The sequence below is a fragment of the Fringilla coelebs genome, assembly GCF_963513975.1.
Source record: "Fringilla coelebs genome assembly, chromosome: Z".
Classification (NCBI taxonomy): Eukaryota; Metazoa; Chordata; class Aves; order Passeriformes; family Fringillidae; genus Fringilla; species Fringilla coelebs.
In genome coordinates this window covers 48,897,741-49,000,418 of record NC_140031.1, presented here as the reverse complement: position 1 = coordinate 49,000,418, position 102,678 = coordinate 48,897,741, and the positions used below count along the sequence as shown (strand labels likewise).

Here is a 102,678-nt window from a genome sequence, read left to right as displayed (position 1 = left end):
AAAGAAAAAGAAAAAGAAAAAGAAAAAGAAAAAGAAAAAGAAAAAGAAAAAGAAAAAGAAAAAGAAAAAGAAAAAGAAAAAGAAAAAGGCTAAAAATTGCATGATGGAATGCACTGGGAGAACACTGTAGTCTGCTCCTGAGCTGCTGGCTGCCAGGAGCCCAGCTTGACCTGCTGAGCATGTAGGGCCATTTCAGTCCAGCAGACACGAGCTGCTGAGCTGGCAAGGGCAGGGCACACAAGCAGGAAAAGGACTCATGTTTTTGTCAGGAGCAGATTTCCAGGAAGTCACTCAGCTGGTAAGGAACACTTGCTGGATTCCTTATGAAGGCTGACAAGGTTTTAGAGGAGTGGTAGGGTGCTCCAGTACCTAAAGGGGGCCTGCTGGGAGAGGGAGTTTTTACAAGGGCATGTAGTGATAGGACAAGGGTAATGGTTTTAAACTGAAAGAGAGCAGGTTTACATTAGATATGAAGGAGAAATTCTTTTTTGTGAGGGTGATAAGGCGCTGGCACAGGTTGCCCAGAGAAGATGTAGATTCCCCATCTCTGGAAGTGTTCAAGACCAGGCTGGATGAGGCTTTGAGAAATCTGGACAAGTAGAAGGTGTCCCTGCCCATGGCAGGAGAGTTGGAATTAGATGATCTTTAATGTCCCTTCCAATTAAAGCCATTCTATGTCTCTATTGACTCTGACTTACTCAGGCCCATAAAAACGTTGCTATTCAATGAATTTTTTTAGAAGAGAATTTCTGTAGAAGAATGACACCAAGTGAGTGAATGAGGAGTTAGGATGTTACTGACTGTTATTAGCCTGGGCTGTTCATAGCAAGGATGATTCAGGTAATTGAATACAACAAAGCTTTTTGTTCAAGGTTAATTGACAGCTCACAACACCCTCCTAAACCAAAGCCAAAATTCTTCCGTTAAGTGAGGTCTGACAGGCTGTTTCAACTAAAGAAGTACAGTCAGTAGCTGTTTCTTGGATTTTATTTGTAAAGAAATCTGTATAAAATGAAAAAGGAAAGATTAGGGTATGTCCCTATAGAACAACTGATGTTTCCTAGAAATCCTTCTGTTTGGATACCCTACACTTAGAAATTAGGTAATAAAGTAAACCATCTGCACTTGATACCAAGTGCAGATGGTTATGATACTAAGATATTTACTTGACTGAGTGAATTTGCTACAAATATAAATTCTTCTTTATGTGTTTCCTCTGAATTTTTGTGGGTTGACTGGTTAAGACTCAGGTCACCATAGAAATAATAGACCATAGAAATGTCAGGAAATAACATGGCATGATATTTCCTAAGCAATAAATTAAGACCTTTTTCTTACAGCAGTGGCAACGATGTGCAGTGGCAGTGACGTGCTAGGTACTCTCCAAAAACACAATGTAATGTGTGCAGTGGCATAACATCTAGGAGGAAGACCTAGAGAAAAAAAAGAGGGAAGAAGAACACTAAAAGCTAATTGGTATTGAAACAAACAAGATTCTCCACAAGAAAAAAGAAGATTAACAAAAATCCCTAGAGACATTGGTAGTTTGTTTGGTGTTGGGTATCAAAAACAAAGTTAAAACTGGAAGTAATAATGGCTTGTAGAGAAATTCATGTGTTCTGTCTGGAGAAGAGCTAATAAAAAAGGTATATAAATGCCTTTGTGGGAAACTGGCAGTCACAGAGAAATGAATGTTTGCTTAGCAGAGTGTCATGAGAGACGATGAATGTAGAGACACTTACAAAACTGTGAAAATGGGAAAAAAATTGCAAACACAAACAATCTTGTAATTTCAAAGAGAAACTGGGCAGAGAACAGCAAGACACATTACAAAGGTAAATAGCAAATAAAATATAGCACTTAGAGCCTGCATGTTCATTTCTTGTGTGCCATTACACATTTTCATTTTGCAGTCCTATCCCACTAATACAGTAATTATGAGAAAGCTAGTGCAAGTAATGCACCACTAAAATTGCTGCCAAATTCCTCCCTGTTTTCAGAGGCAAATCACCTTCAGATATGGTACACGGACATGAGGAGGGGTGGGTGGTTCCCTGGGAGGACCTGGAGAGGCCTTGCAATTAAAAAAGGCAGGATGTTGTGAAGCCAAATAAACAACTCACTGACCACATCACTGTTTCTATTCTAGGTGAGTCATCTGTATCTTCCTCACCTTTACAGGTGCTCCTGTGCAGACCTTGTCTATAGAGAAAAGATGCTGATGACAAACAACCAGGGACAAGGATCTTCATTTGTTCCTAAGGCTGTTAAAAGCACTTTCTGAATGTCTCCAGACTACTTTTTCCTCCTTCCGTTTTGCATCCTTTCCTACCACGCTTTGAAAAAAGTCTTGGTTATTTAGAATGGATTGGAGTCAGGATGGAGTAAGAGCCACTTCAGTGTTCAGCTGCTTTGATCCTGTTCCTTGTGGCCTATATAGCTGCCAGAGCAAAGTTCATTCCTGCTTTGAGTCCTGGCACTTTATTCCACATGCACTGTCGTGACTTCCATGGTAAGTGGGTACTGGTGAGTGCACACAGCAGCAGCAGAGCTACAACAGCACCATTTGGAGCAGTCTGATCTGTGTGAGAAAGTGTTTTGTGCAGCTTGAAGGGGCTATCCCAGAAGAGCTGTCAGAGTAGTGATCTCTTTCTACATGAAAGGAAATTAAAAAATGTCCCAAAAGCAAATTGAAAAGAGAACAGAAGGCGAGGGTTGCACATACTTGAACATACAGCAAAGCTCAAAGTTTCAGACAAATGTAACAGCAAGGTTACATTTGTAACCAGGGAACCAATTTTTTGCGGATGAAGAAGGTGTGGGTGTAAGAGAGGCTTTTGTTTTCCAGACCTAACCAGAATCAAAGCAACAATAGTCCAGCAGTCCCCAGCAGTCTGCCTTCCTCCTATAGCTCAAGGCAGTAGCTCAGGATACAGAAAAGGTTGTCTGAGTAAGACTAACCACCATGGGAGAGCAGCGGAGGTGTGGAAGTGGAGATCATGTCAATGGGTGAGAAGGGTTGACTGAAAAATATAATGGAAGTCCCCTGATGCCTCAGTGAGACTGAGCAAGGGGGAGTAGGACCCACTGAGGAATCATTGCAGGGACTTCACTGCATCTTGCCATGGCGTGCTTAATTCTACTTACTTCAAATATGCTGCAGAAAGGAATTCCTAGGATAACTGACTACATTTGCAACTAGCCTCATGACTGTTATTTTTTTTAATCAAAGATTCTGCTGAAAGTATTAAGTTATAATAAATATCTGCTGAATGGAATGCTTTTTTAAAAACAAAAACAATAAAATTGTTGAGAAGAGAAGAGAAAATGAGGTGAGAAAAAAAAAGTTTAGTTATAACTAATTATGCTACTAAGATTCTTAAACTTATGTGAAAATATCTAGGAATGTTTTTGTGCACCCCATGAGATTTCTAAGCTGTGTGTCCTGATGGCCAACTCTATTGCTTTTGGGACAAGAAAGGACTGCCAAATCAGCCATTTATTTACTCTGGTTATTAGGCTACACATATTTTAAGCTGTGTAAAAAACAATAGTGTATCACAATTGCCTTCAAGAGTAAATGAAGTTTGGCTGCAGTCTTGTCAAGGCAGGAATTTTATGGCCTGTGCAGTGCTTGCCTGAAGATGCCTTGGTAGAGCAGCATTTACTTGTGAAGCTATAAAAATGCTTGTAGTAATAATAGTAGTGATAATAATAGTCATAGTAATAATAGTAGTAGTAGTAGTAGTAGTAGTAGTAGTAGTAGTAGTAGTAGTAGTAGTAGTAGTAATGATAATACTAATACTAATACTAATACTAATACTACTAATAATTTTTCATTTATTTAACCTTTTTTCTCTAACAAATTAAGTGTCTGAGGTACCTTAAAAATATACCCTGCCCTGGGAAGGACTTTTTAGTTTCTGTAGTGAATTCAGTGTTCAGGATTCAGAGATTTAAGGATTGCAAATATTTTGTCTCCCACAAAATAATGAAAACCAATAACTGATAACATTTTCCACAATAACTGCTCACCCTACCTCCTTGTATTTTTGAACTGTTTTATTCTATTGTAAAGCTCTACCTACCTTTGCTTGAAAAATCTGTGACTCTCTGGAGGAGCCTGCTGTATAATGTCCTCTTAATTTCAAGGTGCTCATTTAGGGACTTGCCTGGTCTATTAAGAGCTGAAAGAATGTGGGTTTATGTTATTGGGGAGGATCTCTCTTTCTACCAGTGCTTTCTCTTGGCATTCCTGGTAGGTGATGTACTTTGGTCATCAACTGCTGGGGTCTGTCATCCCCAAAAGTTCTGGATCATCCAGAAGGAGGTCTGCCCACATCTGGACATTTCTCTCCTAGGTGAAGAGCCAGTTTTGCTACCATCAGCTAAGAAAAGGTTGTTCTAGTTGAAGGAATCTCATGAGCTGTGAATTATCCATATGAGGAAAAGTCAGGTACATCAATTCAAATTGGCTGACTGGATAAACCAATTTTGAATGGACAGGAAAGTGCTCCTGTGATCCATTTTCCAGTGTTGTTTATAGGTTGCAGAGAATGATAAAAACCAACCATCAACCAGAACACCCATTTGCCAGCTCAACATTTCTCTACTCCCCTCAAAAATTAGCTTGGGCTTTTTGCTTTCCCTGAGCAATCTGTGTGCCAGGAATACCAGACAAAAGTCTTCTGTAAATGAGATATCCCCATATGAGGTGAGTTCTCTCCTGTTTCCTGACAGTTTATTCAGATTTAATTTGCCATATTCAAGAAAGCTGAGAATGAAATCTAAGTTAAAATGCTCAAGTAAGTTGCAATGGACTTGGTTGCCAAAACAATGCTTAGATAAATTAAATGCAGGCTAACAATCCGTTTCCTTGAAATCTTAGAAGGATGGTGGAAAGAGAAATGTAAGAGCTAAAGTCCAAATGGAATCAAACATATTTTTATCAAGCAACCACTTACTGAAAGACTGTCACACTCAAGGCTGGTTTTCTGAGTGTCTGTACAGAAACAGTAGAAGGAACAGGTGCTGTTTGCACACAGCAAGGCCCTTTGTATTACCATTGCTCTTCTTGTCAGGGCTAATAAGCAAACACATTACTCAATAGTCCTGGTGATTAGTCTATCATCAGAAGGAGCTGGTGTGGTAAGTATGAGTAAAGCTGAGGAGGATAAAGATAACTCATTTAGAACAGGAAGGGCAATGTCCTTGGTGACTATCATCACTGCGCTTCCACTCTGCAGGGAGAAAAATAGGTACAAAACACAAGGACGTTTTTAACTGCTGCAGAAGATTTCACTGGATGCCTAAGAACATGGAAACCAGTTCATTTACATTGTTAAATTTTCTAGGTTGCTAGCTATGAGAAGTACCCCTTTGCTCTGCAACTGCACCTGTGGTGCTGGGTTTAATTTCTGATCAGTAAACAGAGACAGTAATTGAGGTCAAACCCGCCAATTGTAGTGCCAGTTTGAGTTGCTGTTTTCTTCATTAAGAAGCTACTAATTGATTTACTGCTGTCCTACTGTGATCCTCACTATTTTCTTCTTTGGCAGTTCTCTTTTCTGCAGAGTGAATAAATAATTGATCATCTGGAGTTTATTTTTCCCTTCCAGTCCTATGTCTGATATTTAGAAGAAGCTTAAATGTCTCAAAAGCTTTACACTGTTTTTTCAACGTTAAAAACCTATCCAGTTGATTTTTTCTCCCCAGAGAATATATTGTTGAAAACCTTGGGGCTATTCAGTTTTGCCACTTGAGGAAGCACGTAGAAGACATGTAGAACATTTTTCAGCTTGTTGGCTGAAGCTGATTATAACTGCTGGGGTTTTTTTGAAGTATGTAATCACATTGCATTTCAAGTTTTGTTCTGCTTTTTTTGTATCACCTGTTACAGACTCCCAGTAAACAATAGAAATATATGATGTAGTTCTTTAGCCAGTTGATCATGGCTCCATTTGCATAGCATGAACTAATCATAACCGGTCTTTGGAAAAGAGGTTAAAAAAACCCCTTAATGAAAGGTACTTTTCATAAAGAAACTTTGACTTAACAAGCATTTCTTTTAGCAGTGGTGCTGTTGTTAAAGGCTGTTACCCCTTGCCTTTATTCTCAGCCTATGCTTGAATAGCTTTAACTCCACCCTTCTTTGTCACAGATGAAATGAGTTTCCAAGCGAAATTTGCCTTTATGAATGGGGTTAGCTCAATTTAGTTACATACACTCTCAGTTGTAAAGATATCACTGGTTGTGAGATCATAAAGTGGCTTAGATTACAGAGCTCATCTGTGACAAAAGATGGAAAAAACACAGAAAAAATATTTCACAATCAAATTATCTTAAGGAGCTGTAACAACTGAAGAGCTGAAACAAGGATGCTCTGGGTTCAGGCTGGATATCATGTCCCATAGCTATTCTGATAATATTAGTGAAGACTATTAAAGGCAAACCTTAACATTCTGTAAGTGAAGAATAAAGTCATACTTTCACCACTTTTCTGAGAAGGCACTTCAGTAAGTGCTGTCCACCCCTTCTTTCAGGCTGCAGATCAGGCTATGGAATTTCTGTTAGCTAAGAAAAGGCATGTGGTACTCAACTGTTGAAACTCAGTATGCAAAGTTATGAGACAGATTTCAGCCTGGACTGAAGTGGTCCCTTCTGTCCCTAGCCTGACTACATTTTGGGCAGGATTCACAAAGTGGGATGCTGGTGAAGGAGTGGTGAGAACCACCAGTGTTTTTATGGATGAACGTGAATGAACCTGCTTTGGAGAGGCTTTTGGTAGCTAATATCGAACTGATATTTAATATTCAGAAGGTGCAAGTTTCTATTGTAATAATTCACTTGCTCTAGTCATTTTCTTCCTGTGATCTGTTTGGACAGTGTTTATCAAATAATTATGTTTATTTTTCAAATGGATTTACTTGATCTCTCGGCAGATGAATGCTATTGATGAAAATAAGATCAACAAGAAAGAGAAAGTCTGGTGTTTCCAAACACAGAAATGAGATAATCTTTTGTAAGATGGAAACTTGTAAACATCCAAAAATACAAGGGGTACTTGCAGTGTGAATCAGAGACTCTCTCCTCCTTTTTTTTTTTCAGAAAAAAAAAAGAACTGTAAAATTGCTACTCTCACAAAAATGTCGCAGCTCTAAAACCTGTCCTGTAGTTGAAAACCAATTTGTCAAGGGAGGTGATCCTGTTCTTGAGAGAAAAACTTTCTAAAGGTACTCTTCTCAGAAGCTATATATACAAGAAACCATTTCAGATGGCTCTTGACAATAGAAGATAGGAAATGTGTTGTGCTTCTGAATTCACAACAAAAACTTGTGGTTTTATTTGTTCTTCTCTGCTGACTTAAAAGTACAGCTATGTGTTCCCTTATCCAGCATTGCCATGCTCTAAATAATGGTTATAATATTTTCTTTTTTCACTCTAAGTAAATTTTATTTTTTAAATGCAGGCAAGTCAACTATAGAGTTTTAGGTCCCATTCTATGTGACTGCTTTGACAATGGTACTATGATAGGGAAAAGATGAGCTGCTTTGATATTAAATAAACATACTGTCAGGGTGTGAAAGGCTTCCTCCCCTGTGATGTGTTTTTTGTGAATTGGAATTGTCATCCAGTATGGCTCAGGTGTGGGGTCACCACTGAGCACCATTGCCCTTCCCTACTAGTGTCCTAGTGAGTCCACTTGTGTAGCTTTACTGAGGAGATAAAGCCTTAGTGATTGCTGTGACTCCAGTGAAGTCCAGTCTGGAGAAATTTGACAAGTTGGTTTTTTGAACACTGTACACACTGGAGGTTTCCTTGAGATGTAGCTATATCAAGTTTTAAACCAGACTAAGAATTTGGGGATAATTTTTCCTGCATTAACTCTGACTTATTAAAAACAAGGAAATGAAGATGCACTCTGGTTTGTGATATCTGAGTCAGTGCATGGAGCAATTTTGCATATGGGTAGTATTTCAACAATATGACACACAAAAAAAAGACAATTAAAAAAAATCACTAATAGAAAGAATAATTTCCTTTAGGAGGCTGGGTGAGTGAAAAAAAAGCAGAACTATAACTTTATTTACCAGTGGAATTGTTTACTTATTTGAAGCTGCAATCAATTATGGCTTGATAATTTCTGTATTTTCTTGCTTTTATTAAAAGGGAAGGAAGACAGTGTGAAGTGAAACTCTTGATATATTTTTTGCAGGCTCAGAAATGTCAATTACTGTTGTAAATTTTAGGTGTTGCTACACAGCTGATGAGGGACAATGGAAAATAGTCTGAAGGGTAAGATGGATTCTGAACTATACAGGTATCTAGGATATATCTGTGTGTTCCTCATGCCTGTGCCTAGAGCACCATGTGGCATTTTGCTGTCTGTTTCAATTTACATCCTTCCCTTCACAACAATATCTCAACAATATAATAAAGTTCTCAGATTCACCCTCCTTGTAATTTTTCTTTATCTTATTTAATCTAGTGTGTAGGTAGGGATTTCTTACGGATCACACTACAGTGTAAAATCTGAGCACTCAGTCTTCTGCCTAAAAAGTAAGGGCTTTATCTCAGAGAAACCAGACAGCATTTTAAGAATATTATTAGATAGCTTGCTTCAGGCATATTTTTAACAGAAGTTTTCTGTGTCATAACATTTGGCACATTACAAACTACTATCTCTCATTTATTTTAGCAGAGACTGTCTAAATCAGATAGCTGAAGATCTAGTGAATAAATTCATAATCATGTCAGTTCTTCAGACTTTCTAAAAATAACTTACTAAATGCTATAATGTCTTCAAATTAAAATTGTTAGTATTAGAGTCATACTGAATGGGACAGAAGAAGAAAAAGGTGCATTATATGACCACAAATGTATTAACTATATTCAGTAAGTAAGACTTAAAAAAGGAGGGAAATTGGGCATTTCACAGAGAAGAATTTTCAAGCTCAGGTATATTGAGAACAAGAACTACTGCCTTAACCCTGGTGCCTGTATTGTCCTGTCCTGCAGGACCAGGCTTAGTGGAATGAGCAAGAGATTGCTGCAGGCAGAGTCTTCAGTTCCTGCAAAAATAATTAGTTTTGCTTAGTTCAGCTACACTAACCTTTCAACTAAACTAAATCACACCAAGACCAGTGACTTCATCAGAGCCCTTTTCTTGTCCATATCATATAGTAAAACATCTTAGCTTTTCCTCTTCTTTTAGTTGCTAACAAATAACTTGCTTTGGAGATAGCCCTGCATTAATAATTCAGCTTTACTTTATGCTCATCTGCAATCCAAAGCAGGGAAACATGACTGGTGCCTCTGCTTTGTCCTATGCAATGCTTCCAGGGAGCCTGGAGCCAGACATGGTCTAGAGAGGGAAGGAAGGATGGCAGCAGTGACCACACTTTTCTGCAGGCTAACACTGAGCACAGCTTTAGCAGTTTAGAGCATATGATGACATGTTTTGTTACCAAAGACATAACAGGAAATTACGGGGTGCGTGGAAAGCAGATAATTTCAGTATTCCCCCTACTAGGTTTATTTATTATGCAGACTAATTGAGAGCATCTTCTGATATCAGCTCCAGGGATATAGATTTCCTTTGTTTAAAAATAAGTCAATAGGAAACCTGACACTTCCTCAGCTACCTGACTGCTTTGTTTGCTAGTTCCAGAATATCATCTGGAAATGAGGAATAAAAAACTGCCAAAGGGCCTAGAAGACCTTTTAGTGCTAAAATCACCCACTTCTCTTTATTTTCCCCCCAAGAACAATAAAAGTTCGCAGGCTTTTCATCCACAGCGTTATAAGCATCTGATTAATTTCTTGCATAGTCCAAGAGCAGACAGGGGAAGCAGTTTGTTGCAGAGGATGGTTTCTTACTGGTGGGGAATACCCTGCAAGATGTGTTTCTGATGGCAGCTTCACATGTAATGGAGCAGATACTGCTATTGTGTCTGAGTTGAAAAAATCATTGGAAAGCTGCTCATGGTTCTCTTCCTGTTTTTATTCACTTCATCCAGCTGCACCAGTGAGGAGCCCTGCAATAACATGAATGAGTAATTTCTTATGTTGCTTAATATTTGTTTTGAAATTCTGACACAGATCTGAGCACCTGACTTCTTCTATGATGACTTGGTTTTAAAATCAGTTGTGGAGTTGTTGAACACTTGGTTTAAGGAGTAAGAACAGGTGCCAGCTCTGATCAAGCAGGGACATGCTTCTGAGCATTTGAGAGCAGAGTTAGTCTCCGGAATGGCTCAAGGATTTTTTGTGTATGGGGCAGTGATTCTCTGTCTGGAGTCACAAAAATATTTTTGTGCTCCCAAGGTGTGCATAGGGACAGCATCTTTGCATGCAAACAAAAGGAACTTGTTTTTGTACCCTGACACTGAGTCTCAGTCAGGGAGACCATCCAAGGTGGAGAGATGGGAACAGGAGGAAGAGGCTCTATCAAGCAGGATTTTTTCCACTGTGCGTGCTCTGGCTTAGGGTGTTAAAAGGGAGCTTTGCAAAATCCCACTCCCATTGCCTGCACACATGAATGTCACAGGGTGAAACAGATTGTTTTAGCCCTTTTTTTTTGGCATGTAAGAAGCCCAATTCCTCCTTGCCTCTTGTAGAAGACAAGAGCATTGCTCATTAGTCTATGTAGGTACTGGTTTTGGTTTTTCCCCCCAGTTTTTAACAGTCAGTGAAGGCATAAAGGCATTCAAGAATTAATAAATAAACAAACAAAAGCAACAAACAAGAGCCATATTCTTAATTCCAAGTGGCAATGTGTGACTTTTATACTGGGAATCCCACTTACCTCTACAAAGATACTCCAAGGGTCCAATCTGCCCTGCTGCACCTTTCAGCAGGTCTCTCTCACTGTAACTTGTGGTGAGTTATCCTACTGTGTCCCCACAGGTTCTCACTGTTACTACCCCAGGAAAACCTAGCCCGAGTTCCTCAATGGTAAACCTTCAGCTGGCCTGTGTGTGGCATGCATGGCATGGTGGGTGTCAGGGCTCAGCAGGGGCTGGCCGTGGCTGAGATATGTGAGAAAGCTGGGGAGGCTTTTCCTCAGGGATCAATCAAATCAGAAATGAAATGTACCAGGCAGGCACATCTGTTTGCTGTCTCTTCCAAAATGAATGTTGGGAGGAATCAACAAGCAGGGCTGCTGGTTCATCAGACTGATAGGGGTCAGGGTGTGAAAGGGCACCTAAATCATGCATGGGTTGATGAACAAATTAATGAAAAAGAATTCTCCAGAGGACTGGCTAATGCACAGTGACTGTGTCAGGTTTGGGAGGTCTATGAACTGGAAAAGGTGAGAGGCTGTGAGGAGAGCTCTAGAGGGAAGAGACAGAGATGCCTGTCTCCCACAGCTGGATGTGCTTATGTGGCCATAGAGTTTATAGCCACAGGAGGGGCCTGCAGTCCAGTCCAGGAGAGCTGTTCTTATTTATATTTATATTTATGCAAAAGTACATTAACTATTTTGAAATAGCAAACCATAAGAAGATTGAAGTATTACTTTGAATAATGTCCTAGGAATATTTTTGAAGATGGCGAAAATGACAGGGGATCTTGCTTTTCCCAATGCTTTTAAAAAATACTATTCTCTGCTCACTCATCTAAAATGTTTCCAATGTGTTCATGCATAGTCAGGGATATTGACATTGCTGGGAACTGTGGGGGCTGACTTCCCCCTTTGTCATGGGGAAGCATTTTAACTCAGAATTCTTGCATGGGTTCTTAGCGCTAAGTCATACATTATTTTTTAGGAATTCTGTGAGGTAGAAGGAAATTGCAAAATGTAGGTGGAATGGTTTCCAGAGGAGACTTCAGTCTTTCAAGAAGCCTTCCCTACAGATGCTTTAGTACTTGTGACTCACGTTGGAGTGTGATGCTAGTTGTTCATGCCAATGTTTTCATGAGAGCCCACTAATTCAGTGTGGCTTCATGTTTGGGTTGTCAGGTGAGAATGTTGTTGGAAACTTCCTTTAATTAAGTCCCTCTAGCTCCAGTGGGTGTTAAGAGCCGCTGTACATAAACATGTGAGTCTCACTGGCTGTTCTGCATTTTAATGAATATTTTAATTTGAGCTCTCTGTTCTGTCCTGCAGACAAACAAAGGTGTCTAAAGGACTTTATTTGCCCTCCCAGATGCCTCTGCTATGGAAACTGTCCATAGAATAGAATGTCCCCATAGCCTCAGCTCACCAAAATTGATTTAGGTGAGGCCTCTGTCAGGGCACGGACAGTCCAGCACAATGTTTTCTTGGCTCACAAGGCAGTGAGTAACTTAGATACACTTGGCACCCTCCACCAGAGTGGCACAGCTCTCACATGACAGATCAGCGTGGTTAAAAACAGGAAGGTCAGCTTCCATTTTTAAACGATGGGGAGCTGTATAAACACTAGGATATATGAACTTGTCATATCTAGCAGTGATCAGTGCAGTTAAATGATGCAACAGGCATAATGTCAGGAGCTGGTAATTAGTCTGAAACACATTCAACCATGGTTAAGTCTTTACATTGACTGACAATAAACCAGCACATATAAAGAGAGCCATAACACAAAATGCATAAATTTTTTGTTGTGATTGAAACAAAACCTAAGTGCTGGATTGTTTGCTGTATAAATGTTGAGAAACCAGAGACAGAGCACAAATCATAACTGCTGTTTATGGTTTTGTTCTGGTGCTTCCTGCCAATTAGGAAGACAGCAGTTTCTCGAGCATACCCTCTATAAAAACAACCGAGGGTTTGTCACTGGAAGTCTTGCACTACCTGTGTGCCTTTTACTAGCTTGATTGACCTGCTGACAGTAATGATTTAATTACTCTGGCAGGCACAGAATCCAGGTTGCAAAAATTGTGTGTGTGCACGAATAAGTTATTTTTTAATGATCAATGTAAAGCCAATGAGTAGAGAAACTGTCATCAATTGTTGTACATGCTAATAAGATCCTGTTGATGTGGGACCATCTCTGTTCCCTATTGTAAAGAAAGAATAGAAAAAGATAAAAAATGATGTTAGCGCCTTAATATACTGAAATTTGAGTTATTATATATATACACACAGTATTTAACTATTATCATAAAAAAATGGAATTTTGTATTATTTTTTTCTTATCTGCATTATATGCCAGTGAAATTTTGACTTTAAAAATCTACCCCAAAAAAGTAGCACATTAGAACAAAAAATACAATAATAAAATCTATTCTAGTTTCATCTCATCAAAAGTCAATCTTTTTGGTTAAAAATATGTGATGTGTGTAGTATTTTTTAAAACTAAATTATAAGAGAAGAAAAAGGAGTGAAAATTAGCAGGACTAAATCTCTTATAAGAGACTAAGCTGCAAATTAGTTAAGACAGAAATATCTATTAGGTTCATCATAAAGTCTAACTGAGTAAAATGTTAAAATAAGGAAAAAAAATTGCCACAAAAGATCTGAGATTTTTTCACTGCTGAATTACATAACTGGTGTAAGTTCAAAACTGTATTTCAAGGGATTTAGGTGTCCAAAACCAGAATAACGACATGGTGCATTGCAATAGTGTCCTGTCATGTGTGTGGGGACTTCCACAAACCTCCAGTGTCTGATTTGAATACTGTTTGAAGAAAATGGTTGGGGTGTTCTCTAGTCACTGGCCTTGACATGGTCTATTCTTGACAGGGGTTTTGCTTTTGGATTTGCAAACACCTCGTGTTTATGCCATTTGGTAAGAAGAAACATGATTAATCACAAACATCTGATGGTCAATTTTTTTCATGGATGAGACTGCTGAAGGGCCTCACATGAGTGTGTACTTTGATGTTCACCTGAGCTAGGATCTCCACTAGTCATCTGGACAACCTCTGCAGCAGTCTACTTGCTCTGGTCAACAGAGACTCTTTTTAGTCTTTGAGAAGCTTGATACACTTTCGTTTTATGCTCACAGAATCTAAAGAAAATAATTACATTACTGTGTGCTTCAGTTAATTCCTAGAAAAACACTATGAAATGATAATAGAAGATGCAGAAATAGAAATAAAAGAAGAAACAAAAGAATTGCAAAATTTTCTTACTCCCCAGTACTACCAGGCTGTAAACTTGCTGGATGAGGAATGCTGACTACAGCTTGTATACAGAACCTAGCTTGTACAGATGTACTGTCCTGTCAGAATATTCAAAGTATTGATTTGCACAATTTACTGGAGTATGTTCTTTAGAGTACAGAAGATTGGCATCAGGTCCCACACAACCCCAGTAATGACCGCACCACTTCCTATTCTTTTATGAAATATACACACTATTTCTCTCTTAGTCTACGGACAACCCCTGAAAAATGTGCATAAAATGTCCACCAAATATGTGTTGAATTAAATTAGCTCATGGTTTTGGCGTCCATCTGTTATAGTGTTTCCTCAGGACAGGGGAGGTGGTGTGTTGCATGGACTTACTGAGCACCAATGCCATGTCAGGCTGGGTCACTGCTGCACTGCAACTGCCTCTTGTAAGGCTTCTTCTCCGTTGGTTTGGGTAGTTTCCCTTATCATAAGTCCTGAAACATGTGACTCAACTCATGGCTTACAATAATTAAAAGCTCTGTCCATTACATTCTCTACCCCTGTTCTTTTTATACTGGGTTATCTGATTTAACCCTGCAACAAACCCCTCCCCTTGTTTTCAGCTTGGCCAACAATGAGGGGTTCCTTCCAGAGTCCACTAGTAGCACAATCCACATTATTCTAGTCCTCTGTGGGCTGCAGGAGATCTCTGCTCCATCATGGTGTCATTGACATCACAGTCCCTTCAACTCTTCACACTGGAGCTCCATCCTGCCCAGTATCCCAGCATGGAAAGCAGCAGTACCATGCTGGCCACTAGCCAGCACAGGTTCTTCACCATGGTCATAACCAAAGTGTTCCCAGGCAGAACACAGGAAGGAGATGAGCAGTACAGCAGCAGCAAAAGCAAAATGTGGCCACTGACAACTCTAGACTCTGATATTCAGTCAGGAAGTATAGCCCCATGGTGAGCACAGGAGCCTGCTAATGTCCAGCTGAATACCACTAGCTGAATGTAAGTTCCATCTAGTACATCTCCATCAAATCTGCCATTGTCTCAAACCCCTCAAGCCCCATATGGGGAATCAAAAAGGACTGTGGTTGGTTGACCTTGGCTGGATGCCATGCACCCATCAAGCTGCTCTATTCTTCCCCTCCCCACCTAGACAGGGTAGAGAAAATAAGAAAATTAGTCAGGCTGAGATAAGGCAGTTTACTGAAGCAAAGGGAAAGTTTGTACATGCAGAAGAAAGAGGAAAAAAGAAAAAGGTTCATTATCTACTTCCCATCAGCAAGCAATGTTCAGCCACTTCCCAGGAAGCAGGGCCTCAGCATATGCAGCAGTTGCTTCAGAAGGCAAATATTGTGTATAATGAATGCCGGCCTTCCTTCCCTTTTCCTTTGCTCTTATGACTGAGATAATGTCATTTGGTATGGTACATCCCTTTGGTTAATTTTTGATCAGGTGGCTTAACTGTGTGTCCTCCTTAACTGTGTGTGCTCACTACAGCCCCTTGATGGGAGAGAATGTTGGCGAGGAAGCACTCTTGCTGTGCCAGCCCTGTTCAGCAGCAGCCAAAACACTGCTGTGTTATCAACCACCTTCCAGCCAATGCAGAGAACAAGACTGTGAGGGCTGCTATGAGAAAAGGAACTCCAGCTCAGCCCAACCCAACAATTTGTTGACTGTCAATTATTACCTCCTTTACCATGCAGGAGAATCTGCTTCATGATCTTCCTGGACACAGTGGTGGGACTGGAAGGTCTGTGTTTTTGAGTCCTTTTTTCCTTTTTAAAAAGGGACCTTATATCCCTTTTTTCAGTGAATGTGATCTTCACCAGGCTCTGGCCTGACTAGCCATTTAAACCTGACAAATGGTGGCTTAGATATCTCATCTGCCAGTTTCCTTGGGATCTATGGATGCATGTCATTGGGTACCATGGACATGTGCACCTTCAGCTTCCTTAGAGGGCCTTGAGCCTGATTTTCTACAGCTCTTCGTTCTCCCAGCCCCTGCCTTTTCCTTCTGCAACTCAGGTGGTGTGGCTGGCATACCTGACAGTGAAGATTGAGGCAGAACTTTGTTAAGTGACTCAGTCTTCTTCATATCCCAGGTAATCAGGTCTCTAATTTCCTTCTTGAGTGGCTTCACCATTTTCCCTACGCTTCCTTTTACCACCAGCGTACTTGTAGGTATTGTTCTTCTTGGTCTTGATGTCCCTGTCAAGGTTTAATTCTATCATGGCTGTAGATTTCCCAACCCTCATTTCCCCCAGGTTATCTATCCCGTTTCTATCCTCTGTAGGTTTCCTTTTTGTGTTTGAGTTTTTCCATATGACCTTCTTGCTCATATACACAGGCCTCCTGGAATTTTTGCCAGACTTCCTTTTGGCAGGATACTCCACTCCTAAAGTCGAGGGCAGTGAGCTTGCTTCTCTTGATCCTCACTGCTGCAAGGATCTTGAACTGCCCCATTTCATGGTCACTTCAGCCCAGGCTGCCCTTGAGCTTCACCTTCCTTGTCAGCCCCTCCTTGTTGGTGAGAACAAAGTTCAGCACAGCACCTCTGCTTGTTGGGCCTTCTCTCACTTGAAGAAGGCAGTTGTCATCACTGTATGCTGGCAGCCTCCTGGATTGCCTGTGCCCTGCTGTGCTGTCCCTACAACAGATGTCAGGGGCTTTGGAGTCCCCCATGAGGACCAGGACTTGACATTCATAATACTGTAAGGCTGCTCCTATCTGTCAACAGAGGGGCTCATCCTCTTGGTCTTGCTGGTCAGGCAGCCTATAGCAGACCCACATTATGTCACCTGCCCCTGCCCTCCCTTTAATCCTGACCCATAAGCTCTCAGTTGGTCCCTCATCCATCCCCAGACAGAGCTCCATATACTCCATTAGGTCATTGACATGAAGAGAGACACCCCCTCCTCATCTCCACTGCTGTCCTTCCTACAGAGCCTGTGCCCATCCTTTCCAACACTGGAATGAATCATAGGAGTCATCCCACTACATCTCTGTGATTCCAGTAAGATCACAGTCCTGCAGACACGTGCATATCTCTATTTCCCCTTGTTTATTCCCCATGTTGTGTGCATTTTCATGGAGGCATTTAGATATGACTGCCTATGAAGCTGACTTACTAACTGGAGTGGTTGGAATTCTTTTGAACTGCCTCAGTTCTCCTGCTGACCTGTGATCCCTCTCTAGACTGTGAGCATCTGTTGCTCATCCTGGCATGAGACTGGTAGGAATGGGATAGATTGAGGTTACCCTCTTCTGGCAACTTTAGTTTAAAACAACACCACTGCCTTGTTTCTCTGTCTTAAATTGATAACTTGTGTTTAAATGAAGGCAATGAAAAATATTCTTTATAATTAGAACAAGAAAAAAGTTTAAGAGAACATAAGCTTTCAGCAGGGCCTCATTATTAAAATGAAAAATGAAAAGGACAAGACATAATATGTTGTGTTAAAGAGTTTGGAAGAAACACTATACTTGACAAAAAACCCCATAGCTTCCCCAGTTCTTTTATTGATTCACTACACGAAGCACAAAATTCAAGAAATGCTTGGATTTTATGAGCATTTTAATGTCAGTTTCTTCATTAAGGGTATCAGAGCTCATTGGAAAGGTGTAGCGAAGCCTGGGGATGCTCCATTGCTATCTCTCTACCTTTAGCTAGGCACAGGCACAGCAGGCTGAGTCTGAAGTGCATTGCTTCTGCCCATTTAACTACTTCAGTACAGCCTAACCAGTGCTGCTCCACAGGAGAAAATAATCATGGCCAGCTGTAATTTTGAATTCATTCATCCTGGTAAAAAAACACTCCTTAAGGAAACACTGCCAAATGTTGAATCCTGTCAGAAGACAAGAATGTTCTGTGCATCCACAGCACAGATACCCTCTTGTCATTTTTCTGAAACACTTTCTGTTAAGTCCTAGATTACTCTGGTTCCTGTGAACATCCTGACTAGCTGATTTCTGTAGCTTGCCCAGCTGAAGCGAAGAAACTTCCGTGGTTCAGTGTAGAGGCCACAAGGTCCAGGATCACCCTGGGGACTGTGGAGACTTCCAGGAACACTTATGCTGACTGCTAGGGAGATGCCTCTTTCCTGCACGTGCATTTGCGACATCACTAAGCGATTCAGATTCTCCTTTGCGAATGATAAGTAGCACATACCATCCGGTACGCAAGTAAAACAGCAGGTGTTACATTCCTTTTAACTCCAAGAAGAGTGTTACATATACTGGAGTGCCATCTACTGGCTCTTCTCCTCTGTAATAGGTAGATAAAAGTGCCAGCTTTGTACTTCATCCAGGACTATAATGTAAGTTGCATCCCAAGGAGGATTCCTCACCCTCTGCATCCAGGACCCAGACCCCCAGAGACCTTCACCCAGCTCCTAGACATTCAAAGTCTTCATGCTGATATTCAGGCCAGCCCTGTGCATACCTTGGCATCCTAGTTCTTCCCCTGTAATGGTTCTTCCCACAACTTACCATTTCTGCTGCCTTTGAAGGTATCTCAGGAGAGAGGCTCAAGTGCCTCCACTGAAACATTCAAACACTGTACACACAAGTAACGTCAAAACATTTAATCATAGAATCAGAGAAACATGGAATATTTCGAATCAGAAGATAGCCATAAGCATCACTGAGTGCATCTCCCTGCTCTTTTCAGGACTAACCATACAACTAGAGCATTATCCATAACCTCCTTGATGATGGACTTGGTGCTGTGACCACTTCCCAGGAGGGCATGTTTCAGTGACTGACAATGCTTTCAGTGGAGAATCTTTTGAGAAAGACCAATCTGAACTTCTTCTTAAGCAGTTTCATTCCGCTAAAGGAACTCTGATTCTCAGAGAGAAGGTCAGCAGTTGCCCCTCCACTGCTGCACTTCAATGAGGTCCCTCCAAGCATTTATTTCTCCAAGATGCACAAGACAAGTGACCTCAATGCTCCTCTTAAATCTTGCCCTTGAGTCCTTTCACCCTCAGTTTGGTCACCCTCCTCTGAATATACTCCAAAGTTTGATGTTCATGCATTGAGGTGCCCAGAACTGACACAAGATTCAAGGTGAGACCACCCCAGTGCAGTGCAGAGTGAGACAATCACATCCACTGACCGGCCAGTGATTCTGTGCTTGATGAGTTATAAATGAACAAGGCCAGATTTCAGAAAGAAAATGAAAAAGGATCTTTAGTCAAAAACAAACCAGACAAAACAGAGGGTCCAAGATTAGCTTGGGCCCCCCTTCACCACAGCTCAAAAATATCAATGTGTAATGAAACATGCTGGGTTCTTTTCCCCCACGGGCTGATACTCCTCCCGCAGAACAGAAAAGAACCCTGCCCAACTGGAAACCCTTCCCTTTATGGCAATACCATGGCCCAGGATTGGTGAGATTTGGGTCCTTGTCCCGATTGGCGGAATTTCGGGGCTCTGATTGGCCCTTAACGGGGTTCATCTTGGGGTTCCCCAGGGCGTCGAATGGTTGGACGATGTCTCTGCCCCATCACCCTTCACCCCGGTCTGCTCACGACCCCACCAAATCCTGGCCCTCCTCCCCACCCGCAGCAAACGCTCCTTCTTTCCAAAACCAACAGAACCAAGTCCATCACAGATGGACTCCTGGGAATGGCAAGCCCTTTTGGCTGCCGCAGGACTCTGCTGACTCATGTTCAACTTGCCATCAATCCAAATTCCCACGTTTCTTTTTGTTTGGCTGCTTCCCTGCCTCTTATCCCCCAGTTTGTACATACCCCAGGATTTTTCCATCTGAAATGCAGAATCTAGCACTTGCTCTTTTTAATTTTCTTATCGTTCATGATTGCTCAGCTCTCTAGTCCATCCAGATCTCTGTCTAAACCTCTCTACTCTCAAAGGAGTTCATGGCTACTTCCAGTTCAGTATGGTAGGCAAAATTATTAAGTGAATTTGCATTTGATTCCTGTGTTCAGATAATTTATAAAAAACGATAAAGACCACTGGCCCTAAATGCCAACCTGTTCTAATCCAAATTAATAAAATCCTTTGAGCCCAACCCATCAGACAATTGCTCACCCAAAGTATCATTGACTTGTCCAGCTGTGTGCTGGCCAATTTGTTATAAGTATACTGTGAGAAACATTACTAAAGGCTTTGCTAAAATTGAGAACCACACACATTTTCTGGCTTCCCTTAGTTTACTAGTAGAGTGACCTTGTCATAAAAGGAAATTAATGTAGTTAAGCAGCACATTCCCTTTGTTAACCTATGCTGGCTGTGACCAGTGATTTTGTTGCCTCTCAAGTGTTTTTTGGTTGCTCAAAGATTAACCTTCTCCATAATTTCAGCAGGCACTGTGAGACTGACAGATCTGTAATTACCAGCCTTCCTTCTTTCCCTTCTTGAAAACTTGGGCAACATTTGCTAGTTTTCTGTCCCCTGGGGCATCTCCAGATTCCAAGATGTTGAAAATAATGGAGAGAAGTAAGGGATACTATCAGCCAGCTCTCTCAGTACCCTGGAACAAACTGCCTTGGAGTGATTTATGTGCATCCAGGTGAGGAAGAAAGTTTTGAACAAGTTTGGAGTTGACAGGGAATGTATCTTGCCCCCAGTCATGGTCTTCCAACACTGGACTCCGGGGGCACAGGGCCCACCACTGGTGTTGAAGACAAGAGCTGAAAAAGGCTATAGTTTTTGCTTTGTCTATGTTCCTATTTATGACCAGCCTCATCAAGCAATGGACCAGTGCTATGTCTGAGCCTCCTTTAGCCTTTCAAACACTTGTAAAGCCCTTTGTCCTTCGAAGTGCTAAGCTGCCTGGACTCCAATCGAACTTTGCATGCAGGACAAACACAGTTTCTCTGTACAACAGGGAGCAGCATTATCTGTGTTGTCTGTCCCCATTTTCAATGTCTGTGCACCTTCATTTTCCACCTAAGTTCTGGAAGCAGATCCCTGCGTAGCCAAACTGGTGTTCTGCCCTGCTAGCTTGACTTCTGACACTTTGAAATTGCCTGCTCCTATGAAATTGTCACTCATAAGAGTTGACAGAAAAGCAACCAGCATTCATGGACCCAAGTAAATTCAAAAGCAGATCCTCAGAGGACCTTACTAAGTAGCTCCTTCTGCACCCTGAAGTCTACTCTCCCTGTATCCTCTTTATTTTCTTTCCCCTTCATTCTTACACAAAGGGTCTCTGCCCTGTTGCCTCCAGCTGCAAGAGCCATACATTCCAGACCATCCATTACATGAAGCACTACCCCTTCGCCTTACCTGCTCTGCCTGTGCCTCCTGAAGAAGGCTGTAACCCTCCAGCAAGGCACCCCAGCTGGAGGATTCATCTCACCATGTTTTGATTTTGCTAATGATGTGTTTTTTCTAGGACAGGCCCAAAACCCAGTCCCACCTCGTCCTGCATTTTGCTAATATATATTTATAGACTTAAAGAGAAATCTTCAAATGCAATAGTAAGGACGAGAGTAATAGCCATAGATTTGAAGGGAGGATATAGCCATATAAATAAATTTATATATTGATCATTAGAGGAAAACTGGACTTTATTTAAAGAGAGGGGACAGGAGAATGGCAAGGTCAGTATATTTGAAAATATTTATTTACACAGGTCCACCTGTCTCTGTTGGTGGTGTCTGTCTGTCTTCTCTATTGGGATATGTTGTTCCTGTAGTGCTGAGTTCACAAAATTATTTGCAGGTATTTAAGTTTTACAGCCACATTTAGGTTTTTGATTCACGTGCCTTTTGAATACATGGAGATAGAATTAAGTTTCTACTTTTTTCTCCTGGATGGAAGAAGAGATGGAATAAAGCATATAGATCTCCTTGCTTTCTTCTGTAGTTATTCTTTGCTTTGTTGAGTGGTACAATTTGTGAACATTAGCACAAATTGTACCACTCAACCATCCATTTACTGTTAGAAACACCAGCCAAAAAATAAGGTTTGCATGTAAACCAAAAGTCGACTCTTTCCAGAGCCTTTTTCTCCTGTAGTTAGCTGCTCTCTGGATGTTGCTTTGAAGTTATTTCCATACAACGAAACAAAAGAGTGCATTGTTTATATCACTGACAGATTGACCAAGAATGGTATTTTATCTCTACCATATAATAGTTTATTAATTTAGATGTAACAAGTTACTGGAAGAACGGGCATAACTGACATGGTGCAAGATTAATGCAGTTTAATTTCATGCTCTCTCTTTTGTTTCTTTTAAGCAAAACATCTGTTGAGTGGTCCACTGCTTTCCAAAATAATGAGGCTGTGATTTTCCTTTGATGCTGGTTTTGCTGTGTGGGGAGCCCTTGCATTAAGGTGCAGCTGGCTCCCACGCATTGCCATCTGTTGATAGCTGAAACTGCAGATCCACAGGAGAGGTCATAGAAAGACAGAATCAGACAGTAAGCTAAGTTGTAAGAACCCCATCCGGATAATTTAGTCCAACCCCTGGCCCCGCACAGGACATCCTAAGAATCATGCTGTGGGCCTGATAGCATTGCCCAAACACTCCTTGAAATCTCTCAGGCTTGGTGCTGTGACCACTTCCCTGGGGAACCTGTTCCAGTGCTCAACAGCCTTCTTGGGAAAATTTTTTCCTGATATCCAACCTAAACACACATCCCCTGACACATCTTCATGCTGTTTTCTCACTGGTCACAAGAGTGAAGAGAACAGTGCCTACCCCTTTACTACTTCTTGTGAGGATGTTCCCCTCAGCCTCCTCTTCCTCAGACTGAAGAGACAAACCATCTCAGCCGCTCCTCTTATGGCTTCCCCTCCAGACCCTTCACCATCCTCCTTGCCCTCCTTTGGATGCTCTCTAATAGCTCAACGTCTGTTTTATGCTGAAGCACCCAGAACTGGCCCCAGCACTCGAGGTGAGGCTGCCCCAGTGCAGAGCAGAGCAGGACAATCCCCTCCCTTGCCTGGCTGGAGATTCTTTCCCTGATGCCCACCAGGTCAGGCTTGGCTTTCCTGGCTGCCAGGGCACTGCTGGCTCATGTTCAACTTGCCACGGACCAGGACCCCCAGGTCCCTTTCTGCAGCACTGCTCTCCAGCATCTCATTCCCCAGTCTGTGTGTGCAGGCAGGGTTGCCCCTCCCAGTTGCAGAATCCAGCACTTGTCCTTGTTAAACTTCCTATGGTTGATGATTGTTCAGCTCTCTTATTCGTCAAGGTCTTTCTGACCTTGAAGGAATTGACAGTCCTTCCAATTAAGTGTCATCTGCAAGTATTACTTTGAGTCCTGCATCCAAGTTGTTAATGATGATCTTGAAGAGAACAGGGCTGAGGATGGAGCCCTGCAGGTCCCCACTAGTGTCCCCACTAGTGTCTGATGCTACCCTGATACTCCAGTGCCTGTCCATTGGAGTTTTTCCCCAGCAAACTGTAATCCAAATTTCTGTCTGTATGACTCTCTGTTGTATGTATGTATGGTCAAAGAGTGATGGAAATAATAATAAAATAATAAATGAGGAGCATTTAGTCAATGAATATAATTTGGCAGACATGAACATATGTGTGTGTAAAATTGCAATTAATGAGTGAGTATTGCATTACGTAATGAAAACAAATGTGTGCTAACCGAATTGTAAAATTTTTTCCCAGAATTTGGCTGAGAGGCCAGGACTGTGCAACATGGCTTGTTACCCACAGAAAATGGATACTGAAACCTCCAAGACATTAAGAAACTTTAGGCAGAAAAGAAAGTTCTTTCCATGGTTCACATTCATCTGTTTCACCTCCTCTTGGGGATAAATAGAAGGCTAAGCCAGGGTTTGGAGGACCAGGAACGCCATAGATTTAAAATGTTGGATGAGGCATTTTGTCACTATAGTGATGGAAATCTTTGTGGTAAGGAGTATGAGGCGGTGTTTTTTCCCAAGGATCTTATGTTGTTAAATGATGACTCAGTGCTGTCTTGTTAAGACACAAGAAGACAAGGATATCCTGGAAAAAGTCTCGCAAAGTTGCCTTTGTTTTCCAGCAAATTCCAAAGCTTATGTGAAGAAAACTCCCTAGCATGTCATAATGGTATTGTTTTCTGTAAGATTTTTAGAATATTAGCTGATGATCTGAATTTTGTCCAAATCATAGTAACTTTAAGACAGGTTTTAGTGTCTATTACATTTAATGGTGTTGTTTTTCTCAAAGGATCTTTTACGTTACAAATAATTCTTTCAAGAGTACTTAACTTTATAGCTTTGATTTTTAGGAGAATGTGATTTTATGGTTTTAAGCATGTATTTCAAGCCTGAGTCTGTGTATCCAGGGTTTGAGCATGGCAGTATTTTTCCAGTCATGGAAATAAATCTGGAGTTGCTCCACTGGGTGCAGCCAAAACTAAGTAGTAAATGCAATTATTTGACCAGTGTGCCCGTTTGTTAGCACAGCAGGTGCTACAAGCAGTCACACAGGCAGTCTCTGCTGCCATTGTGTGCTGCTGGATATTAATTAAGAAAGCAGGTCTATTTATGACCATTCATTCAGCCATTAATTTTGGCTAGAAGAAAGACAAGAATATGATTCTAAGTAGACTTATTTAATTCTAAGTAGTATTATCATTAGAGGAAATATATATATGCGTATCTTCACATGAAATTCCTGAACATTTCCAGCTAAAAATTTTCAGAAGTGGTACAAAGAGCAGAACATAGGGATCTGTAGAAACTCTTTGCAATATCTCCTTTTCTAATAAAAAAAAAATTAGAGCATTTTAGTGATTATTTAGAATTTTAAAGTGGGTTTTAAGGCTATAATAAGACGTTCCAATTGCTAATAGAGCAGGATAGATTCATTGACCAAGACCATTTTGGTTAAATTCCTCCAAATTATACCACCCAAATATTTTTATTCACATCAATTGACTAGAATTTTTTTTAATGACTTCTTTGTGAGGCTTTTGATGTTTTTTCTTTCAACCTAGTTCTTTTGTCTACCATGAGAACCTAATGAAGATTACATCCCTCTGTACTTTTGGATTAAATTTCAGTTTTTTAGAAAAACTTGAAATACAGTGTTTCAGAAATATCCGAGAAATTACACATGGTTTTAGAAACAGTGATTGTAAAAGTGTGTTGGCATTCCCTGTAGTTTTTCTTACTTAGTTGTTAGATTTCCTTTCCACAAGGGGTCAGAGATCTCTACACAAATAAAGCTCTTTCTACGAGTAGGTTTAAGCTGTAACTCTTCTCTCAGTCAATACCAGAGAGTCATCAGAGCAGTGTTACTTGTGTGTCTGTTTATGGCATTCCCTAATCAATGTTCAGCAGCTGAACTTGTTGACTTGGGAATTAATATTTGAAAAGAATGCAAGGCAGCATTTGGAAGTTTCTGGCATGAAATGAATCAATCTGATTTGTCATCTGGTGGTGCCTTTCACCCTTACCAGGGTCCCCCCAGTGCCAGGGTCACCTCCCTGCTCTGATAGCACTGCTGTAGGCTGGTGCCCCTAGGGGAAGTTTTGACCCCCATCCCACCTCAGCTGCTTCCTGCTGCAGTCTCCCGCTGCTCCCAGACTGATTGGCAAAATCATCCACTCAGCTGTGAAAAGATGTGGGATAATGAGGGTAGTAGGCACAGACTTATCACTTAATGCTGTTCAGATTCATCTGAGTCATTTGAATGTAGACTTAGGGAAACATTGACGTTGAATAGTACATTAGGATGAAAAAGGTGTTTCTGCCAGCATGGCAACAGTGCCATGCCTTCAGACTGTTTTTGTATCTACTTCCAGAACTCCCTGATTTTATCATGCCCTTTGATATGCAGAATATACACCTTGCATGCCTCCAGACAAAATGGCGTTTAAAAATCCTATCCTGAAAAGAGTAACCTTTAGCAAAGTCTGTTAGAAAAAAAAAAAAAAAAATTGCCCTATGTTTTGCATTAAGTTTAGAAACAGAGAAAAAATTCACCTTGAAATATGTAAAAATCAACATTCAGTGTATTTCATGGCTGTAGAAAGGGTTTTCAGCTGCTATGTAGAAGTGGGAAGAAGGAAACTACAGCGGGTCTTTGTGCATAGTTTGTGGCACTGAAACTTAAAAGCTGTTTACAGGCAAAATTGATCCTTGCAAATTTACTGAGGCATTAAAGTTTTTACAAAACATGGTTAAGTCATAATTCTTTGGTGTCATTGCTCTTTTCCCCAGCTGGATTTATCTGTTTGGCAGATGGCTATCACTTCAGCAGTGTACAGAAGGGTATGCAGACCAGTACTTTCCACTTCTTCTTCATTATGGGTTTGAGGTAGAGATAATTTTGTATTGCCATCCTCAGCTTTTTCCTACTATGCATGCTTCAGCTCTTGGAATATATAGTAAGAGTTTCTGACAAAGAGATCGAGATTTGAAAGAAGGGAATAAAATGTGACATGTTTGCCAACATGGAAACTTTCACAGTGATCAACAAACTCCATCAGTACTAAGGCCAGTTCTCTAAACCTGTCTGCACTGAGACTATTTTCATATATTTTTATTTACAAATAACATTCTAGATGTTCTGATTTCATTGTCATTGTATAGAGCTAAATAAAAGGGGTTTGTTTGTTTGGGCTTTAGTTTGTTTATTTGGTTTGGTTTGATTTTTTTTGGGGGGGTTTGTGTTTTTTGTCTTTCAAGCCTTGTATGCTGCAAAGAGAGCCTAGTGTAAATGAAATCTTTGTTCTCAATCTCTGATTAGTATTTGAGCTCCAAGGGTAAAGGGAAATCTAGCACATATCTCCTTCTATGTTAGCTCCAGTGACAAGTCTCTCTTCAAAAGTTTGCAGCCTCTTCCTGTCTCCTGTCTCCTGACCCTGGCTGCCCTTTCCCACATCATGTCAAAATTTGACTACTGCTTCTTGTGCTAATACAATTGTTTGTGGACTATGCTGTGGATGGGATCACTGCACTAAGCTGACTTAAGACACTGATTATTTGCTTTGATTAGTGATCCAGTCTGCACCACAGCCCCACAGAGGCATACTGATGAGGGTAGCAAGTAGAGGAACTTAGAGAAACACTTAACTGTACAGATACAAATATAAACTACAAACCAGACTGGAAACACTAACAATCTCTACTGTGATAAAAGCACGTAATGAAATCTAGTTGCCACCTGAGTCTGACCTTAAAAACAAAACAAACTGTTCACAATTCAAATATGTCATAGCAAATATTCACCCACAGACAACATCAGACTGCATGTTTAACTCTTTTATTTATGTATATTTTTAAGTATTGCCTTTGCATCTCTGATTTTTTTGCTTTGCAGTTTTAGGGTAAGATTAATAACTCAGCATTCAATTTTTTTCCCTTTCCTTTTCATATACTCAGTAAAATATCTTCAAATGTGGCTAATACATGAGTGAGGTATTATTAACTTGAAATTCTGAAGAAGACTTACAGGACCAGTGCTCTGGTCCCATTTTGACTGCAACTACAAAATACCTTGTTAGAATTTTCTGACTGCTTCTTTTTGCAAGTACTTGCAAATCCATGCTCATTCTTCCCAAAATATTCTTCTTTCTGTTATTAAAGAAGTACAGAAGTCTACCAACTGAATTTTTAGAACATGATTATTACTTTCTGAATACTTGAAACATAGTCTTACTAGGGATATTCAGGGATGATTTGAATTCTTGTTTTGTATTAAAAGTCTTTCCCAAGGATATAAAACCACAGGATCTAGGATATTATGAAATGACTAATATAAGAATGCAGCTAAAGGGAAAAATACTAGTTCAGAAAAAAATGTTTTATAACACAGGGACTCTTACAATTGTAAGGCAGGCTTAATCTCTTGGGGAATATTTCAAACGTACGATGCTAATACTCTGAGGGAAAAACCAACATGTTTCAAAACAAAACAAAAAACCCCATGCAGCTCCATGCTAAAGGAAAATGAACAGGTAAAGTAGTCAGGGTCACTGAATTAATTTCCAGATAAACTTCCTTCAGACACCTGAATGACAGCTCCAAAGAAAAAAAAATGGCTTTCACAGTCCTTTGTGTAAGAGGATCCAGACACCACTCAGGAGCATCTGAGAAGGTAGCTGTTCTACAGATGCTTATACTCTTTTTCAGCTGGGTCACATTGAAAGAATTTCAGATAAAGAGTCATGATGAAATTATATAGTTAAATACAAATATTTAATGCAAGAATTTTATTTCGTGTTGTTTTATTTGTAGCATATTCTTTCAGATTTTTAATTCTCAACCTGACTCATCTTGTAAACTACATTTTGGCTTTCTTTCACTGTTAATTTAGATCAAAGGCCAATCTGTGTAAAACTGATAAACTCAGGGTGTAATATCTGGATACAAAGGCAGAAGCAAAAGTCCTAACAGAACTGCAAGGAGGTGCAAATGCAAACGAATAGATAAGATTTTTTAAATCAGTGTCAGGCTGTTCTATTAAAGCTATGCAATTTAACCATGTCGTTGTGACAGAAGAATAATCTATGCAATTTCCTCCATATATGCAGAACTGTAGATCTGAATACAGATCTGAATACAGCATGAGAGCATACTCGTGTGGACACTGTAGAACACCCTTCCTCAGTAAGGCACTTAAGCACTTAAACATTAGTGTGTGTCATAGGTAAGTACATTGCAGAAGAGTTTTTTTCAGCAATAAGAATAAAGAAGATGAATAACTTCTTTGATTCTATTAATCCTAGCCTGCCAAACCTAAATAGTAAACTAAACACTCATGAAAGATTCATCACTTACGAAATTAGTATCTTCTTATATTTCAGTGAGTGAAACTTCACCAGCGCCACCCGTTCAATGACAGGCAGGATGATATTGTAGTATGCTTCGTCTTGAACCACCCAGCCTTCGGACACTCTCCTGTCTATCCAGCACCTGCAGCAGCCCTGTGAAACACCACAATGACTAAACAGGACAAGTCAACAGAAGGAAACGGTAATTGCAAATATCATGCTGCAACTTAAGCACATATTCAGCTCAACAGTGTGAAAATTCTGTTTTCTTCTACTTCTTTTTAATGTAAAATCTTGTTAGTCAAAATTCTTTATCTTTTGTTCAGAAATGTGTATTATTTGGTAGTTGATTAGTTGTAGCATGATAGTGTGGCTTTCCACTGATTAGTAAATCAAAAGATTGTGACTACAGCCCTGTTACTTGTCTTATCCTAGCATGTAGTTTTTAGGAAATACTAAGAAAACAGTGTTACTTTGTGGCTTCTGTAAGGTGTGCAAAAAATGCCTCTTTTCCTTACTGCTATCTGTATTTATTATGAAATGCCAAACATCCTTCATAGTAAGATTATCAGTATTTCTATACTAATACTACACTGTTCTGGACCTAAGAAATGTTTTTTGTAGGATAATAATGCCTAATGCTTTATTCTGGCAATGTGCAGGGCAAGTCCAATATGGGAAGTGTTCTCAGTTCTCAAGAGCAGTGCTACTCTTTCTAAAGCAAGGATCTCTGTTGTATGCAATGAGCATGGTGTTTCTTGTCTTCAGCATGGCAAAAAATTTCCAGGGAACTTTTTTTCAGGTCTTGCTAAGTAGCAGGGCTGCTACTACTAAACAGGGCTTCCTAGATTTTTAATCCATAACTGTAACACTCAATATTAGTAAAATATGTTCTACTTCAATAGAAAACATCAGAAGGGACTGCTGAACCATTGACATATATCAAGTAGTTCATTTTAAAAGTCCATCTTAGTTGCTTTCCTTTTATTGTCTGAGATCTTATTTTTCTCCACCTCAATATTTTTTTCTATGACACCCTTTACTGACCAATTTGATTTTCAAGTAGTACATGTTAATGGAACTCATTTTAATACAACAGAATCACAGAATTTAATGCAGCATAGTCAAAATACTTAATGGCTTCAAAAGAATTTTTATCTCCATAAGAAACCTTATGAGCATGACCATAGAATGTACACATTTTTATAAGCATTTATAATGAAAAAATTCTATGACTAACAAGGTTCTAAGTTTGCCATTAACATCTACATTTTACTCAAAAATACTTGACTGAATTGACTTGTATTGATTCAGTGATTTTATTAGTCATTTGAATTATAGAGGATATCTTTCCCATGACAAGCCAATACTCCACACTTTTTATCTGGAGAAGATAAAGATTTTTATTGCTGAATCATGATCACTCTTTCTTCTTTTTTCCATGAAAATTTATCTTGTACATATAATTTACAGTAAAACCTAAAAATGACAGTTATGTGTGTACTTGGAGATGAGATCATGTGAGTAAGTTTAGGACTGCATTATGATTTCAGAACATATGAAAAGCTCAACCTCCATTGCAAGTAACTATGAGACACTTCCAGAATGTAGTTCTCAATCCACTCCTAACTTAAAAAGCCCAGGGACTGGAGCTATATAGCACAGAGTTCAGGAGCTAATCTGGTTTAGTTTCTTTACAGGGGGTTTTATATCATCACTGCTGATAATCCTGAGGGAGATTCTTGCGACAGTTTCAAATAATGCGTTTTTGCTTTTTGGTATCTTTAGTGAAACCATTCTTGGCTTGGTGATTCTTCGTGTTCCACAGCATGTCTGCTTCAAAGTCTAAGATAGTAGGAGATGTATGATTCATTATGATGAGTTCATGAATGTGAATTCATTGTTCCTGGCATCTCACACAGGAAAAGACAACTTAGGTCAAAAATTTTCAGAGCGGATTTTCAAAAAGGAACAGCTGGAAAGTGCTTATTAGCCTCTAAATATAGTTAAAAGAATATGTGGTGAACTGGTCAGCTCTAGTCATCAACCTTAAAAGATCTTTCTTCTCATGAATAATAAAAAATACAATTGACTTCATATCCACTAAGAACTCCTTGTTTTTAACTTGAATATAAACTCTTTTCTCCCCATTTTAACAGCATTATAAGTGAATGACAATGAGATAAATAAATCCCATTTCAGAACTGGAAATGGGATTTATTGGTATGGTTTACTGCAGATTGGTATGGTTTACTGCAGTCGCAGACTTTTTTTCCTCAGGGTGCACTGAACACTTAATATTCTGATCCTAATTCTTGCAGTAAAGCCTGCAATGAAAATGGAAAATTGCCCACCACTGCCTCATTGTGTGATGCAGACCAAGTGCAAGTGTTGTGTCTTGTTTTACTACAGTAACCAATGTGCCCTGCAAGCTGATCAGCTCTCTAGCCTTGGATAAGGAGGAGCACCCCAAGGTTAGACCTTTGTAGGGCACAGGTAGGAGAACACAGAGATGGAGTGAGGTATAGAGGCCTGGAAACTTTTACACATTTCCCTGAAGGGGGTGAAATGCTGAGGGTCCTCTCATTGAACTGTCTTCCCACTCTACCTTTTGTAAGATTTATAACGGTAATATCAGATTTTAGAATCCTGCACTGAAGTCATGCAATGAACAACTTATTTATCCTTGAGGGGAGGATTAGCCTAGAAGAAGTCCTGACCCTCAAACTGAGAGACAGCTATCAAACCTTGCCATGTGTAGGTACAACCCAGCAGGAAGCTGGGAAGAAAGAGGAGAGTGCAATCAGATGATGTATCCCATACCAGCTACAGGGTCAACATGACCAATGTCAGCTCAGTCTCTGACCTTTCAGTAGAAAATCAGTAATTTTTTCTTACAAATTGAGAAGAAATGAGCTATTTGTGGATGTGAATTGAAAGGATTTCATTTGCTCCCTGTGGTCTCCAGCTGTAGTTTTCAAATATTGTTTTCCAACGTTTCAAATATTAAGTGGGCAAATGTTCTTTGCTTCAGAGGGAAAAATCATTGCCCCAGAGACAATTTCTGGAAACTATTCAGGTATATAGGCCTGCAGAACACAGCATTGTGCATTTAGACCAGTAAGTCTTCCATAAGGACCCTGGTGTCCTTATGACACTGAAGCATAAATATTCTACCTGCTTTGGTATTTAAGATATCGCCAATTTTGATGGAAAAACAAGCAATATATTAGCCAGTTTGTGTGTAACTGAGTAGTGATTATTATTTTTCTTTACAAATTCATAGCTATTGCTGGACAGGATACATTTTTGAGTTGTGTGATTGTTATGTTTGTTCATTGGAAGTAAAATTTGTGACACTTACTGGGAAAAAACAGAGGAAAAATAAAGCATGGTCTGAAATACTGAATGTTAGGGTTGCTCTATAAATGTAATTTTTATTTGAGATTTCTGTGTTTCAAGCTCTCTTCTTTTGTGCCCAAGGTGAGCCTAGGTGTTCTTTCCAGTCTGCAAAGAGACTAAGAGGATGGGGTCTCTAGTGTTAAGGTCACAAATCTTACATTTTGAAGCCTTCACTAGTTCGCTTTTCCAATAGACTTTCTGTGATAAGTTGATGTATTATCTCTGGTGTATTCCACAGGTGTTACTTCCAGTGATATTTATTTTTACAGGAGTGTTGTGAGATGCTCTCATATATCCATGATTAGAAAGAATTATATGGAAATGTATGTAAATATGTAGGACTGAGTTTTACATAACACTACCCTTTTTTGACTAGCACTTGCCAGGCATTTATTGTCTAATATGATCTTTAATTTCTGACATTTCCTCTTCTTGAATGCTTGGTTTATTATCTACTTAGGCTGATGTCTTTCCAGCTCCTAAAGGATGTGATCCAGTTCAAAGGAAAACTCAGTAATTGCTTACAAGGCTCTGTTGGCAGATGATCCATTTCATTGGCTTGACACTTAACTAAGTAGAAATTTATTTTCATAACATATACAAAATGTCAGACAGAATATTTGATATACATGTTACTTTGCATTCCACTGAATTTTTTGTAGTACCAAAATGCAGAATTGCTTAGCAGCAGTCAGCTTTACACAGTAGTAGTGGGAGCACAGATATTACAAGAGTGGACCATGTTCTAGAGTTAGTTTCAAGAATTATTATTCCTCTCACAGTGAAAGATCCATAAAATGATGTCAGTATAGAATAATACATAAATAATTATATATAAATATAAAAAATAAATGTAGGAAAATAAATAATTAAATATAGAATAACAAATGAATTATTTATATATTTTAAATATAGACTAATAAATAATAATTAAAAAATACAAAGCATGGAATCTGGGTAATAGCTTCTGATAGAAGGTATAAAACAACTTGGGAAATAAAGGTAACGGTAAAAGTATTTGTATGATCTGCTAAACAGACACTTGATAGAACAAAGGCTATGGTGTTATGCATTTCTTTTCTTCCATAAGTTTCCTAGCAGCCAACATGTCAAAGTTTGGAGCCCTTTCCCTGAGCTGTCTGATATTCTGCCTTGTGTCTGTGACTGTGACTTGTAGGTTGGTCTGAGCCCATATTCAGGGCACCTTCCTTAAGTCTTGTAGTCTTATTTATGGCTATAGTCTAAATAAGACTTCGGGTAAAATGATAGCTTACTTAGATTACACTATCACTGCCCTTAATCTAGAAAGATGAGAAAGTTTCCCTTAAAGTACTTGGAAAAAAAAATAAGAATGTGATTGGATTTCTTAGACTAAAAGGAGTTATGGACTACATCTTCAAATGTACTTAATGATACATATGCAAATATACAGTCATTAGGACAAGATGATGTATCCTGGAAGGCGTAGCAGTTGAGTCTCTGCTCTGAGTCAGACTAACTCAAGTCAGCTGAGTCAAAGGCTGCTATTAGCCCTATGAATATGAACAATGTGAAGATAAGGGGTCTATCAACCCTTTTCTGGAAAAATTGGTAATTCTAGACAGTGCTTTTGTGACACTTAGTTGTTTTTACTGAAGGATTCACTGAACTTTTCATAAGTGGGATCACATGATCTGTTTAAAAATTCCCAAGATTAGTTTACAAATTTCTCATATAGTGAGGATTTTTTTCCTGCAATGAATGCTAAAATTTAACAAACCAAAGCTTAAAATACATTTTGGCTCCATGGAGGATGAAAATACAGTGCCTAAGGAATTAACTCTACTCTTTGTCCCTGTTGTGGTTTACAGCAGAACATTTAAATTAGGTACTAAACTGCATTTAGATATAGTGTCACCACAAAGCGTTATTTGTGTTGTAGAAGCATTGTAGAAATGCTTCTCCTGTAATTCATTGAAACACCTTTTACACAAGCACCTGAACTGCTGCATTGTGAGCTGCCTAGCCTGTTCCTTTCCTCTTTGAAAAGTATAATGGAATTTATGACGTGAAATAGTTTATTATTATTATTATTATTATTATTATTATTATTATTATTATTATTATTATTATTAGCAATAATAACATTATTATTATTATTATTATTATTATTATTATTATTATTATTATTATTATTATTATTATTATTACTACTACTACTACTACTACTACTACTACTACTACTCCTCCTCAAATACCCAGCTAACTCTCAACACAGGTCTTTCAATAATAAGTGCAAAACAATCAGACATAAGATTATTAATGCAGCTTGTCTGAAATACAAGTTGCCGGGATAGCTGCAATGTGGGTGCGGTGTGGGGTGGCTGTGTAGCTTACATGAACCCATACGTATATGTGGTTCAGCACAGTTCTCAGGGGTGACAAAGCTCTTCCATTCCCTCTCCTCAGTGGGTTTTTTCTCTTCTAAACAACACAAAGTGCTATTACTGCTCTCACAATCAATAACTTTTAGTTCCACCTTGAGCTTCAGCAAAATGCTCTCTGCATGCACCTATAATCTGGAAGAGGTGTCTTTTTCTTCTAGATATACCAGAGTGAGAAGGACACACCTCTAACAGTCTTCATATAAACACACTTTTTCTCCATATGAAGTTCAGTTTGGAGATGCGGTTTTAAATCTTTGCAGACATAAATTTTGAAGGTGCACTAGTGCTTGCTGGGCATGTCTATAATACCCATTTATAGCTAATAGTCCCATGTAATCACTGGTCATACTTTCTAGGTTTGTTTTATGGAAATATCTATTTCTGTTTGATTTTAGGCTTTTTCCTTATTTTTAAAAAAAATGTTCTTTATCACTCATGTTCCTGATGAAAAAAACCCCATTATGATACAGAACTTAATATTCAGATACACTCACCCATATCAGTGTTTTCAATGCTTTTTCCAAGCAGTCTGAAATCTGTAAAGTACCTTAGAATTTTATCTCAAGTTTTCAGTGTAATGAATTTGCTATCCTTACACTATAGAATTAAACAGATTCCAGCAGCTATCTTCTACATTGTTTAAGTCTCTGTGTCTCAAAATCCCTTGTCACTGTCATTGTTATGTCAATATGATGTCTAGTCAAGCTTGGTAGACTTCACTGCTGATGCATGGTTCAGTATGTATGGTAAACTTCCATTTGTTTGCATGTTGTATGGGCTCATCAGGCTGCACTGAGGCCAATCTCTAACCAATAAAGTGCTTTCCTGGGGATTTCTGTTTGACCATAGGAGATCAGCCATAGCATTTGTTTTAATAAGAGGCAGTGCCCTCCTGTTGCATGTGAAGTATCTCTTTAGAGGTGCTTGTCTTCATCTTCACAAGCTTAAATAGCAGCACAATGATCTTTATCAAAGGAGATCCTGTTACTCTCAGCAGCAGAAGGCTTATGTCCAGGCAGAACAAAGGAGCAATTATTGTCACATACCAATGATGATATCAAATGACAATATTTTTGCATAATCTTAAAAATTAGGGTTCAGAGGCTGTCAGAGTGGTAGATGTTTTGTGTAGGGAAGTTAGACTCAGTTTTAACATGCCAGTTAAATTCTGGTTAATAAAACTTTGCCTGTTACTGCACATAGTGAAAGAAGACCCTGGACTCCTTCCTGTTTGCATCCTGACATACTCTTCATTTTACTCCTTTTCTTTGATACTAGGTAAAATCAAGAAGTTAGCCACAGCAGTCCCTAAATAAATCAATTTTTGTATAAATTTTCAATGAATTGGTAGTGGCTTAATAAAATTTATAACGAAAACTGGGCAACCAGGGAATGTGTGAAGAAAGAAAAATTCAGAAATGTTAGAGATGATTGAAAAGTAAAGATACCTGCAGTTTCTTACCTAAAAATGCAACTATAAGGATCAGCACCTATCACCTGTCCAAAGGAGAAACTGGACAATATATACATGGAACATACAGATTATATAGGAGTGGAACAACTTCTGGCTACTTCTACTATTTCATGGTAATCTCTGTGAGTCTTCTCATTAATTTCCTACTACCACCTATTTCTGTAAACACCACCAAAGTGTCCAAAGTGTTTAGCCATGCATGCAAACTCAAAAATACTTCAAAAGGGACCATTAGAACTTGGCTTCTCAGATATTGCTTCTGAAGAAACTTTAATAGGGAATATCAGTAGTAGTTTCAGAAGCAGTTTCAGATTACCTACAAGATAAGTGATGTGTTCATACCAATGCATTCAAAGAACACATTAATTAGATATTATGATGGATATAATACAAATGAGAGTATTTTTATTATTTAGTTTATTCTCTGCAAATCCATGATCACAGTTTCAAAGTGTACCAGGCAGTGGATAGTTTTTTGATTAATGATAGCTAGCACAGACATTGTCTATCACTGAGCTTATTGAGAATGATTGAGAATGAAAAATTAAGCAAGACGTTTCTAAGGAGAAGCACTAAAATCTTCTAAAAATAGACTATCCCTCTAAAGACTTCGATGTTAAAAACATCTTGTGTGGTAGAGTGGTAGAATAGAACTTGTATGTGATAGAGCATACAAGTGAGCTGGATCAAGTTTTGTCCCTGCGCTTAGAGATTTGTTTGCTGGAACTGAGAGTAGGTCTGCTCTTTCTTCAGGAATGGCACTCTTCAGCTATGCTGCAGGTCTGGAGCTTCATGCCCTCCAGTCAAATCAGAAAATGATTATTTTAGTATTTTTTTAATCTCAGCAAGTTATTTATCTCTCATGTTTAAGAAAATCTCAGAGAATTGTCTGAGAAGCATTTTCATCCTTTTTCTCCAAATTTTAAGGGTTTTTTAGTATCCTCCTTTCCTATATATTGCTTCCATAAGAAAGAGTTCTTCCCAGTGTCTCTTTGAGGTGTATTTATTTGAGCGCTGAAGGAAAGTGTAACTGTTTTTTCTGTCTTCATTTTACCTCTTGAAAACTGTTTGCCATGTTCTGAAAGGCTGGGTTCATAAAAAGTTGTAAAGAGGTACAAAACAGTAATTGCCAAGAATTTCTTGAAACCCCTGAATTCCTAATGATTGATCTACCCTTCAGATCCACTGGCCTTCTTTTTTTTCACTTGACAGGTGGCAGTGATGACAATGGAGAAGGCAGTGCAGTTGAGAATGAAGAAAATGCCAAAGGAGCAGGTCAGTGATGTGGATTACTTTGAGGCCAGACACAGATGCTTTTTGATTATTAGTAAGAATGAAGGAGGAGGAAAGGTCTTCTAACATCCGCCCTCCTCTCATGTGTTTTTGTATTTCTTTAATCAATCACAGATAAAGGGAGGAAGGGAGCAACACCAAGAACCAGAAGAGCACATGCCAGAGGGAGAGACAGGCATGGTGATGAGGACAATGAGGATGATGAAAATGGGATGCGGAGAGCTGGACCTCGCAGGCACAGAAGCCGTAGACGAGGACGAGCAGCTGGAAATGAGGCCAGTGATTCTGATATGGAACCTGCAAAAGCCAAGAAGAATCAAGCAAATCAGAAATCCAAGGAAGATGAAGAAGAAGAAGAAGATGAGAAAGGGGGTAAAAGTGGGAAAGGTAAAAATGAGAAGAAAGGGGACAAAAAGTCTGATAAAAAAGGGAAAAAAGAGAAGGCCAACAAGAAGAAAAAAGACAAAAAGAAATCAGGATCAGGGTAATTAAGTTTTTTTTCCCTTATAATAAAACTATAATTGTCTTACAGGAAACCTGTTTTCACTTATAGCTGTGAAATACCGAGAATCAATATGACTCCCTTACTTGTGATAGTCAGACTGGAGCTGGACAGATATTCTTTGTCGTCCAAAGAAGAAATGACAGCTGAGTGAAATGGAAACTTTCTGGAAAGTCATATATTCCAAGTTATATATTTAGTTATATATATATATATATATATATATGAGCTGTTTTCTAGAGAAAGGGAGTGAAAATGACAGAGGAGAAGAGAAAGTGGTAGAGGGAGGTGATAACACATGAGATCTGCCCCTCTTTTTTCTTTCTGCAAAACTAAAATGCCCCAAACTCCAAGCTGATTTCCTTCCAAGAAGGCCAAGTTTTATTTCCATTATAGAACTAAAATCTTGGTGCTTCTCAGAGGGTCACATTCTTGTTTCCCAGCCAGTTTTGAGCCAACTTTTTCGGATCAGTTGCAAAATTTCAAGAACCTGGAACCAAGAACTAAAATGGGATTTTCCAATCTGTCTCCCACTCACTTCCTCTGAATTGTCACTTTTTAACTTTCCAAAGTATCCAATGAAACCTGGGGTTTTTTTAAGACTCCAGAGACAGGGAGCCCTTCAGAAAAACATTTCTCTTTCTCTGCCATCCTAGCATTCCTTTGCACCTTGTCTCTTCTGTGCTTTTGAAAGGAAGCAACCCTGGGAGACGTATATAAGGAAGCAAATGGAGCTGTCTCAATGGAGAGGGAGAGAAACTCCCATTCCTCATTCAGCACTTGTTATAGCTTTTTTTGTTCCCAGAGGCATCATTGGAGAGCACAGGAGGACTAAAGGAAAGGAAAAAATATAGTAAGATATGCTGTTGTATTAATTTGTCTGGGATCCCATTTCTACAGCTTTCTACTTTATTACCCTTCCCAGTGAGAATTAGAAGGCCTAAAATCTTTCTTTCTGCTGTGTCTTCATTGTGGTGGCAATTATAGTCTTGTGTGCAGTTTCCTGTACTCACAGAGCAACAGCCCTGACTGTGTAAACTTATGTTCCTGTGCTTATTTTTGTCTTCATTGTAAACATTTACTCAGTGTTAATTATAAAAGGTTACTGAAAATAGAAAATTGAACAAAGGTGCAATGTTTTTCATTGTCTTCCAAAGTTTTTAATATTAAAATACATAATTTTGGGCTTAATAACTTGAAATTGCAGCCCGAACAAGACATTGATCTTAAGGTATTAAGCCTAACAATATTTGAGGAAAAACTGAGGATACTCTCAAAGATAACTCAAGAGTATTATATTTCTAGACTAACAGGAGCTTCTGAAAAGATTGAAGAATAATAAGAATATTTTAAATTATTTTCAAAAGAAAAAACAAAATAATGTAAGAATGAAAGATAGTAGGCTGGTGATCAGTTTTACTGTGATTGAAATAAAGGGTTTGCAAGGCTTCAGAATGGAAAATAAGGCTGTGTAGAAATATAGACACCCTAGCAAGTCTGGGAGGACCTATTGCAAAAAATTCTCTCTACTGTTTAAACATAGACCTTGCTGATGCAGTTTTTTTTAATTGCCAAGGTGTTTCAGCATGAAATAGCAGGAAAAGAGCTAAATCAGAAGTTGAGAAAGAAAACACAAGAAAAATTTCCCTAAACAAAAACTAGAACTATTTGACAGAGAGATAATATTGTATTTACTGCTGCCATGGTGGCTTTTGTTAAACTCTAGCAACATGCCCCATTTTGGTGAGATCGCAATACAAGTCAATAGAATCTTTTACAGTTGCCTCTGTACTTTTCAATTAAATCAGGAAAACCTCTTCATGCACTACTTTTTCTACATAAAAGATGTAAGGGAATCCCAGAAGAACTATGCATTGATTTTCTGGTTTAGTTGTTTTGTTTTTTTTTGAAACTTAAATATTCCCCTCTGGGTTAATTTGTGGTAGTGAGTTTCCCAGGGTAATGCCATGGTGAAACAAGTTCTTTCTCGATGAGTTTTAAATCTTCTGTTTTTATATGTTAATGGTTGTTGATGAAGCTGGTTGTTGCCTGATATTGAGGGTGTGTGGAGGACCTGCTCTACACTGATCATAATCATCAACCCCAAAATGATCAATGATCATTGATAAATTGCTCCTTTAATCTCACTGTGGGGGTCAGAGATGTTCATGGGTTAAAAAATGGTTTAGTTCTTTACTGCCTTGTTTCATTTTGTCTGATTGATTTTAGAAATTCTGTGCTGTCACATGAGAAAAAAAAAATAGGAATGGGATCATATTCTTCCTACTGCATAGCTCTATTTGTGAGTAAATAAACTGACTTCTATTAAGTTCGTTTGCGAGTATAAAACTCCTGTGGAAGTGTGGAGGTACATGGAAGATTAAGACACTACTTCTTTTTTATAACTGAATAGTATTGACTGACGGGCAATGCTATGGGGATTATCTGTATAGATAGAATTTACACAAAAAACCTAGAAAGAAAGAAATTAAATTTAGTCAAATTTATTAAATTGTCATGCTATACTCTCAAAGTCATACCAGTCTTATCGTGTAACATCCTAGCTCAAAGAAAACATTTTCATCCTCATTTTTAATGCTGTACACAGAAATCATGAGAAAAGTAGATTACATCCATAAAGAGGAGATGAAACTAAAACCAAAATAGAGATGTATAATAAGGTTGTAAAACCAAACTAGAGATAAATAGAATGAAGAGATTCATTGTGTGTTCAACTTGAAGAAGCACTTGATTTCAAGAACTCTACTGACTTAGATGTGCATTGAATTGGAGCCTAGGAGGATGGGGTCTTTATGTCAAGATATCTATTGACACTTGATGCTTTATGTTAGCCTGCAGGTCACAATGAACCCTTCTGACCTTCAAATGTGTGAATAAAAACCTTTCATGAAAGGCTAAGGCTTTTGATTGCAGAAGACAGAATTTTGATTTCCTGACTTGAATAACATGGTGTTCCACCACTTGAGCTGAAGGAAAAGTCTGCTGTTACTCCACCAAGTTTGGCTGCATAATATAAATGCACTAGAAAATACTGATTTTTTTTAAAAAACACTGAAATTTGGATTTTTTATTATTTTTCTGGTTCCAAAGCAAAGTGAAGAATGGGAAGATGAGACATGTTTGTAAAGCCAAACAAAGCAGTAGCTGGCAAAGGTCACAAAGCCTGTATTATTCTGACTTGACCTCCTGTGTTCTGTTAGGCTTCCTTTTCTCAGTAAGCTCACTGCATTAGCACAAAGCCCTCATGTTTCCCACTCTCTCACTGCAGCATTGTAAACCAGCAAATTCCAGCTTTACTTAACCCAGCAATCTTCCGTCAAAGGACATGTTTAATGTCAGGCACATCATTCCACTTAGTAAAATGGAGAACAGCTGATTGTGACAATGGATTCTGAGCTCTCTCAAATCAGACTTTTAATCCTTCTGTTCTTCATGAAGGCATGACTCTCTGCATTTTCCCTCAAAATTTTATGCACAAATAACTTTTTTTGTCCTTTATCCATTTGACTTCAGTTTTCATGCCATTCTCAACTTGACAATGACAATGACAATGACAATGACAATTCTCAACTTGACAATGACAATGACAATGAATAAATGTGGTTCTCAGTAGCATTTTTATTTTAGCTTCTGTAAAGCTTTCTGTAGCTTCAAGCTTTCTGTGATACAGTTTTTTGTCATGTAATGCCCAACATGGTAAGACTGATGGGTACACCTTTCTAAGGTGACAGTGTGTTCAGTATGGGCCACAATGACACTCAGAGGGTTGGAGTACCTCTCCTACAGGGCAGGCTGAGAGAATTGGAATTGTTCACTCTGGAGAAGAGAAGGTTCTGGGAGATCTGCTTTAGGGCAGCTTATGAAAAGGAGAAAGACTTTTAATATGGCCTGACAGTGACAGAACGAGGCAGAAAGGTTTTAAACTAAAAGAGAACACATTTCTATTTGATGTTAGGAAGAAATTCTTTACCCAGAGTGTGGTGTAGCACTGGATCAAGTGGCTCCGAGAAGCTGTGGATGCCCCACAGCTGGGGAGTGTTCAAGGCCAGGCTGGATGGGGTCCTGAGCAACCTGATCTAGTCAATGGGATACTTGCATATGGCAGAGAGGGTTGGAGAGAGATGATTTTTGAGATTCCTTCCAACCCAAATCATTCTGTGATTCCATGGTTCTATGATAATAAATAGTATTTTAACCTTTAATAGCAGGGTGCCCCATACTATGGAAACCTCTTTCTTTCCTTTGCTCACTTCCGTATGTCTGAAAGTTTTCAGCTCATCCCCTAATCTTTAGCTATAATTAAGTAAAATTAATGAAGACTATAGGCAGATGACCAATAAGAAACTTGTATTTTTCTGTGTTTCAAAATGTATTTTGCTTTTATATGTTTGTTTTTAATCCTGTAATTATTCTTGCTGGTAAACTCTTGTGTCATTTATACCATTTAGATCTCTAAAAAGACCTGTGTTATCTGTTTTGGTAGAGGAAAAGTTTTATAATTTTTAAATTATTAAGGAGATAGAACCTATACATTAGGTATTGAATAATTCAGCTCTCACATCAGATCTTGGATATCAAACTCTCACAAAAGTGAAGTTTGAGCAAAAGAGTCTGAAAATTACTTGCTTGATAAAGTCGGAATGAGTTTTTCTCTAATCAAGCCAGAAAACCATTAAAAAACCCCAAACAAGTTTCCAGTACAGTTTTATACATTCATAAGACAAAGAAACAGGCAAGTAAATCAACAAAAGGAGCTAAAGAAAGTACAAGAACAGAGAGAAATGCACCAAACTGCTATCAACAAGAGATCACTTAATGGTAGTTGTCACTGTCAGCTTTTTAGGGCAGAAAGTCAGAGCCTATTGATTTCCTTTTTATCATTTTTCTGTTCACTTGCATAAAAAGAGGAAAAACTTGTTGCCAATGAATTGCTACATGCCATTATATGAGATGCAAGATTGCTCACAGAAAAGGCTATCTATGCAGAGTTTAAAAAAGTGAATATTGTTTTAATCAGCAATTCTTTGCAAAGATACTGCAAACTGATGTATGGACAATAAGTTCAGATCACAGAAGCAACATACCTGGAGATGCCATTACAATTGCAGCTCCTTTCCTTGAATGCTTGCTGAAGTATGGCTTTGAATTTTTTCCCATCTATGAAATGTTATTGCCTTGGTAAGTGCATGGGCTGTCATTTGTCTCTCTAGCATGACGCACTGAGGTGAAGGAGTTTGCTTTCCTGGCTGCAGTTAGAGCATCCTCACTTGACCATAGTGAGTTTGGGTGGGACTCTTAGAAGGCTGATTACAGCTGCAGAAAAAATTAGTGATGGTCAAATTTTACCCCAAGAGTGCTGATCACTGTCCCCCAGCTCTACACTTTGTGTGCAGGCTTTGCCTTTCATACTAAAATTAATAGCCAGTCTAAAGGAACTGTGTCCTCCCTTCCATGCAAATGTGAAGGCATTAATCTAGCCTTAAATTTAACAGAAATTACACAAAGTATGTTTTTTTCTGTGAAAACATCTGTACTATTTGAGTTTTGGTGATGTTTTTTGTTCCTGCTTTTGTTTGAAGCTCTGATTCTGAATCTGAGGAGGAACCAATTACAGAGGAGGAATTGGCCAAGCTGAAAGAAGAGGTAGAAGAAAAAAAGAAACTGATTGCCACACTACGAAACAAGCCATGGAAGATGAAAAAGAAGTTGTCTGTCCTGAAGTATGGTTTGATTTCCATAATGAATGTCCATTGTCCTACTTTGCTCTGTTTTTCTGAATTTTCACTTTAGTTCTGCACCTACTCATAAAATTAACGTCAGACCACCTCTAATCTCTCTTCCCTAGGAGGTATGCTCACCATAAGTGAAGGTAAATGATGCTGCAGAGCACTGCTTTCTTGTCCCAGTAGAGCTGAAATCAAATATTGAAAGATAAGCTTTTTTGTTTTCAGAATTTCCATTACCCAGCACAAAATCTTTTCCTTTTCTTCAGTTAGGTTGATGTTGATGAATTCTTCCATTGGTGAGATCAGAAAAATGATGAAATTGCAGGATTACCTCAAGATTGCTAGAGAGAAAGGAGAGGATTTTTCTCCCTAATCTGACTTTAAAGAAAGAAAAAAAAATCAGCTTATGGAAAAACAAACTCTTTGGAAGCAGAACTTTTACTGTCATGCATTTTTATTTATGCCACATAGAAACCTGTATTTTGCCCTAGCATACATATTGCTTTTATTGTAAGCCAAAAAGTAAGTATTTCTTTACATTTAAATGTCCACCAAGCACAGGAACTGAGTAAATAGAACTTTATTCTTTTGACAAAACTGCTATGCTCCTCTGTTTTTTGATAGCTAATTTGCTGCATCAGTACCAAGACACCAAAAAATTTGTATCTAGCAGAGAAAGGATGGTCTCTCCTGCAGTTTTTAATATGAACAGAAAACACAGAAATATGAAATATGAAATATGAAGTATGGAGTGTAAAGTCGATAGATTTGTCCTTTTAGAAGGTAAGGTAATTTTGCAAAGGATAAACTTGCAAAGAGGTAGTGAAAGAATCAAAGCAGGTAAAAAGGAACCGTATCTAGGAGATGTAGAGTAGAAGAACTGTGAAGGTGAGAGAACTTTCACTTAATATAAATGAGTAGATTAGGTTTTGGACAATCTACAGCTGAAGGATCTCCATGAACATGAACTTAAGATTTGTTTGTAGTCTTCATACGGAGAAAGCTTCAGCCATTCTTCTATCCCATAATTCATAGCAATTCCATGGAAACTTCATGACTTGGTATGTCCCTTAGACTATTTTCCATTATTGCCTTTCCATGCGGGCAGTGATGACGCTGCAACATGTAGCTCAAGGATGATCAAGAGACGCCTCTGGGATATCTGGTAAGGAAAGCTAGCACAGAAGTTATTTTTTCCACTACACTTCCAATTGTGGGCACTGATACTGGAGGAAATAGGTGCACCCAGTCTATTAATACAATAATTCACAGAAAAAATCCTCCTAGAAGCTCTGCTAAGGCTCTTGGAAGATGGGGAGGTGATTTGAGACAATAAGCACCTCTTCACCGGGAAAGAACTGCCTGAACAAATCTTCAGTGATGAAGTTACTACATCAGTGGACAAAGGAAGGGCTGTGGATGTCATTTAGCTGGACTTCTGTAAGATCTTTGACAGACTATTCCACAAACTCCTTCTCCCCCAATTGCAATGAGACATATTAAATGTGTGGACTGTAAGGTTCCTAAGAAATTGTCTGAATGGTCACACCTAGGGTGTTGGTGCTCAGTGTCTGCTTGGACCGCCCTTTGGAGGACTTGGGGGTATTGGTGGATGCAAAGTCAAAGGAAAGCCTACAATGTGGGTTTGCAGCCCAGCAAACCAAACCCAAGCAGCGTGGCCAGTAGGGTGAGGGAAGGGATTCTGTTCCTCCAAACAACCGTAGTGAGACTCTACCTGGAATGTGGGGTCCTCAGTACAGGAAAGACATGAACCTGCTTGAGCAGTTCCAGAGGAGGGCCACAGAAATGGTCAGGAGACTGGAACAGCTTTCCTAAGGATGCAGGCTATGAGAGTTGGGTTTCTCAGCCTGGAGAAGAGAAAGCCCTAGAGACACCTTATAGCAGCCTTTCCATACTTAAAGGGGGTTTCTAAGAGAGATTGGAACAGATTTTTACAAGAAGATGTGGTAATTAGACAAGAAGTAATAAAACCTTAAAGAAAAATGGTAATAAAATCTTATAGAATTTAGATTCAGAGTATATATAGGGAAGATGTTCTCTATAATGAAGGTAGAGGGACACTGGATGAAGCTGCCCAGAGAAGCTGTGGATGCCCCATTCTGGAAGTGTCTAAGGACAAGCTGGATTGGAGCTCTGCTCAACCTGGCCTAGTAAGACATGTTCTGCTCATGGCAGAGGGTCTGGAAATAAGTGATCTATAATGTTCTTTACAGCCTAAACCATTTAATTCTGATTTCAGGATTTACATACCAAAATATAGTTATAGAGTGTATTTTATAGATCCCTGCTTTTGTAATTGTTTCTTTGGAGCCTAAGTTCAACTGAGTTGCAAGACAAGGCCTGGAGTTTTTACGCTGCTTGAAGTAAAAATTTTATCTTATAAATAGGTGCTCTATTATGATTACAGTTACAATAGTATCAGCATGTTTTAAGGTATCTATGTTCTGTATTTTAGCAAGTAATTTAAGATTTATAACAGAATCATTAGTCCAATAGATTGGCATTGTTGGCATTGTTCTTGTATGTAAGAAAAATAGACACATGCTGGCTGTATGTGCCCTTAAACTTTTAGATCAATAATGTGACTTTTGAATAACCTTTGTTAGTATTTCTGGCTCTTGAAACTTTTGGTGAACCATTGTTAGTAAGTACTTTGTGTAGCAAGTACTTCCTCCTGTCATCTGCTTCTTTCCCTGTGAAGGATTTAGAATATTGTGGTGAAAAAGCCAAACTATCTCCTTACAGGTAGAAGAGCAAATTGCCCTATTCTTTGTATTCCAGCTTTCACAATCAAGAGATACTTCGTTGGAGGTTTCTTCACAGCCTTATGACAAATGTTATGTAATTATATAAGCCAGCTCCCACTTTCATGTTTGTTCTGTATTAGCAACTTTATTTCCAAGAATGGAAAAAAAGTGCTATCCTGTAATACATGGCAACAAGACCAAAAAATACTTTTTTATATTATTTTGAATGGTGAATATTAATATCAATTTGGACTTTTCATTTTAATATTGTTTTTTTAAAAGAACTGCTGTCAAAACAAACAGTTTTGGGGGAAAGATTTAATTTCCAATTAAATGTGTGTTTTTTTAAAAATCAAGACATTTAAAATAATTTTAAAAACTTGTTTAAGCATTTTCAAAGAAATTTTTCTTCATAGCTAAAACTGTATAGGGGGTAGGAAATATGATTTATACTTAACTCTAGTGATTACTTGGTTAAATGGTAAATATTTTCCTTCATTCTTTAGGAAATGCATGAATGAACAACCATTTTAGAACACAGATGTAGAACTAGTTACTCTGCAGAAGACACTTTCTGTCAAAAGATGTAAGCTCAGTGCGGAAATGGCATTCTTAATAGAACTACACTGGCAATTTAGATCAACTCTACTTCTAATTTACATCCCTGTGTCTAAAAAGATGCATTTCAAACAGCCTGTGATTATTCTCTGAAGAACTGTGACTTGATGAGGATACTGCTCTGATTCAGTGTCCCTCTGCAGTTTGAAGTTGAGCTGTATTGATACTGTCAGACTCTAAGCTTACCTTGAGACATCATGGTCAGATCTTCACAGGTCTGGAGATGTGAAAAAAGAGAGGAAGAAGATATGGAGAGGGGATAAAAGATGTTACAACAGCATCCCCACTCTCCTAGCCCTGAGCAATAAACTTGTGGGCTGGGCACATGCGGGTCTGTGCTGCTGAGTATATGAGTTTGCCTAGAGTCCAGACTTTTTGTCATTTCAAAGACAAATCTCCTTCAGAGTAGTTTTCTTGTTCTAGTAATATCCCTTCTATTGGTTTACATTGCTCTAACTTTTCTATGGGAAAAGGAAACTTGTAGCATTTCTTCTTGACACTGCCTACTCAGGTCAGCCCAAAGTTACCTGAAGAACCACCAGGTGAAAATGATCATTAATTATTACTTGCAAGACTGAAATTTAGAGAGGGGAGTAAATTGATTGATTGACTGATTGGCAGAGACCCTTGGGAGATAGTCCTGAAGGGCAAAGGAGTCCAGGAAGAATGGCTATGCTTTAAAAGGGAAATTGTTAAAAAATCAGGAACAGGCCGTCCCCATATTCCGGAAGACAAGTTGTTAGGGAAAAAGGCCAGCCTGGTTAATATTAGGCCTGATCTCCGGAAAGAAAGAGAATGTATTTTTTCTGGAAGGAGGGATAGGTAACTTGGGAGGTCTACCAGTATGTAGGGAGATTGGAACAGCCAAAACCTTACTAGAACCTGACTGGCCTCTACTTTTAAAGACAATAAAAACTTTGTATAAATACTTTTGAAGTAAATGGAAGGTCAAAGAGTGTCTCCATTGCTTGTTGAATGTGAAGGGTAGTATAGTGACAGGGAATGAGAGAAAGGCAGAGCTACTTAATGCCTTCTTTGTCTCAGTCATCAGTATCAATTTTCCTTATCATAGCCAGCTCCTTGAGCAGGAAGTTGGTGATGGAGAAATGAGTGACACCCCCACAATGCAGGAGGAGATGGTTAGTGTCCTGCTATGCCACTTAGATGTACACAAGTCTACGTGTCCTGGTGAGATCCACCCGGCATAAATAAGAGAACTGGTGAAAGAACCAAAACATATTCTCCAGTTAAGCAGTCCTGCTTAACTGAGAAGAAAGAAGAGAAACTTAACTGAGAGAAACTGAGAAGTTTCAGCTGACTAGAAATTAGCACATGTAACACTTATCTACAAGAAGGATCAGAAGGATGATCTGGGGAACTATAGGCCTGTCAGCCTAACCTCAGTTCTGGGCAATTTAGGGAAAATATTATCTGAGTGCTGTTATGCAGGACAATCAAGAGATCAAGCCCAGACAACATGGATTGATGAAAGGCATGTTGGGGTTGGCCAAATTGATCACCTTCTATGACAAAGTGACACGCTTTGTATATGAAGGGAAGCCTGTGGATGTCATCTATCTAGACTTCAAGAAAGCATTTGATACAGTCTCCCAAAGTCTTCCAGAAAAACCGTCTTGGATGGGTGCACTAGGGTAAAAACTAACTGTTTTTCTGGGCCCTGAGAGTGGTGGTGAGTGGAGCTAAATCCAGCTGATGGCAAATTGCGAGTAGTGCTCCCCACAGCTGTGTTTCGGGGTCAGTATTGTCTAACATTTTTATTGATGATCTGGGCATGGGAATTGACTGCACTCTCATTAAATCTGCAGATGATATTGAGTGGGGTGGGATGTTGGTCTGCTTGAGGGCAGGAAGGCTCTGCAGAGGGACATGCTCAGTCAGGGCGCTGAGGACACCTGCAGGAGGTTCAACAAGGCCAAGTGCTGTGTCTTGCACTGGGGTTGCAGCAGCCCCTGTGCAGTGCTACAATCTTGGCATGAGGCGGCTCGAGAGCTGTTCTTCAGAAAGGAACCTGGGGGCTGCTGTTTGAACACGAGCCAGCAGCAGCGTGCCCAGGTGTCCAAGAAGGCCGGTGCCATCCTGGCCTAGTCCGGAGCAGCGTGCCCAGCAGACGAGGGCAGTGCCCGCCCCGGGGCCGGGCGCTGGGGAGGCCTCACCTCAAGGCTGTGCTCAGTTCTGGGCCCCTCGCTTTGAAGGGACCCTGAGGGCCCGGAGCCTGTCCGGCGAAGGGCAGGGAGGCTCCTGAAAGGACTGAAGAACACCTCTCAGGAGGGACAGCTGAGGGAGCTGGGCTGTTCAGTCTCAAGGAGAGCAGGCTCTGGGGGGACCTCTCTGCTTTTTGTGGCTCCCTGTACGAGGCCGAGGTGAGTCGGGGCCTGAATCCGCTCCAGGGCCTGCAGTGAGAGGGCAAGAGGGAACGGCCTCAGGCTGAGACGAGGGAGAGTCAGATCAGATACTAGAAAAAGCTTTTTTGCTGTTAGGGTAGTCACGCTTTGGAATAGGATGCACCAGGGAGGTGGTGGAGTCACCATCCCTGGAGGTGTTCAAGAGGCATCTGGATCTGCTCTTTGGTGATGTAGCTTAGTTTTGGGGTTACAGTGGTAGTGCTGGGTGGGTGGTTGGTCTCAAAGGTCTCTCCCAACCTTGACCATACTATGATTCTGTGATTTTTGAATTAGAAGAAGGTACCAAAAAAACCCCCCAAAAAACCAACATGCTAATGGGCCAGAGATTCAGCTGTTACAAACTGGAAAACCTTCAGGGAAAGTTATCACAGTTATCCTTATGTCTGAGGACTGGATTTTGGGAACTGTGTTCTTGTTTGTGCATTTTTCTGCCTGAGTTTTGCACCAATATGAAGAAAAGGGAAGGGTTGAAATACTGTGCTTGCCTCCAGTATACTCATCTCACTTCTCTTATTAGTGCTCATAGTGCTTTAGATTGACAAAATTCTCTGCTATAAAAACACAAATTCCATTAGTAACTGTGCGGTTTGTATCCAACAGCAATGCTTATTATGGTAACATATAATTAGAGAACTGGATGCAAGAACCCAGAGATGTGCCAGCTTGTTCTCTAAAGTTACACCACAAGACAGTTAGTACACTATCAAAACAAGTGAAATAACAAGTTATATAAAAAAAGATAGTAAAACATCAAGTTTAGGCTTTTTGAAGGACTTTCAATTAAGCATACATCATAAAGAAATACGTGAGAACTATTTTTTTCCCCTAGAAAAATCAGTGCAGTGCAGAATCTGTTCTTCACTTAGAGTCATAGAACAGTTTGGGTTGGAAGGACCCTTAAAATTAAATTTATTCCAACCCACCTGCTATGGGAAGGGACACCTTTCCCTAGACCAGGTTGCTCAGAGCCCCATCCAGCCTGGCCACAAACACTTCCAGGAATAGTGCATCCGCAACTTATCTAGAAAATCAGCACTTCACTACCTTCACAGTAAAGGATTTCTTCCTTATGTCTATTACAAATGTATTCTAGCTCAGTTGGAAGACTTTCCCCCATGACCCACCACTACAACCTCTTGTAAGAAGTCTCTCCCCTTTCCTGCAGGTCCCCTTCAGGTACTAGAAGGCTGCAATTAGGTCACCTTGAAACATTTTCTTTTCCAGGCTATGCAAACCCAGTTCTTTTGGGCTTTCCTCATAGGAGGCTGGCTCCATCCTTCTCACCAAGTTACTCAAAGAGCAACCTGGTGGTTCTCCTTTGGACTAGCTCCAACAGGTTGATGTTCTTCCCTTTTCCACTGATGTGGTCACTCCATCATAGCAGATCACATGCCTGGGACAGAATACGTTATGGTGATTTTTCAGTATTTTTCTAGCATCATTTGTTTTATTACAGGACTTAGACTGCCCATCAAGACAAATGCATTGGAAATAAGAAATTTTATAAGCATACAAACCCAAAGATGTATAAGGCGCATATGTGAGATGATGGCAATTTCTCATCTTTTGTTGGACTCTTTGTACTCCCATCAATCAGTATTTCATCTCTCTTACTGTGGATATACTGACAGTCCTGGGGGCCAGACTGGCTGTCTTGGAGGCCAGCTGGGTATTAAATAACAATATAATTTGCCCACTATTATTGCTGAACTGCTTTTCAATTGAGCTATGCCCAACAGTATTTGCTTTGAAGTCTGTTTTCAGCCAGTCTTCTAAGACTAACAAAAGTCCTGGATTATCAACATTTATTTTTGTTGAGCTTTTAGTTCTTAGAGTCTGAAACCTTCCTGAACTGTTACTGAAAAATGTGATCAATCCACTCAAATTGTATTCATTAGCAACAAGCTCTAAGAGCTGTAACGCATCCCCTCTGCAGCACTGAAGTGCCTAAGGTACTGTACACCTAGCACTTTGGAAGCTGTAACTCCACACCTTGTATTAATAATTAACTCAGGCTTCTCTGGGACAATAATGCCTGGCCCCCTGAAACATTTAGTAGTTCTTGCATCTGTAATTCAATTAAATAAGCTTTCTCTAAAGCTTCTTTAAATTCACAGTTAGCTAGTGGGGGACACTTTGGCCTATCTTGTGATACAGATAATTTACCTCTAACACATGATACCAGTGATTACAAAGCTTGGTTTTGTTGGTCTGCGTTGTTTTTGACACATCCTCATGTTTGTGAAATCACAATACTTCCAAGTGGGCATGAATATGTATATATGTACTTTTGGTTTTTGTTGTGGTTTCTAAAATATTTCTAAGACTTGCTCATTCTTCCTGTTATTTATAGCACAAAAGAAATAGAGGAAAGGACAAAATTTGACAGAAACTCACAGGGTAGTAAAAATAAAGGTATTTCATTTAGATAGTTTAGACATCAAGGTAGAAACCTTAATTAAGTAATCTGTTGAACTATATTTACCAAGAACATGTGTCACAGACATGGAAAGGACATGGCAAGCCTGGTCCAGACTGAATGGTGCCAAGTTAATGCTGAACTTTTAAGGTCAGGACGTTTAGCTAACTTACAAACAGAAGTCAGAAGTACATACTTAGTGGAGTAATTAGTTAGTGGAATAATCTGCTGCAGAGCTGGTGGGGGAAGAAAAGCTAAGGAGAGAATAAATGCACATTCTGTTTGATGCTTCCAGCATCATAAGCAATATGAAAATGTTATTTAGAATGTTATTGGTAAAACAACCAAAATATAAGATATGCCTGTAGAACATCAAAGGTAACGTGATTTCTTTTATTCCAACAGTGAAAGAATACTTCCACTATTCTTTCACAAAGTAATTCCCTTTTTATTTTAAATAATTTTTCAATTCCATAACAATAATACAAAACAATTTAGATTGGAAAAGAGCCTTATGATCATTGAGTCCAGCCATTAACACAGCACTGTCAAGTCCATCTCTAGACCAAGTCCCTCATCATGACATACACGCATTTTTTCAAACCTCCAGGAACCTCCACTTCCCTGGGCAGCCTGTTCCAAGGCTTGACAACCTTTTGGTGAAGAAATTTTTTGCAATATCCAATTTAAATCTCCCCTGAAATAATTTGAGACCGTTGCTTGTCCTGGTGCTTGTACCTGGAAGAAGAGACTGACTCCCTTTTCACTGAAACCACCTTTGAGGAGGCAAACTGGTTGAGGGTGCCCTTCATCCCCTCATCCTGATCAATAGAGCAGGACTGTCCTCAGTACGGGGCCCTGGAGAACACTGTTGCAAATGGATGACAGATTGATTCAACTCTATTCACCACTACTCTTTTGGTCATGTAGCATGTGCTACTCTTTTATTAGTTATGTTGTGATTATTACCTATGTGATGATTTTGGCCGTTACTTCACAAGTATTGGAAACATTATTGCCACGATTTTTAATGCATGTTTGAAACATCTTCTTGTCATGATCAGTGTGCATTAATGGTCAATGCATTAATGCCAGAAATTCTATTAATAAAAAAAAAATTAAAGTGTGTTGTTATTAGACCAGTGTAAAATTCAGTGTAAAGGAAAATGAAAATGATACTGCAAGCCCACCATTTGGACTTAGCTGATTTCTTTCAGCATTTATATGACAAACATGTTAGTATGGGAAAGGAATATATTAAGAAAGTGAAAGGAGTTGCTTCATGCTTCTATGATGAAACATGAAAATACCTTCATAAATATTATGCGCATGTGAATCCAACAGTTTTTTTGGTCCAGTCTTTCTTGTGCAACTCAGTTGACTGCATTGTAACCACTCAGTAAGAAATGGTTGTTTGTGATGCAATGATGAACTTAGTCCAATGCAGGGAAACCAAATGAAAATCAGTGAAAATTAGGTTATTTATTATTATGAATGATGGGGTGCAAGGAGAGTGGAAAATTCAGCCACTGGCAAAGCAGAATTCAGGAAAGCATTCAAGAGCATCAGCAGCATAAGATCTGTAGGTCCAGATCACCACATTCAAAAAGCAATTTTTTGGTTTATCATGGAGAAAAAGCTTAAATACTGATTACACTTGAAAGATTGCTTGGTAGGGGTCCAGGAAGCAGATGAGGATAAAAAAACTAGTTCTAGGAGAAAACCTTACAGAATTAATTTAAAACAAGTCAAAAAGGGGTTTAAGATAAATATTGCTTAGGAATTTGATAGTGGAAAATTCCTTCCTGTTTCAGCTTAGCTTTATTTTATATCTGAACAAGTTTGTGGAGAGCTTGAGTGTTTCATCTAGAGATGTAAAAATACTCGTATATGTTTTCAAGGACTTTTTAATGTATTTATTTCTGTTTTCACATTATATTCTTAAATTTCTAACTTATTGCTTCACTCTGAAAAAAACCCCAACTTAAAATTTGAAAATTTCATATTCTGCAGCATAACATAATTAGTGACTGAAAACACAAGTTTTCTACTCTGTAGGTTTTGATTTCAGAAAATTTTCATGAACAAGCCTGAATTACCCAGTGATAGAAGTCATAGTAGAATATAATATACTGACCTGGCAGATTGAGAGGTATGCAGTTTATTGAGTCTTCCTGCTTTTATGACACTGTTCCAGCACTGACTGCTGAATTTAGGAGGAAGCTGCCATCTGCTGTCAGGACGTCCTTATACCTGTTGACAGGACAGTTAGGTTTTGGATCCTGAGGCTTGGGTTTAAAGGTGACCCTTGGACATAGGTTTCCTAAAGCAGATCTAATCTGTTTTCTATTATTTACTTGGAAGGGCTGAAATTTAGTTGTAGATTTTTATGAGAATCAAAATGAAAAAATGGTATGTGAGCAGTGTGTTGTAAAATCTCTGGAGGACTCAGAGTGGCTTGGAAAATAAAGAATCCCCAATCAGTGTCAGTACTAGCTAAATACAGAAAGATCAGGCTTAAAAATCCAGTATACAAATGTGATCTAGAAGCATGGGATTGGAAATAAAGGATCTACACCCTTAAAAGGACACTGACTTGATGTGATGAATAGGTGGGCTCTGTGGATGTGGGAGTGGCTGGGTATTTTTATCTTTTCAAATCTGAATCTTTGCCTTACTTTTGCTATAGAGAGGGAAAAAAGGTGATTAGATTAACATTCATAATTTCAAATGCTGGGAAAAGGCATGCAGAAGTCCTGAGAAGGCCAGGTGAACTTGCACGGGCCTTGATGTTTCACCAGCAGGGGTTGGGTGAAAGCACTTGGAAGGGGAGAGTGCTCAGAGGGCTCTCAAATAAGGAAAGCTCTCGATGACTCAAAATAAAATTCAATAACTCAATTTTGCACTTATGAGCACTTATTTGGATCCTTGGTACTACAAGATAAAGCAATTGTTGCAGTGGATGTCTAAGTTATGAAAGGCTTTGATAGATCTTCAGACTGAAGATAACCCTAAGCATTTGGAGTTAATAAAAATACACAGCTACTTTTATAGATTTTGAGATTTTTAACCATTAAATTAGAAAAGTTATGCCATGGCTAACGGTCTTGTTCTCACATAATTTCAATTCTCCTTTATCTCAACTACACGGCTATACTGTCAGTAGCGCTGCCAGATTTTGCTGTTTAACACTATGTTTTTCCTTCCTTGCATAAAATATATGAGCAGAAAATATAAGCGTGATAATTAATTTCACTTGGTAAACTTATCTGTAGCAGTTCTGGAAAGAAAGAAAAGTGCATCAACGTCAATATGCATCACAATTAGTATTTTCCCAATAGTTTACCTTCTCTGAGGTACTTTGTGCAATACAACATAATAATAATAAACATAGTATAGAGTGTTTTGAAGTTATACAGTGTGACAACAAAACAGTTTACGCATTGTGCGTACACTGAGAGTTAAGAATCCTCAATCTGTTTTCCAGGGGTTTAGGACATTTAGCCTTTAGAGCACATTTTCTCAGGAGAGACATAGTGGAGAGTCATCCATGGAAATTGGATTAAATGGAGGAAACAGTAGAATGTACTTGATCTCATCTCTTTATTGTTTTAATACATGGACTTTAGGCATTTTAAAAATAGTTTAAAATTCATCCTTTCATCTTTATTTTATTTAAATTATATCTCTATCGGCAAAATTTTAGCCTTTTGGGGACCAGTGAAGCTGCATTTCAAAGAAATTACTCTGGGAATGGTACAGCTAGAGAAGATACATACAGAAATTCAGAAGGGCTAAATTAAATGTTGTATTGAGAAGGGTGGGCAAAGGGAACCAAAGCTCTAGTGTACACATCTCTCTCCCAACCTGTGAATGCATCCTAAGCTGAGAACACTGAGGGGAGAGGTTCAAAGATATCCAGAGCATGACTAAGACACAAAAGAGATCAAATGTTGGTAAGTAAAACGGTAATTCAGTTTTATTCACTATCAAATAAGAGAGCAAGGAAGAAATTAGAAGAGTAGGAAAAAGTGAAGGATTATAGAAAGCAAAAAAGGTGATCACCACCAAGAACCTGTAGTGTCCCATGAAGATCTTTCTTCTGTTGGAATAACTGTCAGAATAACAGGAATAACTGTTTCTGCATCTCATAAATGGGCAGTAGGTGAACTTCAAAAGTCAGTTTACTGACTGACTGACTGTGATTAAAGGTATTTAGTAACGTAGACTGGACATAGGCATATCTGAGAGCTCCAAATATGTTTGTATTGTATCAGGTGAATGAAGTTGCTTGTATTTTTGCATTACATATGCATTACATATAGAGTTTTCTGCAAAATACAAAAACACTGAGCTTTCCTTTTCAAATATTACTAAAGTAACAAGATTTTATAAAATTCTATGAGGAGTAAAAAAATTGCATTAGTATGATAGAGACAATATAACATTTACTATAACATAGTCTATATCTTTCTTTTGCCTTCATTTTCCAGGGAAGCACAGCTTTTTGTTGAGAAGTTTGAAGGTGCTCTTGGAAAAGGAAAAGGAAAAAAATTCTATGCATACAAAGTGATGATGACCAAGGTAAACTGATTGTTTCCCTAACTTCCTGTAAAGCTAATGGGAAGCCTTCTGGAGATTATTGCCATGTGTACTCATCTGCCACAGTAGCATTCCTTGTCTCTCTATGGATTCTAAACTTCTATTTTCACTGCTCTTGCATTAAAATATTTCTAATGAGAGCTTATGGTTTGATTTTTGAAACATGTCATCGAAACAAAAATCAGCTGTTTTACAGGAGTTTGCAAGGGTTCAATATCTTGTGAAAGCTAATTTGTCTTGGTGTGAATTGGGTATTTGTGTGGACTGAATCCAAAGTTCGGTTTTTCCCTTGGGACAGCCCTCTGTAAAAGACAAACTAAAAAAGAAAGAGAAAGAGAAAGAGAAAGAAAAAGAGAAAGAGAAAGAGAAAGAGAAAGAGAAAGAGAAAGAGAAAGAGAAAGAGAAAGAGAAAGAGAAGAAAAAATGAGAAAAAAAAAAGAAAAAGAGAAAAAAAGAAAAAGAAAAAGAAAAAGAAAAAGAAAAAGAAAAAGAAAAAGAAAAAGAAAAAGAAAAAGAAAAAGAAAAAGAAAAAGAAAAAGAAAAAAGATTGGCATGAAAAAAATGATTAGCTAATAATTCTTCTTGTGGTAGAAATAGGAACTTCACACAAATCCAGTAGAAGACATTAAAACAGTCAAAAGGAGATGGCTCTTCACAAACAATTACTTTGTGAATTCTGCCAATGGATTTTGTGGATGATTAAGAGGTTACATTAGCTCAAGAATAACTGAGCATCTGGGCATTGAGATGATGGTGTGGCTTTTGTTTTTCCTTTTCTCTGACTCTTTCCAGAAATGGATGAAATTTCAAAGAGATTTTGAAAATTTCAAGACGGCCTGCATACCCTGGGAAATGAAAATTAAGGAGATTGAAAGTAAGTAAGAATAGGATCTAGCATCGTATTTCTGATGTCTGCCAAATGATACATTTTTTTAGTATGCATCTGTATTAAATATATAGTTTAAAATCAATGAATATTTATTTTTTCACTAATATTTGTTGAGCTTGATAATAAAACTAGTTGAAATTTTTCTTTAGTGGGTATCACTTTACAGATGAAAATAGCCACCATACAGGTAGCAGTTAAAGAGCAAATGTTGAAATTAATCTTAGAAAAGTGTAATTGGGATTTAGCCGTTCACTTTATTCACCTTCACTTTATTTTGTCTGTATTTATTTTATACAGATTATACTATACAGGCTATACCACAATTATTTCAATTATTTCTGCCAATTTTTTTCATTATCTTGAACTTCAGTAAGTTGTCTTTCTTTCATTGTCAGCCACATAATAAAACACAGAGAGAATTTGTCTTGGATGCCCCATGTATAAACAAGGCAGTGTAGTTGGTACTATGAGTATATTTGGGAATAGGGGTCTGTCACAATTCAATTTTGTGCTGAAGTTACAGTAACACATTTAAACTGCAGCCCTTTATTTGAAGGAGGTTTGACTTAAGTGCGTGGTTACCTGAATGAAGGTCTGCCACTTAGATTCCTTCTACAACAAATGCTTGCCACTACAACATAAAGAGCCTTTCTCAGTTGAGTTTGACTCTTCCAGCCTATCTAGAAGCTATCTAGATAGATAAAATGTCCAGCTATATAGAAAGATCAAGTAAAAGCTTGAAGCACTGGGCTCCAGGTTGCTCCCTACTTCAAGATGCAAGTCCCTTCTAGGAGAGGAAGACTGGCTTCAGAACAAAGAGCATCAAGCTCTGCTGTGCTGTATCCTCATGTGGACAATAGGTGCATCTGATGCTGGGGCTTTGAGGTTTAAAAGAGAAGTCAACTAATGTATGAAATATTTATATTTAGAAAATATAAATGCTTCTTTTCTTTACAGAACAGATATTCAGTATTATCTGTGCAAAAAGACTTTATGGGAATCACACAGACCTGTGTTGGGACAGGATGACTCCTATTCCACTGATAATAAAATGCACACCAGTTTTCATGCCAATGCTTTGTGTGGTGAGGCTGTGGATGCAGGAAATGATGGCTAAAGTCTACTTAAAACTATTTCATTCATACACAAAACATGTTGCACCTCAGAGTGGATTCAAAATGCTAGTGAAACTTGGACAGCTTTTGTTCACAGCTAGTGCAGTCCATTTGTGACATTTTCCATGTTCCCGGTTGCAAGCCCCTGTTTGGACCTGCCCACTCTGAAAATGCAGCTGAGGGCAGTTATGGCTAAATTGTCCTCACCCATAGTTAAGCTTTTTACTTACCAGAAGTGTCTCTTCATGCCTGTTTGGTGGAAAAGAATAAAGCACATGAGCGGTCTGTGCATTGGCTTGCAATAACTATACTGATGCAGGTAATTCCAATGCATTACCTCACTGCAAATATTCTAGATGGATGCGTAGCAGAGGCTTCAGCAGGGTAACTGACACAAGAACTATAACTCAGTGCATGAAAAAAAGGTATTCCTAATACAAAAGGGATATTAGGATTTGAGCACAAGAAATAATGGGGCATGGAGAGGTCTACAAAATGTACCTGAAATCAGAAATATTCATAATTCCCTGCACTGTATTTTTTGAGTCCATAGTATCCCCCAAGGGCTGTAGTTTGATTATAATTAGGTAAATTGCATCTCACAACCAGATAGACTAACTCAAAGTCTCTTGATTTATACCTTTCCCCAGACTTCCCAGTAGGCCAGTCTTAGGTCACTGCTAAGATTGGCCGCTTCACATAAAATTTCAAAATGATGGTTAAATTCTGAACCATTAATAAAGCAGATTCAAAATGCTGAAATCCTTGACAGAATGGCTTGTTCTTCCCTTTGCACAGCTGTGATAAATGTATCTTAGTTGGCCTTTTTTTATATTTTGGGATTATACCTATTTAAGTGTATTAAATTTTCTACCAACTGAGTTGTTGCAGAAAAATATGAATATATCCATCCCAAATAACACAAGATATATTAACTTCAAATTACAGTCTGAAAGAATGTGTTACATGTCTGCAAAAGAATTTGGAAAAAATGATAAAAATAAGTGTCTCTGAACAGGGAGATTTAGTTTTCATTTGCTATCAGTGTACTCCAGGCTGCCAACCTTGGCTGTGTATGAAAAACCTATTGAAAGGTCATTTTTTCCCCTGCAAATGAATGGTAATGGAACTGAAATCTCCTGTAGCTCTCCTATAGTCAGCAGAACTGTGCTAAAGGAAGTTGAGGTTGAATCTGAGCTTTTATTTTTGTTTGCCCTGACTTGCAGAGCATGGGTCAAAACAGGCTCTTGGTTCTCAGTGCTTCCCCTGCAGCCTCTAATCTGTGTACAGGTCTGGGTCAGGGTATGGAATGCATGAGGTCAAATCCTTCACCTAGAGATGGGACTGCCTGCACACCTGGCTACAGATGGAGCACATAAACAGAAGAGTAAGAGAAGGAAAGGGTATAAGCACTTGCAGATAATATTTTTCATCTCCAGTGAGAAAAATCTGGGCAGCACTCTTATAACAGCACAGACAAATGCTTTATCACCTTGGAAAGACTTTCCTTGCTGGCCAATTCTGCACTGCTTCCCATTAAAACTGGGCTGGTTCCAGCTTAGAATGTCAAGAATGCTTAAAATCCATATCAGACAGAAAAAAAAAATTGAAACACACTTCTAGTGATTACTTAATAATAGCAAGCATCACAGCTTCCATACGACCATAGAAACTCTATTTAACTAATAGTTTTATATTTTTGTTCTTATTTTTTCAACCAGCTCCAGACATAATAGTATGCAATATACAAAAAATTATTAGAATTATGGTAATAAAGAAAAAATAAAATTAATTAAATTTATAATTAATTAGAATTTAAAATTAATTAAAATTAGAATCCATCAAATGTGTAAAAGCCTCACCTGATTTTACTTCTTTTGAATAAATTTTGTTCATACTTACATAAAATAACTTCAATGGATCAGCTTATCTGCGCTTTAATCACATCTCATGTTTTCACAGGTCACTTTGGCTCATCAGTAGCATCTTATTTCATATTCTTGCGTTGGATGTATGGAATAAATATGATTCTTTTTGGATTGACCTTTGGTCTTGTAATGGTGCCTGAGGTGGGAATCTTTTAAATTATCTTTGTGGATTGCCCTATGGATTTCTGTCTTTGCAGTGAGATTTCATAGGACTGCAGCTTTAAACAGATTTTTAGTCTCTTTATGCTCCATTTGCAAGTGTTAGACTGTACTAAGCCTGTAAAACTTTGGCTTCCTTTGTGGGCAGTCGTCTCTACAGAGAGATGTCTTGAATTAAACAGGACAGGAAAATGTAAAATATATTTAGGGTTGTCTTCTGAAATGGTTTTTGAAGTCTGGGATAACGTAGATGAGGGTTTTTTTTGTTGTTGTTTCTGTCTGGGGAGAGTGGATTTGTTTGTTTGTTTGCTTGTTTGTTTGTTTTGTTGGTCCTGTGCATAACAAAGTAGAGGAACTGAGACCAAGAATCTAATCGCCAGGGGGATTATTTTGACTAAATGTGTGTTGCAATAGAAAGATGCATTCTCATGAGGATCAGAGGATCCTTTCAGATGTAACATTCGCATGTTGATAAGGCATAACAGGGCAGTAAAGTCACGAGTGACCTTTCATATTTCTCACTGTGCAACATCTCTGTTAAGAGTGGTACTTAGAGGAGACATTGGACTCAGACATAAATTACTTCTATGAAATGTAATACTTCTGGGGTATCTTTGAGCCATCATATTGCCCTTTGAAAAGCAGGGCTTTCATGGAAGTAAAATTATTGTGCCATCTCCCAGATTTCAATATCCCGTATTCCTCTTATATTTCTCATTTTGTAGTAAGCAGATAAGAAAGAGCCAGGAATTTCCAACAACTTCCCAGCCCAGCATTTCAGTGGCAGGGTCCCTCCAGCTAGATCCCTACAAATCTGTAGGGTTTGGTGGGATTCATGATCTGATGTCATTGCAAAAACATGTCTCAACGATTTTTGAATGTTTTTGGGAGTTAGGAGATGTCCTAGCTGACTGGATGCTGGCAAGTATCCTGATTTCAAGAAGGGCAAGAAGGAGAACCCTGGAAACTACAGGCCTGTCAGTAGTTCACTGACAGTGCCTGGTAAAGTTAAGGGGAAGTTTTTTTCTGTGAAGTATGGAAACACACCTGAAGAACAATGTGGCTGTTCACTGCCACCATGGCTTCATAAGAGGAAAGTCCTGCTCTTCAAACCAATGATCCTTTTATGACAAAGTAACCCAACCAGTTGATCAAGGGAAGCCAGTGGATGCACTCTTTTTGGACTTGAGAAAAGCTTTCAGTATGTCTCTCCCTTCTGGAGAAAATGTGCAGCACACAGCTGGATAAACGCATCATGGGGTAGGTGAGCAACTGGCTCAGGGGTTTGGCACAAACAGCGATGGTGAATGGGGTGGCCTCAGACTGGTGACCTGTCACCAGTGGGGTTCCACAGGGCTCTGTTCTTGGCCCTGTGCTCTTCAACATCTCCTTAATGAACTTAGGAGTGGAAGCAAATTCACAGACGATCCAAAACTGAGAGGACCTGTTGACTCCCTCGAAGGCAGGGAGGCCCTGCAGGGAGATCTCAGCAAATTAGAGAAATGAGAAATCACCAGCCATATGAAGTTCAACAGGGGAAGTGCCAGATTCTGCACCTAGGAAGGGCAACCCTGTCTGTACTGGGGAATGAGATGCTGGAAAGCAGTGTCATGGAAAGGGACCTGGGGGTCCCGGTCAGTGGCAAGTTGAACATGAGCCAGCAGTGCCCAGGCAGCCAGGAGGGCCCAGCGTGTCCTGGGGGACATCAGGCACAGCATGGCCAGCTGGACAAGGGAGGAGATTGTCCTGCCCTGCTCAGCTCTGGGGCAGCCTCACCTCAAGTGCTGGGGGCATTTTTGGGCATCACAGCCTAAAACAGGCGTTGAGCTATTAGAGAGTATCCAAAGGATCATGAAAGGCCTCCAGGGGAAGCTGCATGAGAAGCAACTGAAGTCACTTGGTCTGAAGAAGCCTGAAGAAGAAAAGATTAAGGAGAGACTTCATCACAATCTTCCTCATGAGAGGAAGAGGAGGGGCAGCACTGATCTGTGGTGACAGTGACAAGGCCAGTGAAGTTTAGGTTACATATCAGGAAAAGATTCTTCACCCAGAGGAGGGCTGGGCATTGGAACAGGCTGCGCAGAGAAATGGTCACAGCTCCAGGTCTCACAGCATTTAATAAGTTTTTGGACAATACTTTCAGGCACACGATGTGACTCTTTGAGATGATCTTTTGCAGGGCCAGGAGCTGGACTTGATAATCTTTGTGGAACCGTTTCAACTCAGCATATTCTGTCATTCTGTGATCTTCCTTAGAAGCCAAAACAGAATAAATGTTCAATAGTTTTCAGGGTGAGCCTAGAAAGGAACCCACGAGGAGATGTACTGTGCCCAAACAGGCATCTTGGAAGCAGGAGGGAAAGTGTCAGAATCCAAAAACTGATTTCCTACCATCTTCCCATACTTTTCATTTGAAATATCCCAACAAAATCCATAATGCAAGAAAAATTAATATTTTGGTCTTTGTAAGATAAACACTACTCATTAGAGAAATATGGATGCACTTGTGTGCTGCCTTTGAATGTAAGAGGCACAGTTCTCCATTGATACTAGTGGAACTTCAAACTTGGAACACACCCCTGAATGCATATGCTAAGCACAGTTGCAATCAGTAATGTGAGGAGCAGTGAAAGGAATTGTAGAAGTACGTCGTTCTCATTGGGGAGTTTAGGAACATAAAAGCAGTCTTTCAAAGAAATGACAGTTTACTGTCTTTTTTGTTTGCTGCTATTTTTCTTTAAAATATAAATTACTCCTATTCTTTGGTTTCAGGCTTTGATGGGTAAGCCATATGGCTCTTTGCCTAGAAAAACTGTCCCAAGAGCTGAAGAAGCAACTGCTATGAATTTTGCTACCCTCTGGGATTTTAGTGTAAGTGCATAATCTTGCAATATTGCGTATCCACATGAGTTTTATTCACAATTACTTCATTATTTAATGCTCAGTTATTAAATATGAATTATTTCAGGAGATAATTCACAAGAAAATAAATTTTGATTTTTTTTTCATGAGCTCTCAGTATAGATGCTTCTTTCAGACAAAACACATAATGAAGCTTGATATTCACAAGCATGTCTCAGTATATGTAGCAATCCAAAGACACATGGGGAAACATCTGAAAGCCGGTTTGTCATTCTGGCTTTCCATTTCCTTTGTGGACAGTTTGAATTTCCTTTGTAGAAGTGTGAATTTGGTCTTCTGCTTTTGTATGATTAAGATTCTGAATTTTAAAATGCAATATGAATTAGGAAAAAAAGAGAAGAAAATACATTAAAAATAATAGTGAGGTCCACACATTTTATCCCTTTGATTACATACAATGCCAGTAATGAATTCTCCTTGGATAAAAAAAGCATTGGAAGATAATTCTAAAAACATAGGTATGTAACATTTTGCAGTGACTACTTCTTGAAATGTCATTTCATCTAGCGTATTAGAGGTTGCATATTTGAGTGACAGTAAAAATAAATCTAAACATGTGGCTGGGGAGTTGGATAATGATACTGAAATTATAAAATGAGAAATAAAAATATCAGGGAAATATTGGAGAAAAAAGGAATTAAAACAACTTGAAATTTTGCCAAGAGAATAAGCTAGAAGAGCTTTATACAGAAGATCAGAACACAGCTTGTAAAATAAATGTGTTCCAGAGAAGATGGATGAAGGCATGGTGTAGCAATTAACAAAAGGAGCAAATGCAAACATAATAAACTTAGAATAAGGCAATGAAAGAGATGGAGCCCCTGAAAGATTGAGGGGAAAAAATTTTTCTTGAAGCATGTCAGATTGTTAAATATTCCCTGAAGACAATGACATCTTTGCTTAAACAGCACAGGAAATAGGGCCTTTCAACTGCTAGAAACACTTGTATGCTACCAGATAATTTAGAAATAAATGATCACACATCACTGATCAATATTTTATCCTAAAGAAAACTCCAACAAAATCCAAGAACTCCAAGCCCTACGTAAGGACTTAAAAAATGCAGCAGGAAATACTGTCCCCATAAGATAAGCCAACATAATGGAACCTGAGATAAGCACAGATGCTGCAGTAGTTAATTCCAGGCCTAACAGGGTGAAGGCTTGGTTAGCATCTAGACAAAACTTCCCTCTGTGGCAAACAGTGAGAAAAGAAGCAAGTGCTTATCCACATGCCATCCCAAGTCATGGGAACCTCGTGGACTCCTGGAACTTGGACTGTATAAAAGAGATACCACAGAACAATGTCTTGGGACACCTCCACTGAAAAGACCAGGGTGAAAAAGGACTGGTGATAGTGATATCTTTAATTTTCTACTTTATCCCTCTGTCTTTCCATCTCTCTTTCTCTCTCTCTGTCTCTTACACCCCCTCACTCCCATTTCTTTCTCTCTCTCTCTGTGTCACTCTGCCCTCACACCATTAAGTAAGTGTCCTGTTGAGTTCAGAGTATGGTCTCTTATGGTCACCTTCTTTTGGGCAGTGACATCTCTTTCTAAATGGATCATAACATCTAATCACTCTCTAAGACAAGCTCAACATGCCCATTCTGCTTTCTTTTGTGCTTGATTCACATTGCTGACATGGCAAAGGGAAGCATATTTGGATTTTGATACATTCTACTTGGAATTCAATTTTAACGTATAGTTTTCAGATTGTAATCCAGTCATAAAATATTAGAGTCTCAAGTCTTATTGCAACAACACATTCAATCAGTTGTCTTTCATGTTAGGCTCAGAAAGGAGTGAAGAACCTCTTCCATGCACACCTACTTCTACAGAGTTGAAGTTATTTCTAATCTTATGGTGAAGTGCTGTGGAATCAACAAACTGAATGATACGCAGTGCAGGAATTACCCCTGACTTGCAGAACACAGAGACTAAAAAGGCATTTTAATAATTTTGGGGACCCAAAAGGCTTTACAGAGCTGCCTTAGGCTGTATTGAAACCTGGGCTAAGATGGAATTATAGGATGCTATAAGTGACCAAAAATTTGCAATATACTTACTATTGAATTTGCCACTATTTGTGTCTTGACTGGTGGAGATATCTTACTAGTACTTAGCAAAAAACGTGCTCCTTTAGAATACTTGCCTTATTAGAGATGAGCATATTTTTATTGCTCATGCATAAGCATATCTCTCAAATCTAGTCAGAGATGAAGAAAAATGAGATATGTGGATCAAGATATTTCAAATAATATTTATGTGTGCCATATATTAATATTTTATTTTCAGCTTGGAATTGTGAATTGGGTTTTTCAAATAAGCCCGAGAATCATTTCACGTATAGTAAAAGCTTCAATAAATCAAGAGGATGTTTTGAAAAACTAAACAAGAGAAAGATGTAACTAATTTTAAGGAAAGTGGGCAGCTGAAAAACACAAGGGTAGCAAATGGTTTTTTAATTCACTAGCCCTTCATATTATTGTATTAATGTCAAAATTATGCATGGTTTATCCTCCAACAGTGAAGTGTAGAGAAATACTACATATTGCACTTGGAATTCTTGCATCCAGCTGGAGGCTTACCACTCCTGGGCATGCACTAGTAAAGGCTCTGGCTTTGGCCTTCTAGCAGATGAGTTCTTGCACTAACCTGAGAATTACCAGGAAGATTTAACTATTTGATCCATGTAGACACCAGCAATTTCTTACAGTTAATAAGGTACTGTTGAAATTTAGAAAAATCAGCTGTCTGACCAGTAGAAGAGAGGGAAATTCATATGATGATATTTAGAAAAGAAGATAGACCTTGAATTGCAGGGAAAGACAGTGAACTTATATTGCATTTTTTACAGCCTTGCACACTCGAGTCTAAGTGTGCAAAAGATCTACATACTGAATAATCTCCTATAAAATGCCCCTGCCTATTGGTTATCTTATTTACTGAATGATCACCCAAGAGCAGACAACTGTTATTAGACAAAGAAGGCACACGAGATTTTCATATCAAATTCGGGCAAATTAATTTTAGAAAGGTGAAAATTAAGTTAAAAATATGGGATTTTATCTGCAAGTAATCTGAAAAACAATTTTTGTAAGACAAGGTGTCTCTTTCTTTACAAGAAGTATGTTGATGAAGAAGTTTTGACTAATTAAATCATAGAGGGATCATTAATGAGCAGTTTTAAAAGATTTTGAAGTTGCTGTGAAATATTCCATGTATTTTTAAAATGAAGGTACACATTTTCTATCCTGTGAGCTTTATTAGAGTGATATTTACTGCTGATTTAAATTCACTGAAATGAATGTTTTAATATATTGCTACTGACACATTTACTGATTATACGCATTATTAAGAAAAGTAACATTATATTTTTTTCCTGACTTTTCAGGGCTTTGCACAGTATTCTGTACTCTTTTATGGTTATTACAATAACCAGAGGACAATTGGGTGGCTCAAGTTCAGGATGCCTCTTTCCTATTTCCTTGTTGGAGTTGGGTCTATTGGCTATAGCTTTATGATTGTCACTCGAACGTAAGTTCTCCTTGGCTCTGGAAAAAAGTACATTCAAAAAGGCAGGTAATTCCACTGTTGACCCTGGAGACTGTCTTCTCAAAAGATGCACTAATTCTAAGTAGAGGACAATGCAAGATGAAGTGCAAGGTCAAAGCTATGTAAGACTTATTCAACCTATATTTATTTACCAGTTCTGCACCAGAAGTTGTGTTACAGTGTTGCAAAAGTGAGAATGAATATTTATTGAAATAACAAAGCACTTCTCTCCTAAACTTCAAAATTAAAAATGTATGGGTAAAGTGAGGAAGAGATTTGTCAGCCCATCTTTTCATAATACTTGACGTCCAGTAGAGTCAGATTTTAGATTTTCAGCTAAAATCCAGGAAATTCCATAATTCTACCTTCAGTGATACTTTCTGTGAGTTAAACTCTTTTATGAAGGAAGAACACAAGAAAGAAGCATATGGCAAATAATTCTCCATGTAGCTCACAGTCCAGAGTAAATGCTGCCAGTTAATATAATCTTTAATACACTTGATTCAAGCAAGATGACCACCTAACACAGTAGTTCACCTCTGGCAGTGGTTTTACAAAAAGCCTTTAATGAAAAAAATAAGAAGCTTGCAGTTCAAGATGCAAAGACACTTTTAAACATAGAGAAAAATGCAGTTAGTGTATTTCCATTGTTTTGTTCTGAAGCCAATATTTTTTACTTGCATGAGCACAAGATTAATTCATGTTCTGTTTTCAAACTGGCTTCCTGCATAATGCAACAAACCTTTGAGGAAAAATATGTCTTCGGTCACATATATGTATTTTTGGAGAGGAAACGAACTAGTACAAAATAGTACAAACTAGTATAAAATAGTTTAAAAAATATTTTTGATAAAACAACCACTAAGATTACAAAAGTCTTAGTGTCAGATAATTTTATTTCAATGACTCTCTCAGATGAAAAAATATTCCTGATAGTGATATTCCATAGCCCAAAACAAAGGAATATCCTGAAGAAAAAAAAATACATTGTATGTGCTAACTTTCCATCTGGCCATATGACACTAATGATTTGGGTAATCATATGAGAGTTCTTGCTGTGTTCTGCTCTCTTCTGTTTCTCCAGAAATAACCACAGTGAGCACAGAAACTAAAAGCAATGTAGGAGGAAGTGCTGTTTTTCTGCTGTTGACTGAGAACTGAGGGAGGTCTATGTGAAAGACATAGTGATGATTATTTTATTTAGGGCAAATATTTAGATGTAGGGCTCCTCTCTTCAGCTCTTGCAGAGTATAACATAAAACTGAAACATTTCTGATTGCAAATAAATTATATTCTTTCCACAATGTTCATAATTTCATTAGAAACTCTTGATAAGGCAATGTCTTAGTCTATAAATCACAAGCAGGGCAGACTTCACCAAGAACCTTTTGTGATGTCTGACTGTTATGGGTAAGACCAACCCTTATATTGATTTCTGACATCTCAGAAAGATTTTCTGTATTTATTTACTATTTTCATCTTAGATTTCAGAGTATGTATTTTACTGGATTTTAAAAAATGTGGTATCTAGAATGCATTAGCATTAATAACATAGCTCTGCTGGATTATTGAGATTTAAAATAAGTGTTATCTCTTCCTGACCAGAAATTTTGATGACTAGGTTATGTGTATCTTAGCAGCACACTCTTTTCCTTGTGTTTAATGACTTGAATTAGGCGACAAAGTATGCCCAGCAATACCAGGGTTTTCACATGAATGAAACTCCTTTGAAACAAAGAACTTTAAAGACAAGATTAAGTTTAATCTGAAGAAATACTTCTCTGAAGAAATGATCTGATGTTTCTGGACATTGTAATAAATATTTTTGTATGTGCATAGGAGATGATAGGGAAGATCATTGTATGAGTGCTATTTTATATGTTAAACCCACTTTTTCTTCTGTCTTGTTATTTTTCACATATTTCTTATATTCTTTGTTATATGTTTTGTTTTATTTATACATTTATTTTGTTTATTGTTATTTTAGAATATTTTTCTTATTGGATTTTTCTTCTTTTTCTATTTGTGAACTCTCTAATAAAGTCTATTGCAGCTCAGGATGCTCTGCACCTTTCTATTTAAGAGATGTTCTCAATGTTGTTTTTCTATTAAGCTTCTTATCCAGCAGAGTTTCTCTGAGAGTTTAATGAAATACATTCCTTCTTTCTCATAAAAATGTTTGTGGTGAGCTCATAAAATGTCTAAATATGAAAATCTTCATATTGATCACTTGTTTCAGAAATAAAGATTTAGTAAAGCATAAGTGACAGCAAGAATGATGTAGAGTTTTTTCAGGAAAAAAGTTAGAAATTAGGAACCATTTAAAAGTCATAGCCACAAAGCAGAACTAGTGCTAACAAGGTCTTCCTGTGTCTGTGTTTTTTGTAGAATGGCAAAGAATGCAAATGATGATGGTGGCGGAGACGACACTAGTTTTAATTTCAGCTGGAAAATGTTCACAAGCTGGGACTACCTGATTGGCAATCCTGAGACAGCAGATAATAAGTTTGCCTCCATCACAACAAGCTTTAAGGTAAAACAGAGTTTACTAAGGAGAGGCAACATAATTTGGCTTTCACGCTGGTGTGAATCAGGTGAAATTAAGGTCAAGAGTAAGGTGTGCTGAGGCTTAGAAATGTGTACTTAAATTGGCATCTGTACACCCTTCTGGGTCTCTGTGTCTTACTATCAGATTTTTTTTCTTTGTAATTGTGAAATACAGTAGCATTTTTTGTGTCCTCTGTACTGACAGTACCAGTTTTAGAAAAACTGTAAAGAAAATATTTTCTTTTTCCGCATCTCTGACGGCTTCCAGTTTCTATGGTGTTTGTCTGAAAAACTTTTTTCAAAATGTTGTTCCTCTTTTGTGAACCTCACACTGCCAACTTCTCTTGTTACAGAGAAGAAATATAATAAGACAAAATAAGAGAATAATCTGTATAGGGCTATTTATCAGAAGAGCTGACCTCAGAATTTTGAGTTTATACTTGCTTTTCAGTAAGAAAATGTCTTACTTTCAAATTAATTATAAAATATAGCCCAATTTGCAAGGCAATGTTCTTAGGCCTCTTTCCAGTGTATACGGTATATTGATATTAAGAGTAGTTTTATAATCTGGGGCAAGATGTAAGACGCAGGTCTGTGAAAACAGTGGAGGGAATATATTCTAAATGTTGAATGTTAAAGAATGTGCTTGTGTTGTAGAGTGGCTGGGACACACCAGTGTAGCATGCAAAAGAAGATTAAATTTTCAATGTAATAATGTACAGGGAACACACAGGTGTAGTTCTGTGAGACAACAAAGAAGGCTCACAAGTCACGCTGACAAGTGTGACACTGTAAGCACTGGCTGCTTTGCTCAGCTGCACTTTTCCTGTCCACAGTAGTGCCACAGCCAGCACACCCCTTCACCCTGCCCGCCTCCTCAGCTGCAGGCATAACACTGAACTGCCCTCAAGTCTGAGTCATCAAGAGAAGATTCCAAGAAAGCAATTATGGGAGAAATACTGACTGAAAGTGCTCAATCTGTAAGAGCTTCCCTGCCTGCCAACTAAGAGCAGATGCTGAAAGCTATTTGGAAAAGAATACAAATCTGTTGAGAAAAAGCCTTAATTTTGAGAAATAAACTCATGAAGCTTTACTGTAATTGTTGCAAACAAGCAAGGAACCTCAGAAAGAAAGGGCGAAGTCTTGGCTTGGGTGAAGTCATGGGAGTTTGGTTTAAAAGCTGTTTCAGTCTCCTGTCATTTACGTGACAAACACATGCTGTAAAAGGAGCAGAGCCATGAAAGGCAATTATTACAATGCCGTTCAGCTTCCCCTCTAGGCAACAGATCTCTAAACAAAGTCAGAAGCTGTAACAAAACTTCCTTTCATGAGGACACTCCAGACCAAAAGCTTTTTCACCCGGCAAGAGTGAAAACTGGAGATTATAGTTGCCTTAGTGTCTTAATATTTATCAGTTATGATCAAGGGTAAATGTGGGACAAACACTTTGTTGTACAGTCTGATGCACAACGCACAAGTTCTGCACTGTCCAGTTTTTTTTTGGGATTCCCATATCTCAACTATCTGTTCATTCTTTCTGAGTTGCTGACTTTCAGAGTAAAACATTTTCCTCTTTTCTGACAAATGCACATTTTTAAAACATGACATTTCCTTTCTGACAGACAATCACACATTTATCCTGCTGTATCACTCAACCTCATTTCACCTTGCAAGTTTAAAGAATGTGCTGGGGTTTTTTTTGACACATGAGTACAAATGTAACAAGACTCGTTGTGGGCACACTCAATACTCACAAAGGAAACCCTGAGGAGCCAGAATCTTCCAGGACCTGAACAGGATTTTATGAGACAATATATGTTCATCTCAAAACATGAATCCCAGATGTCCATTTGCATCTTTGTAATTTATTTAACTGACTTCTAACAATTGAAGTAATGTGGGCCTTGACCATTAAAGTATTGATAATATTATTTTCTTTCTAACAAGTGCAGGAAGCAATTGTGGAGGAGCAGGAGAGCCGAAAAGAAGAAAATATTCATTTGACTCGATTCCTAAGGGTTCTTGCTAACTTCTTAGCCCTATGCACACTTGCTGGAAGTGGCTACCTCATCTTTTTTGTTGTCAGAAGATCCCAGCAATTTGCCTTGGAAGGTCTGGAGAACTACGGGTGGTGGGAAAGAAATGAAGTTCGTGCTATTTCTATAATAGATGTGGTTTGAATTTGTGTTCCTCTGCTTTGCATGTTGCCTTTTTTTCCCCGGTAGTTGAAATACTCTGTGTGGTTGGGAAGTGTCGAACATAAGAATTGCTTATGTCTCTCTGCTTCCTACTTCATCAAATTTCTACTTTGCTTCTTTCAAATATCCCTCAGTATTTAGCTTTCATTTGAGGCTTTTACATTTCCTCCTCTGTGCTCTTAGGATTGTTTTCCAGACACTCTATGGATTCATGAGATCTCCAAGGAACCCACTCTCTTCTTTTCTCCTGAGACTGGCCCAAGAGAGTGATAGATCTGTGGGCACAGAGAAAGTTGTTTGGGACCTCATGGATGCAACTCTGCAGTGTAGCAACAGGTTGAAACTGATGCCTTCCAGTTCCCCTTGCCCTGTCCAAGTGCCCCATGCAATTTTTTTGTGCATAATCTGTGCCTAATGCTTTCCTCAAAAGCAGATGCACCCTGCCTGATAGGGGTGTATAGCGACGATGGTGATTTTGTTTGCTACAACTGTGTGTGTATGCACCCGAAGTCAGTGTGCTGTTTGAAAATCTGGGAAGGTTTTATTTTCTTAGCAAAAATGCTACTGTGTGTATTGTAAAACTAGTTTGTTACTTCAAGCTTATCTTCTGAGCTGGAGTGTAAAGTGCATACCTGACTTAAAGTAAGGCAAAAAGGTGTTAGCTTCACAAAGCAGATGAGATGGGTGGTGATGGAACATAGAAAATCAATCCAGAATTTTCAACACCAAAGCCTGACTGAGAAAGTAACATTAAAATAATCCACTTCTGGAATCTAGAGAAATAGGGCTGTTGAGAATGAATTAAGTTAGTTGCTATCACATTTTAGTTTGATAGGAAAGGAAAAATTGTCTACAAACTTCTTGATTTAAGGCAACACAAGCTCTGAGACAACAGAGCTTGGAGGAATTCCGCTTTCTCTCAGTTTAAAGGTGTGGTAACAGATTTGTACTGACAAGACCTGGGTTACCAAAGACTGTTACATTAGTTTATGATGTAATCTGAAAAGTAGATAACATTTATCTTTATGTTCATAGATTTGCTTTTGTTTCTGTAATAATACTTCTAAGGTGGCAGAACTAAGATCTGGAACAGCTGTCTCTCTGAAGCAGAGTGGGTAAAACAATACTGACATTATTTGGCTAAAAAATTTTCCTATTGACAGGTAATTAACATATTAGTGAGTACAAAACATTGCCTTTGATTGGATACTAATATTTAATTGCATAAATATATTTGGCTTCTGAGTGAAATTGACCCATTTTTCTTATTCTATAGATCAAATTTTCTTCTGTTTGCATCATTAATATATGAATTGAGGATTTGATCAGAAAAAAATCCCAACACCTTATGCACAATTTTGAGTAAACAAAAGTGCAGCTCCTATGTGCAAGGAAGACGCAAGATCTAAAAATCTACATTCTTCATGAAAGTGTTAAGCTGCTTTTGTAGGAAATTTCATTACACTAGAGTCATTAAGGGATTGAACATGGTTTATATGCAATGGAGAAATCCTGGGTAAATATATTTTGTGTCATGTGTTCCTGAGGTTCACAGCATAATAAAGGGATGCTGATGACTGTGGAAAAGACATTTTTCTCTCCTTATCTCTCTTTAAAGTTGTAATTTGTTTTATCTCCCTCTCCAAATCAGCAGTTCCTAGTTCTGTCAGAACACAGTTCAGATATAAATGTGTAGTGTGCTGTGGAAGGGGGAAATTAGTGAAAAGAGGCAGACTGGGACTGTGTGTGGATTTCATCAACTTGTGATACTTAGATTGGATTTTTATCAAATCAAATACCAAATAAAAAGTAGTAATGGAAATAAATTTTTCACCCAAATCAGAATTAATAGAACATTTTGTCTCTAACATTTCACTGTAAACTTTTTCCCCCTCCTTAGGTGAACACGGTTATGTCACTTTTAGGAATGTTCTGTCCAACTTTATTTGATGTAATCAGTTCTCTGGAAAATTACCACCCTCGAATAGCTCTAAGATGGCAGCTGGGAAGAATCTTTGCTCTTTTCCTTGGCAATCTCTACACTTTCATTATTGCCCTAATGGATGAAATCAACCTCAAGGCAAGATATTTTTTTCCCTTCACTATGTTTGACAGGTTGCTGGGCAACATTGAGGCACTCCAGTCACTCACAACGTATCAGTGAAAGGCATTCTTTTATTTCTGTTGTACAAATTACATTTACCTAAGTTAGCAATGGGAATTTTGGAAGAGACAAGCTTGAGAGTTGGTACAAGCTCATGTTGATTTTTTCCCCTATTTCTTTACTTAGTTGGAAGAAGAAAAGATAGTCAAATATAACATGACAATATGGGAAGCCAGTCTGTACAATGGTACTATTCCAGAGAATTCCACTGCTCCTCCAATACAAGTGGATCCTGCTGATGTCCCCAGAGGACCATGTTGGGAAACAATGGTAGGACAGGTAATGTAGCTGCTTGGAGCTCAGATTTGAAAATAGATCATACAGTCTCTTACAGGATATAATCTCTAAATCCATTCTATTCTGGCTAACAAGTGAGACAATGTCAGGAGAAGCAGATGTGGGACTTTCTCTTGAACTAAAAGTTTTTTTAAAATTAGTTTATTTTCTTTGAATCCTGTCTAACAGAAAATTCTTTCTTCTGTTAATTGACAGAATTGAAGGCATTTACTTTTCCCCTCTCCTTTCCTCCATCCTCTTAATTTATTTTCATCTTCCTGAAGCCATCTTTGCCTTGCTTGTCTACTAATTTTGAAAAAATGAAGGAGTAGCTCAAAAAGGATATGTATGTAAGACAGCTCTTACAACAGTATGCTTTTGAGAAGGCGTCTCTGTCTTTAGCCAAGTAAAATAATGTCAAAAGTCAACAAAAGTTTATTGGAAAATCTGCTAATATATTTTATTGGATTCAGTTGAACATTCATTTTTATTGACCCACTAGTATAAAATGTGGTTTCCAAACAATTTTCTAGCATACCTTTTCCCTCTCTTTTATCCTATTTCATTGTTGTTGATTTGTCCATGACAACAAATTCAATATTGAATCAATTTTCCTGTTTGTCCATCACTCTGACAATCTGTCCTCTTGAATGAATAAATCTCCAGCAGGGACCATATAGGCAGAAAAATCAGCTCCTCTCTTTACACTGAAGCTGAAGAAGAAGCTAAGAGCACCAAATGCTCATAACTGATAATTTTACCCTTCATTTCATATCAGGGAGAGTAATAGCTTTCTGGGCTGTTGGGGTAAGGCCTGTTACAGCAGGTTTTAGTGAAACAAAAAAAGCCCAAAATAAAAGTAGAGGCATGTGGATTTGCATTTGGATTTTCTTCCTCCCTCTCCATATCCACTGGACTTTGAAACTCCTTAAGAAAGAAGCCATTCAGTTTTTGGTTGTTTTTTTGGTTTTTTTTTTAAATCTTCTCAAAGAGGTCAAAAGCAGTTTAAGAACTCTAGAAAGTGAGGGGTAGTAGTTCTGGCACATTACTGAATCAGAGTATGTAGGAAGGTCAAGAGTTTTGTCCTTGTTGAAGCAGGAAAAGCACAATTAAAGATGTAGTACAGTATTTAATTACTATTGTGACTATTAATTGCTTAAATGTATTCTTAAAAGAGAATATTGCTCTAACAGGAATTTGTGCGCCTGACAGTCTCTGACATGATGACAACATACATCACAATTCTAATCGGCGATTTTTTGAGAGCCGTCTTTGTTAGGTTTTTCAATTATTGCTGGTGCTGGGATTTGGAGTATGGATTTGTAAGTATCTGGATTTAAATGTCTTTGTTATCCATCACTTCACAATTTGGTAACAAAACTCATTTTCCTTTCAATGCTACAGAGTTAACTTTTGGTTAGATACACCAACTTCAAAATTCCTGAACTACCATGGTGTTGCATTTTGCTTATGTCTTAATATTTTTTTTCTTCTTTAGACCTTGATAACTTTAGGACTTTATTTTATTTTATTTTATAGAGCAAATTTTATTTTCTTTGTACAAACACACATTTTTCACACATTTACTATTTGAACATTTCACAGAATATAATCTCATTGATTGGATAGGGTCTTCAAGCACATAGTTCTTGTGGAGAAAAATATGTAAGATCCTGTTCTAGAAGTATTACTATATATACCTATCTCTCTCTCTCTCTCTATATATATATGTATACACACACACACATATAGATATAGATATCTATATACAGGTATATCTGCATTTCATTAGAATTAGTTTAGCTGATGTAAAATTAGTAAGACCCATAACATAAGCAGGCATAGGAGTCTTCACTTGGGAGTTGAGAGTTGCAGTCTCACGCTAACCTGATCCAAGTGAAATTTGCCAGCTACTTATGCTTTCAGGGTCTGATGCTGTTTTTCATCTTTTAAGTAATAGAGCTTGTGAAACTCCTGAAGCCTCTTTTGTATACTGCGAAGTACAGAAAAGAGCTACATAATTTAAGACTATCAAGGGTACCTCTTCATAAGCCGTCATCATATTTGTAATTTTCACCTTCTTTTGCCAAAATTTTATCTTCATATATGTAAAGATTTCTCAAATTGCTAAGAACTGCATCTTGGGAAATGTCAGTTTTCCAGAGGAAGTGAAAGTTTTCATGTTTTCTGTTAAAAAACTCTTGTTTCTGGTGCAGCGATCTCATTCTTACTTGCTGACTCCCATGGAATTTCAGCATTATTTTTATGTTTTCCATTCCAGCAGAACTAGTGTGGGGATGGATACAAAGACTACCAGTTAGTCAGGTTTTGGTCAAACAGGTAATAGCTGTTACGATATCAAAATCAAATAGAAGGAGTTTGAATATAGCATTAGCAGAAAAATTGACAACAACACATCTGCTTGTAGGGGATCCTGAAACCATTTTATAATTGACATTTTTATTTGGCAGTATATAGGAATGTCTGTAATGGTCTGGTTCACTGTGGTCCCCAGGTCCAGTAAGCTGCCTGAAAAAACAGCTGGAACTGGAAGTTGAAATTGAAAATCACAGAATTTCTGGAAATAACTAATTTGAAAATCTTCCTTAGGAAGTTGCTATACCTATGTCTTTGTGGTTAGTGGCCATGGATATGTATCCATTAATTTTCAGCTTTTTGCTACAAGAAAAATATTTTGATGATCAAGGGTTCTTTTGGTGAAGATTCCAGAGATTAACTTGCATGTTGTGTGGGAAAATCTTATTTTTATTTGTTTAAAATTTGGATTTAAAATTACTTAATCTGTTAATGCTAGCACCTATGTTATAAAAAGCGGTCCTAAATTATTTGATTCTCTATGGTCTTATTAAACCCATGTTTCTTTTGATATTCTAAACTATACAGATATCTTTAGTCAACTGCTTTTCAAGTGTAATATTAGTAATCTCTTTAATTTTTCCCCTTATGTTAGCAGATTCATAAACACATGTGACATAAATATATCACTTCACTGTAAACATATACATATATGTGTATATACAGAAAACTACACAGAAAAAGTGCAGAAACTTCAGATATTCCAACAGCACAGCACAGTACAAGTCAAAATTGTGGCTTTAATTGAATACTTCAGTAGAATGACTTTGTCTTGTTTCGGCTGTAAGGGATTTTTGCATCTCATGCCTCTCTTACCTTCTATCACTTATCAATATAATTATTAACTGGAATATATGCATTATTCATGTATTTTTGTCCATCATTATGGTGAATCATGCAAGACACCTTTTATGCTGTATAAATATATAAATAATATTTAGAAATATATAAATAATATATTTGAAACAGACATTCAGGTATAAACAAAATATTTAAAATCATCAATTTCTTAGCAGAAATTTTTGATCTGGTGCATATGGACACAAAATAACATCTCTTGTCTTTCAATTGTTGCTTAAATTCAATGTTTACAACTGGAAATTTTAATAAATAAGAAATTAATGATTAAGGTAAAATAAGAGATTAGTAAGTGATTAAAGATTTGAAAAACCAGAATAAAGGGTCAAATTATTAGTTCAGAAATAAAGGAGTAAACAATTTTTATGGTTTATATGTCCACACTGGAAATAAAAATGTATGATACAGGGATTTCTTCAGCAAAGAAAGAGATAATGAGACCCTATAAAGTTCTCAAAGTTCTGAATCTTAAAGAAAAAATTAGAAACAAACACTCAAATTAGAAATAAGATATCCATAAAAGAAAATGATTGGCAACCCCTATCAATGTTAAAAGGAGAACTAAAAGAGCAATTGCTGTAAAACAAAAAAAACCAAAAACAAACAAACAAAAGAAAAATAGTACAAGAGTTCGATTAACTATTAAATCAATTAAATCACATTCATCACATGAAATTTCACTGCTGCTGCTGTACTGGAGGACAAAATATTTTGACAACCAGAGGCCACTCCAATGGAAATTTTCTGAATTGTTTCTTTAAAATTTATCCAGTGCCCAGAATAATCTTAAATTTTCCATTAGCACCTGCCTCTGAGCAAATGTTGGGAGGATTTTCAGTAAAATGCTGCAAACTATAATAGAGGCTTCCTTGTAGCCTTGAGTTATATAATTTATTTCATGATTCACTGATAAGATGCAACAAGAGGCATTGCAACATGATGCCAGTGTGCTGCTACTCCTCAAAGAGAGAGTTTTCATTTGCTGTAGCTCATCTTAAAACCCTTTGTGCAAACCTAATGAAAACATCTGCATCATTTCTTTCAGCCATCATATTCTGAGTTTGATATAAGTGGAAATGTGCTGGGACTGATATTTAACCAAGGCATGATCTGGTAGGTGTGGCAAAGCATGTTGTATCTGCAGGATGATGGGTTTTATCTGTATCTGTGAAGGATTCTTCTGAAATCCTGACCCTATCCCATTTCTTTAATTTGATGGAAGTATATGCAATATATGCCAAACTCTGGTACATTGCAATCAGTTGGAACAATTTAAAACTAGTTATGGACTGAGATTATTGGACCGCATATATCAGGATTTTGCACTGAGTTGATAAAACCAACCAGTAAAAATCTGCATAGATTAAATGTACATTTTTGGTCACTGACTGCTTGCTGTAGTGTTTTGCTTTGAAATTTAGCCTTTTAGTGAACCTTACCGTTCTTTTCCCCAGTTCCTGTGCAAAAAGGCCTTAAAGCAAATGTGTTTATAGTTATCTGTGCAGTCACATGAATGCATAAACAATGCTACTGCTGCAGCATTAGTCCTCAGATGTAGAGGAGGAAAGATGTAGGTTTTCCTTCTATTTTTGGGCTTTACATGACAGGGAAAGAACAACAGCATGTAGAGTCCTCATGCAACATGCTCAGTCTTCCTCAGGAACTCTGCAAGCATTTGACTTCTCAATTCTTGCTAAGGCCTAATTTTTTGCATTTCATATGACTTGGCTTATTAGGCTTTTTGTGTGGTAAAAACCATCCCTTCAGTAAAGCTCTTTACCTTTTCACTTAAGATACATGAAAAGAGGAAGGGCATATATTAATATAGCAAAGCCTGTCATTTTTCTGCACTCAGAAAGTCTTTCCAACCCTAATGTAAATATATTTCCTGTTTCTGAATTGAACATCTGAGGCACTCAGGGGCAAAGCAGCTTAGCTTGATCACCTTGTCACCTGATCATAAGGGCAAGGATTAAGGAAGAAGCAGGTTCCAGTCTCTTGTATTCGGTACCATTTGGCCAGGAAAACGAATTTAGCTGCTCTTAAGTCAGCATGACATAAGAAAGAAGGTGTGATGAAAATAAAAATGTGCCAAATATTTTGATGTCATAACCATGCAACCATATGTAATAAGGAAAAAAAACATTTTGCAGAGTCAATAAACAGATTGTTGGCATGAAGCGTTAAATTAACCTGGCCGCAGCAGCTAAAATAAATGTCAATTAAACAAAGAAATTCTTCCAAAAAAAGTGCTAGTATATCAATAAAAATAATAAATTATGAATGAAATAATTTTGTTTATATCTAGCTGTAGGAATTGGTAATACCTAGTTTTTTTACAAAGGCTGTCCCTTTTTGATGCAACACAAGCAAGATGCTACCTGGGAAAAATAAGAGTGAATAACTTTTCACCAAGTCCTCATTTAATTTGCAGAGAAAGATCATACAGATAATTCTCTTCATACTCATTCAACCTTTTTTTAAAAAAGAGCAAAGACCAGTTAAAAAACCCCATAAAGTTGGCTATGTGAATTTCTAAGTGCACAGTGTGCAAAACATATTGGCAAAGGGAATCTGTGGCATACTTGGAAAAACAGAAGTCCTATAACATAGTGGTTATTTAATTTATTTGCTTCTCTTCTAGGATGGGATCTTTTTATGCTCCATGTCTCCCAGCAATCAATGTGTTCCGCCTCCACACATCGATGTACCTGCAGTGCTGGGCAGTGATGTGCTGCAATGTCCCCCAAGAACGAGTCTTCAAGGCTTCCAGATCCAATAACTTCTACATGGCCATGCTGCTTTTCATCCTTTTTCTTTCCACACTGCCTGCTGTGTACACCATTGTCTCCATCCCACCATCTTTTGACTGTGGTCCTTTCAGGTTCTTTGCATTTTACCTCCATTCTTTTGCAATTGTTGAAATGGACTGCTTCCACACATCACAGTGAATGATGCAGTGCTGAAAAGGTGCCTCTATAATAAGCATTAGCACCTGCTATGCTATATGCTGAGTGTTTAATTGTGATGTATGTCGCTCAGCTGATATGCTGAGAGTTTAAATGTGAAGTATTTCTCATTGTGGATAATTCCCAAAGTGGGAATCCTGGAAAACTGAGTAATTCTTTAGGAAATTTTATCTGAGGTGTAGAACAGAAAAACTTCTATTTTTGTCAATTTCAATGAAAAAAAATTAGCATTACTGCTGCACTGAAGAAAAATTATTCTCATGGAGTAGAGCAGTGACCTGTTTGAAAGAGATAGCTTTTAGGAAATGTCTGCATGCCCTGTACGAAGGGCAGATCAGAATGTGTGAGGGTGTGATAAATATACTGGGGTTCAGTCTTTGAATGCCTTGACTCTCTCCAGCTCACAGAATTTCATATGTCTGTACTACTACTGTGAAGCTGAATTTGTTTCTGAAGTCTTCAAGGCCTCCATAGTCATGGATCCTTTTCTAAACACCTAGGCCTGCCCTGCAAACACGTCTTGAATTCAAGGTAGTTTAGACTATGCCACACTTTCTGTGCACAGTACCTGGAAAGTCTAGGATCATTCGAATCATCTTTACCTGCCAGGTAGCATGAGATACATTTATAATGAGTTGTATCACTTGACAACAGACAAGACAAGAAACTAAAATTTTTAAAAGTTTTTAGCCTTTGTTTTTGAACAAAATATTAACAAAGCAAGAGTGGGAGAACTGTAAAAGAGGCATTCTGGTTGCAAGGAAAGGTTTAAATAATAGATTACTGTTGTAAAATGTTTAAAATTTGTGTGATCCCCAGTGCACTTTGTAAAGGAGCAGAAGCCTCACCACAATAAATTTGGTGAAAGGCAAAATAACAGAGATTGTCATTGCAATAGTCATAGGTACCTAAAAGGGAGAACAACATGACATGACAAAAATTCTGATGACACAGAAAATTTTTGAGTTTACAGAACTTACAAAACAAGACAAAGAGATACAAATTAAGATTTTTTTTTGGAGTCCTAGCAAAAACATATTGAGGGAAATCTTTGAGGTCATATCTGAGTAGCAGCTGTTATTGAATTGGGTATTAATTAAATTGTGAGATTACTCTTCAAAATGAGAAGGATAATTCTTGCCATTTTTTCTCTGTCATGTTCTTAACCAAAAAGTGAAACCTTCAATGTAACTTTTGATGGGGAGCACTTGAAAGTGATGAAGGTTCATTCAGCCTCAATATAGGTGGAATAGCCAGTGAATAAATACTGGTAGAGTGTTCCTCTACATTTAAAAAACAAAATATTTCCTGTTGGTAACTCAGTGTCCTATTCTTTTTGAAATTTTTGAATCATTTGGGGTTTCATTTTAGTTTGGAGGGTTTTTTAAAATTTTAGTCCATTAATTAAAGCAACATACACAATTCAGCAGAGACCTGCCAGGAGTAGGGAAGACAGGACAGAATTAGCAATAGTGCAGCAGAAAAGGCTTTGTGCATGCTGAAGAGCATGAGGAGAGCGGAGGATGGAATTTCTCATCAATTGTGAGTGGGTAGGGCAAATATTGACAAAGAAGAGAAGAATTCTACCTGCAAAATTTTTATATTGATTGAAAGACTGCAAACATTGAGAATGAGTTTAAAAAAAGATCCATTTGTAAGAAATTCTTTACCAGACTGAAAAGCAGTGACAGGAAACTTCAATGACTGGACAATCACGTGGAAACTTGGTGGCAATTCCTGCAACTAAGTAAAACTACTAATTGGTACACAGAGAACCATTCTGCCAGTCTTGTCCAGGTTAAAAATGACAAACTTCTGTGCCCTGAGGCATAGAAAAAGGCAAAATAAACAGAAAGGGATTTTCAGAACATCTATTGATACATTCAGAAGGAAAATAATCTAAGGAGAAAATAACTTTACAAATAAGCTGAAACAATTACATATGAAGGTAACTAGATTGCTGCAACAACAGCAAAAATATCCTGAAACACAGCCACTGACTTGTGTAGCATTGGTCCCACACCAAAGAGAGAGGAGAATTGGGTGGAACATAAAATAATTGCAGACCACTTTTTGCTTGTCAAACATAGGAAACAGGATTTGAATTTTTCCTCCATGTCTTCATAGAGCACAAATACGGCTTTGTTCGTTGGTTGATGGTACGGAGTTCACAACTCATACACTGATTCTCTGAGGAATAATTTGGGTGGTAACCTGACAAAATCCATTAGCATACAGTAAGAATTTTGGGGTCTTTTTTCCCCCATAGAGTACATAAATGCTACTTTAGACAATATTACCTTCTGAGTGTAAAGTTTTAAATAATGTTAACATATCTATCCTTTTTCCAGGTTTGATGTGATGTTATTAGCTTATATACTCATAGTTGCCATATCCTTGTATGTGATATTGCCAACTTTTCTGTTTAATAGTGGGAAGACTAGAATGTATGAAGTCATATCAGAAACTCTGGAGCACGACTTTCCTTCCTGGTTTGGGAAGGTATTTGGTTATGCCTCCAACCCTGGACTTATCCTACCCTTTATATTGCTGATGGTGTACGTACAGAATAATAACTCAATGCTTGCTGTATCTAAGGTCTGATAAGTTTCTTTCACTCTGAATCATCACTGCCTGAATATCTTAGAAATGCAGTGCTAATTGCGCAGTGATGAGAGACTTGAACAATTCATGAGTCTTTTCTTTTAACCTACTTAATGTGTATTTGCAGAAAGGTTGACATCTCTTTTTTGTTCAATGGCTTTATTTTTTGTTTAGTTATACTTTTAAAAAATGTTGTTCCTGCCATAAAAGATAGAAAACTACAAAAATGAAAAAGGCCCATAAGGAATTTGTAATGCTGATATTGATCAGCTTGTCCAGTTCGCAGAACAGCACATCATAAATCCTTAACAAGTTCAATAGAAACATGATCATCATGGAGCAGAGTTATTCTCAGTAACTTTCAGTGAATCATCTCCAGTGACTTTAATTGATAAAGACTGTACTCTGTATTATTGGGACAGGGGCATGAGACAGAGTTTTGAAGACTCTGAAACAAGGCTAACAGAGGTTTTTGGGAGTAACTAATTAATTGGTAAAGAAAAATGGCCCTGGAATATTTGCTCTTGGAGATTTTATTGAGTCCTATTTTATCAAGGCATTTTAAATTGCTTGATAGGGTTATTATATTGGTTACTTAGCACACTGCTGAACTAAAATTTAATTCTATACAAAGACACACTAGGATTTAACTTTGCATTGCAGAGTTGCAAGTAAATGTAGAAATTACAGAAAATTAAACAATAGAAATTACAAAAGGATTTTATATGAGCAATATGAAATATTGAGATGATATTTTGCCAAGATTCACTTGACGCCATATTCTATTTTAACCCTTAGCTGTAAAGGGTAAGGACACTAAAAATAAACAGAAGGCAAAAAAAAAGAAAGAGAAAAAATACAAGGCAAAATCAGGCAAAGCAGAGGACACAGCATGTGCTGATTAATTATTTACGGCTTATGCCAATTAAAGACCTCATAGCAGATGTTTTCTTAATAAATCAGGATAGTGAAAACTACTGATTTCATAAAGTTGTCACAATTGCAATTCCATATGCTGAAAAGTGAAAATATTGTGTTTTTTCTTAGTAGAAGAAGGAAGTAATAACTGAAAGAAAAAAAGAAGGAATGTTATTTTGGTTGTTTTCTTGACAGTATTTCAGATTCTTTACTATATTTGTTCAGGAGCTTTCATAAATATGATTTACTAATTTTTAAGGTATGCCATGGGACTTAATGAACTTTTATAAGTTATTCTACAGAAGTAATTTCACAGTTAAGCACTACTTACTGAAACATATTTCTTAAATAATGTAAGATTGATTGTAGAATATTAATGGATAGAATAATTTCTTACATTTCCCCCCCTGAAATAACAGTGCCTTCTTCAGAATGTAAGGAAGAATTGTTCATTATAGTCCAAAATATTAGTCCTTGTTAAGCAGAATAAATGAGAAAAAGATACAGGCCTTATATTATCACAACTGTAATGGTTGTTAAAAGAATGTTCTGAGTCTTTAGGTTTAAATCACTCTCTAACAAGAAACTATTATTTTTTAAATTTAGCCTGAGCCTTTATTATCTCAACGCAACATCCAAGTCCTACAAGGAAGCTAACTTGGAACTAAAAAAGAAGTTACAAAGTGTAAGAATAGAGAATTACTGATTTTTTGTATTTTATTAAATATTAGAGAGACTGTTTGGGTCACTGAAAACTTCCATCTCTCCCTATCATTAGCAAGCAGAAGAAAATAAAAGAAGAAATAAACAAAAGGCACAAAAATCAAATGAGGAAAATCCATTTGAGACAGAACCACCACCGGCAAAGCCTAAAGAAGACAAGAAAGATGAATCCACTACAAACAAAGGTAAAAATTGGTCTGAATGTCTCACAATGAGTAATTCATATATGTGTGATTCTCTGCTATAATCTCCTGAAACACCTTCACAATAATGAATCACTCGTATTAGCCTATTTTTTCCTTGCCTTTTTAAGGAAATATTGCAACATTACTCCATACCTAACAACACTAAAGTAAAAAGCTGAACTATGTTGAGCTGAAAGTCACAACCCTGCTGACAAAAGCTTGGTCTAAGCATCAGTGATCCTCCTTATCTATCACACACCAGTCACACAGTTTACATTTTCTACCCTTCTGTTACATTTTGTCGATGCAGAACTATGCAGGAAAGTATTCGTCACCTGTGCCAGGTTCATCTGGAGAAGGTGTAGTAAGAACACAGTAAGCACCTCTTACCAGAAGCCTGGCTGGGGCAGGCTGTCCTGAGGGATTTTGCTGGTTTCCTTTCCCTCATCATGCACTCATCCCTACAGCCACTAAACTGCCTGAAGCCTAGGAGGGAAACCCAGGTGAGAGATGATTGTCTTTGGAAGAGCCACGTGTAATTGCTGCCTTCATCACCATTGATAGGTGATATCTAAATGCATCTTGACAAATTGCCCACATAACCACATAGGAGCCTTGCAGAAAAAAATGGATGGAAAATACAGCACAAAGGTCATGAAGGTGCATTAGCCCAGGTTTGGGCAGGGGAGGCCCAGACTTTCTACTGCACTCTAAGATAGTCAGGCAGCTGCTGGATTTCCCTGTCAGGAAGAGTTGGACTTGAATGATCATTTGTTAATTCTGTCCTCCAAACATATTTCAGACAGCAAGAAAGGACAGGATGACAATGGACCAAAGAAGACGGGCCAGCCTCAAGAAGCCAGCTCCTCTCAGATGCTCCAGCAACCTGGCCCTGTCCTGAATGGCCACTATCCTCCACAGGGCCGAGGAGGAAACCTTCCTCCACCATCCATAGCTGTGACAAGGCCACCGGGGCCCAGGAGGCCTGGAATGCCAGGCTATCCACCTGGAAATCCATGCATCCCAGGGATGCAGCCAGGAATGCCCAGGGGCCCTCCAATGTACAGATAAGGAGCCTTAAGAATACATTAGAAGACACTGAAGGATAGAAGTGTGGTCCTAACCCCACCACACTCCTATAAGAGCAGAACCTTGCTATGTTTATCATAAATCTTCATGTGCACAGGAGCAACCCATGTGCTTCAGTTTTCTGCAGCATGGGTGCTTCTGAAGAAAACGTACCCTATGTCTTCTTGCATTTGAAGGCATTGTGAAAATGTGTTGTCTGTATCAATAAATTGCTAAAATTTCAGGTTTTTATTGGGGATACTTGTTAGAATAGCGGAAAATAATTTGTATTCAGCTGACTTTTCTTAAAAGCTTGAAATTTTTTCCCTAATATCTTTTCCTTTCTCTAAGAAGAGCAATTCACTGAAAGCACAGCTTTGTATAAAGCTTACGAGAATCAGTTAAACCTTGCATGTATCTTGTCCTCTGCAGTTCAAATATGCTTAGCCAAAGATTTCAGATTGTGCATGGGGAAACTAGGACCAAAACTAGGGAAATCTGCATGATTCCATCTAAAGTCTCTGTAAAAGTGTTAAACAGGAAAAAGAAGAGCAGTGGTCTACCTGTAACTATGAAGAAAATTTAACTCCTATTACACTACCACTTTCAGCATTTTCAAAGACTAGAAGTATGTTTTAAAAATCAGAGTGGTAAAAGAAGGGCTCCTGTGCAGGAAAACATATTTGGGGAATGGAAGTAAGACAATTATTGAGTAATTTCTCCTAAATGCCCTAGTAGTATAGAGACACTTACCATTGCATAAAAGTATGTACGCATCATCTTTGCTGTGAATTTATGACTGGATACCTGTATTGGTCTCTATGTAGTCTGAGGTGGAACAGGTTATTTTCCAGACTGGTCTTGTGGAATCACAGGATAGATATAAAGCCCAGGGGCAAGTTGATGTTACCTAATTCAATACGATAGGTTGATATTTTTTTTGTTATGATCTTATTTCCTTTTTCAGAACACTGGTCTTAATAACTATTTTAAGACTCACAAGCTTAATAGCGACAAAATTATTCAACTTACTGTCTTCCAAAAAAATAAATTTAATTCAATTGAGGGCCTTCTGTATAACAGAGATTCATTTTGTGCAGTAGGAAAATTTTAACCATATCCTTGCTTAAAACAAGTCTGTGACATCACAAAACAGCCTCCACCTAATTAAATTGTGGATCTTGTTTAAAAAAGGCTTACAAAACCCTGCAGCATAGTCTATGTATCCCCATAAAGCACAGTGATCCGACTTCCAGCTCATGCAGTCTCTAAATCAATTGCCAGAGCTCGTAAGGATTAACAAATGGAAAATTTACTTTGTACTTGAATTGGCTGTGGTACTGCTTCCATGAGCAGATACTGGATGTATCTGCAACTGGGCTTGTGAGAGTCTTATATTTTAAGTCAGAGAGAGTACAGATAAGTGCAGTGAGAGTTGTTTCACCTTTCTCCTATCTATGCACTTCAGACTCATGCAAAAAGTACAGTAATTCAAACTGCTTATTAATTGGTAAATTTTCTAATAGGATTTATTTTTAAACTGCATATGTCTCTAGCCCAGAAACAAAAGGTTGCCAGTTTTCTTACTGAAGCTAAGCATGAGACCCAGTATGGCAGTGCTTTCATGCTTTTAACAAAAACTTTTTCCTGCAAGCTGGGCTTGATCTATCTTGAAATATTGATTTAAACAAAGATTTTAGTTCATTGCTTGTTAGCATTTCATAATAAGAAAACTCAGGATATTCCTCAGAAAAAGAAAAGATTTTTTATAGAAAAGATGAAGACATTGAGTTTAAAGATATGTTGGAGCTTGGAGAGTTTTTCAATAGGTGTTGGAGTAAATTGGAGTTGTAAGAACCATGCAGTATGGTTCCCTAAAATGTAGAGAGATGTTTACATCACATATACAGATCTTAATAAGGATTCCTTGTTCTGTCAGGTGTGAAAATTTTCTGAGGATGTTAAAAGTTTTCCTATTGTTAGTGGTTTTGGTATTTAATTCTGTGGGGTTGCTTTACATTGTGAATGGAAGAGAGACACAGCAAAGAATTCCCAGCTGAAATTGTTCTGGGGAGCTTTCTGTTAGATCTGTGTGCTGTACTGATTTTCAACAATCTCTGTGTTCTCATAAAATACATGTATATGCAGAGATGAGCATGAAATAGCCAATATGAATAACAATAGCAAACCTAGGTGTTGTTCAGTGGTTGAAAATTAGATACTTATTTTTATTCTTTGGTATTTAAAAGTAAAGGTATTTCATCACTCTATTTTGTGACACTTTTATTTTTCAGTACAACATGGAAATGTTGCAATGTTAGGATGCAAAACACTACTAGTATCATATTTGGGTATAAACATTCTCTGTGAAGTATTTGCTTGTGCTTACATTACTAGAAGTGTAAAAAGCTGAAAGATATTTGGCATTAATAATAATTCAGGGTATGAAAAAACGTAATCTCCCTGTGTGTCTGGGGAACAGCTGAATGTACTGATATGCACTTCGAATGTCTGACTATTTTATTCTACTTAGCATGAAAATTTAAAGAAAGGAGCTAGCATATGACATCAGAATATTTTGCTTTCTTTTGAGATATAACGTCTCAGTTGCAGTTCATAGTCATAGACAGTTATGACTCACATCTGGTGATGTGTTAGTAAAATAATAATGAAGAATAGTATTACACACTCTGAGGATTGTTTTCGTCATTGACTTTTTGTTGAAATGTTTTGTGCATTTTTACATAATAGCCTCCGTTCTTAATATCACAGGTATGTAAATTTTCAAAAATATTGGTGATTTAGTTTTGAAATTGCAAAAGGAAAGAGAATTTCCAATACCTATGGTTGATTTTCCACTTTGATCCATTCTTATATGTGTACATTGGTATCATACATAACTAATGATATGTTCAGTAAATAATGTTCATCATTTAACATTTGACTACTTTGTCTGTGTCCTTGCCAGCTCTCTGCTGTTGTGGAGAGCTTTTAATATTTCACTTTCTTAATCCATTGTGAAAAACTTAATAAAAAAATTAGATCAAGAACATTATTTCTGTCTCTTTCTTGGAAATATATATGAAAAGAATCCATTTTGTAATTTGCTGTCAATAATAGTTATAACCAGTTGCCTCAAAATATTGCATCAGTTACATTATAACAGTTATATTGGAAATATTTGATTTCCATAATTCTTAGACCCAATAATTTTAAATCAATACCAATTTTACCCATCAAAATTATCATTTTAAAGTATTGAACTTTCTGACTACAAAATGGTACATGCAGCTATCCCAAGTGATTAATCCACAAGCTAAAAGCTATTTTCATGCAATTAGATATCCAAAAGAGAGAGAAGTGGCTAAGAGAAGATTGGGACAATTATGTTGCATTACTGATAGGGAATGACTCTTGGATTTTTTAAACATAAATAAACAAAAATAATTTTTTTAAAGATTTGGAAAACCTAGTTGAAGAAAGATAAAAAGTGATACGTAATAATAATTATAGGAAACAAAATATTCGAAAATAATTTCATAAGTTCTCAAAGTATGAGGGCCAGTTCTTGAGCAAAACATGAATAATGTCTGGAAAGATGATATCAATCTAAACCATAACTTATGTAAAGTAACAATCTGATCCTTACAGTGTGAAAATATGTAGCAATATTTCATTGAAATTAGCATGGGATTAATTTCTTGCTAGCTGAAAGTAAATGTGATGTTTCAAAACTTGTTTTTTGTTAAATCACCTAAGAACTGCTCTGCAGATAGAGCCATGGGTCCAGATATTTTGGATAAAATATAATTTTAGAAAGTCTGCAAGTCACACTCACTTGTTTAAAAATATATATTTAATACATTAATGATATTTTCTCCCAAAGCTGGCAAGCTTAGTGACCTGGTTGTTATGATCTGATTAGTGAGAGATGCCTCTGCCTGAATTAAAGTGCAAACAAGACCATATGTTGAAATAAAGAATATCACAGAATAACAGAATGAGCTGAGAGTATAGATTTTATTTAACTCTAAATTTGAGGTAGAAACATAAAAAATTATAGAAGAGAGGTTGTGGGGTTGGAGACAGGTAGAAAGACAGAGATCATGCTGAAGACAGTCAGCACCCATGGATCCAGGGGCATCCCACTGGTTCTTCTTCACCCTGGGCTCCTTAGTGGAGGGGAACCAGGAACTGTTCTACAGCAGATTTGTCACCTTTTACCTTTCCAAGTTTCAAGTATCTGTGGGGTAGTAGCAGATGCTGTTCTCATAACTTGATGTGGTATGTGTATGAGCAGTTACTTCCTTTCCTACAGTTTGCCACACTGGGAATTTTTGTCCAGATATGTTAGTCATAATTTCACCTCCCCAGGCCTGGAATTAGTACCTTCCTGTCATATTTTTTTGTCTCAAGTTCCTGTTCTGGTGGTCTATCTTATGGCACATTTCTTCTATGGCCTTGATAGTGTTTTGAGACATGTAACTGTGTTTTTAAAGTCCTTAATGTGTAAACACCTAGGACTGAGAGACTCTAAAATTTCTCATACAATTTTAAAGGCATGTTCTGATTGCCAGTACCAACATTCTGTCACCTTCCGGTATCTCTGATGACCACACACAATGATGATGCTGAAGAACCATAAATCAGCTATGTTTCAGATGCAACTAGATTAAAAATAGAGAAGTGTTTATTTTGGCTTTTTTTAACAAGCAGTTTCTTACTGTCTATATTGGTCTCAGTCCTACCATGTGAAGGTAGGACAGTAAAAAACTGTCACAGACTGACAGTTCTGCCTGTGCCACTGCTGCTCTTGTGTGCTTCATGCAGATGGGAATTCTCAGTTTAAACTGTGCTCTCTAATATTATCTGCCAGAAGAGGCTCCTTGGCACTTGGTGTTTCCTATCCTCAAATGAACTTTGCTGCACAGTGGAAAGCAAATATTCATTTCCAGAAACAGAGGAAAGTGGCACAACATGTATTGGAAGTGAGATACTCTGGGGCATGCTGACAATTTACTATAAATAACAGCTTTCAGAGAATTTTAGTGCCCACCATCTGCCTTATAATATAATGCTGCTTTTATCACCAGGGAAGACTAGGAGTAAATTTGTTATCTATCTATCTAAAAGGCACTCATTAACTCTTTCAATCCCACCTTTACCTCTTCACTTTATTTGAAGGTGCCTCTCGCCTCAATTAAATTTTGCTGGTAAAATGCTTTCTGGTAAAATTTTTATATTCCAGGGTGTTTGAACTAGGAAATAGTTTGTCTCAGTAGTTCCCCAGTTTTAACTGAAGGAAGACAAAGATGTCGCATTGTTCTTGTCACATTGTTCTGTTGAATATGTCACATTGTTCTTGTCACATTGTCTTGTTGTATATGTCACATTGTTCTGGTCAGCATATGAACTTGATGAAATTGTCCCTCAATTCTTCCTTGTCTTTCTTTCTCTCCTGAAATCTCACTCTTTGCCTTTCTTCCTTGCTAACTGGACATCAGTTTTAGTTTAGCTTCTACCCTATTCATTTTACAACTTAAAAATAGAGATAAAAGAAATCATAATCCAGCATTTACATTCATTGACTGCAGAAGAAACCATGGTCTCCTCACTTTATTAATTGCAGAATTTAAAAATGTAACTTTTTAAAAAACGTCATCTGCTTAGCCAATTGTTTATTTCTAACATTTTACATTGTGAAATTTACTGACTACATCATGTCCTGAACTACATGAGAACATTTTGAGGTAGCTTAGACTTTTTCTCAGTTTGTGAGGCTCCCACAGCAAAGCTGCTCTAGATGGAACTAGGAGCTACTAATAAGTGACCATCTAAATGTGTGAGTACCTAACCATTAGTTTCACTCTGATGTGGGCCATCAGATATGTACTAATCTATTGCCAGTATGCATAATAAGAAATGGTTTTAAAGCTTACAGTGATGTAAAAAGTGCTTTTTTCTCTTTGTCTTCTGCTTGGCTCATAAAAAAAAAAATACATGTGCCTCTCCAGTAGAGGTCAGAACAGCCTAAGATAATTCCCACCATCTTTGTAAGTAATTGCCTTAGGAAAGAATAAATCCTTCCCATTTGATCCCATAAAAGTTGACAGAATTAAGGCTGCTAATAGTTTCAGATCAATTGGGAATTTGCGGAAGTTTCAGAAGTCTGTTGATATGATGCTTCACCTGATGCCAGTGGTACATGTTTGCTGTTCTGTGGCTATCTAAAAGAAATAAAAAAAATTAGTAGGCCATCTGAAATAGTGCAAGGGAAAATTCAGGAGGAAAAACCCTGTCCAACATTAATGTGGTTTTTAGAGATAATAACTGGTACTGTAACTGCTTAGGAATCAGTTTTTTGATTTCCGCTTTTAAATCAACACTACTGAATCATATAATCTGACCTATAGGCACTTTGAGACCAAAACAGTCCATCTATTCTCTCACTACAAATACGACAAGATGTGATGCGTGTTCAAAAAGCTAGATTTAAACATTATTTATAAATATAAAGAAAAGGCAAATTCCAAACTCATCAAAGGAAATTTTCATTTCAGAATCTTCTATTTGGTCAAAACCTCAATGCCGTCTGTCTTACATGTCTTGTTTAAAATAACTAAGTATAGATTAAGCGCTGGTTTTCATTTTCCTGGAAAAATGCATGGTAGTGCATAGTGTAGTAATATTCAGATAGATTAGTTTTATGGAGGATAATACAGGAAACACTTGCAGAGCAAAGATGTTCAGACAAACTGCAAACTGTAGCTCCTTCAATAGAGGTAGCAAACAGCTCTGCAAAGAAGTCATATCATGGTGAATCTGTAATCACTAAACACCACAGGAATGAGAGCTTACATGCAAAGATATGATTAAAGAAAAATCTGAAGCCTTTAGAAGCTGTGAGAGAATAGGGCAGAGGGACTGTCCTGCCTCACAAACTGTCCATGGAGGTAAAGACAACACTGTTCTAAAAAGCTGAGACATCTCTTTCAGGAGGTATATGAAGGCACATATCCCTTCATTTTTCACATCATGAATGAAAAAGTCCGAGGATACTTCATCTTTCACATTTCCATTCTGTAACACAAAAAAATATGGAAATGCAGAAAGGATTTTGTTCTCAACTCAATCTAAGGCAGAACAGTCAGGTGCCATGCACAACAGTGGTATATCCAATTTCCACTTTGTTCCTTAGTTGACTACAACAAATTACATCAGGAAACAATACTCCCTCCAGGCAATTTCTGCACCAGAACAAGCCCAAGTAACCTAGGCTATAGTTGCCACTATGCAGAGTGCAGTAAGTTTGTTCTGTCTTTTGTAAGTCACAAGAAAACTAAAATGGTATGGGAATCTTGTAACAAGAAATCAGGAAAACAAATTCCAGCAAAGTGTGAATATAAAACTCAGCATCATCATGGTATTACAGGATCACAGAATCACATGAACAGTTCAGGTTGGAAGGGACCACTGTGGGTCATCTGGTCCAATCTTCCTGCTCAGACAGGGTCAGATGGCTCTTAAATAGTTTTTCTCCAGTGAGAGAGACTCCACAGCATCTCTGGGCAATCTATTCCTCTGCATGGTCACCCATGCAGTATAGAAGTTTTTCCTATTCAGTGGAACTTCCTGTGCATCACTTTCAGCCCATTGCCCCTTGTCCTACTGCTCAGCACCACCAAGAAGAGCCCGTGCTCCATCCTCTTGCCATCCTCCCTGCAGATACTTACACTGATGAGATCCCCTCTCAGTTCTCTCTTCTGGAGGCTGAACGGCCCAACTCCCTAAGCCTTCACCCATAAGAGAGATGCTTTGGTCCCCTGACCATCTTTGTACCCCTCCCCCAGACCCATTCCTGGAGCTCCATATCCCTGTTGTGCTGAGAAGGCCAGAACTGGACACAGCAGTCCAGATGAGCCTCACCAGGGCTGAGCAGAGGGGCAGGATCACCTCCCTCGAGCTGCTGGCAGGGCTCTTCCTGATGCAGCCCAGGATAACATCAGCCTTCTCAGCCACACAGACACACTGCTGGTTCATGGACATCTTGTCCACCAGGATCCCACGTCCTTTTCCACACAGCAGCTCTCCAGCAGGTCAGCCCCCGGCTCTCCCTGGTGCACGGAGTGGTTTCCCCCCAGGTGCAGGATCCTGCATTTGCCCTTGCTGAATGTCAGAAGGTTCCTCTCTGCCCATCTCTCCTGCCTCTTGAAGACCCTCTGAAGGGCTGCACAGCACATGGGGGTCGGCCACTCCTCCCAGCTCAATCAGTGAACTTGCTGAGGAGGAGTCTGCCCCTTCATTGAAGACATTGATATTGGGCCCAATACTGATACCTACATCACAGACCTCCAAATCTTCCCTGTGCCACTTATTACCAGCCTTTGACATCTAGCATTCAGCCAATTCTCCATCCACCTCATTTTCATCATCAGGATAATTTTTTTCACAGCATCCTTCCTAGAAATATTTTGCTACTTACAAATTATTATCTGTCTGCCCTCTGTTATGGCGTGCCAAAGATACACAGCAGAATCACGCATTTTACTTTTCAAGTAATGGTATCTCTACACCTGTGATGAGCTTTGGATAAATTACAGCAAGGCCACTTGAATCTATTTTTTAAGTTCGGCTTCTTTTGCTAGGGTTAGTCTACAAATCCATAGCCACCCAAAGGGACTCATCTGAGACCTCTCTGTTAGATGGAATTAGGTGGATACTTTTCCTGTGTCAGCTCCACTTGGCTGAGAGATACAACTGAGAGTCAGTACCCAATTCCACAAAACAGGCATATAACTTCCACTTTCATAGCTTACATTCTGAATAACAAAGTAAAATTTTTCCTCTTCCAGTTACCTTGTCTGAAATTAACTGAAGTTTCTGGGAACACATCTTTCCACTAGCAAAATTGCTCTGGTACCCATATGTCTGCTAGAGTATTCCTAGATGTGTTTAAATCTTGATTGTTTCAAGTGCCAAAAGCCAGACTACTCAATACATGCCTAAGCTGTTCAAGAGTAACCAACTCAGTTTCAGGCTGAAATCCTGTGAGCTGCAAGCTTTGCAGACCACAGCATGAGCTGTCAGGTTAGGGCTCCCATTTTTCTGTCCTGGGGTCCTGGTGGCAAATGGATTTTGTTGTGCAGGACTCCAGTGTCAAATCTCTGACCCCAGATTTTCCCCACTGTCTTTTGCCTCTCCAGATTTTTCACATTGTCCTTCGCCTCTCCAGAAAATGTCACTACAGCAACCTGCACTGTAGATGGCATTTTCTCCTTTTCCCCTGTTTCACTAGAAGCAAAGCACCTGTGCCAGAGATAGACTCCAGAGCCCAGAGATGGTAGGGGCTGTTCTGTGAAAGTGCAGGAAACTTGCTGCCTACCTGGGTCCTACGTTTAGTTGCCTATTGCCCATCAGTTTTGCAATTGTTATCTTGGTGCTTAGCACACAAGATTTTTCAGATTTCTTTTCAATGTTCTTAAAATGCTTGCTTGGATATTGAGAGCTCAGGGTACCTCCTGAAAATGTTTACAAACAGCAAGGATGTGTTACAGGTAGCATTTATGCTATTTTGTGGGTCTTCTAGGTGTGCTCTAGGTGTGCACAAAGACTAAAAAAATTATTTTAAAAAAATCCCAGTTTTTGCTGCAGCTCTGCACATAATTTATATGGGGTTATTATATATGATTTTTCTTGCAGGTGGATTATGAAATAAATAATATTTCAATCCTCAGTTAAAATGGAATCCTTTCGTGTTCTGCAGTACTTAATTCATGTGTTTCTTATTGCACTGACAGACAAGGCAAGTTAAAGTATCATTGGGTCATCATGTCTTTGAGGCTAGGACATGATAACTACCTTTATATAAATCCTTCTGTAGCTACTCTTTTGACGTATTATTTTTCTTCATTTGTATATTTTTGTTGCTGTTGTTGAGGAAATGTTTCCATTACATTATGGCAAAAGACAAATGTATTTACCATGAAGAGGAAATAAGACCCATCTGTCACAAATGTCATAGCAGCAGAAACAGGTTTCACAGATAGTAAAAAAATTTCTTGAAATCCACCTTCCTAACCGCATCAAAGATTAAGCTGATTGAACTGAACAACATCCTACATATTAGTAGGTTATCTGTGGATGATACTGCTCCTTTTTTTGCATCTATTTAATTAGTATTGGCAAGAAAGGAGAAAGTATAATAAAATATCACATAAGTTAGATAAACTATTTGCTCTACCTTTCTGCATAGGTTCACAAACAGCTTCTTGTCTTTTGCTTGCTATGGAGTATCACTGTCAATATTACTGATGTCTGCAGGCATTTCAGCCTTTTGGACTTGCCTTTCTTTTAAGTTTAATATTAACTATGAATTCTCTGAATCTATTCATTACTCCTAGTGTACATTTTTTTCTCTCAAATCTAAATTTTTCATATGTACATGCTGACCTCCCGTCTTCCTGGAATTGTATATCTTAAGGAGATATAAAAGAGAAAACCATAAATCTTAGGACCGGGTGATGGTTTAAAAATATCATGGGGATGGAATGTTTATTTTACTTTTGCTTTCAAATATTATAACTAAAAATGCATTCTTACAAATGCTAAAACTTCATAATTAACCATATTTTGCTACCTGTTAAATAATACAAGACATTTTATTTCTACCTCTGTGGTTTTCCGCAATTGACAACACGTCTCTTGACATAAAAATATATCCTCCAACCTCAGTAGGATTTTGGATTAATTTTATGTCCTTTTTCAAGCTTTATTTTTTTAAGTTTGTAAAGCCTTTGGAAGACAAAATATTGCCCACCTTCTACCCTGGAGTACCTGTGCCTTCATCTGATTGTTGTGAATGAGATTTGACCTTGCAGTTGTGGATTTTACCAGGTGATGGCAGTTCCCTGTCACGCGCATTCACAGCTTTGTGCATCAGTACTTTAAAGATGCATGATTTCTTACAGAGAGCACAATGACAAAAAAGTAAACAGATTATTTTTGTTTAATCGTGTAATGTCCTATTTATACAGTAAGAATTTTAGATTTAAATATTTAACTTATTTCTGGATTCTTTAAACAGATGTGCTCTTTTTCTGTCCTCACATTTCTTTTACATTTTCCTGGCTGAATACCACTGTTACTAGTCTCACCATCGAAATAATTTATTCCATGAACCATTCAACACAAAGATTAGTTTTAAAATGTGCATTTTCTTTCAGAATAAAAGAGTTAAAATGTGTCTTTCAGACAAAACCATGTTTTTGGAAGTTAAAGCAGTAATGCCATACAAGCAGTCCTGAGGCAGTAAAGCACCAGATTCCAATGAAGAACTTCTGCACAGAGCATATCAATGTTCATAGGAGATATTTGTCTGAATGACAAGATTATCTGAAGCCATCAGAATCAATGCTAGCGACAGCTGACATTCCTCGAAAATACTCTTTTAAAAAACTTTTAGTACATGGGACTGAAAAGTTTGTGTAGGCTATGGAGTGTTCAGAAGTGGTCTCTGTTATTTGCAAAGCAGTCCCAGCTTGGATAATTCTGAGTACTAGATTTAACAATGGAAAATATCAGACTTTGCTAGATTTGGTGGTGATGGAAAGTAGGAGTCAATCATTTTAATACACACCTGGTTTCCCCCATACAGACCTTCAAATGACATGCAGGAACTCCTAATGAGTTGTATATCTCTTCTTTCCAGATGCTTTCCAACTGCATTAGTACCATAAATCCCCCCAAAAATTTGCATCAGACTGGCTTACCCCACTCTTCTCACAGACAGTTGCTTGTTTGCAAGGGAAGTAGGCAAAGAAAGAGGTAATGAAACCACTGTGACCTTGACCTGGGCAGGCATGTTTGGTGAGACAGAGAAGGCATATGTCTCTTTCTTCCTATATGTCTGCTCTGTCAAAGTTTCTTATATTTATAATCTCCTTCTATGAAATAAAATTTTGCCATGGTCTGTTCTTGTAGATATACTCCATAATAAAATTACTTAGGTAGGAACTCCTATTTAGGCTGCACAGGATTAGTACTTAAATACAGGTTTTTCTGTCAGTAAAGTATAAATAGGAAGAAAAAAAATAAATAGCATGTGCAGCAAACAAATCTCATAAAAATTTTTTTCATTTGGATAAGAAGTTTAAAAGGTGGTCTTCTGGTGTCCATAAAGCCATATAATTAAACAACCCAATTTCTAGCATTTAAAAAGCCAGTGGAGGTTATCTATAAAGTCTATATATTCTCAGAGGCAGGGAAAAGTGAAAGATAAAATGTTCAAGGTTTTAGAAAGGCTGTCTTAGTGGTGGCTAGAACATCACATACAGAAAAGGATAGAATTTAGGAGGTTTTTGAGGTAATGACATATTGTTAGACATGATCTCTTTTGTATCAGTGAATGCACAGACATACTTCCTTTAGATATGATTTTGTTAAGGTAATGTAGACCTCCCTGAAAAGGAGTGCAGTTACACAGTGAAGACTGAAGAAACCTATTGTGAGGAAAACACATATCCTGCTTTGATGAGTGTAAGGTTTAGGGTCCTAGGATAATTTCTCACAGAGCTGGATCTCTCTTTAGGGTTAATAGCATCTTTTTTTTTTTAGAATAAAATCATTAATGTTGGAAAATACCGCTAGGATCATTGAGTTCAATTGTCCTCTTCTGTTTGCTTGCTGAGGTCTAGAGAGAAACAAAAGGAAGCCTTATCCTTCCATCACAAAATCAGAAAAAATATAAGACACGAAACAAACTGTTTATCAGACTGCAAGCTATCTTGCATAAAAGAGAGGAATCTTTCCATAATGGCTAATTTGCATATTAATAACTCCACAATTTAATTTCTCAATCATATTAAGGGGAGACTAGCAGAAAAAGTGAAGTGTTTAGGGTTTTTTTCTTTAGATGGAATTTGTTTTTGTGAGCTATGAATACTTCTCTCCTCTTCATCCTTACTCTTGCTTTGTCCATCATTGCTCATTCACAGGAACTTTTACCTTTAGAAGATTGTCACAGTGGGCTAAGATCCTTTAAGAGTCAGCTCTTTGACACTCACAGTGCTAGCAATACACCATGCCTGTCCATGGTATGAGTTCTAAAGTAGGTGCTAACCTGTCTGTGCATGGGACATATTTATGCTCAAATAGAAAGTGCACATGACACTTTCATTCTTTTGTTTCACACTCCCAAAAAGTCTTTCTTGTTCCTGAATACAGGTAATTGTGGACAGTGTTTGCTCTCACTTGGTTCACTTATTTTCCCATCAGACATTTCTCTCTTATAAGGGCAATACACCTCAAATATTGCTCAAATTTTGCCAGTCTCCTTCTTGCTGTCACCACAGTATATTCCTTAGTCATGAGCTCAGGGTACTCAGAGCTGTACTCAGAATGAATGTAGAATCAAAAATAGTGGGGTCACCACCATGCAAGAAGGGCATAGGTAAGGCCTCACTAGTTTGTGACATTTGGCAAGACTTGAGGAGGAAGGCACTGTTTTGTTTGCTGCAGCAGGGTTTGTGCTGTATGAGCCATGCTGTATTATCAAAGCTTTTTAGCAGTATATAAAATGGTACTCATAAAGAACATGAAAAAGTGAGGGATTTTTCTGTTCTGTTAGTGAGAGGAAGGTGGCCAGGTGTAATACTATGTTTAATTACTTTAAAGCTCGTCAGAATGTGTCAAATTGCTCTTCATGTCCAGAGCCATCTTGGATTGGGTGTATTGCTCATTTGCAATTGCCAAGCTATTATTTAGTCATAACCTTATGCTCCACATAGAACTATAAGCAATATGAGAAAACCTAAAATAAGAAAACAAACCCTCCCATTGCTGCTATCTGTTCTAGCTTTTTTCCTTTAAAAAAATCCTCAGTACCAATAATTTTTCTTGTGAGAGCTGGCTACTTCTATTCAGCTTCTGTTGAGGACAACCTTATGGTATTTTGGTTAATACTCCTGCCAATACTCTCTGCTTTGCCTGCTACTGATGTGTAAAAGCAGCTATGGTCTCTTCCTCTTGCATGGCCAGTTTATAGCGCTGTGTTGTTGCAGCATGTGTCCAACCACCCGTGATCTATAGATAGTCTCTCATGGAATATTCTAAAAGCCTTCTGGCCAATCATGGGCTGTTGATCGGCATGGCCACTCCCAACTGGTCCCAGAGCCCTTTGCAAGTCCTTTCTTCTTCACCATAAGCTGCCTGGATATCCTCAGTTGATATCATCAACCTCTTATTTCTTGAGGCCCAGTGTTTTTTGTCTGTGGTATGGCCATGTGGCCACTCTCTAGCCTGCCCATTCCATGATATGCTCCCACACTGTGTAGGTATCATCTTTGTTGCTTCTCTTTGAGGAGTGTTCCACAAGCTGGATTTTCAACAGCCAAATCACCTAATACACAGTTCTGGTTATTGAGTCATTATTTTTCATGCAACATTAAACTGACTGACTTGGTTTATGTTGCGCCTCTCTACTTTCTACTTTTCTTTGCAGAGCACTATATTCATCAAGTCACTGTTTTTCTCTCAGCATAACAAAAATTATAATTCAGTCCTTCAGACCTCCTAATAAGTTCACAGGGAACTATTATTTCCAAATTTTCAGAGACCTCTTTATTGCTTTATTTTATAGGGGACTTTCCATAATAAGGACTTATCTAAATCTCAGTTTTCAGTGGGGGAATATGTGGAAAACAGCACTAACATCAAGCGAACTGTACCATGACTTGAATGGAAAGAAGGAGAGCAGAGGGCTCAGGTGGTTCAAAAATAGTCTGATAGCAAACGTTGTGATAGAGGGGCTGGGGAAGGACACGTTGTCTATTAAAGTTCACATTAAATCTTTCAAAATTATAATGAGATTTTACAGTGAGATCTTTCAGAATCATTTGCTTTCATTCCTCATTGGAGTTCTTATGCTTCTTTTACTGCTCCCTTCCTTTTCCCCACTTTTTCTTGCACTTGGCTTTTCTGCACTTATCTTTTGTGTCCCAGATGGCCTAATCTTCTCCCCAAAAAACCTTTTGGCTGCCAAGTTCACATCTTTCAAATTCCTCCTTAAAACCTATTTCATCAGGGAATTTTCACTTTTTATCCAAGCCAGATGCCTTTCTTGCTCTGAATATTTTTTCCATATCTTTTCTTGTCTGTCTTAAGGCCAGCATATCTGGTAGTCAAGGATTATCAGTAATTTTCTTTCTTGAAACAGAATGAGAATTCCTTACAAATTCACTATTTTGACTGAAATAGCCTAGGGTGCTTCTATCCTTCTGTTGCCGTTCAAAAGCTTCCTCTCTCTTAAAAAAAATTAGTGTGTTGGAGGCAGGGAAAGGGGCAGGGATCACCCCACTGTTGGCAAGAAAATGGTTCTAAGGAGTCCAGGTTTTTGGAGTTTGCTTTTCTGTGTGCTATAAAATTTCTTGAAACAAATAACCTTCCAACAAAACTGCAAAATCATGTCCTTAGTCATACTTCCATTAATACTAAAGGTGTGCCTTTATTAGTGTTAAGGGATTAGAAAAAGAGTTCAGTAGGAAAATGAGTAGTCTCACTTAAATCTGCTGGAATGTTGCTCTACATTATTTACCAGCCATTGCCTTCAAGAACTATTGGAAAAATATCATGGTTTCAAAAATAAAATAAAAATTTAATAACTGCTGCTGACACTACCAGTTAGTTTTCAAGGGCCTTGAAAGGACATGCTCATTTCTCTCGTTAAATTTCATCCTCTGTGAAATACTGACTACAACTTCACTAACATTATAAGCAATATTTACATAGAGATCAACTTGTGCTCTTCTCGTGTTTCATTCCAGTAAATTTCAATGGTGCTGCTTTGGCACATAATGGGAGTAACATGATAATGATTCAGTCCCAGAAAGAAAGAGCCTCCTTAATCACCTGTGTAATATTTGCAGAGTTTAAGTCCTCATTTATTCCTGTTCAGATCACAAGTCATCATACCTATGTGCAGATGTAATTCAAAGACATAGCAAAGACATTTCACCATCAGATGGAGACTCTAATGGAGACATTAATACTATGAACATAGTTACAAACACGCCTAATTTTGAAAGGACATTTCTTTTATTAACAGAGTGATTAGTACTAATGGTGAGTGCATTTCTGAGAGAAATCCACCCCTGACCTTTGAGTCAGTAAACTGGCAGCTAAGGAACAAACGGGACCATACTCTTTTTTTTCCTGGCTTGGGCATCATCCTACATTGTGAACAAATGTGCTTATGTAAGTCAGACTGGACTATGAAATTTACTGAGCCCTTGTTTGCCTCCTTCAAACTCCTTTTAACTCTTTAAGGGAAGGACACACATACTGAATTCCTTAAGCTTACTAGATGCCAAAGGGTGTATCTCTTTACATCGTCATCTCTTGGGAACAACTTCAGTGTGTCATCAGATCAATGCAAATCTCTACTTGACTCTGGTGAAAACTTTGGGTGTTAAACCTTCACGGAATGACAGCCTTTTTCTCTCTCCCTTTCTCCCTCTCTCCTTCCCCCATACATAATATACACATAAAGGCGCTTCCCTGACTCAAGGCATTTGAAATATTGTAACTTCAAGTCACTAATAGAAGTCACATTTTGATCACATTGAAAAAATAAAATTGACAGAACGAGATCATTGCCAACTTACTTTTACCCGACAAGACTATCAAATGGGAGCTAAAATACATATTTGCAATATTGTTGGGAACACTATTAAAATATTTTATACATTTTAAGGAGAAAAAAAAAAGCATACAAGGGTCCAGTTGGTCCTTCTC

At 38.0% G+C, this 102,678-nt stretch overlaps 1 protein-coding gene across 1 annotated transcript; it reads left to right on the top strand.

The window, feature by feature from the left end:
• Nucleotides 1-14,765: 14,765 nt before the first annotated feature.
• On the top strand, nucleotides 14,766-85,893 carry TMC1 (transmembrane channel like 1; the record flags this gene model as incomplete). Its single annotated transcript, XM_084224724.1, has 23 exons — nucleotides 14,766-15,013; nucleotides 15,557-15,675; nucleotides 16,407-16,586; nucleotides 19,533-19,769; nucleotides 37,276-37,338; nucleotides 37,471-37,840; nucleotides 43,459-43,599; nucleotides 56,327-56,417; nucleotides 57,228-57,309; nucleotides 60,402-60,508; nucleotides 63,299-63,397; nucleotides 66,844-66,986; nucleotides 69,393-69,537; nucleotides 71,504-71,698; nucleotides 73,650-73,829; nucleotides 74,040-74,192; nucleotides 75,383-75,511; nucleotides 78,469-78,536; nucleotides 80,068-80,307; nucleotides 82,825-82,950; nucleotides 84,521-84,599; nucleotides 84,693-84,822; nucleotides 85,625-85,893. 23 exons carry the CDS (start codon nucleotides 14,766-14,768, stop codon nucleotides 85,891-85,893), a joined length of 3,594 nt encoding a protein of 1,197 aa, XP_084080850.1.
• Nucleotides 85,894-102,678: the final 16,785 nt, after the last annotated feature.